This window comes from Cibotium barometz, chromosome 38 (genome assembly GCF_041138505.1).
Source record: "Cibotium barometz isolate CiBa-2024 chromosome 38, ASM4113850v1, whole genome shotgun sequence".
Taxonomy (NCBI): Eukaryota; Viridiplantae; Streptophyta; class Polypodiopsida; order Cyatheales; family Cibotiaceae; genus Cibotium; species Cibotium barometz.
In genome coordinates this window covers 27,452,884-27,597,062 of record NC_141083.1, presented here as the reverse complement: position 1 = coordinate 27,597,062, position 144,179 = coordinate 27,452,884, and the positions used below count along the sequence as shown (strand labels likewise).

Sequence of the window (144,179 nt, the reverse complement as noted above, 5' to 3'; positions counted from 1 at the left end):
AATGCTGTTTTAGCTTGGTCCTCGACTGCAATTGTGATCTGATTGTAGCCCGAGTACCCATCTAAAAAGCTATATGCCTCCTTGCCTGCCACTCTTTCAAGCACATGTTCAGAATATGGCAAGGGGCAATGATCCCTTCTGGTGGCTGCATTAACCTTTTTGAGATCAACGCACACTCTGAGTTTCCCATTCTTCTTTGGTACGATGACTATCGGAGAAACCCATTCTGAGTGTAATAGGGTATATGAATCCACATTTTACAAGCTTTTCAATTTCCTCTTGTACAATCTTTGTGTACTTAGGATTCATTGGGTAGGGACGTTGCTGGACTGGTTTAGCAGTGCTAATCATTGGAATTGTGTGTTGCACCACAGAGGGTGGAACACCCTTCATATCATGATATGTCCAAGCAAATATGTCCTTGAATTCTTTAAGCAGCTTCTTAAGTGCAGCTTCTTCCGTCTTGGCGAGGTCTTGAGCAATAAAAACTGGTTTAGACTCCTCACCCGGATCTGCTAAGTCTATCTCCTTAACTACGGTAGGGCCATCGTAGACACCGCTACTCCCATTGGTAGGCGTTCGTTGGGCTTTTGTGTAGACCACTTTACGTTCCCCTGTGGTGAATGATTTGAAATGCTCGGGTGTGTGCGGGGTGTAAGTCTACTAGTTCTCGTTGTGCCAGGATTTTTTCTTTCAATTCTGCCTCCTTTTGTTGCTAAGCTAACTCTTGGTTTTGCCGCCTTCTTGCAGTACGACTTAGTTTCGGCTTCTCTTCGATTTCTAATTGGGCGACGTCATGAGGTTGCAGAATACACCACATGACACTTTGGAGGTATTGTCCCCAATTATCTGCTAACTTCCGATGAGCGTCAATAGCTCCTACATAACTAAGCCATTCTGTACTCGATCTCTCCTTGTTTATTGCGGTTCGTACATTAGCTCGATAGCGTTATCGCTTATGTCTCGTTTTCTTCTTACCAATTTTTTGATTTTTGTTTTTGTCAGATTCGAACTCACTTGGTCGATCTTCACTTGTGTCCCCCTCACTTTCGGATGAACTGTAGGAGGTCACTATCCTAGGCCTTGAGCACCTTGCTTCCACATTTGGGTGAGTATTTGATTCATCCCCCCCATCAGGCTTGGAGTCAATTTCTTCTTGATATTCATACTCAGAGTTGCATTGGTCAGAGTCTTCGCCACTTTCAGTGTCAGTGGTGGAGGTTGCCGCTTTCTCGCCATAAGGAGTCAAGTGCATAATACCTATCATGTTTATTGGCACTAATGGTGGCATATCTTGCCCCTTAGGTGTTACCCAACTTGTGCCTCTATTTCTCCATGTGTCTATGGTTGCCACTAGGTGTACCCAATCCATGTTATCTGACTCAGTCATACCTGGTGGTAGGACATCCATATAAGGAGAATCTTTCCCATCATCAGTCTCTTTTTTGCATGTATAGCAATACCTTAATGGGGTGGAGTGAATAGTAGTATCCGATCGATTATCGATGATAACCTTGCTTCCTAAAGGATGCACGCGACCATTCTCAAGATCAACTCGAATGACAGAGTCCTGGAATTGTAGGTAGACATGGTTTTTCGACCAGTCATGCACCATTTGTGCTTCCCTCATGAAAGGACATCCTAAGATCATTTAATATGACATAGGATGCTTAGAGAAATCCATTACAATGAAGGTATGTCTTACCTTGTATCCCAGAACCTTGATCTTAAGGTCCCTTAACATTCTAATAGGTTTAGCTATGGTTCCGTTTGCCATCTTAACCACTATGTTTGTGACTTCGAGGTGAGGTCTTCCCATAGATTCCCAACAGTTTTTAGTCACAATGCTCACGCCAGCACCACCATCAAGGATTCCCTTTAGAGTTAATCCCTTGGTAGTAATGGGGAGGGTTGCATTAGATTCGTCACCTTCAAAGTACTGTCCCAACTTGTTAACAGGTATTCCAACGACCGAATCTTCATCTAGGTTGGGTTGTAGATCCCAATGTTCCCCTTTATCTTGAAGCGTGTCGGGTCTATCCATATTTGCAAATTGTGGTAGCCCCGCCTTTAGTTCTCCATTGAGAAATGCCCGAAGAGCTAAGAATAGCTCAAGATCTCCGTATAATTTGGATATGATCGTGGTTCTGATTTCAGAGGACATGAAATCCATTAGCTTAGACACATTCAACAGTACTTTTTGAGACATCGCCCCTTGACTAGGGAACTGGTGAAGATGGAATCACTTCCTCTTCGATGGGGTCAGGCGTTCCCTCACTAAACATTCTTTCAAGAAAAAAGGGTGTTTGTCCACTTCCTGATGTCCTATCCTCACTTTCTTCCCGAATGATACTAGGTATAGCTAACAATTTATGGTTCCTGTGAGGCTGAACTTGCGTAGGAAACACTGTGTCTAGAATTTTAATTTTTCTCGGGTTTGGCTCCAGTTCTCTTTGTGTTTCTTCCACCAAACCCCTTAAGTGTTGCACTTATTCAATCTCCTCAATTGGGTTTGGGTAAGTTCCAATCTTTTTCTTGAGGGTTTTTGGCCCACGTGGCTTGTCTTGGGGAGTCTCAGTCAGTTTGGGTAGCCGAGAGGGCATTAACTGACTTGGTTGTGGGGCCGAGGAAGTTTCCTTCTGTTTTCCTTTATTTATGTATTCACTTGATTCTCCTTCGTTGAGCTCCCGAGTGGGGTCCTCCCTTAAGGTCGTGGCTTTGGTCCCCATGGTTTCTATTGAATCAGAATCATCTTCCGGATCATTCATATACACGGGGTCGTCTCCTGTCCCTATGTTAGTCTTTGAACTAGGCTTGGAGCTCGTGGCATTAAGCGATCTCTTCCGCCATGTTTTCTTTTTCTTTGCTCGAGCAATTGATGCAATATCCCTCTCTTCGAGAATGTAGTTTTGATTTTGAAGCATTGACCATGTAACTACATTCGTGGGTACAACAAGTGTGGTTCCTCGTGCCTGGTTGGTGACCCAACCAAATTCAATGGCATAATCTTGGGTGTATTAGGATTATGTGGACATTGAGCAATCAAATGATCTATGCCACAACGATTACATGTATCGGCATTCCCGATGTGCTCCCTTGATTTGGTTGCATCTGAGTAGCGATCTTTTGTAGCCTATTAGGGCACTCCGCTACACGATGTGGTCCACCACAATCGTAGCATTGAAGAGGTGGTCTCCTCGCCAAGGTATTAAGGTTTTGCCCTCTTGTGGGGTGAGAGCAGCCGCTTGATATACAAGCTTGACTTGCCCGAAATGATCCTCCATGCAGTATTGGGAAATCAGTTCAAACATATCAATCCTATATGGAACAGTGGGGTCTATCTCCTCTTCATAATCCCCACACGCACTATGTGACTCACAACCCATCTGGTTTACAGGGATAATCCTTGGGGATGTGGAGGTTGTGGTCCTAGCACTAGCGGTGGTAACGGCACAGACTGGACTACATTCGGGTTCCTTGGAACTATGTGCTATGACGGTTGCTCGACCGGTTGAGCAAGCATCAGCGCAGGTACTTGAGGTGTGTTTGACCAAGCTAGTGGTGCCTGATTTGCCAACATACGCTTAAGTACTAGGCAATCTTTAGATTGATGGCCATACTTACCACATGCATTGTAATTCCCATTGAACTTGACTCTGAATGTGGGACATTCATGTTGAAAGAATGGTAGAGGGGGAGAAGACACACACAGGAGCAAACCCTAATGTATATTGCAAACCCTAACCATAGAGGGAAGCCATCTCCACTCTCACACAAAGCATAATGCACTAATCCATAATCCACACAACACACTATGAGTTGTGTCCACACTCATCTAACCCTAGCTAATGTCCACACACTATGACCAGCTGGACACGCGGTCATTTATGTCTCACACATGTTCCTACCTAATCTACCAGCACATAGCATAGCTGGCTCCACTGACATCATCGAGCTTGAATCTCAACAGCCCCTCTCAAGCTCATGATGTACTGCCGATGAAGATGTAGATGAGCTTGGGATATCAAGACTCTCAACACTCCCCCTCAAGCTCATCCCATGTACTCCCAACATAGTACAGAAGTACTCAAACTTTTCCCTGCTAAGTGGCTTTGTAAAGATGTCTGCCACCTGCTCATCAGTCTTCACATACTGAAGATCAACTGTACCATCCAGCACCTTCTCTCTGACAAAGTGATAATGGACCTCTATGTGTTTGGTCCTCGCATGAAACACTGGATTCTTTGCCAACTGTATACTGCTCATGTTGTCAATGAATGATAACTTTGCCATCAATAGGCTCACACAAATCTGTCAAGAGACTCTTTAACCATATAGCTTCACAAGTAGCAATGGTTGCACCCCTGTATTCAGCCTCTGTAGTACTAGATAAAGCAACTGTAGGTTGCTTCTTGCTACTCCAACTCACCACAGCACTTCCAAGTGTAAAAGCATAACCACTAGTAGACCTCCTGTCATATGAACTACCTGCCCAATCAGCATCTGTGTAGCCATGTATGTCCAAGCTTTTACCACTCTCATAGAGTAGACCATAATGTGCAGTGGTCTTCACATATCTCATGATGCGTCTCACTGCATCCAAATGTGGTTTTCTGGGGCTCTGCATAAACTGGCTGACTAGCCCCACAGCATATCTCAAATCCGAGCGTGTGATAGTCATGTATATGAGACTACCAACCATCTTCCTGTACATAGAAGGATCATCCAATTCCTCGCCATATCAGCCCGCAACTTCACATTTTGCTCCAAAGGTGTACTCATAGGCTTACACCCTATCATGCCATACTTTGCCAACATATCCAATGCATATTGGTGTTGTACTAACCATGTACCTGCATGATCTTTGACCACTTCAATTCCAAGAAAGTATCTCAACTCACCAAGATCTTTCATGTCAAATTGCCCACTCAAAGCTTTCTTGACATGCATCACATCTGCACCATGATCACCTGTGATAATCAAGTCATCCACATAGATGACTAGTAAAACAATCCCATGCTCTGTCTTCTTCACATAGAGTGAAGAATCTGCTGTAGAAATCTGAAAACCAAGTGAGATAAGATATCTGCTCATCTTATCACTCCAAGCACGAGGTGCTTGCTTCAGACCATACAATGCCTTTTTCAATCTGCATACGTGAGTGGGATATCTTGGGTGTACATACCCTTCTGGCTGTGCCATGTACACTTCCTCTTATAGATCTCCATTTAGAAATGCATTTTTGACATCCATCTGATGCATTTCCCAGCCATTAGCTGTAGCCATAGCAATGACTGCTCTCACTGTGCTGCCCATCTTAGCCACTGGACTAAACGTCTCATCATAGTCCAATCCATGGGTCTGTGCATAACCCTTTGCTACCAATCTTGCTTTATGTCTCTCAATAGAACCATCAGATTTGCACTTCACTTTGTAAACCCATTTACATCCAATAACATTCTTGTCCTTTGGTAATGCAACCAAGTCCCATGTATCATTATGGACCAATGCGTCCATCTCAACATCCATTGCTTGCTCCCATACATGCTCTCCAATAGCCTCTGTATAGCATATAGGTTCCACATGCTTCACCATAGATGTCATATATGCATAGTGCATAGCAAAATCGAGACTCTAACTGTCTATCAACTGGATATCTGACTCTCTGGAATCTCCGCAATGCATGCGGGTCACTCTGTACACCTGTAACTCTAGCATGTGGTGGCACATATCTATCCTGCCTAGCACCAGGTGTGCATAAAACAGGTATGCCAAGCTCCTCATCCAAACTCTCTGAACTAGATGACTCATAACCTGTGATTCCAATTCCTTCGATCTTCTTCTTTCCTTTGTCCATAGCACTACTCCCAGTGCTCACACTCTCATGCCTCAAACGTCCTGACCATGGACGTACACTGCTACTCTCAAGTTCTGCTGTTGCTGGCCTAAACATAGTAGTAGAACTAGAACTTGCTTGTGGCAAGTTCATAGGCACATCAGCTTCAAGTGACTCAATGACTCCCTCATCTTTTGCTTTGTACCAACTAGCAAGCTCATCAAACACCACATCTCGTGAGATGACCACTTGTCTAGTTTGTGGATTACATTGTATGCCTTTCGATCCTGTGCATATCCAACAAATACACATTTATCTGCCTTAGGATCCAACTTCCTTCTTCTTTCATCAGGCACATGTACATAAGCTATGCATCCAAAAACTTTGAGGTGTCCAATATCTGGCCTATAACCTGTAAGCCGCATCTCTGGCATGCTTCCATGAATGGCTGCTGTAGGTGTTTTGTTCAGTATATACACTGCAGTAGCACATGCTTTTGCCCAATAGTAATCTGGCATGCTCTTTTCATTGAGCATCGCCCTAGCCACTTCACATATGACTCTATTCTTTCTCTCAGCCACACCATTCTGCTGAGGTGTATACCTGCAAGTCAATTGTCTTCTTATTCCATGCTTCCTCAAGAAATGCTCAAAAGCTTTTGAGGTGTATTCACCACCTCCATCTGTTCTCAAACATTTAATCCAACAGCCATATTGCTTTTTTGCAAAAGCTTTGAAATCCATGAACTTTTCCACCAACACTTCACTCTTCTCTTTCAGAAAGTATATCCATGTCATCCTGCTGAAATCATCTACGAATGTAACATAGTATAAACTGCCTTTGATAGATGGGTTTTGTGCAGGACCCCATACATCACTGTGTACTATCTTAAGTGGCCTATTACTCATATTTCCTTCTCTAGGAAACCTCAACCTTGCCTGCTTTCCAAACTGACAGGCTTCACAAACATGCATATGTCCATCATATTGGAACCTAGGCAATCCATTGACAATGCCTCTTGTTTGCATGTTCTTTAATCTCTGTATATTGACATGTCCAATCCTCTTATGCCACATATCAATGTCTTGTAGTACCACATTTTTACTTTTGGAAAACATGGCTGATTTTAGCTCAGGAATTCCAGCATCCAGCTTAAACAATCTGCCTTCTTTCTTTCCTTTAACAATGACTCTACATCCATGTTTGAAATCTTCAACGAAGCATCCATGCTCGTTGAAACGAACCTGTAATCCCTGTTCCACCATTTGACCAACTGAGGCCAAGCTCTTTGTGATAGAAGGCACGTATAACACATCTGACATAGACTTTGTTTGACCATTGTGCATGACCAATGATACACTTCCAACATGTGTAATGACATGCTGGGTATCATCACCTGTTTCCACATAGCCTTTCACTTCCATAGGCTTCATATGCTCAAACCATTCACCATGACATGTCATATGGTTTGATGCTCCTGAGTCCATATACCATGTGTCATCATTCTCAGCATTTGTCGTCATAGAACCCACAACATGCTTCATGGGCAAACAAATGATTTGCAGTGCCATCATTACTGCTTGATGCATAGTTTCCACCATGTTGTGCATAATTTCCACCATAATGACCACCACGTTGTGCTCTACCCCCTCTCAAATCATTCTGTTTGCGGAAACAATCTCTCGCCATATGTCTAAATTTGCCACAATAATGGCATTCCACATCTTGCATAGAATTTTGTTGGCCTTGCCAACGTCCTCTACCACGGGGGTTACCTCTTCCTCTTTGAGGGGTATATCCACGACCACCTCGAGCACCATATGAATGCTGAAAATTCTGTTGTGGAGGCCTGTCCTGCCATCCATGACCATTACCACCACGTCCACGTGATGCGAATCTCCCCCTGCCTCTAAACCCTCTCTGCGAATCTCCCCCTGCCTCTAAAGCCTCTCTGCGAGTAGAAAGCCTGATTTCTACCATCATCATGGCTAGTAGATGCATCCAGAAATGAATCACTGAGTTTGATTTCCTCAACCAGCAAGAGTGAAACCAACTCATCGAAGTCGGGTAAACCTGTACTCCTCACTGAGATAGATGTATCAAATGATTTATATTCCTTGTTGCCAAGACCACGCAAGGTAATATCCACCAAATCATCATCAGGCATGGGGGCATTTATTGTGGCCAATGCATCTGCAAACTTCTTGATTTCCTGCACATAATCATGTATGCTCCTTTTATTCCTTTTCACATTATGTATCTGCTGTTGCAATTGAGACTTGCGAGCACTCGTATCTATATCAAACATCTTGACCAAAGTATCCCATGCATCTTTGGGATTCTCAGCATCATGTATGTGTTTGAGCATAGCATCAGATATACATATAGACAGATAATGCAGCACTTTGAATGCTCTCTCTGACCATTGCTTATGAGCAATAAGCTAATGCTGTGTATGTTGTCAAGGTAGCTCAGAGCACCTGTAATGAGATTCCAAAATCCTTTTCCTTTCAAGAAACTTTTTATCTTGTACTTCCATGCCTGGAAGTTCTTCCTATCCAGCTTTTCACCAACAATCTATACTGGATTATCCGACATGTTGCTCAATGCAAAACACCTTGCGTACACTTCCAAATCTGGAAATGAGCCTTCCTCAGCTCAACCACACTCAAATGAATGTTCCAGATACTCCAATGTAGCCAACAAACTCCAAATTTGATGTAGAAAATCAACCTGTATGCATCCAAGATGAACTGTCTCACGCAGTCCGAGATACCCTGCTTTGATGCGCCTTCCAAGGCTCCAAATCACAATGTAGTGGTGCAATCAAGTATGGAAAACTTGCATTGACACCTAAACAACCTCAATGTAGAGTATGAACACCATTTGACATGTGTACATATCAATTTTTGAAAAACCCCTTTCTCTGTTTTGGGAAAAACTAGAAAAACCAGTAGTAATTTGGCTCTAATTTCTTCAATATTTGTCCAAATTGAGCAACCAGGCATTCATTAGCTTAGCAATAGTGTCCATCAACTCCATGTAAGAGAAATTTGTCCAATTGTTTAAGACCAAAGATTAATTGCTCAATTAAAATTGCTCTGTTTCTCTGCAACCAGTGGACAGCCTGTTTAATCAGCTCATTCCCAGCTCAATTAGGAATAATTGACCAAACCAATCACATAGCCCTCTTCTCCAATGTGTGTAGCAACCAATTGCTAAAGCAATTGTGAAATGTATCAAGCAACCAATGAGAATTGGATCTCCTCGTACCAAAATGAACAAAATTCAGCTTTGTTTTCTCTGTGTAGCCTGCGCCGCCTACATTTGGGGGATTTGGGAGTTGTTTAAGTGTTAATTGAAGATAGGACTAAGTGCCCAACACACCTAGGCAAGTGTGTGACCCATCAATGGTTGGATTTTTACCAAAAATATGCTCCAAATGCATCAAATCTTCACCTCCTTTTCTCTGTTTTGTGAGAGCTCAAAAAACCAGTAATTTCACTCATTCAAATGCATGTAACTTGCTCCAAAATCACTATAGGGCTTGCATAGGAGTTGCCAAGACATCTCTCATTGTCAGATACATGTTTGCTTTGCCAGATTTACATGTATTTCCACCATACATCAGTGTTGCCAAGCTTTAATGGAAAGCTTCCAAAAACCAGAATTTTTCTTTGCTTTGATTTGCTCTAACTTGCTTTGTTTTTGCCTGTATCACCTGCAATCTGCTCAAGGATGTTTAGAAGACCTTAGCCGGTAGGCCAAGATCTCAGATCTGATAGTAGTTGGTGTGCTCCAAGCTTCATAGCTCCAATGGCAAGCTTCACAGCTTCTCTTCACAGCTTCTCGTCTCACAGCTTCTTCTCCCTCTTCACTCACTCACTCATAAACCCTAATAAACAGCACAAGGCTCTGATACCATGTTGAAAGAACGGTAGAGGGGGAGAAGACACACACAGGAGCAAACCCTAATGTATATTGCAAACCCTAATCATAGAGGGAAGCCATCTCCACTCTCACACAAAGCATAATGCACTAATCCATAATCCACACAACACACTATGAGTTGTGTCCACACTCATCTAACCCTAGCTAATGTCCACACACTATGACCAGCTGGACACGCGGTCATTTATGTCTCACACATGTTCCTACCTAATCTACCAGCACATAGCATAGCTGGCTCATACTGACATCGAGCTTGAATCTCAACAATTCACTCGTGCTATGTGGTCCTAAGCAAACCGAACACCATTGTTGCTCTCTTCTTGGGTACATATGGCTATTTTGAGGAGCTCGATTACCCCTAAAGTATTCTTGGAGAGCCTTAGTAAGGTCGGTCACAGACATTTCGGATATCTTGGGCTCCTTGGCAATAGGTTTTACCGGCATTGACTCGTGCCCAGATACTTGCGAACTAACGGATTTTATCTCCAAAGACACCTTTTTACCTGTAATCATCAAGTTGGATTGCATTGGCAGTGACTTCTTCCCACATTGTAAGACCTCTAATGACTAAGCCATTGTATATGTCCTCGTGGTGCAATCCTCAGATGAATCTATCGAGCAGTTGGTTATTATTGAAGCGCTCATCGGGAGTGCAGTGAGAATTTAGATGCTTTAATCGACTTATAAAGTCTCTCACTGACTCCCCTTCCTCGTGTTCAGCTTTTTGGAGTTGAGATACTGCTCCCCAAAGCACACCCTCACGTATGTATTCTTTCAAGAACAATCTCTTGAGAGTGGGGTAGTGAGTACGTTCTTCAACCCTTAAGGTTCGATACCAATCTCCGGCCTTTCCACTCAAGGTTAAGCCTAAAGCTTTACACTTATGTAGCTCATTGTGCTCTTCCCAAGGAATCACACACGTGTTCATCAAAAACTTCAATGTGCTTTCTAACATCTTCGTTACCACTGAAGTTTTGAGTAAGCTTAGCCACTTGTACCGCCTTGCTTCTGGGTTCTCTCTCAGGCATGCCCCGCATGTTTTTCGCAATAGATCGTCCGATCGTCTGAGTAAATGCTGCAAGATCACCTAGGTGAGCAGGCATAGCTAGTGGAGGCACTTCTGGGATAGCCTGGTTGATAGGAGTTGGCGTTGGTCTTGGTATGTAGGCAGCTGACGTAGGTTGTGATATGTGATTAGGCCTAGCTCCTCTTGGATAAGGGTTTTGATAAGGCGGTCATGGAGCATACACCATTGGCATACTAAGAGGCATAGGAGCTACATGAGCATGAGTAGTGATAGGTACATACGGTCGATAGGCACTGGCACGCACTGTTGTAGGTACTGTTCCACTAGGTAGCGGCGTCGTACTAACTACAGCGGTATAACAGGTGCACTTTCTGTCATGCTCATCATCGGAGTAGGCATTGTGGATTCCCTAATGGAAAGTTGAGCCAAGGTTGGAAAGCTAAAGTTACTGCTTGTGGGCTCAACCTGCATTGAGACTCCAGGCGAAACAACATACGAAAGGTCTATGGGACTCACCGAGGGAGTCTCCAATTGTGATAGGGTTGGTTGTTTGGCCTTGCCCGTATCCAAAAACCCTTGGAACCCCAACAATGACGAAATCAGCGAGGTCGTAAGACTCCAGAATAGATTCCATCATAACCTTCCATATGCCATAGTTGTTTCCGTCCAACTGCGGTCCACCGGGAACGTGGGGAGTGTCGGGATCTTCACGTGTCTCTCGGCCATCTCAAACAGAACTGCCATTGCGGGGATGTACACTGAAAAGGGTAGGTGGGTGGGAACAAAGAAGAACTAACACCTGCAAGTGGCTGTCCGGCAAATCAGCCCGCCGTCCTCTTGCTTCTCCTCTTCCTGAACAGTCCCGTACGGTCCACCAATCAGCAACACAACAGTCCTCCTCTTGCTCACACAAATCCCAAGAACTATCTAGAGCCTAGGCTCTGATACCATGTTAGAATACGCAGCGGAGATGATGACCAGATCTGGGAACACGAGAGCAAAACGCAATGCAGAAAATCACAGCACAAGAGAGAGAGAGATAGAGAGATAGAGGCGTGTAACTCTGCTCTATATACACAAAAGAATCCCGGAAAAGGTACAATATTGACAAGGGGGCTGGAGGCCATTTTATATGGCCCCCCAACAGCAGTCGGCCTGCTGTAGGGCAGCCGACAGGACACCCACGACTTGCAAACAGCAGTCGGCCAGCACAAGAGGTCCACGACGTGTCCAGTCCAGTCGGCCAGCTCCAAAATGAGAACATAAACATGCTGATGCAGTTGGCCAGCAATTGGGTCCTCCTGCCATCTCAGGGCTGCCTCCCAAGCCACAGAAAAATGGGAAAAAATAGGGGAAAAATACGGAGAGTGGGGAAAAATAAGAAAACACCTAATAAGGGCGGGCACACCCACAACAGAGGCCTTGGTGTATAAAAATAGACAGGAGATGACTTCTAACAGCACATGGCAAGAGACTGTAGAGGCACATGGAAAGAGACTGTAGAGGCACATGGCAATGTGGTTGAGGACAAAAAAAAGACCGTTGGGTCTAATGCTGCTCATGATGATGAGACTTGCTCTACATTTTCTTTTTAGGCCATAGATAGTGACAAGTTTATGGTTGCATCTACTGATTCGTCTTGGTACATTGATAGTGGTGCTACTAAGCACATGACACCATGGAGACACTTGTTCCGTACGATGGATGTGGTATGCATCTTATGTGACAGTCACAGTGCTATTACTATAGCACACAATCTAGTTATGCATGGCAGGACAAAGCACATAGATGTTCACTATCACTGTGTGCGGGAGATGATAGACACTGGACAGATTGATACGATGTATGTGCCCACATTAGAGAATGTGGCGGATCTCTTCATGAAGCCTCTCCCAAGGGACAAACTTGACACATTTAAGTTTGCCATTGGGATGAGAGACATGAAAGGTATCACGTAGCCCTACTATAGTATACAGCTACATGATTAGATTAGCTACTACTATTCTTTTCGCTCTAGTAGATTAGTAGTATTTGCTAGTGTTATGTGCACATCATATTATGTGCATATACGAGGAGGCTAACCCACCCTAGGCATGTGAGCATGGGAACATGCTCTAGTGGGATAAGGGTTAGACCTAACCTTGGGCTGGGATTAGAGTTAGGCAACCAAGGGTCACACATGAAAATGGAGAGTCAAGAGTCACTTGGCTCTCCTATATAATAGGGGCATGGGGCACTCTCAAGGGATGTTCTCTTGTGTAGAGCATAGTATCTACTCTCTTGTCATTTCATACTAGAGCTATGTGCTGCTAGATTGAAGGCATACTTGGTCGTATGGGACACCAAGGTTAGGTATGTGGTTCTTCATTACTTTGATGTGTGTACCCTTGGGCTTGGGGGTAGTGGGGTGGATGAGTATATGCCTGGATTTTCTGTGTTTATGCATAGTGATTAGCTAGAGAGATCTATGGGGTTTTAACAGTAGTATTAAAGTGGTCTCTAGTTAATTTTTAATGTTTTTTCTCCTAATTCTTTCATTATACCAAATTTTTAGCATTTTTTAAAAGTAAAATTTAACGTTTACTAAGCTAAAAATGCTATTTTTTGATATCTATGCGTTGGGAATGCCAATATGGCAGTCAGAACGTGATGCTTCTTGACTTGGATGGACGTGTTAACGATACGGAAAAATTTCATGTGAAAATGCTATTTTTTTTCTATTTTTATGGTTAAAATAAGCATTTTATAAAATTTTTTACCAAAATACCGCACATGCTATTGCGGGTATTTTTTGATAGAAAGGATTTCTTACGTCTCTACAATTTTAAGAAATTTTTCATAATTATTTAGGACTTTTTTAGAGCATTTTTATGGTAAAATAGGCATTTTAATGCATTTTTGCAGGTTTCCCGCAGGCATGTTAGAAAATTTCTATCGATTTTCTACTAAAAATCAGTGGTGGAAGGCAGCATGTTAATGCATCGTATTCTCTCCCATGTGCGCGTCATATTTTCTGTTTCTCTCATCAGAGTTTTCCTTCAAATATGTGTTGCGCGTGAAAACATCCCTTATGTGGGTGGAATTAATTAATCATTAATAACATGATTAATAGTTAATAACCCTGATTAACAATGGAAGAAAAGAAGGAGATAAGAGAAGTGGGTGGAGGAGGTTGTTGAGGTGGAGAAGGGGAAGAGAAGGAGAAGCATAAGCTTCTCCTCTGTCGCTCACTCAATCGCGCATAACCAGGGGGGGATTGGTCGGCGGCAACCTACGCCTCCCTCCCTCTATGTTTCTTTGATTTTTTTCTTAAGCTTTAAATGAAAGCTTTAAAAAATCTTCATTTTTTTGATTTTTTTTTAAAAAAATTCTTGAATCCTTTGGCTCTCAGTTACACGTCTTTTTCGTTTTCTACGACTGTTGGCTATTCGCATTCCAGGATGACTGTTCTGGCTCTGAAATTTGTGACCCGTTCGTATTCTCATGCTTTCAGGGTACAATTATAATTCTTGAAAATTCGTGGAAAATTAGACAATGGATTTTTTCAATTTTTGGAATATGCGGGTTTGTCATTTGGCCTGTGACATGTCCGTTCGAGCACTCATGACCGTTTGATTTCCTGTAAAGTCTATTTTTTACTTAGAAAATTAGAAATTTCATAAAATTAGAGAATTTAATTGGATTCAAGAATTTTTCGGTAAAATTAAAAAATTTCGTGATCAATGGAATTCTCGGGGTAATGGAGACATAATTACAAGACTTAGGAAAATTTCTAAAAATTATTTTAGAAATCCTAGAAATTGGTATTTTTTGTATGTCAATTGTATTTTGGTGAATTTTATCGCTATTTTTTTTTGAAAATTTTATATTTAGAGGGCCATAAGATAGGATTTGGTGGAGTTCAAAATTAGTAAATTTTTCAGGTTTTAGAAAAATTAAAAAAAATTTAAGAAAAAATCATGATAAATCTTTTTTCTTGAGAATTTAATATTTTCGAGAGTTATTTAGTGTTGAAGTACACTTTTACGTGTTGACATTAGATAGATAAGGGTTAATTGTAAATAATTAATGTGAGTGTGTCTCATATTAGTAGTTATTTTTGTTTGGATTAATTCTAAACGATATTTTCATGATTTTTTATCGTTGTTAAGTCACCAAATGCTAATTAAAGCATTTTTTCTTATCTGCAGTTAATTCTAGTGAATTAATTTACTAGATCATTTTGGTCAAGGGTGGTCAAGTGAAGTTGGCTCAAACGATTCGTAATTTTTGGAGAACCTTATTATCATGGCTCCCATTGATTTCTCAATCAATGATAATGTTGACAAGATGTGTGATCATCCCGACTCAAGAAGGGAAGATCTTAAATTTCAAGTTGTTGAAGAAGAGGAGGCTGTTGGAAAAAGTAAATTTATGGAAGTGATAGAGTGTTTGGAAGTAATTATTACCAAATGCCATAACGAGATGGAGTCACTGAAGGTGCAGATCTTGACTTTGCAAAAGACTCTTTTGCTGGCGCCTCTTGCTCCTACCATAGCAATTGTTCCGTCGTTTACAGCAAAGGTGTATGGCGGTGAGAAAAAGAAGACTCAAGAATGTGTAGATGCCTGGCTCAATAGATGGACTAGACACTTTGCCTTTCATCCATTTACCAATGGGCAAAAGCTGTAAATGGTGTAGGGGTTATTGAAAGGGAAGACATTGACTTGGCGGAAGCATCTCAAAGAAGATTCCATTTCTACCACTTGGTAAAATTTTGAAGAAGCTTTCAAAAAAGAGTTCGTCTAACCAGAGGATGAATTCGAGATAATTACCAAGCTTGTTAAAAATAGCATGAGATAAGGGCAGCCCGAGAGAAAGGAAAAGTGGCCTTCTATAGAGATGGTAGAGTGGTGATTATGGAGAGACGCTCTTCATGACGGTGCGAGATCTATGGGACTACACTCAAAGTTGCTACTTGGAATTGTAATGGATCTCTACGTCTTGATGTAGGGGCTTTTGAGGATAATTTCATTGGGAGAGGCATCAGCGCGAGACCTATGGGACTACACTCAAAGTTGCTACTTGGAATCGTAATGGATCTCTACGCCTTGATATAGGGGCTTTTGAGGATAGTTTCACTGGGAGAGACATCATCTTCTACTGTGAGACGCATCAGGCTCTTGGACAGTCCATGCCACATGTTAGTGGATACCGATGGGAGACAGCTTGTAGACAGGAGACTCGTTCAGAGCATAGAGGACGGGGCTTAGGAGGAGTGGCAGTATTGTTTAGAGAGGAGCTCAGCCACCACTGATATATATAGTCCGCAGAGATGAGCAGGCTAGGTACATGTGGGTTAGACTGAGGGCAGAGACGGGCAGATATCTCTACATTGCTATATGCTATTTTGCTCCTAGTACATCAACATGGGGAATCAGTCATTTAACAATTATGTACAAGAGTTTAGACAATTGGCTGTCAAAGCCAAATCAAATGATCATACCTTGTGTGGGATTTTCATCAATGGTCTAGCTCGTAACTATCCGTATGAGGTTAAAAAATGTAAAGTCAGAACGACTGAGAATGCTATTCAGGCAGCTCAGGTTTTTCATAAGACAATGGTCGGCACCAACACTTCAAAACCATCGTCTAATGAAAAGAATTCCACGTTCACTTTTTGAAGAATGGACAAAAAAGAAAGATGGTTTTTACACCAAAATCAAAAAATTCCAACAACACCAGCATAAAGTCGAAATTTATGAGTACGGATAATCGCACATGTTTCAAATGAAAGGAAAAGCGACACATGAAGAAATTATGTCCTTTGAATGGAGCTGCAACACCTTCAACGCCTGGGCAAAAGGCTGCACCGAAGAAGTTTATACCAAAGAAATTTGTGAGCATTATAAAACTTCAAGATAAATTTTTGGAAGTCAATATTACGCATCTTGAAAGAAGCCAATGTCCAGATTGTACTTTTAGTAAAGACGTTTTTGGTCCAAACAAATTATTTCATATTTATGGAACAATAAATGGACATCAAGTTCATATATTATTTGATCCCGAGAGTATTCACACATTTATTGACAACATTGTGGTATAGAGGATGAAGTTGGAAACCACTCTGAATGATCACATGTACAAGGTCAGGATGGCTGGAGGACAAGTCCAATTCTGGGACAAGAAGGTGTCAAAGCTGTGGCTAGGCATCCAGTTGTACTCAGAAAGACTTGATTTTTATGTCATGAGCTTTGGTGGTTTTCTTAGATGACATTTTGATATACAATAAAACTTTGGTTGAGCATGAGAATCATCTTAAAGAGGTTCTAGGAAAGCTCAGGAAGGAGAAACTATATTGTAAATTATCTAAGTGTGATTTCTTTAAGAAGGAATTGTTACACTTGGGTCATAAGCTCTCTCGAGATGGCTTAAGTATAGATTTGGATTGAATCTAGAAGGTTTTGGAATGGCGAGTTCTGCGTACGATCAAGCAGTTAAGATCTTTCTTTGGTTTCGTGGTGTTTCTTTGAAAATCTGTCAAGGATTATTTGAAGTTAATATTGCCTTTTACCAACCTTCTTAAGAGTAAAAATAAAAAGTCTAATTCTTTGATTGAGTGGAATGAGAAGCTACAGGGAACTTTCAATACTTTGAAACATAAAGCTCGAGATACTCCTGTGTTAGCCTTGCCGGATCCTAGTAGGCATTATATCGTTGAGAGTGATGCTAGTGATTTTGCGATAGGCATAGCTTTGTTCCAGGATGGAAAGCCTGTGACCTTTGAGAGTAAGAAACTCAATGATGCGTAGACTAGGTACCCAGTTCAGGAGAAATAGTTGCATGCGATCATTTACATTTTAAAGGTATGGAGACAGTATCTCTACGGGTCTCAGTTTATGGTCTTGACAGATCAACAGTCTTTGCAGTACATTTGTGATCAACCGGACTTGAAAGGTAGAAAGGCCAGATGGGCTGAGTTAATGCAGGACTTTGATTTCATGATTAAATACAAGAAAGGTAGCTTGAATCGCATTGCTGATGCATTGAGTCAAATTGGTGAAGTTAATGAACTTAGCTTTAAGAAAATTACTTCTAACTTGTACAATTCACTTAGAAAAAAATACAGTACATATATTTTCTTTGGAAAGTATTAGAATTTGGCAGAATGAGGGAAGACGAATCAGGGTCCAATTCTGAGGTAGATCAAAACCTGGTGAATCAAGGAAAATCCAATCAATTTTTTATTCGTAATGGTCTCTTATTCTGAAATGATAAGATTTGTGTGTTGGATGTGCCAGAAATTAGATTCAGGATCCTCTTTGAGTGCCATGATGCACCATACGACAGGACATCCTGGCATACAACAAACCTTGGCTTTGGTTAGAAGGAGATTTTTTTGGCCAAACATTAAAGATTTTATTCAGAGTTATGTGATCTGATGTCATCAATGTTAGATAAACAAGGTTGAACGTCTTAAATCTGATGGGTTATTGCATTCTTTCGATATTCCATCTTCTCGAAAGTGGGAAAGTATTTCCATGGATTTCATTACGGGACTTCTATGTACTAGTAGGGATCACGATGCCATTTGGGTAGTCGTGGATAAATTGACAAAGATGGCTAGGTTTTTATCCACAAAGATAATAGTCAAAGCGTCGGAATTGGCTTACCAATTTGTGGAGCAGCTGTTTAGACTGTATGGTCTACCTTCTGATATGGTGAGCGATCGGGACTCTAAGTTCTCGGCTCATTTTTGGCAGAAAGAATTCAAGAAATTGGAAAGTACTTTGAGTACGAGTTCCTCTGATCACCCACAATCTGATGGGCAAACAGAGTGTGAATCAGATTTAGAGGATATTCTTCGTGCGTGTATCTCTGGAAAACCATCGAGTTGGGAAAAGTATCTTTCAATGATGGAATTTGCCTATAACAGTTCTAAGGATACAGCTACTGGTTATAGTTCGTTCATGCTTATGTATGGGTATCAACCCAAGGCACTTGTATTTTATGTCAGTGTCTTAAGGTCTTTGATCTTGATGCATCGAGGGATTTCTTGCGTGATATGCAAGAAATGCGGACCCAAGCTCAGGATTCTATCAAGAGTGCTCAGGATAGAGCACTGTTTTATGCGGCTGATAGGAGATGCTCACCTTGATCTTTTGAGCCAGAAGCGTTAGTTTATTTGAAAGTTCTTAAAGATTCTCAAACTTGGTCAACAAGAAAGTGCTCAAAATTCTCTCCTAGATATTGTGGTTCATTTCGAGTTATATGTCGGATTGGCATAGTTACGTATGAGCTAAAACTACCTCCACATGTTAGAGTTCATCCAGTCTTTCATGTCAATAGACTGAAAGAGAAGCTGGGAGGTGAGGATAACAGAGTTACTCCTCACGAACTCTTCATTGAGGTCGAGGATTTATCATGTGTTCCACATGAACCTAAAAAGGTACTTGAATTCAGGGAAAGAAAACTTCGTAATCGCTAAGGTTAAAATTAAGTGGAAAGATAGGGAAATTGAGGATTCGACTTGGGAGTCAGTTGAGAACGTTCAGCGCAGGTTTCCTTCTTTTCATTGCAAGAGTTCAATGTTTTGAGTAAGGGAAATTATGTTATGTGCACATCATATTATGTGCATATAATTCTAATGCTATGCCTTGATGAAAAGGCCACCCTCTTTCTCTTTTTTACAATTCAGCCCTTCTTTATCTTAGAATGATTAATAAAAAGATTAATTAAACTGTTCTTATTGTTGACTCTCTTGGAAATTGAAAATTGTGTAGATTAGAGTCTTTTACATCTAATTGGGGTTAATTTAAGTTGAAAATAGAATGATAAAAATGAGAAATGGTCAGCCATACAAAGGAGGTTATAGCAAAAAAATTTAGAATTTTGTGGAAAAGAAAGTTTGTTGATTCTTTCCATATAACAATTTCTATCCGGGATTTACTTCATCTATCGAATGGTCATGATGTCATCATCTTTGACAATGTTTATGTGTTTCTTACCAAATCTCCCAAGTGCTCTAAGCACTCCGAATCTCATGCCAAATCTTAATGTGATTTCCTTATGGAGGAACATGTTACAAGTGTGGATTCAATCGTGCTTACAAGTGTGGATTTGATCATGCTTAGAAGTGTGATTTTGATCATGCTTACAAGGATTGTCCCAATAGAGTGATATTATCCCAATGGTATAAGAATTAACAACCACCACTTTGACTTATTGAATGTATAAGGAGGACTTATTCATAAAGTTCCGCTTAATGCCATCACAAGGCTCTAAGCCAAGATGAGAGAGAAGCTAAGAGAACATCACAAAGGCTAAGATGAGGGAAGTAGCCAAGGGAGCATCATCCAAGGCTCTTACCAATAAGCATAAATCTCAAGCTTTAACCTCGAAACTCCACCTTGAAACAAGGAGCTAGAGAGCCAAAAAGGTGCTTGTCCTAAAGGCTATAGTAGCCCCTAAAAAGGCTTATAAACTAGAACCAGAGGTCCAAAGAAAGAAGACCTTGAAGAACTTGCAAAGTCATAATGCAAGATCAATTGTTTTCAAGGGGACAATAACATTGTGACTCTCAAAAGTGGATTAAACAAGAGCTTCTAAGCTGCATCCCTTACAAAAATAGTGAGATTGATCTTCCACTCAAGCTAGATCTTCCCAAAGAGAAGAAGACCATCGACTATGAAAACCTTCCAAAGAAACTCATAAGAGTAATCTAACCCTATGTGGGAGAAAGAACAAAATAAACAAGTCCAAGAGCTTAGAAGGTGTAGGTTGAATTAGTGACTTTTCTTAAGTAAGTCATTAAGTACAAGCCTAAGCATAAACATATCCCAAACCCCATAGTAGAGTTAATATAGACTCAATAAGGGAACCTTAGAGCCTACTAAAGGCCTTAAACAATCCTATAGCTATTCTCAAGAGGTCATCAAAAAAGAGCCAGTTCGAAAGCCTCTGGAACCAATTCACGGAGACCTCTAATTACTAGATGCAGTGTAGAAGGACTCAATAAGATGCAAAAGTTAGCCTTCCATGCATCATCATAATATTTTTTCCAAGGTGATTGGTGATGGCTTCATATCATCCCCTTGAGAAGCTCCACCTCTCCTGAGGTAGATTTAGTGTACATCCCTTACACATTGGCAAGTCTAAGCCTACCTCCAAGCAAGCACAAACCACATGAGTGTGAGGCCTTCAAGCCTTCTTACCTCAAAGGTCCTCTTTGTTGAAATATACAAGTGAATAGGATGTGTGCGGGAACAAGCCCTTGGCAAGAGGCTGTAAAAGAGAATCTGTAAATGTGAGAGAACCTGTGAAAAGGTGAGAAGTATCTACTGGGAGAGAATAAAGGGTAGCATGAGGAGATTTAGGAGGTGTGGAGATATTCTAGGAGGTGGAGAGAATCAAGCAAAAGAGGTGGAGTGAATCAAGCAAAAGAGGTGGAGTGAATCAAGGAGAAATCAGTGGGATTGGATGCTTGGATGTAAACCCCATAAATTAAGGCATTGGTCTAATGAGAATTTGTTGGTTTTTGATTACCCATGCCTACATTAAGCTATCAGTTAATTTCTCACTAATCACATCTTAATGATCATCTATTCTCTGTTAATGATGTTGATTCTAGCATTTGATCCACCATAACTCATCACATTGCTCTCTAAATTTAACATGGTATTAGAGCCTAGCCTAGAATCCATCAATTTGTGAGTCCATTATCTTGCTAATCACATGGCTAATTAGAATTAGTAGATAATTAAGATTTTTTTATCTCTTTTCAACTAGCTCTCTACACCCCCAGCCAGTGGAGGGGCTTGATCTCCCTCTAGGAGAAACGTTAGGGCAAAATCTTTTAGCCAAGTATAGCTACACTCCCCACACATAAGCCAGTCAAGATGAATCGCGAAACCGCCAAGGGAAGTTGCAAAAATTCGTGATTTTTTTAGTGTCTCTTTTTCTCAAGAAATCGAAAATCTTGTCTTCCACAGATGCAATGGCTCTAATTCCTCTTGGTCCTAGGGATTTTCAAGGGTGCTCTACAAGCTGGTGAAGACAGATTTTGATTTGATCAAGTCTACAGTGAGATCCAAGCTCTTCATCAAATCTAGAGGTGACTTTGGTAAAACATAGATTAAGCATTCAATGTTTGGTCAAATCTTGTGTTTTTTGGCTTAATCCTCTACTAGACTAATTGCTATTGATGGCCTTGAAAGGATTTGAGCTCATTTGAACTCTAAGGCCTCAGATCTGGACTTCTCGCGCATACTCTATTTTTTGCACACAAAAAGAGGATTAATTTACTAATCAATGATTAATCAATACTAATCATTATATTTTGGTACAATTGAGGATTCAAATTAACTATTAGATATTTTGGTGCAATTAAGGGTTCAAATTAACTATTAGGTATCTAATACAGATCCCTATAACTTCAGATTGCAATTCAGGGATGGTTTGATACTCCAACCATTCCATACAGATTTACTACCTTTGGTTTACTAAAATTTTTGGTAAAATTATGCTGATAAATTTATTGTAATCATCACCTAAACACCAGATTGAGTTGTAAAAGGGTAGACACTGCTCTTGAATCTTGAAATTGGATCAAGAGGTAAGACCCCCTTCACATCATGAGTACGGCACAAGAGATAGCCAAATTTAATGGGGAGCAGTTCTACACATCGCAGACAAAAACCATGTATCTGCTCATGAGGAAAAATCTGTGGGGGCTAGTTAAGGGAAGAGATGAATGCCCAGAGGTGAGAGGGAAAAATGAGTGGAAGAGTAGGAATGAAAAAGCGTTGGAACTTATCGCACTCAGTTTAAATGATGAAATCATTCATCACATCACAGCGATATAGTGGGCAAAAGATGCATGGGATGAACTCAATAAATTATTTGGCACACAAGCCAAAAATTCAAAGATGAATCTATCAATGCAATTCTACAGATGAAGAAAGTGAACCTTTAATCACACACTTTAACAGATATAAAAGCATTAAGTAACAACTGGCAGCTATTGGCAAAAAGGTAGAAGATGATGAGGTACTAGCAGTGCTTCTGAAGAGTGTGGACAAAGGTGAATATGAAAACATTATAGCAACATTAAAGAATGTACCTGAATTGAAGCTACACGAGATAGAATGAGCTCTACTAGAGCAAGAGACCAGAGGCAAAGAGAAGAAATGGCTGGACTCAACAGCAGGAGAAGAAAAAGCATTCTTCACCCGAGGAGGATTCTCTCAAGGACGAGGATGAGGAAGCGGCAGAGTAGGAGGAAGGACCTTCACTTGCCACAACTGTGGAAAACCAGGACACATGGCAAGAGACTGCTACAACAAACCCAATGAAGAAGGAAAACAACATCGGGGCAAAACTTCATGGAGGCTCCTAAGGAAGTGGAGTCAGATCATCTTGAGAGAGAGAGAGAGAGAGAGAGAGAGAGAGAGAGAGAGAGAGAGAGAAATCCCACAACCCAATGTAACCTGCCCCAACAGAGTAAAACCACCTCTGAGCCACCGATGATGTAGGCCATGTGGTAGACATATGTGTGAGCACTTTAGTCAAGGTCACGGGCACTTGTAGTAGCCTTGGACACATAGAGAGAGAGAGAGTGTCAAGGACTATGAGTTTAGGGACTTGAGGCACTGGTTGCGGACTATCAAGTAAGAGGAAAACTTGGTATAGGGTCCAGGTGTGCTAGGAGTATTCACTTGAGGGGAGGTGTTGAAATGTACAAGTGAATAGGGTGTGTGCGGGAACAAGCCTTTGGCAAGAGGCTGTAAAAGAGAATCTGTAAATGTGAGAGAACATGTGAAAAGGTGAGAAGTATCTACTGGGAGAGAATAAAGGGTAGCATGAGGAGATTTAGGAGGTGTGAAGATATTCTGGGAGAGGTGGAGAGAATCAAGCAAAAGAGGTGGAGTGAATCAAGGAGAAATCAGTGGGATTGGATGCTTGGATATAAACCCTATAAATTGAGGCATTGGCCGAATGAGAATTTGCTGGTTTTTGATTACCCATGCTTACATTAAGCTATCAGTTAATTGCTTATTAATCACGTCTTAATTATCGTCTAATCTCTTTGTTAATGATATTGATTCTAGCATTTGATCCACCATCTCAACTTTAGAGAGACTTAGCAGACTAGATGAATGGGGAATCTAGGAGCCCATGCTACTAAAATTAAAGAGGAGGGGGATCAGTCATACCCACATTGAACACTCTCTCTCCATACCCATAACCACATAACAGCCTAAGGTTTCCATGAACAAACTCTAACATTACTTTAAAAGTGATGAACACTCTCTCTCCATACCCATAACCACATAACAGCCTAAGGTTTCCATGAACAAACTCTAACATTACTTTAAAAGTGATGAAATGAATGTCATGTTACCTGTTGTCCGTAATCTTGGATGGTGGTACTAGTGTTAACATAATCATTAAGGATTATTGGGAGGCCTAGAGAAGCCCATCATTTTTATAGGCACAAGCCTCGTGATCAAGCTTGGGGATAAGAACATAACTAAACGATCAGGCATTATGCAAGATGTAAAGATTAAGTCCTTTAGGCTAAGTTTTAACCACTTAATTTTGGAAGATGGGGATTTTTAGAGAAGAGGATTCTACACTATAATCCTCGTCCATTAGGCTAAGTTTTCACCACTTAATCATGGTGATGGATTTCCAAAGAAGAGGATCGTACACTATGATCCAATCCATCACCACTCAATCATGGTGATGGATTTTGAGAGACAAGAATTGTACACTATGATTCTTGGACTTTTATGAGAGATGTAATGCTAGTTTATGATTGGGAAACTAATCACATTTATGTATGTAAAGGTAACCATTCCTTGATAATAAATTTGAAAACAGGGAAGACTCATCCTATGGGTTGAGACATTCTTGCCAATGAGTCTAACATAAATCACTTCACTCAACATGTGTAAATGTTATAAAAAGTTATTGGATAGCGAATATGAGAACCAAGATTATGAGCCTTTTCTAGAGCCTTATGGCTTATTGGATTCATGTCTTACTAGCCATAAACACTCTTCCACAGAAGCTTGGAACAAGGTTGCAAGATTGGATAGAATGAAATAACCTCCTTATTCATGCTTAGTGTGTAGCATCCCTTTTGGAAGCAAACAATGCTTTGAACTAAGAGTAGCTAGTGATTCATCTAGCGATGACTCCTCCATGGAAGGAGCAACCTCTACATTACCCACAATCACATGTCCAAGAAGGAGAAAACCACATAGAAATCCTAAGAAGTATCTTCTCCCCATGAAGATAGATCTTCATTGGCTATTGTGCACCATTATCGCCAATATGGTAGAGGCATTGAGAAGTGATTAGGAGCACAAGTTGCACTTTTCTCTATAGGCTATTGCACTACCAAAAAACCACATAGAAAGGCTAAGAAGTATCTTTTCCCCATGAAGATAGATCTTCATTAGCTATTGTGCACCATTATCACCAAGATGGTAGAGGCATTGAGAAGTGATTAGGAGCACAAGTTTCCCTTTGCTCTATAGGCTACTACACTGCCTACAAGTTGCAGCACAAGGTGGTAGCACACCCTTTCTAGCTTAATGAAATTATGCCAATGAAACATTTTTTTCCAAGCCTTTGAATTGTAATGAGGTATAATTTGAAAAGAATCTCTCTAATAGAGAGGTTAGTTGCCTTAGAGTAGCTAAGCAAAGCAAAGACTGTGATCTACTTACATATTGATAGTTGAAAAATTACAACGTAAGTAATGGTTTGACAACCCACTAAACAAGCAATGATTTACTTATAGATTGATAGTTAAAAAACTAAGACATAAGCAATGGTTTGTCAGAATACCAAACAAAAACTCAAATAAAGAGAGCAAGGTCTCTACTATTGAGCCACAAAAAGTGCTTCTCAAGGGTGTAGTGAAAATAGAGACCCTGGATAGCATGGAGATAGAAGATTATTTTAATGGTAGTAAGCTAAATGCTACTATGGACCTCTCACCCAAGACATGCTCTACCAAATTCATAAGAAAAAGAATGAGAAATAAGAGGCAAATAATAATGGAGGGAACACCTTGAGGTAATTTCTCGATAAGGAAAAAAGAACAAAAGAGGTTGTAGGCCCCATGTGTATAGATCTTTGTACATGTAGTTGACCTTCATGATGCGGCTTTTAAAAAAAATCGTGGAACTTGCTTGCTTTGAGCTAGAGTTCCCTTAGAAAGACCACTTACCTATGTGGCTTGCCTGGTTAATAGGGGACTCGTCCTCCTAACATTTTGTCTTAGGAGATATGTAGGCCACTACCCCTCATAACATCTGTAGCTACCCTTACAGTGGTTAAACAATTCCAAAGCTACCATGATCATCAATTTTTTTGATGCAAAGTTTTTATTGGATCTAAACCTATCTATGTTATAGCTACAGCAGGTATAATGCACACCTCCCTCCCATGCACACATAAAATAATCGTATGTACACAAAACACCCATGCAGACTCTGTAAATACACTCACACTTGCATGCAATGCTCACACAACCACTCACACATGTATAATCACAAAACACACACACACACACCTGTAATTACACACCCCCCTCTATCACACACTCATTTAACACATGTAAATATAAAAAAAATCCCCCCTTACTATGTTTTTCCAACCTCCTCTTATTCCTCAATATTTAACCCCCCTCCCCCTACATCGCGCCATAATTTATCCCACTCCTCTTATGCCCCCCTTCCCTTAATCTCTCTCTCTCTCTCTCTCTCTCTCTCTCTCTCTCTCTCTCTCTCTCTCTCTCTCTCTGTCTCTCTCTCTCTCCTTTCTTTTTTTCCATTAAATTTATTAAAAATGCCCCTACTTTATTTTATAAAAATTAATTAATTAATTTTAAAAAATGTGGCCACATCTACATGGCCATTGGAATAGGTGGGCTAAGATGGGCCACCCCTTGGGCAAACCATGTAGGGCTTTACCCATGTATGCTCGGGTGCCCCCTCTCCAACTGCATGTGTAGGTTTCCCTCTTCTCCTACCCACTTCTCCACATAGTATGCCCGCTTCTCCACCAACATAGATCTGGCCTCTCCTCCACGTCTCTCCTCCATGCCATCAAAGTAGATCCGACCGTCATCAGCAAGAGTTGAAGGCAATTGCCAGATCAGTCCATCAGTGTCCATGAGAATCATGCTAGGAGGGAGGACAGAGAAACATATAGAGTAAATTTTCATTTTTATCTTTTCCTCCACCTGTAGCACGGGTAGCACTAGATTATTTCTTTTTTTTTCTTTGTTTCTTCCACGAGAGGGAGAGAGAGAGAGAGAGAGAGAGAGAGAGAGAGAGAGAGAGAGAGAGTTGGAAAAGAATTTCCTTAATGCTCTATCCTTATGTTGTTATAAGGATAGAGCATTTGCTTAATGCTCTATCCTTATGTTATAGAGCCTTTTCTTAATGCTCTATCCTTATGTTGTTAATATAAGTGATGAATGTGCTCTATTTTGTAAGGTTCCTAATATGAGGAATAGCCTTTGTGGTGAGCACTCAAGCACTTTGCAGTTCCGAGTTTAGAGTGGATGATGGAATGTAACCAAATGGTTAGGAGACAACTTATGTAGACATGACACTTTCCTAAGTAGGATGCATGCTTATGTGGGCTATGTGACTGCATTAGCAATTGTTATTGCCCGCTTCGACCTCTCCGAGAAACACATTCACAAGAGATTACCTTAGTAAGCTACAACTCTCGTTTGGGTAGCAGTTTTCATCACCTTCTCTAGTGAGCATTGCCACACTCTCCTATGTGTCCTCGTCTCTCCTCTCACCTCAAAAAACACTTATACAAGCTCATTAGTATGCATTAGAGAAGAAGATTAAAGAGAAGATTAGCATAAGAGTAAGACTCTATTATACAATGGGAGAGTATGTTACATTATGAGAGAAAGTGACTTATATACAAGGCCATTAGTGTTCACATGCACTTTAACTATGGTTGGCCATGGCACCTAAGGCTCATAAAATATTACCCATATAATGCCTAATCTCATAATACTTGCATGAATTACAATCACAAGGAATATCCTAAAATGGGTTAACATTCCCCCTACTTGATGTCAAAGATCACGTTCTCGTGATCGAGCAAAAGAGTTTGTTCTGAGAAGATTTGAGAAGTTGTTTTGTTGATGCTTTCGTTCTTGCATGAATGTCCAATGGTCATTGTTCCTCTGGAAAGAATGGGGAAGGCTAGTTAATAAATAATGAAGTTAGTAAACGAGGTGTGGATTTTTGCAAGTGATTGCTCTTTTTTTTCTCTTTTTTTGGCAGTCATAAGCAGGTTTACATTGTTTATTTCAAGCAGTGATTGTGTTAGCAATGGAGGAGAAGAGATAGGGGAGTCTAGAGGAACATTGACATAATCATCAGAATGAGAGAGTGAATCTCAATACCTCGTTTGATACATTGAAGCAATGCAAATGTAGCTTCTTAGATGTTTCTTTCCCTAATTTGCAAGACTTTGTCAAATTATCTTGAAGTGATCTTGAAATGGACCTATCCGTGTTTTCTTCATCCCATGTGCTTTGCAAACTCTTGATATAGCTGCTATTGAAGTCAAAATCATTGGAGAGGTATGAAAGGATTCCTTTCACTTGTTGCAAGGTTAATTGAAATATTTTGCACCTTCTTGAGAGAAGTGGGAGATTTCATGGTGAAGATATTATTAATAAATGGGTTCATTGCTAAATGACAAAGCTTTCATCCACCACCATGGGCCTCCTATCCAAAGATATACCTGGAAGAATGTTGATGATGAGACTATGGTGCATTCGAACTTACATTTTGCATCAGTGGGGGTGGAAATTTGTTTTTACTCAAAGTAGATAGCCAATTGAAAGAAGAAAAATAAGCCAATGAGCTTACCCATTCATGTGATTGGTTGACAATATATGCCCTTGTATCCAAGTATTATAGCTATGTAGCTTATGAAATTCTCTTCAATTGATCTAGAGGTATGAGTAAAACATGGCTAGTAGGGGGTCAATCTTTTTTTTTTCTCTTAAAAAAACATTTTTTTCTTGGTTTTTTTGTCATAGTGCATTCAAGTAATCTAGAAGCCTATGTAATAATCTAGAAGGGTTTCCTCTATGCGCGAAAAACCACAATGGTTTTTCATGGCCGTGAAAATTTATCATTATCTTGAGGCACAAATATGCTAGAATGGTTCACTTATGCAAAAGAAGATATGATCAATGTAAAACGTGTCATTTTGAACTTTTTTTATGTTAAAAACCATACTAATTTTTCACGGCATGAATATGTTGAGATATTCACATCAAAAAATCTTATTGTTTTATGATTTTTACCATATTTAGGATTTCTTCAAACCATGTGGAAGCTTGTGATCATGTCAATTAACAAATTTGAAGCATTTTTTGGGCGTAAAGGTTGGAGATATTCATAACTGTGAACATACTAATTTTTCACGTGGGAAAAAAACATTTGAATTTCATGTCTTTTAGCTAGTTTTTTGAAGTGCTTGATCATTGTGAAGACCTTTATATGACTTACACTACCTTTGAACCACCTTTTGGGATGTGAAAGCTCGAGATACTCATGGCTATGAACTTTGTTGTTACCATATTATAGTAGTGATGTGTGTGAACACACTTAGGACCGCCGGGGCACTTTTTCCCTCACTAGGAGGTTTTTTCCCCCGTGCATAGTATATACGCCCATTATCTTCTAGGGCTTGTTATCTTTCATTTTTGGCACTCATAATACACTACTGTGTTGTGCTCAAGCTTCCTCATCTTCTTGAAGTTGTGTGTGCATTCCTGCAACCCTAATTCCAACAATTGGTATCAGAGCAGGCTTCCTCCTCCCGGGCAGCATCACCGGCACTTGCCGCTTCATCTCCTCCGATTGCAACGAGGTTTCACGAGCGTCTGCAGGTTAGTATATGCCGTGGGAGAGCCCGTAGGGCTTGGTCGTTTCAGAATTTTGATCTGAAGTCATTTCGCCCTCCGTTTTTGCATTCCAAGTACTGCGCAGGCAAAATCGTCCTACTGTGCAGATTTTCTGTCAAGATTAAAATCTGCAGGACAGGTGCCCATTCGTCTGTTTTGGGCTGTGCTACATAGCACAAGTCGATTTTATACAGGTTTACCTCTTGCAGACAGCATTTACATCTAGTAGTACAGTCATTGGCCATGGCTGACAACAATGATGTATTCCGCATGTTGGCTGCTGAGGATAAGTTGGATGGCACCAACTATCCATTGTGGGCATATATGATGCGACATGTATTGGTAGCAAAGGGGTTATGGAATATTGTGCAGGGTATTGATGCACGTCCTATTGTGGCTGGGAATGCTGCAAACACATCAGAAACAGGTACTGTTGATGATGGTGCAGGCACAAGTGCTGTAGCAGCTGTTCGAGAACCACCACTTTCAGCAGAGCAGATTCGTTGGGATGGTAGAGATGCGCAGGCTCATGCCTTGATTGCGCTGTCTGTCAAACGTACCATTATCCCACATATTCGCTCCTGCAGGACTTCTAAGGATGCTTGGGATGTACTTGCCACATTGTATCAGGCAAGAAATGAGGCTCGTGTTGCTTATCTCCGAAAACAGTTGGAGAATGAGCAAATGAACGAAGGTGATTCTATGGATAGCTTTTTGACAAAGATCAAGGATTTCAAAGAGCAGCTCATTTCTGCAGATGAAATCCTGTCAGACAGTTCACTTGTGCAGACTGTTTTGAATGGTCTACCAGATTCTTATCAGGGTTTTGCTTCCACTCTTCGCTTGATGATGAAAGGCAATCCCAATGCCTTATCATTTGAGGAGTTAGTTTCTGTTTTGCTGCAAGAAGACCAGTCAAGGCAAAACAGGAATATTATGCGTGTCGCAGATCAAGCTTTCGGTGCTAGTCAGAGAAGCGGGAAAGGTAAAGCTGGCTTTTCTTCTAGTAAGCAGAAATCTGCAAATGCTGCGCAACCAAAGAAGGAAGACAAAGATGAGAAGAAGGGTGACAAACAGAAGACATTTTGCAAGTACTGTAAGGGAAATGATCATGTCATCAAAGCGTGTCCTAAGCTGGCTGCGAAAGAGGCTAAGAAGAAAGAGGCTGGTATGGCTGTTGCAGATGCCTCTCCTTCTAACAATGAATCTGCTAATGTTGTGCTAGATACAGAATGGGCATTCAATGCGCAGTGCAGTTATGACCCATCTTTGCATGACACATGTATGTCTGTAGTAGATTCAGATGTATGGTACTTTGACAGTGGTGCCACTAAGCATATCACCTCGCAGCGCAGTTTATTCACTTTCCTTGAGTCTGCTCCCACAGGGAATACTGTCACTTGTGCCAATAACTCCTCTTATCCCGTTAAAGGAGTTGGACAGATTGTGCTGAATGTTGCAAATGGCAACACCTTTACACTTTTTGATGCATTGTATGTGCCAGGGATCAAAAAGAATCTGCTGTCAGTCTCCGCATTTGCCAAAACAGGTTTGGTTGTAAAATTTGTGGATGACAGATGTACTGTTCATGATCTCTCTTGTGGTGACATCATTGTAGCATCTGGTTCACTATGTCGAGGGCTGTATAAGCTCAATATGGATGGCAAATGTGTAGAGGATTCAGCATGTGCTATTATGGATACGCAGGCTATTTCAAATGCAAAACTGTGGCATGCACGTTTTGGTCATCTGAATTTTGCAAGTTTGCTGCGCCTGCAGAAATCTGAAATGGTGTCTTCTTTGCCTAAGCTTGAGGCACCTGTCAAGCATGTTTGTGAGGGCTGCATATTGGGTAAAATGCAGCGTGCTTCCTTTCCCAAAGATGGATCAGTGAGAGCTGAACGCAGATTGCAGCTTGTTCACAGTGATGTTTGTGGTCCCATGCAAACTCCATCATTTGGAAACTACCTTTACTTCGTGACTTTCATTGATGATTTTACCAGGCATGCATGGGTATATCCTTTGAAGGCAAAGTCCGAAGTGTTTTTGTGCTTCAAACAGTTTTTGGTTATGGCTGAAAATGTGTCAGAAAGTAAGATGGGCACCCTCCGTTCAGATCGAGGGGGGGAGTATATGTCTTCAGAATTTAATGCATTTCTGGCTGAGCGTGGGATAAAACACCAATGTACAGTGCCGTATACACCACAGCAAAATGGTGTGGCTGAGAGAAAAAACAGGTCTCTCATGGAAATGGCAAGATGTATGGTTAAGAGTCAAAGTCTACCACATGGTTTTTGGCTTGAGGCTGTCATGTGTGCCACTTATGTACTAAACAGGTGTCCCACCAAAGCATTACAGGTTGTCACTCCATATGAGGCTTGGCATGGCCGCAAGCCATCTGTTGGCCATTTACGTGTTTTTGGTTGCCTGGCATATGCATTAGTGCCTGTGCAACATCGCAGAAAATTGGATGACAAAGCTGTCAAATGTATTTTTGTTGGATATAGTGCTGAGAGCAAAGGCTATCGTTTGTATCATCCACAGACAAAGCGCATTTTGGTTAGCCGTGATGTTGTATTTGTGGAAGATGCAGTTCAGCCCTTGGTTTCATGTACTAAGGAGACAGATATCAGCTCACGTGATGTCTATGATACATTGTTGCCTCTTTTCAGTGGTGCACAGTCAAGTGCAATACCTCATGAGGCAGTTTTTCAGCCTATGCAGGTTTTAAATGATGGCACAGATCAGCCTATATCTGATGCAGATGTGCATGATGCACTTGAGGATGAGAGACAAGAGATTGAGGGCTCTAGGAATATGCCTAGATGGCTGGTGCAGACTTTGCGTGACAGCAAGTTGGATGCCCCTTTGTCTAGTCGCACTCGTTCTGGCTCTCATGGTGCCTCTTATGCGTCAGATTGTTATGCATTGGCTGTTTCTAGTATGTGCGATGAAAGTGAGCCTGTTTCATTTGATGAGGCACAAAGTTCAGAAAATTGGATGGCTGCTATGCAAGCAGAATACGATGCTATTATGAAGAATGGTACATGGTCTTTATGTGACTTGCCCCTTGGCAAGAAGGCCATTGGCACTAAGTGGGTATACAAATTGAAGCGTAAGCCTGATGGCACAGTGGATCGCCATAAGGCTAGGCTTGTTGCAAAAGGTTATGCTCAAGAGAAGGGCATTGATTTTGATGAGACTTTTGCTCCCACATGTCGTATGACCACTGTTCGTAGCATCTGTGCATTAGCAGCTCATAATGGTTGGAATGTACATCAGCTGGACATAAAGACTGCGTTCTTAAATGGAGATTTGCATGAGGAGGTGTATGTATCGCAGCCTCGTGGTTTTGTTCAAAGAGGGCAGGAAAACAAAGTGTGCAGGTTAAAAAAGGCTTTATATGGTTTAAAGCAAGCTCCACGAGCTTGGTATGAAAAAATACATGCATATTTGACTGCACATGGGTTTCAGAATAGTCCAACAGAAAGCACTTTGTATGTTAAACGTGTGGATGGTGTACATCTAATCATTGCTCTCTATGTCGATGACATGCTGCTCACAGGACCAAATAAGAGTCATATTGCTGATTTTAAGGCTGATTTGAATGCCTCTTTTGAGATGTCAGATTTGGGGCATTTGCATCATTATTTGGGGATACAATTTAAGCAGTGTGATGGAGGTATTGCTTTGTGTCAGACAAAGTATATTGAAACATTGTTGCGGAGATTTGGCCTTGAAGACTGCAAGCCTATTGCTACTCCAATGGAGACAGGTTTGAAGTTGAGTCTTCATGATGCTGGAGATCACTTTGATGTCACACTCTATCAGACAGCTGTTGGTTGCCTCATTTATGTATGCATTACGAGGCCAGACATTCAGTTTGCAGTCTCACAGGTGAGCAGATTTATGCATAGCCCAGGCATTAAGCATTGGCAGGCAGTGAAGCGTATCTTTCGCTATTTGAGTGGTACTCGGCATCTTGGGTTGTTTTATCCCAAGGGGGGATCATTGCCGCCAGATTTACATGCTTTTTCAGATTCTGACTGGGCTGGTTGTTATGACACACGCGTGTCCACGAGTGGTTTTTGCTTCATGCTTGGAAGCTCATGCATATCATGGTTGAGCAAGAAGCAGCCTACTGTGGCCACTTCTAGTTGTGAAGCTGAGTACAGGGCAGCTTTCACAGCTACGGTTGAGTGTGTGTGGCTCAGACGCCTTATGGCTGATTTGGGTGTTGGGCAGCCATCTGCCACCACCATCTTCACTGACAGTCAGAGCGCATTGGCAGTTGCGCGGAACCCAGTGTTCCATGCTCGTACGAAGCACATTGAGGTGCACTACCATTATGTCAGGGAGAGACTCTCTGCAGGAGAGATCAGTTTGGCTTATGTGCCAACACAGGATAACCTTGCAGACCTTTTCACAAAGGCTCTGCCTCGTGAGAAGTTCGAAGCTTTTCGCAAAGCTTTGGGCTTACTCCCTTTTGTGGATTCGTCCACATAGCTAGACACTTCCCTATACATGAGTGCTAGCTCTTGTTCACCGCATCACTCCAGGGGGGATTTGTTACCATATTATAGTAGTGATGTGTGTGAACACACTTAGGACCGCCGGGGCACTTTTTCCCTCACTAGGAGGTTTTTTCCCCCGTGCATAGTATATACGCCCATTATCTTCTAGGGCTTGTTATCTTTCATTTTTGGCACTCATAATACACTACTGTGTTGTGCTCAAGCTTCCTCATCTTCTTGAAGTTGTGTGTGCATTCCTGCAACCCTAATTCCAACATTTGTGAACTCGTTTTTCACATCAGCTAAACTAATTTTCTTCTATTGAGGCTATCTTGTGATTCAAGTGATTTGTTAGAAAGACTCGATATGATTTTCATTACTTTTGGAACAACTTTTTTCGGCATGAAAAACTTGAGATACTAATGGTAGTGAAATTCCACACTAGTTTTTCATATCAGCTAAACTATTGCATTTCCTTCTTGTGAGGTAATTTTTTGATTCACCTAATTACTATAAAGATCTAGGAATAATCACTAATGTTCTTTGATCCAATTTTATGTGTATGAAAAACCTATGTTTTCCATGGTGCGAATATGTGAATATGTCTAGTGGTTTTTCACAGCAATTGATTTTCTAAATTTCATATTTTTGAGTGGCCTTTATTATTCCATGACTTTTCGGATATCTTGAGATATTCATATCTAAAAAATATCATCATCTTGAGGCTATATGCTAGAATGGTTCACTTATACAAAAGAAGATGTAATCAATGTGAATAGTGCCATTCTTGAACATTTTTTTGGAATTGAAAAATCAAACTAGTTTTTCATTCACCTCGAAAAAATCTTGTTGTTTTATGATTCGTATCATATGTAGGCTTTCTTCAAGCCCTATGTAAGAATTTTTTGGGCATGAAAAACTAGAGATATTCATAGCCGCCCAGAACAACTATTGATTTTTCACATCAAAAAAACATTTGAATTGCACGTCTATGAGCTAATTTTTTGAAGTACCTGATCATTGTGAAGATCTTTATATGACTTACGCTACCCTTTAACCACATTTTTGGACGTGAAAAACTCTAGATAATCATGGCTATGAACTTTGACTAGTTTTTCACGTCAATTGAACTTTTGAGTTTTCTTCTGTTGAGGTTATCTTGTGATTCGAGAGCGATTTATTGGAAATGCTAGATACGATTTTCATTACTTTTGGAACAAACTTTTTTGGCATGAAAAACTTGAGATACTCATGGTTGTGAGTTTTCACTGGTTTTTCTCGTCTCACTGAACTATTGCATGTCCAACTTGTTTCAAGTCTTGGTTTTTTTCGATTGTGTAGTCGTGTCTCAAGGTTTCCATAGAGAACCCTTGTTATAACACCATTAGAGCTTGTTAGAGAGGAGCACATGGCTTATCCTTTGACCATTCCATTGGAAGGACAAGGAGAAGTAGAATATCTCCTTTAAGGAACTAGAGAATTTGGAAAAACACAAAGGACAAGAAGATTCCGATAGCTCCAAAGAGGGAGAAGAAGAGGCAATGGTGGGAAAGATAAGCAAGGGGTCAAAGAGCCTACAAGAGGACAAAGACAAGGAGGGCCAAGGGTCATGTGGTCAAAGAGAGTTAGGGACAAGGGTCAAGTGGTCAAAGAGAGTTAGGGACAAGGGTCAAGTGGTCAAAGGAAGACTCCCAGAGCCAGCCAAATAAGGAGAATCGGCCCAAAATAGGCCAAGGCCACTAAACAGATAAATGAGTAACCAAGGAAAGGGGAATAACCCATATAGCCTTAACACTTTAACTTCACAAATCTACCTTCTTCACACAAAGGAAGGAACTCATTTTAGCTCCATCATATCTATAGTGTACGTCTAGGATATTTCACCTTGTAAATATCCTCTAACTCCTTGATAAGATGTTTTCCATACTCCACTATTTGATGCCACATAACCTCCATCTTCATCCATATACGCCACTTCTTTACCTCACCTAGAGAGAAAACAATGTTAGTTTAAAATAATATATTGGTTTCTAATATACATTATCACTGTTATAAGAAAACTTACCTTCAGGTAGTCTGAACCTATCCAATCTCTTCTTCTCTCCTGAAAGCATGAATTTGAGAATCTTCACTTTCTCATCTGATGGAAAAACAAAGTTTGCCAAAGCGAGACACTCCTCATTTAAGCATGTTGGCCTCTCATCCCAACTAGTTTGGGCTACTATACTAAAATGAGATTATGCCTTTACTTAATACTTTATTTTCTTAGAGAAAGAATGTTGCTCAATTTCAAACTTATAGCATATTAAACAAGTTTAGTTACCTAAACGATTCTTCTCCTAGAGTTGGATTAACAATATCAGCCAATTTTCTTGTGTGTTCCCTGTATAGCTTGTCATTTTTATAGTATGCACTCCTTATTTAAGCATGTTGGCCTCTCATTCCAACTAGTTTGGGCTACTATACTAAAATGAGATTATGCCTTTACTTAATACTTTATTTTCTTAGAGAAAGAATGTTGCTCAATTTCAAACTTATAGCATATTAGACAAGTTTAGTTACCTAAACGATTCTTCTCCTAGAGTTGGATTAACAATATCAGCCAATTTTCTTCTGTGTTCCCTGTATAGCTTGTCATTTTTATAGTATGCACTACTCCATTTTTTATTGAATTCCTCATGAGTCATTCTATCTTTCAATATTTCCACCTCCCTCTGAGAGGTACACATCCTATAGAACCATATTATGAATGTAAACTTTTTCGTGATATATACAGATTATTGTTGCTCTTTGTATATACATATTTTTGTAGTAAGTACCCGTAAAGCTTGTTACCTTAATGTTTATTTATAAAGGCTTATACATATGTGCATGCGTACATACAAGAGGTACTATGCATAGAGGTTATATATCTGAAGGTAACATACCTGGAAAACAATTTGGACAAGGATTTGAAGTAGGAATTGTACCATGAAGGATGCCCCTTCTCTTTTACTTCGATAAAAACTTCTCCACCCCCATTGATTATTAAGGTTTTGAGCATGTTGAAGAATAGTTTCTTTGTTACATGTTTCCCATGGCCCTAATTAGACATAACTTGTCTATGATGATGGTTGGTTCATAGCCCACCTCATTCATCCTGAGACAGAACTAAAACCCATCTTTAGAATATGTTGAAGAATAGTTTCTTTGTTACATGTTTCCCACGGCCCTAATTAGACATAACTTGTCTATGATGATGGTTGGTACATAGCCCACCTCATTCATCCTGAGACAAAACTAAAACCCATCTTTAGAATATGAAATATGTAATATCAATTCCAAAGTGCTTAGAAGAACTTGTACCTATTTAATATTGCTATAAGGGACAGGTCCTCCCCTTCCTTATTGTCATCAACCGCTATAATGATTGTATCGACCTCTGAATAAAATTATGGTCATCATTTAAATTCTACAAATTCATGTCAAATTATGAATATTAACACTTTCAATTCATCTTTTTGTTATTTTCAAAAGCACTTATACGTTATCACTTACCTTGATTTATCTCCTTCATCCAAGCTACTACTACATGATGATTACCATCCCACATGTACTTCTTATTGTCGAGGAAGGTCCATTCAGCATCCTGTATCTTTTCTTCAAACTTTACATTCTTCTCCTTCTAAATATCATCCCAATTTGCTCTATCTATCTCTAGAACTTTCCTTAGTGGACATCTTGAGGATTTTAATGAGCATATAAAGCTTGCTCATTCTCTAACATATCCATTGGTGAAGAATTCCACACACAATCTCTAATATCTAGAATGTACCCTTCTAATTGTAGGGTTAAACTAACTAGACGACATAGAGGAATAAGTGGCAATGGAGTGGATTTGTTTACTTGTAGGCTCGCCTTGTTGAGAGATAATCAATTATAACTAACATTATAAAAAATCTCTTTGAAATGTTAAGTTTCCCTTACACTATAAAATCAATGGTATGCTAAACAAGATCTAATCAGAGATGACAAATAATTGATTGAGAAGCTTTTGTCTGTCTCATCATCCTCATCATTGACATCCTCATTCTCATCCTCCTCCTCCATCACAGACTTCCCTTTCTTCAGCATCCTCTTCCACTAGCTTCTTTGCTCTCTTACTCCATGTGGGTTGTTGCGAGAGATCCCAATCCTCATCATCATCGTCCACCTTGTGCTTTCTTTAGATGCGCCTGTTACTTACTTCATCCCTTTTGGAGTTGTAGCACTCACGACTTGCATGGTGTCTCCCTCTCACATTGTTATACCAATTTAGTGTCATATAATGTATGACTTAAAAGAACCTTTTTTTGTTGTGAGAGATTGCAACTTGTAACATGTATAACTTCACACTCAATTATCAAAAACTGGTCACGTGTGTATTTAAAATTACCAGAACGGTGTGGTCTACAACCTAACGCGGCAGAATTGCCAAATTTGGCCGTATGTGAAGGGCAACTCCAAAAATAGGCCACGTTTTACTTTTCTATCAAATTTTGATTCGCATGTCCATACACACACTTAAATAATGCCTTTGAGCATATTAACTAATAGAAAACTCAAACTTGAATTTTCACCTAATTTTTAACAGTTAGAATTTATTTTGTTGAAAAACTATTGAAAACCTACTAGAATTCATTACTAAAATTGGAAGCATCCAAAACTTAAGATTGTCTTTAATCATAACTCTTGGTTAAACTCAGAGGTATGTTACATTCTCCACCTTTGAACTAAACCATGAGTGGGCTTCTTTCATAATATCTTTAGTAACACCCCATACTCTATCACAACTTGGTGATCATTTGGAGTGGGATGTATCTTCTTGGTAATTTATACCCACAAATCTAAGGTTGAGATTGCTTTCATATTTACTCATTTAAGGATGTCCTCCACCATGTTGATTGGCCAATTCTTGGCCATAATGTCTATCTAAGTAAATGCCTCCATGTATTGTATTACATTCTTGTAGCATTTTTTATGTTCTTGCGTGTGTTTCTTGCGTCATCATATAGTATAGAATGTCATATTTTATATTTTGTAATCAATAAAAGTTATGCAATAGAGAATAACTAACCTAATATCCTTGATAAAGGCATGTCCAATGTAAAGAAAACCTCAGACATGTATGTCAAAACATGAACAACAAAAATAAGGACTTTTACCATGAACAAATACATATAAAAAAGTAATCACAACAAAATTAATCAAAATGCACAACTTAAATAAGGAACCTGACTTGTCACTCTGAAGTCTTCAAGATCTCCTTATCAAAAATGTTGTTTGTCATAGGCATATAACTTTGAAGGTCATCAAATGAAGACTCTACATTAACATTATCCTCAAGTAACACCTTCGTAGCAAGAGGAGACCATATTCGTGATAACCCAACATACAATTTCTCATAAGTTAACACTAGAGTCACCAAATAACCCCAATACATTTAGGGTTTGGCCTTGTGATTTGTTGACATGCCAAATGCCAGCAACCGCACATAAAACTGCCTCTATCTCATGGTGAATGGTATTTGGGTTTCCGTACATATAAAGGTAATCCATGGAAGAAATAATATTTCATCAACTTGAGTACCAGTGATGATTTCTGTCTCTAAGACTTTAAAGTGAAAGGCCTTACATATCATCCATGTACCGTTAACAAAGCCCACGTCTTAGATCCAAGTTATGAAGCAAAATAACAGGAGCTTCTAAATTTAAAACCAAGTGGTGAGGTGGATATCCGTCCCCCGAAGGTCAGTTGCATTCTAAATTTAAAACCAAGTGGTGAGGTGGATATCCGTCCCCCAAAGGTCAGTTGCATTCTAAATTTTTGTGGAATACAGGAATCAATTTTTATCATTTTCAAGAATTGAATTTGCACTAAAATATTGCTTAGGCTCACCACGAATTACATCCAAAGTTGTCTTATTCACAATATCCACTTGATTGTTTATCGGAGCAAGAATAGCATACTCACTAAAGTATGAATCATACATCATAGTGATAGCCAATTCAGAGTATTAACTTTAGAACTTTGGTAAAGTTCCACAGAAAGGGATGACACAATGCTACATTAACAATATCCTCATGTCTCCCCTTCATAACAACATGCCAAATATGTCTAAAATCTCCCCCCAGTAATACAACCTTTCCACCAAATGGCTTATCTAAGAACAATACATCTTGTAAGCTCCTATTCAATGTTACGCATAATGATAAATCATTGGAGTATCTATCCAAATAATGAGCTTATAAACTCTCAAAACCTCTGCAAGTTATCCACGTATAGGAATTTTGCAAGTTGAAGAATTGTTTTCTTGAATCTAGAATGTGCAGTACATCCATTCCCTAAGAGGAGCAAAGCATTACTTGTGATGTAGTGGCCATAGCAATATGCCCTTGTATATGCAAGCAAGAAATTATACAAATATGTCTTGTTCGATCCCCGAACCATCTAGAAAAAAAATGTCACTTGCATCTGTGGCAATTGCATACATTATAACTTCGAAAGCAATACACTGGCTATCTATTAATGTTGAGTCTATAGCACTTGAGAGGTTAGATTGTTCAACAATATCAAAAGCTCTCTCTTCTAAAAGCAATCTATTTTCACCCAAGACTTCCAAATCAATTCTATTCAGTTCAAGAATTCCTTCAAAATCTGCCGATATCTGCCTTTGATCACGAATAATTTCTTCTAAATGCAGTACATGAGTTTCAGCTAATACCAACAAACTGACCCCTACTTCTCAATAATTGGTATGGAAAATCTTCTAGCATTGCTTCTCGAAATCTCTCCCACAATATTATTGGAGAGGAAGGCTCAAAAAACAACAATATAATCCTAAAAGGCATCTCAACTTCAAGGCATTTTGCATGGGTGATGCTTTCTCCATACATGTAACCCATTCAGAATCATCTTCCAATATCCCTCTGGCAATGCAAGCTACCTTAAAGGAAGGATAGATATAACCATTGAGCAAACACAAATCTTTAAGTGACCTAGATCCTTTGCATATTGTAAGGTAGTTCCTAGATCCTGTGCAAAAGCACGTGAGTAGTTCCTTGTGCATTTCCCTTCATCCATAAAAACTGCATTTGGATTGAATGGCCCACAGTGCATGGATAGTTCCTTGTGCATTTCCCTTCATTCATAAAAATTGCATTTGGATTGAATGGCCCACAAGGGCCCATGGATATTGCAATGCAATACGACATCATACTGAGCATGAAACATTTGCTTGTTAGGCCATTCGGCACATACTAATCTATCATAGTCTTGGATAGTCTTATCAATAACGTGTGTGAATAAGACAGTGCTCTTTTTTGGAACTCAATGACACTCACATATTCAATCACCTTACCAAAGATCTCCTGCTTTATGATAGTTTTCATCATATCTAAATGTTTTTAGCAAAATACTCTAGTAGTCAAATTAGGTCGATCACATGCACTTTGCCTCGGAAGTAAAGCATTTGATACCTCTGGTTATAGGTGAAAGTAATGAATAAATTAGGCTTGCCATTTATGAACAATTGCCATGGCATCCTGATAAAGCTAATACATTTGTCGTGGCCCACCAACAAAACTGGAAGGTAACACTATTCTCCTTCCCACTGTCCTTCCTGTAATACCATTTCGACTTCCTTCTACATAAAGCATGTCTACTTAACCACTATAAATCTCTAAACGTAAACTTTTATGATTATGGTGTAGCCATGATAACCTCTTCGACATTGTAATAGGCATCAACCATAAATTGTTACAATAAGCTTCCACCACGTAGTAAGCATGCATTTGTATCCGAACAAACTTGCAACAACCGATAAGCATAGTAGTGTCATTAAGTTACACACTGACCACTTCTCAATGCACTCACTGGTACATCAACATAAGGGATTTTTAAGTGGCATCCCCTCATGGAAATAACACAACATACAAAAGAGGCATGTAGCACCTATGCACATTAGAGGTGTGTTTGCATGTTCCTTCTCGAGTATGCAACAAAATATCACGATGACCAACATTATGATCATCACCTTGACCAATCATGATTCCAATAATCTCGTAAGCTATCAGCACCTAGATGTGGACGTCATCTCACATATAGTCGTTTTCAATTCCAAACCCGGATTATTACTCAACATTCTTCCCACATACTAAAAAGCTTGTGCAAATGGAATAGAAGTATGCAGCATCATGGATTGAAGTGCTTCCAGGGTCGTGGATTCCAATCCATTCATAACACCTAGTCAATTTTGCAATTCTTGCTTAGTATCAGAAACATACAACTGTGCAAACCGTGGCTTAGGATTGTACATATCATTGGGAACCAAGGACCTAATTTAATGATATATACTCCCATGCTCCTTGAAAGTATAGACACTACTATTACGAAAGAGAGAAGCATCTATTCATGCACCCAATTATGCAAAAGCTAACACACTATTGTAAGCCCGAATGTTTACTTGGAAATTTTTACTTGTAGTTTCGCTACTAATCAAAAGAGACCTTAATGGCTTAGATGATTCAACGAGTGAAGGAAGAATATTTACAACAATATTTTCCATAGAACTTGTCCACAACTCATCTTCTTTTCACTCACCCATAATTGTGCTCCACAAAACCCACACTCATGTGTCATCCCTCCTAAAATAAGTGGATTAAAGTGCATGAATATGCCAAGTATGTGCATGTATACCTTGTACAAGTAGGAGCTCATGGAGGATAGACAAAATCCCTCCCTTTCTTTTATCAATACATAAGAGGGAATTTGTCTAACACTCTCCCTTCTTATTGTATTAGCAAATGGCACTCTCTCTCTCTCTCTTCATGGGTAGAAAAGGAAGACATTTTAATTGCATTACCCTCATTTACTCTTCTAGTCAAATTATAAGAGGTCCTATTTCTAGCAATGAAGTGACGATGCCTTCTTGCAGGTCTCAAACTTTCAACCAATGACCACTAAATAAACTCCACTTGCCATTTCCTTGCTATTTCTTTGAAAAGAGTCCTATTCCTAGCAATCTCACGGTGGACACTTCTAGCACTCTTGTCAAATATCCTTTGATCTTCACCTAGGGCAATTCGAGAGCTAACATTGTCTCTTCTTATTGTATCAACAAATGATACTTCTCTCTCTTCACAGATAGAAAGGAAAGACATTGTAGTTGCATCACTCTCATTTACAAATTCTATTATCTTCTACTACTCTCTGACCATCTACTAATACACTTTTAGCCTTGATCATCTACTAATACACTCTCATCCTCTGCCACTACTCTCTGACCATCTACTAATACACTTTTAGCCTCTCTCTGACCATCTACTACTACTCTTAGACAATCTACCACATCTCTCATCAAATATATTGGCATCTTCATTTAGCTCCAATCTGTGGCACAAGTATTCTCTCACCATCGACCAAAGAAGAAGATAAAATCCTTGGATCACTTACTACAACCCTTATGACCACACCCTCATCACCTACATCAAGGCATGCCACTACTACCTCATTATCTGCCACCATAACACCCTGATTAGCCACCATTGCAGGACCCTTGTTAAAAGAAATCATGTTCATAGCCAATGCCGTGGACATTGCAAGACCCTCATTAGCTCCATCAAATGTTACTCCTTTGGTTGCATTATACGGGTCCTTATTTCTAGCAATGAAGAGTCGATACCTTCTCATAAGTCTTAAACTTTCAACCAATGACATCCCGAAATAAAGTCCATTTGTCGTTCCCTTTATTATTTCTTTCAAAAGAGTCCGATTTCTTGCAATCTCATAGCAAAAGCTTCTAGCATTCTTGTTAAATATCCTTTAATCTCCACCCAAGGTAGTTCAAGACCTATTAGTGCTAGATCAAGGCAACTGCATCAATTTCCTTTTGCTACTTGTTTCTATGCAAAAATGGTATCTTTTTATGGTATCTTTTTATGCAAGAATCCTATGAGGCTCTTGCATCAATACATCATCGATACTACACGTAACATTATGCCCCCTTGCATCATAACAGTGAGGTTCACTATCCCTTGACTTCTTTGTACTATCCCTTGACCCCCTTGCATCATAACAATGAGGTTCACTATCCCTTGACTCCTCTGCAGTTGCTATTTTTTTCATTTTCTTCTCCTTTTCCTTAGAGCATTCAAGGAAATGGTTTGAAGAGGACACCTTAAACTACCTATCTCTACCATTCTCGCCATGAACCTAATGCCATCAAGTACTCAATTAAGAGTGGCCCATTATGCATAAACCCATTTCCTTTATTATAAAATAGTAACCATTAAATAAAAATAACTATTATTTTTCTATGATATTTGTGTATACATATAACATATAACCTCACATGAGATTTTCTCCAATCTTCACATATATATTAAAGGATTATAAAGCTCTCTGTGTGTGTGTGTGCGCACTAAGTGTGTCGTAAACTTAAAGCATAGATTATTGGATTACTAAAAATAACATGTATAACATAACATGCATACACATACATACATACATAGTTCGCATCGTATATTTGTATAAAAATAACATGTGTATAACATAACATGCATACACATACATAAATACATAGTTCGTATATTGGCACCTTATTTTGTGAAGATTGTGCTTGTATGTAGGTAGGTATATGTCATAAACCTATTTGATCTTTGCCAAGTTTCTTTTCTCATGAGCTTTTCTCTAATCTTCACGTACATATTAAGAGATTATAAAGCTCTCTCTCTCTCTCTCTCTCTTCTCTCTCTCTCTCTCTCTCTCTCTCTCTCTCTCTCTCTCTTTGTGTGTGTGTGTGTGTGTGTCCCTCCCTCTCACTGAATGCTTCATAAACTTAAAGCATAAAGGTCTTATTCGAGCATAAAAATCCTTATGCTCTTATTCAATTGTAATGAACTATTCGTATTTAAAAATCATAAAGTCCGAAAGATAAAGCTCTTATCCTTGCATAAACATAGAATTCAAAAGAAAAACAACAATAAAGCAAAGTTTTTGTAACTTACCTTGAAGGACCAAGGCAGATGCAAACTATGTGACAAATCAACTATATGCCAGCCCTATGAAAAGCTAAAGTACCTACATTGATCCATAAAGTAGAGTAGGTGAGAGCTCTTTGCACACTCTCAACTTCATTTCACACCTTTCCATTTGTCAAGATCTATGGTTCCTAATCCTTAAACCTTACACATATAACAACAACACAAAAATCTATAATCCTTAACATTACATATGTACATACATAGCACGCACAAACTCTCTCTCTCTCTCTCTCTCTCTCTCTCTCTCTCTCTCTCTCTCTCCATACATATATCATCATCATCATCTCAGTAGAGCCAAAACTTATAAAAATATAAATAGCAATGTTACAAATATTACAAAAATATTATAAAATCAACATACAACATCCCTTCAATATATATATATATATATATATATATATATATATACGACCAAACCAAGCTTAGAAATCTCTCTCTCTCTCTCTCTCTCTCTCTCTCTCTCTCTCCATGTACATATGAGACAAAAAACCATAAAAATAGAAAATTTTGATTTAAAAAACCATTAAAAGAGAAATTATCTAGAATCTCCATTTAAATACTAAGAGATTATATCCACATATATAAATCTCTCTCTCTCTCTCTCTCTCTCTCTCTCTCTCTCACACACACACACACACACACACACACACAAGGACCACTATTATCATTCCAGTACTTAGAGCCCAAAGTTATAAAAAGATAATAGTGTCATAAGAATTACGAAAGGATCATAAGATCAACTCCCACAATTGGTAAACCAAACCAACAATTACATTTTAGGTGTTCGAAATCTATGACTTATTTTGGTAAGTAAACTTGTCTTGTTGCCTCCATGTTGCTCTTTTATAACATCAATTGTCTTTTGACTAAATAACATCACAAAGGTGTGCTTCTCCAAAATCACCACATGCATCCATTATGCAAAGGTAGGTAGTTTCGACAATATCCTTGATCTTGTGATTGCCATTTACAATGGAACAAACCGATTCTCAAGTTGAACTACTTCCCCCACTTTCATGATTGTTTGTGTGCTGACCAAGATCATCAATCAAGCTCTCCACATTTAACACATGAGAGTTTTTGTCATTGAGGCTAAATGGAGTATCTTCTTTGATGTTAAGTTTATTGTCTTCTTCCCATTTCAAGTCTTCTTACTTGAGTTCTTACCATCGATGTGTCACACCCACTTAGCAAAGGTTTTTTTCCTTTGGCATCGCTTAAAAGCATGCATTATTTATTGAGCCTTCTCATTATCTACTCTTGCCTTAGATTGTTAAGGTTCTGAATACTCAGCACAACGACTTCTATCCTCAACATCCATGGAACACCTCACAATGGCTTCCTCGCTATCTAAACTGTACATCATTAAGAAATATTAATGAAACATTTTGTTAAATTCTATTGAATCTATAAGAAATTATGGGTTGCAAAATAATCCAAACGATGAATCATAAACTAAATCACACATATGTAGAATAGATAAAGACCCAACTACGCTCGAATGAAATAATTATTTGTTTGATCCAACATTCTTTTATGTCCTAAGTGGTAACGTAAGCAGTAGGCTCAAAAGTTCTAGTAGGTCTATGTCAAAGGGTAAGTGACATGGCCATCGACAAAGTTAATCATCTTAAGTTCATAGACCCATTGGGTCTTTTTTAGATGCTAATAAAATCTCTCTCTCTCTCTCTCTCTCTCTCTCCACACAAAAAAAGTCTTGTTAAATAAACATATATTAATGCGTAATAATAACACGGCAAGACATTATATATTCTATTCTATATATTCATGACTCATGAAATCTCCATCTCCCCCGCTCTCTCTCTCTCTCTCTCTCTCTCTCTCTCTCTCTCTCTCTCTCTCTCTCTCTCTCTTTCTTTCTCAATTTAATATCTTTATATTTTTCTTTAAAAAAAATTTAAAACGAATGTAAAAAAGGTATTCACATGAATATATATATATATATATATATATATATATATATATATATATATATATTATTGATACATAAAAACTTAAATAAAACGTTTAAAAATCTGTGATATGATGTATTCTATTCTATATATAAGTTTTTTTCAAACATAACAACACATAGGCATATATACATATACATATATAAGAATACATACATAACATGCACATATCTTGAAAATTCAAATATGCAAAAGGAAGTTTTCATATGTCCCAAATATAATATATACACACTGCTATTAAATATGAATGGTGCCCAAAATAAATTAATGGCGCTTGTTGTCACAAAATCAAATATTATCTGTCGACTTTCATATCAGTTATCTCAAGATATTCCTACTCTCCTCCATTATTCGATCCAATGATCAACACTTGCATCAACTAAGCTAATTAATTAATTAAAAATAAACATCCATATGAAACTTCATATGAATAAGATGATGCAACCAATACTCCCATGCATGTATGGGTTCACTCACGTATATGTAAAGTAAGCTACGATTGTCGAGATTTAGAAAGGCGTCCTAATCTAAACTCATCTCTAGGCGAATTCATAACATAAACACTTGGGAATAAAATATTCCATGAATTCTTTTAAGAATCCATAAAGAACACAACATGGGAATACGTAAAATATTCCATGAATTCATCCTCATAACATGCACCGGGGGTGACAAAGCAACTATGCTCAGTTGTCACAAAACCATCAATAATAATCATGGGCTAATATCCGTGTAAGATGTAATTAAGGATGGATAGGCAATGAGCGCATGGCATGATCAGGTAACCATTGAGAATCTTTGATGGAGTGGCCTTTATACTTGACGAAATATCAACGATAAACGTTGCCTTTATACTTGAGAATCTTTGATGGAGTGGCCTTTATACTTGACTAAATATCAACGATAAACGTTGCCTTTTCTTGTGGTTGTTTGCTTGCAGTCTAAAATATGATTTTAGAATCTTCATCTAATATTAGAGGGTCATCATATACTAGATAGGCATGCAGAGGGCCTCTAAATGGTTTAGTAGACTAATATAAAAAGAGTTATGACTATGCCAATGTGATGGAATATTGAGACGATAGGCACTATCATTGATTTTTGTTAAAACCTTGAATGGGCCATAAAATTTAGGGGCTACTTTAATTGCGGGGTGTCTATCTACACTTTTGAGTCTTCTTTTTTCAACATGAAGCCACACATGATCACCTTGTTTGAAAGAAAATGGCTTACGTTTCTTATGTGCTTGAGTAGTATATTTTGTTTGATAGCTTCATGCACTTGTAGTATGCGGGTATGATCTCTGGTGAAATCAAGTAGGAACAATGTGTGAAAGTCGAGAAATAGGTGTTAGTAATTTCTTACCATATACAACTTCAAAAGAAGCTTTTCCTGTTGTTGAGTGTGGTGTATTGTTGTAAGCAAATTGTAGTAAATAAAGACGTTGGTCCTAATTAGTTGTTGTGGAGATTGTATAAGATTCATGATTAGATACAATAACGTTAGGTAGACCATGGTGTGTGAAAACATGTTTGATGAAAAGATGTGCAGCTTGCAAAGCAATCAGTGTTTTTTTTGCATACAATGAAATATGCTTGCTTACTAAATCTATCAACAATAGTCCAAAGCATATCATTTCATGCAGAAGTAGCAGGTAAACCAGTAATAAGGACATTCAGGAATAGGTAAGTGCATTAGTAAGCCATGTTGTTTTCCATGATGTTGCTTGATTCGTTGGCAAATAGGACATTCAAAAACAAAGTTGGAAACATCATTCTTCACATTCAGCCAATAAAAATCATCTAGCACAACATTGAGAGTAGTAATGATTCCTCTATGGCCAATGTATGGGGGATTATGCAATTCTTCTAGAAGCAGTTGTCTAAATGGAAGAGTTATGCATAAACGCTTTTCAAGGTCTTGTTCTTTTTCTAAACTAGAAGTATTGGGACAGTGAAAGGAGAAATGCTAGGTCGTATGAGTTCGTGATCTAAAAGTCTCTTTTTACTGAATTTGATTTTGTCTATAAGGAGCCTTATGAGGTGGTTGACTACTAGTACTAATCTCAATTGTGTGGTCTTCTAGACAAGATGTAGGTAGTCCTGGGGATAGATCATCGGCAAAGGAATCTTTGAATTGATCTAGAAAAAGTTGTTGACTAGGTGATAAACTTTGGTCAATTGCTTCAATTTTGTTTACATATATCATGTAAGCTTTGTCTCATTTGCATAAAGCATGTTTAGCTTGTGTGCGTGATAGTAGTGGAAAAAGTTCATTGGTAGCATCACTATGGAGAGTTAAAGTTTCGTTTACATATATCTCGTAAGCTTTGTCTCATTTGCGTAAAGCATGTTTAGCTTGTGTGTGTGATACTAGTGGAAGAAGTTCATTGGTGACATCACTATGGAGAGTTAAAGTTTCGTTTTGGTGTGTGATCCACATTGTGTGTGCATCATAATCAATTTAAGGATTAAATTGATGACAAAAGGGTATACTTAGAATGATATCAATGGTATGCAGTGGTGTAATTAAGAAATCTCTTTTCTCTTTATAAGGAACAATGACAATATCTAGTTGCCCACCCTCCTTAGTACCATTGTAACGTGTACCTTGGAATGTAGATTTAACCTTATAAAGTGATGGGTGTGTTTCTAATTGCAATGTCTTAATAAAACGTTTTGAAATAAAATCATGCGTACTACCATCATCGTGCAACACAGTAATATCATGACCATCGATTTTACCTGTCATCTTAAGCAAAGAATAAAACAAAATAGGGTTATTTGGCATATCACTTTGTTTGGGGTTACCATCATTATGTTAGAGTGTCTTCAGACCAATATGGAGCATAATCACCATCATTATTGGACACCTCTTCGATGTTGTGAGGTTGAGCAGTTGATAACATTTTTTCAATATCGAGTAGCAAAGTGGCCCGGTTGGTTGCACTTGTAGCATGTAGGGCGAGGTTTCTTTGTAGTATTAGTGTTGTGACTAATAGGCTTGGGTTGAGATACATTGCTTTGATCATTATTTAATAATCTTTACATTTTGAGTGGGATTTGTGCATGTATTGCCAGGTGCTACCTAAGGCTTTCTATTTGCATTAAAATTGTTAAAAAAAACGTAGCCCAGTAGGAGTAACGTAAGACAAGGCATTGGTTGTCGATTGTTATTGAAACCTGAGGTTTGTCGATTATTGGATGAAAAGGCATTGGATTGTCAAGGGGTTTTGTGCAAGCCTCTTTTGAATGCTGCATCATGGGCTAAAGAAATAGCTTCATCAAGTGTAGAGGGTTGAACATGTTTACCTCGGCTTGAATAGTCTCTTTGAGACTTCATTCGTAACGACGTTGTCCATAAATAACACAACATGGAAATATATAAAATATTTCATGAATTCATCCTCATAACAAGAGGAATGATCCTTCTTGCAGGGAAAGAATTCAGTTTGCTGATTAGGGTCTAAGCACTAGGAAAATTATAACATTTTTGACTTATATAGATATATATTTTGTTGACTTAGATAATTTTGTGTGATGAATTTTGAGAATTTGTGATATTGGTCCTTTTTTGCATCTTTGCATGCTACATATTACTATGATATTTATTCTCGCTATAAATCTATGTGAGACATGGATGCAATTTTGAGATATATATATGTGAGATCACTTGAAATTGTGTATTGTGTTTGTTTAAAACATGGCCTAAATCCTAGAGAAACTAGGCATATTTTTCCTCCAGTTCTTGTAGGTGGTTCTATGTTGAAGTTCTTCTTTTTTGGAACCCTGGCTGCTCGCCGGCCGCAACAACACGCGAGTCCAATCCTAGTAAGCTTTTAAATTATGGACTATATACACTCTTATATGCACTTTTAAAACATTTTTAAATAAAAATATATGGATTATATGTTTTTAAATTATGGGCTATATACACTCTTATATGCACTTTTAAATAAAAATATATGAACCATACGTTTTTAAATAAAAATTAACAACATGGACACACTCACACATGCACACACCCACACACACACACACACACACACACACACACACACACACACACACTATACACACTTCTTTTTTTCAATGAAATATTATGGGCACACGTTTCTAAATGAAAAATAACGTGTTAGACCTCTACTGTAGACTGTGCATATAGAAAGTAGAAAGAAGCTCAAAAAGAAATGTAGAGAGGTACCTGTGCTGTAGACGGCACATAAGTGCAGAACGTGCATCATACAATGGTGACCTGACTCCGACCGAGAGAAGCATGTAAACGTTGTAAAGGTTTGAAAATGTGTGTTTGAAGTCTGCAGTGTAAGGGCACCTATTGCGATGATGATGCACTCCCTCCTCCATCTCCATGCTGATCTCGCTCTCACGATGATGATGCGTAGAGACTCTGGGAGTGCTCACTGTAAAGAGCGTCACATCATTGCCTTTTTAGTGTAGAGAGCGCATGGCCAACTTTTCAGCGCATAGAGAACGCACAAAGCACCATGTCAATCCCAAGGCACTTGTGCTTTATCTTGTATAGATAAGAAAGAATCACATGTGAGCTACATAGAAACTTATTGTGTCATCATTGAATTGATAAATAGACCTTGTTGGATCTTATGGGTGGAAAATTAAATCATTGCATAGTATGCCCTAGAATTTTATGCCAACAACATCCATGTAACCAGTTCAACAAAAGAAATCCTTACCTTTTTATATATCCGAAAATAGTCTTTAACAAGCAACTAATCATTCAATTTTTTATATAAAAGTTTGTAAATTGTTTTTGACTGGTAGCACTTTAGAATTGACTGCATTACTTGTTTGTGCACGTGAAGAACAGGGAAAATTTGCAGATTTTTGAGCTAAAATGTCTGAAATGTGGATATTTTCTGAAATTAAGAAGATATATATTTAACAGATAGAGGTGGGGAAACCCGAGGTCTTCTCTGCTCGTCGTTCATTATCTCTGTGTCTGTTTCTTCTCTACATGAGTTCAAGGCTTCTCTGACGCGTGGTGTGTGTGTGTGTGTGTGTGGGGCTGGCTGTGGGGCGGGAGGGGGGAGCGAGAGGGAGAGAGAGAGTGGATATGGAACAAGAAGGAGCCACTACAAGTGATAGTGGTGGTGGTGACGGCGAAGGGCGGTCCTGCGTTCTGTATGTGACCCCTTTGAGGATCGTAGCACCGCCCGGAGTTCAACCCCCGCCCGCCTCCATCCACCACCACAACGACGACGACATCACCAATCCACTCAATCCTCTCAGTGGGCTCCCCCCTCACTTCCTCAAGTTCCGGCATCACACCATGGTAGGCGCCGATCAGAGCATGAAGCCCCGCAGACCCAAATCCTCTGCTGTCCGCGACTACCCTGAAGGCTGTGGGCGGCGCCCGAAGCCTGCCCAACCTGAACAAACCTCCAGCGAACCCGAGCAAACTCTCGACAAATTGCAAACATTGAAGAAATCCAGGCCCATCCCAAAGGAGGTTTCCGGCAAAAATGAGCAGAATACAGGTAAAAATGAGCAGACTTCAGCCAAATTTGAGCGAACTTCCAGGAAGTTTGAGCAAAGCTCCGTCAAACCTGAGACCCTGCATGCCGAAGCTGAGCTTCCCGCTGCCGTTTCTCCACCATCCAGGCGAAAGAAAAAGCGGGAAGCGCCCACATACTCAAATTTGAAAGCTTCCAAGCGCTCATTAATAACAAGAAAAACAACAACAGTAGGCCTAAGCCCAGGTGCTGCCAGAAAGATCATTACAGAAACATTGAGGCTCTTTGATGCAGTGCGGCGCAACCTGCTTCTGGAAGACGAACCAAAGGGCAGCAGGCCTGACCTGAATGCTGGTGGGCTTCTCACCAGCCATGGCCTCTCTCTTAACCGCAGTGCAAAAAGATTTGGACCCTTTCCAGGAGTCGAAGTGGGAGATATCTTCTACTTCAGAATGGAGCTCTCTTGCATTGGCATGCATGGCCCCATCCAAGCAGGCATTGATTACCTTAACTCCAAAGAGACCAAATGGAACACCCCTGTAGCCATCTCCATCATCTCTTCTGGAGGTTACGATGCTAAAGATGATGGTGATGAGCTCATTTACACAGGCCAAGGTGGGAAGAGTGCCCTGGACAAGCCCAATGAAGATCAGAAGCTAGAAAGAGGAAACCTGGCTATGGAAGGGAGCATGAAACACCAGGTGCCAGTCAGAGTTATCCGAGGTGTCAAAGATACAGTGAGCCCCTCGGGCAAAACCTATACCTACGATGGGCTCTACAAGGTGGACAAATTCTGGTCAGAGAAAGGCAAATCCGGGTTTGAAGAGTTCAAGTTCAAATTGCAAAGGTTGCCTGACCAGCCAGAGCTTGGATCAGCTGTGATCAAGCTGTCTAATCAGCTGAAATACGCGCCCAACACTCGCAAAGGAGTGTGCATTGCCGACTTTTCGGGTGGGGAAGAGGCAGTGGCCATCTGTGTCGTGAACACCGTTGATGACGAGATCAGCCCGGCTCCATTCAAATATTCAACCACTGTAGAGTACCCATCTGGGTTCTTGCAGCAATTCGGGCAACCATACAGGTGTGATTGCAAGAATGTCTGCAGCTCATCCAAGGCTTGCTCCTGCCTTCTAAGGAATGCAAATGCCTTTCCTTATTCAAATAATGGGATGCTAGTGAAAGAAAGAGGGGTTGTTTATGAGTGTGGGGATAACTGTAAGTGTTCTCCTAGCTGTGGTAATAGGGTCACTCAAAGATCACCAAAACACCGTCTTGAGATCTTTAAGACTCAGGACAGAGGATGGGGATTGAGGTGTCAAGATATCATCCCAGCTGGAAGCTTTGTCTGTGAGTATGCTGGGCGTCTTGTCCATGATCTGCACTCATTGCAAAACAAAGACTACCTTTTGAATCTCAGCATGGTTCCCAATAGCAACCCTAGATGGGGGGATGTCTCTAGCCTCCTTGATAAACAGGAGTCTGCACAAGCTGGCAATGACCTGCCCAAACCAGAATTCATGATTGATTCCTACAAAACTGGAAATGTGGCTCGGTTCATCAATCATAGTTGCTCTCCAAATCTGCTGGTGCAGTGTGTTTTACGAGATCGACAGGATACAACATGCCCCCATGCCATGCTTTTTGCTATGGATAATATTCCACCTTTTAGGGAGCTCACAATCGACTATGGCAGTGAACTATCCAGCTTAGAATCACAAGTGCAGGGTAAAGTTTGCGCATGCCAGTCTGCAGATTGCCGAGAGAGGTTTGGCTATTGAACTTTGGGACCGATGATATGCTTTGATGGCCTACTGTACATCATGCTGCTTCCCTTGAAGGTGAAGACTTCGCTTCCATGCTGTATGTTAGAAGGAGATACTGGATCTTTTTAGTAATGTCTGAAGTTAGACATTGATTTCACAAGAAAAGTTGTCTCTTGTTTGTGTGTATGAGAAGAGAGAAAGAAAGAAAGAAAGATGCTTTTAACGTCTACGAATGACCCAAAGGGTCTTTCAGACCAAACAGATGTTACATGCGATCCATGAGGAAACATGAAAACATGGATGTCAAGACAACATGAAAAGCTAGCTTCCGAAAGAAAAACATGGCCAACATACTATTAGACCTTTAATGTACAATAGAATAGGCAGCAAAAAAACCTCATGTGCTGGGACTCATAATGTGTCCTCCTAATGTGTAGGGATTCATAATGTGTCCTCGTCATGGACTGAGTGCCTAGCCTTGATATCCACTAGCTGTGGTGGTACCTCTCCGTGTCACTGAAGCAAGTCCTGGACCTAGAGCCAGAAGATGGAGGGTTTGGGTCTCTAGGAACGGGGACATTTGGCTCTCTAAAGGTATCGTGCTCTCTCGGAGGACTCTACGTGTGTGTGTGGTGCCAGCATGTCATGGGCCTAGGGGGTGCTTGCTCGTTGAGGTCGCCTGGCACTCTACTCTATCTGTATCGGTGGATCTCAAAATGGGCTAAGTGTCAGCCAAGGCTCTCTGATGAGTGCCAAAGAAATGGATGCTGGATGTGTGTGCTGTATCCTGCCTCTCTGGTTGCTGCCTTAGTTGCCGGTCTTTGTGGTGACTCAGTTCTAGTAAGCACAGTCCCAGGCATCTATGATCTATGCAATGCATTACTCTATGATCTATGCAATGCGTTACCTATGACAAAGGTCCGAATCCCTCCATGAAGATATGGGTAGCGTCGCTGTGTGTGTGTGTGAGAGAGAGAGAGAGAGAGAGAGAGAGAGAGAGAGAGAGAGAGTTATATTTGCATCTTCAAAAGATCCAAAGGGTCTATGAGACCAAAAAGTAATACAATAATCCCATGAAGTGATTGAGCCACTGAAACAAACTAGCTACCTATAAAGATGATCATGTGAATACTGATTTACAAGGTAGCCGTGTGGCTGAAGAAGGTAAGATGGTAATCCATCCTATGTATCTTAGTACAAGTGCCCATACAAATAAAGAGGAGTGGAGTCACTCGTCTGAGGCTGCATCTATGACCTCATACAGGCTCTACATCTACCACACAAGGGGGGGTATCCGTGTGTTGAGAGGATCCCTTGGGTATGGCACAGGACCATCAAAATGTGAAGGGCTCCGGATGTCTGGTGCGCTGTAGCTGGAGTGCTCTATCCAGTGTAACTATTGGAAGTTGCAGTGATGGGCTGCTTGTATGTCCTGCCTAGTCTCAGACTGGTAAGGTCTTGGAGTCCAGGCTCCACGCGATGGGTGCTTGATGTCTCCCTCTTGTGACACTAGTGATAGGGGGCTGTGAAGTATTTGGAACCCAAGCCCTGACCTCTTTAAAAAGTACCACTTTGTTGGCATTTCTCCATGGGGTAGAGACCTAGGCAGTATTGGTCCAGGAATTCAACGATCGTAGAGAGTGGGCCGAATTTGTGCGTGTGTGTGTGTGAGAGAGAGAGAGAGAGAGAGAGGGAGAGAGAGAGAGATTAACGTGTCCAAAAGGCCAAAGTGACCTATGAGACCAAAATAATTACATCAAGTCCATGTGATATAATGTCTAAGTTACATAAAAAATGGAAATGCTAGGAACTAAAAATGAAAAGCTAAAGCTGGTACTAGAACTGAGAGCGTATAGCTCTCTACCCTCATCCTAATCTCTCTCATTGGGAGCTGTTGCATGGTGCTTAGGGTGGTGGGACTCAGCTGGTGAGAAAAGGCCCTTGGTGGGAGATGATGGCGGTGATCTACCTGAAGTATCGGGGTCGTGGGCGAGGCCCCCATGGGTGAGGGCGTCGTGCTCTGCAAAGCTCAGTGTGGCTTTGTCTAATTCCAGGCCTCTCGATCGGGCTCGAACTGCTGCTGCCTGGGGTTCGGGTGATAGGGTGGGGACTGCTGTAGAGGTCTTTGCATGGGATCCAGATGGAGGGGGGACTGGTCACTGCTCTAAAAGTCTCTGCCCGGAAGAAGTCTGTAAGTGCTCTCTGCCTCTGTTCCCTCGTCGTTGCCGCTAGCCTGCGGTGTAGTAGGGACTCTCTGTGTTTGCAGTTTTCCAAGAGGAAGAGTCGTATGCATCTCTGATCGTGGTAGTGCATGACCCTAGAAAGTGGACCAAATCCATCACGGAAGAGAATGGAATCTCCCTCTAATCTTGAGTATACTGGGCACCTACATATGTAACGCTCCTCTGCATAAAGAAAGTGGGTGAAGAGTGTAAAAAGATATAGCTCTTTTGCTATAGAAGCAACACCAACAGCTTTTATGCCCTCCACTCATCAACGGTGCTTCCAGCAATTGCATCATGACAGTATAGCCTCCGTGAGTGGAGGAGTATCTCCTATGACTGCTACATCGAGAGCTCTCCAAGGCGGCACAAGCAAGCTCCTGCGCAGTAGCCCTCATCATCTTCTACATCGAGTGTCTTTGTGTGACATTGCCATTCTGATGCGCCTACTGTGCTAAGTGCAACCTTAACTGCCCATTGTTACCTTGCTTGGCCTCGTTTTATTGTAGCACTTACTCGGATGTAACCAACTGACACTCTCCCAGCGCTCCTCCACTGTTTGCTTCAGTTGCTCCATCTGAAGCGTAGGGCCACGCGTCGTGTTCGTCTCGGCTCTAGGGCGCCCACAACTACGATTGTCTTTCCATCCTGTAGTCGACTCGTCACCATGTGGGTTGCCTCTATGCATCTCCAGCCCAGGCCTCTCTTACCACAATGTCGTCTGTGTATGTCATGTTTGCTTCAGCTCCGCGTGCCACCTTGCCTTCTGTTCTGTCATGTGCACAGAGTGTATCTACCGTGTGCAGCACGGACACAAGACTAGCTTTGAGGCTTGGGGTAGCTTGGAGCTAGGTAGGTAGATTGGCGAGCTGGGCTAAGGATGGACTGACGGGCGGGCGCCCATGTGTGGATGCCCAGTGACCGGCCAAGAGCCTATAAAAGGGTGGCTAGGGTCAGTCAGTTAATCAGAGTCTCGCGAGGTCATGCGAGAGCTCTGTGGTCAAGAGCCTGGATTCTAGTGCAGACGTGCACCTGCTTCATGCAACCGAGGCTGAGTAGTCTCGAGGCCCGCGAGGGAAGCTTTGTGGCGGTATGGGACGATACCTATGACTGCGGGTCGGCAATTGTGGGATCGAAAGGTGGAGAAGCTACCAATCCGGATTCAGGACTACAGAGATATTCTGGAGTGCTATGTTATGCACCTAGAGCATGTAGACTTGCTATTAGGGATTGAGTGGTTTAAGACCCTTAAGGTCCAGATAGATTGGCTTAGTCATTCTTTTTCTTTTGAACATAGGAACACCCAGTTTTGCATTCAAGGTGATTGTATATATCCTTCTCATGGACGTCTTGTAAATATAGTTGATTTTGGAAATATAATGGATTCTTCTTTGTGTATTGCTTTCGATTGTGTTTTGATTCCATTTTCTTCATTTCTCGTCTCTGTGATGGAAGTTATGAATTAAGTCTGTTTGAAAACAAAGCATTAAAGAAGTTACTTGACTCGTTTTAAGATGTATTTCCTAAGGAGCTATCATCGGGTTTACCACCTGAAAGGGCAGTTGATCATTTAGTGATCTAGTCCCTGGTGCTCAACCAGTTAGCATTCTGCCCTACAAGATGAGCCAAGCTGAGGAAGATGAGTTGGCTAAACAACTCGCAGACTATTTGAGGATAGGCCAGATCCGTCCAAGTAAATCACCTTGGGGTGCGTCTGTGTTACTTAGGAGAAAGAAGGATAACACTTAGCGAATGTGTGTAGATTACAAGAGATTGAACAAAGTGACAATCAAGAACCGCTATCCTCTTCTTAGATCAGATGACCTGATTGACCGTTTAGGGGAGCGAAGTATTCCACGAAAATAGATTTACGTACTGGCTACCACCAGATACGTATTCATGAAAGGCATGTCGAAAGAACCGCCTTTTGGACTAGGTATGGCCATTATGAGTTTCTTGTATTACTTTTTGGGTTAACCAATGCTCCAGTCACTTTCCAGCAAATGATAAACGATCTTTTACGTGAACATTTGGGGAAGTTCGTGGTGGTGTTCTTGGACGATATTTTAGTATACAGTCGTACTCTTGAGGATCATGTTAGACACCTCACGATTGTCTTGATTATTTTAAGACAGAATCGACTGTATGCTAAATTTAGTAAATGTGAGTTTTTTTATGACAGAAATCATTTACTTGGGACAAAATCACACGAGACGGGTTGAGCATTGACTATGACCGAGTGCAGAAGGTTTTGGCTCGGTTGATACCGTAAACGGTGAGATAACTTCGTTCTTTTCTTGGTTTTGTTGTTTTTCTTCGGAAATTTATGCGGGAGTACTCTCAGCTCACACTACTGATGACCAACTTGTTGAAAGGTCGTGGACATAAGTCGAATCAACCTATCCCTTGGAATAACGATTTGGATACGGCCTTTAGACTTTTGAAAGGTAAAGTCAAGGAAGAACCTACCTTAGCACTGCTCGATCCTAGTCGATCTTATTTTCTTGAGACCGACGCGAGTGACTGCGATCGGGACTGCTCTATTCCAAGATGGTAGACCTGTTGCTTTTGAGAGTCGAAAGCTAGACGACACTCAATCTCGTTGGCCAATCCTTGAGAAGGAGCTTTACGCTGTCATTTATGCTCTCAAGGTTTGGAGATATTATTTATATGGCTCCAAGTTTGTGGTATTGATTGATCATTAGTTAATCAAGTATGTGTGTGATGCGGATAATTTGAGAGGACGAAAAGCTAGATGAGCAGAGTTAATGCAAGATTTTGATTTTGAAATACAATATCGCAAGGGGTCCATGAATAGTGTAGCAGATGCGCTTAGTTGGATAAGAGAGGTGAATACTTTGTCGTTCACTGAGATTTCCACCGACTTATTTCAGTCATTGAGAGGGCTTTGCAAGACTGATAGTTATTTTGGTCCATATTGGCAGAGGATCTGTCATGTGCAAAGAATTGCCATGGACATTCCCTGGAGCTAGTCCAGAAGGGGGGCAGCCAGAAAAAGACCAAAGTTTAGGAGCATGCTACAGTTTTGGGCCAGTGTTGGACTTGGAGTAGGGCATGGAAAAGATGGGAGGTGTTGTCGGTTGCACACAGCAGGGTTAGCTGCAAGCGCTTCAGGTTGGTGTTCCAAAGTGCCAAAGGGGATGGCAGTCCTGTGAGCCAGATAGGTTCTCAGGCAACGGCCCCAAGGGAGGTTTATCCTCCAAGGGTGATGTGAGAATGCCAGACTCATTTCTCAGGAATGAAGACCGAGACGGTGTTCAGAGTCAGGGCAGGAATGGATTGTGGACTTGATGGAACCAAATGCATAGATCTTAGTCGGTGACAGAGTAGTTTGGAGACCGGGCTGGGATTTCAGAGAAAAGGGTTGCCAGAGATGGATGGATGACAGAGGGACTTCCGGAACAGAATGGGATGATGACAGTCATCCAAGGAAAAGGTTGGAATCCCGTCATCAAGTTTAGCAGAGGGGGAATGTCATGTGCAAAGAATTGCCATGGACATTCCTTGGAGCTAGTCCAAAAGGGGGGGCAGCCAGAAAAAGACCAAAGTTTAGGAGCATGCTACAGTTTTGGGCCAGTGTTGGACTTGGAGCAGGGCATGGAAAAGATGGGAGGTGCTGTCGGCTGCACACAGTAGGGTCGGCTGCAAGCGCTTCATGATATATGGATGATGCCAAGTCGGCTGGCCGACCAGCAGTCGGCCAGCGTTTTATTTGTCCAAGGGCCTATAAAAGGGCAAGTGTGCTTATTGTTTGACTCATTCATTCCTTTATGGAGTGAATCATTAGGGTTCTAGTTTAGGACAGAATTTTGGGTGTTATCACTATTTCTTCAAGGGAGCCTAGGGCTGCAGAGAAGTACCTTTTTGTACCATATGAATATATTGAATTTCCAGCACATCTCTCTCTCTCTCTACTCTCTCTCTATATCTGCGTTTTGCATCAGATGGTTTCCAAGAGTGTTTAGGGCTGAAAGAAGACTCCCAGAGCTTCTGCGTGTTACAGGATCCAGGACGGGAGCTCATTGATTGACGAAGACTCGATGACTGAGCAGTCTACGATTCAGGCTGCGAGAGGCCAGTGGATGATTCAGAATGGCTTACTGTTCGGTAATGATAAAATTCGTGTACCGCAGGTCTCGGACATTAGGTCCAAGATTCTTAAGGAGTGTCACGACGCCCCTTCTGTTGGACACCCCAGGGTATAGGACTTTAGCTTTAGTGAGACACACTTTCTATTGGCCAAAGATGAAAGGGTATGTAGAAGATTATGTCTATCAAAAGTGTGCAACGGAAAGCGTGAGACATAGGCATAGAGAGAAAGAAAACGAATCTGCATAATGATGAAGAAGCAATGATACAAACTGTTGGAGATGGTGGCCTTCACCCCTCAAATATGCACGGAAGGTGGTCAAAATGGCCTAATGTGATAAGAGAGGGCTGCACGCTACGTTGGAGTTGTTGTTGTTGTTGTTGTTGTCCTCTCCAGCTGCCACATGGATGATTTATCCCATATGCCTAAGTTAAGGGTTCTTGACCATAGAATAAAGGGGCAATTAGCCCTTGGCTCCTTCCATCCCTCCACAAACCTTTGTGGTTCACATGGGATTGGAGTTGGGGAGGGGGCCGGCTGGCAGTGGCCATTCGTTCGCTCTACGCATGGGATCTTCTTTACGACATGGTATTAGAGCAGAAAAGGACTGTGGACTGTGTTCTGTTTCTTTCGGCGGCAGCAGCTCCTCTTGATTGTTCCGACGCGTGTGTTCCTCGGCGTTTGGTGGTTGGTTGGCCTTTGTTGTTTGGTCCGGTCTTGTGGTGGTTGGCTCGCCTTTGTTGTTTGGTCCAGTCTTGTGTTTGGCCGTGACCAGGTTTGGTTAGTCCTACGTGTTTGCCTCGGGGTTTGTCCACAGGAGAGTGTTGGAGATGGTGGCCTTTCACCCCTCAAATATGCGCGGAAGGTGGTCAAAATGGCCTAATGTGATAAGAGAGGGTTGCACGCTACGTTGGAGGTGTTGTTGTTGTTGTTGTTGTCCTCTCTAGTTGCCACATGGAATGATTTATCCCATATGCCTAAGTTAAGGGGTCTTGACCATAGAATAAAGGGGCAATTAGCCCTTGGCTCCTTCCATCCCTCCACAAACCTTTGTGGTTCATATGGGATTGAAGCTGGGAGAGGGGGCCGGCCGGCAATGGCCATCCGTTCGCTCTACGCATGGGATCTTCTTTACGACATGGTATCAGAGCAAAAAAGGACTGTGGACTATGTTCTGTTTCTTTCGGCGGCGGCAGCTCCTCTTGATTGTTTCGACGCGTGTGTTCCTCGGCGTTTGGTGGTTGGCTGGCCTTGGTTGTTTGATCCGGTCTGGTGTTTGGTCGTGACTAGGTTTGGTCAGTCCCACGTGTTTGCCTCGGGGTTTGTCCATAGGGGAGTGTTGGAGATGGTGGCCTTCACCCCTCAAATATGTGCGGAAGGTGGTCGAAATGGCCTAATGTGATAAGAGAGGGTTGCACGCTACGTTGGAGGTGTTGTTGTCCTCTCCAGTTGCCACATAGGATGATTTATCCCATATGCCTAAGTTAAGGGTTCTTGACCATAGAATAAAGGGACAATTAGCCCTTGGCCCCTTCCATCCCTCCACAAACCTTTGTGGTTCACATGGGATTGGAGCTGGGGGAGGGGGCCGGCCGGCAATGGCCATCCGTTCGCTCTACGCATGGGATCTTCTTTACGACACAAACAGCCCTGTGCAAGGGGTGGTCCCTGTAGGTGAGGGCATGATGAACAACTACTCCCGTAAGGGAGGACCGGAGCCTAGAAGCCCCTGTCAAGGTGTCTACAAATGAGTAAGAGCCTGGTCTTATATAGCCCCTACTGGAGCTGGCCGACTTGCTCTAAAAAAGACCCACAACTAGCTAATAATAAACATGTGAAAATGGGTGGTCAACCCTACAACCAAGGGCCCTGACCAGATGGAAAAATATGGTGCTGCTCGGGATAAATCTGGGCACCCCTGATACACAACTTGGGCACACTACCAGGAGATGAATAATGCTAACAGCCCTTGTCAAATCCTGGGAGAGAAACCGGTCCAAGGAGCTAGAAAAGGAAACCTCCAGAGCAAGTCGAAAAGTCGATCTGCTCCCGCCTTTGCCTTTTACTCCAAGGAACTGCTCCCGATCCAGAAGTCCAACAAAATCCAAGAATGAACCACTAGATGTCCATATCTCCAACCCAATCTGTATCACACCACTCCACACAATGTGCTCCCTCTTCAGTCCAAGAAGGATGTCGTCTGACTCTCTACCTCCAAGAAAAAATTTGCTCCTTAGAGAAACATTGCCAAACTGTCTCCCTGTTGTGGCACCCTCTCTAGACACCCTAGAATGTCTACATCAGCCATGGTACTCAAGCCTCCAACTCTAAGCTTGTTGAGAACCAATCTCCAGATACTAGGTTTCCGGATCTCCATGTATCCCTTGGTCCAAGAATGGCTTTCTATCCTGCTAACACTCCAACGGGAAGAAACATACCTCCAGCACTGTAGGTGACAATCCTGGTGGCACCTGACCTTTAAAACCTATATCCATAACTTGCCGTCGCGTGATGGGACTACTTCTCACACACCCCTATGAGTCACCTAGTCACATGGCAACACCCCGTGAGCTCTTTGGTGTTAACTATGGCACTGAGCTCAAGAAAGCTCTCCTGCCAAAACCTGACACCCCTAACTGGCAAGCTCCCAACCAATTAGTCACGTGTCCATGTGGAACCAAACATCCACAACTCATCATCCCAAAGCACAATCTGATGTCAATCATCTGCTCCAAACTGCTGCTCCACTAGTACCTACCTGTACCCAATGAACCTGTACACCTGTGTTCCCATCTTGCAAGTGAGCAAGTACCTGTGAACCTCGACAACAGCTCTCGTCACCAAATGACCGAGCCTGCCTCTGCATGAATGCCGATATCAACCTGTACACCAGCCTGGACATTTCCCAGTATGAAAGGAGTCTGGTGGACTCCAAGATGTCTAAATATTTGGGAAGTACAAGCTTTGGGAATGGGGGATTATCCTAGAATACAAAGGACCACACTCCTAAAATTTAGGAGAGTTGCTATTTTTGGCCCGACTCCGATGGAAATTTTGTTCGTGTCATTACATCTAGAATTGAGCAGATACCAAGAGTTGGCAAAGTGCCTATGACAGAATGTCTCCCAGTTGGGATATTTTTTAGAGAGAGAGTTTATGGAAGGACCCATCTCTTAGATTGGGACATGTGGCAAGAAAGTGGACCAAAGTGAGACAAGTGGCCTGACACTTGTTAGAAAGTGGATCAAAGTGAGACAAGTGGCCTCACACTTGTCACTTCAGCTATTGTGTGGCTCTCCACTTGTCATTGTAGCCTTCTCTTGCCATTTTAGCTCATGGGAGGCCCAAATCTATAAATTGAAGCCCTCTCTCTTCATTAATAAAGGCTCTCTTGCTGCACACTAGCCTCTACCACCGTTACAGGCTGCCCTAATGATGGCTACTCTCTTTCTCTCTCTCTTGAAGGCTGCCCATGAAGAATACCGGCTGTTTGGGACTGTTTTGGAGGCTTCCATCGCGAAGAAATGCTGAAGGCAAGGGTATTTAATCATTTATTATGACTTATAGCCATTGTACTTGTTGTACCAGCCATTGTACTGGCTGTACCAGTCCTTGTACTTGTTGTACTTGCTGTACCACCCATTGTACCGACTATACTAGCTTCTGTACTTGATGTACGAGCCACTGTACCTGTTGTACCGATTGTACCAGCCATTTTACCTGCTGTACGAGCCACTGTATCGGCTGTACCAGCCACTGTATCTACTATACCGGCTGAATGGAGAGTTGTACTTGCTGTACCAGCTCTATTGCATGAAGACCCGTGGTTTTTGGGGAAGAATTAGTATATGGATTATGTTGTTGGCTCGACATTTCTACAGCCTATGTTTCGGCTTGGTTGCCTCGTGTTGGGCTGTGTTATGGCATTTGTATATGGATAATCCGGCATCTCCCGTGGGGAGAGTAAGGCCCTCAAAGACGTGCAAGCTCCATTTTCAGCATTTGTGGATGTTTTGTCCAGCTTTTATGTTTTGTCGAGCTTTTATGTTTTATGCAAAGTGATGATGGATATGTGTTAAGGCTTTGGCCATGTTTAAGTGTTTTAATATGCATTGGTGCTATCAACAAGTGTGTCAAAGGCCCTAGTTCCCCGGGCACCACCGCGAGTTACATTGGTATCAGAGCATAGGCTTTCTTGGAAGCGGAGGCTTCCTGTTAGAAGTCATCTCCTGTCTATATTCATACACCAGGGCCTCTGTTGTGGGTGTGCCCGCCCTGTATAAGGTGTTTTATCATTTTTCCACACTCCCCGTATTTTTCCCTATTTTTTTCCATTTTTTCCTAGTGGTGGGAGGGTTGCCAAAGGATGCCAGGAGCACTCCAGTGCTGGCCGACTGGATGTTCATCAGTGGTGGGCTACTGGGCTGCTGGCCGACTAGACTTCTTCAGTCGTGGGCATCTGTCTGCTGGCCGACTGCATTTATGCAGTCGTGGGACTTTTTCATCGGTCGTAGGCACTCTTTCTGCTGGCCGACTGCCCTCTCAGGGATGTATATATAGCCCCTCTGCCCCCACCACTTCCTCATTCAGTTTTTCCGGGATCTTGTGTATAGAGAAGAGTTTACACACCTATCTCTCTGTGTTTCTTGTGCTGTTTATTTTCTGCAGTCTACTTGCTCTTGTCTACCCAAGTTTGGTTATCATTTTCGCTGCATATTCTGACATGGTATCAAAGCCATAGGCTCTATACAGATCTTGGGCGTTTTCTGAGCAAGAGGGGGAGCGTTAGGCTGCTGATTGGTGGACTGTTTCGGGCTGAACGGGAAGAGAAGGTGCAAGAGGAAGGCGGGCAAAGGTGCTGGACAGCCACTTGCAGATTTTCAAATTTTTTTTCCCCCACTCACCCACCCTTTCAGGTTACTCTCCGCGATTGCAGATTTACTAGAGATGGCTGAGAAGCACGTGAAGATTCCGACTCTCCCCACGTTCCCAGTGGATCGTCAGTTGGACGGGTCCAATTACGGCATCTGGAAGGTCATGATGGAGTCGGTTCTGGAGTCATGTGACCTTGCTGATTTTATTATCATAGGGGTGCCACGGCCGGAAGCTGAGGAAGGGGAGTTATTATCGACGAGGAAGGACCGAGAGGCACAGGCACACATGTGGGATCGTGTCAACGCCAGGGTCCGGTCGTTTATTTTCCTCAATTGCGCACCACAAGTGATCAACCATGTGAAGCACATGACGCTGGCGAGAGGCATATGGGAGCACTTGGCTTCTTTGTATAACAGGGTGTCACCCATGAAACGGATATTCTTGGAAGTGCAGATGTGGGTTATGAACCCTGCAAAGTCTTCGACGATGCGGGAACACATCAACAAGCTGCAGGCCCTTCAGCAGGAAGTCCTTCAAGCTGGGAAAGAGATATCATCCGAAGATATGGCCATCACTTTACTTTCCCACTTGACTGGTCAGTATTCTGCTTTCTATTCCTCGTTGATCACGAGTGGCAGACTCAGCACCATTACTTGGGAGGAGCTTGTGCCAATGGTCTTGGACCAGGAGGAACGTTTTACGAACCCTTCTCACGGCGGAGGTTCGGAGGTCTTAACTGACCAACGGTCGAAAGGCCGGAATACCAACAAGGGCAAAGGGAAGGCTTCACCAGAGAAGTCTTCTGAGAAGAAGCCTGATCCAGAACGAAAGAAGCTGAAGGCCGAAAGATCTTGTAATGATTGTGGCGAGAAAGGCCACTACTGGAGGAAGTGCCCTAAGCGGACAGGGAAGAGTGCTGATTCCTCAGCCTCAGCTGCAAAGACTCCGGCATTTGTGCACTTAGAGATGGTGGACTCCGATGCTTCATCATCTTCGAGCGAGGAGGCAGTTGGCTTCACCGCGAAGGATACCCGGGAATGGATTCTCGACAGTGGTGCTTCCAGGCACATGACTCCATCCTGTGACTTCTTTCTGGATCTGAAACGGCAGTCAGGTCGTATCTTTATTGGCGATAACTCCACTATTCCGATACATAGTGAGGGCCGGATGGAGATTATTCCCGACGGCAAGGGGGGCAAGCATGCTTCCCGTGTTCTTTATGTCCTTGCTCTGGGTTTTCATCTTCTATCAGTGCATGAGGTATGCAAGACTGGCTTTCGGGTGGAATTTGAGGAGCATGCAGTTGCTCTAAGGGACCGTGAGACAGGCAAAGTTGTTTGGGAAGGCGGTGTGGAGAATGGCATCTACAAGCTCTCTGCACTCTCCTCATTGACAGGCTCTCAGGTCGGAGATTTGTGGCACTTTCGTTTTGGCCACTTAAATGTGGATGCTTTGCGGCGCGCCTTCCGGGACCAGATGGTGGTTGGCTTGCCAGATGTTGGTAATAGGCAAGGACGCTGCAGTTCTTGCATACGTGGTAAGCAGCATAGGGAATCCTTTCCGAAGCAGGCTTCCAGGCGGGCTTCGAAACCATTGGAGTTGATTCACACCGACTTGTGTGGACCTCAGCAGATTCCATCCTTGGGAGGATCTCTCTACTTCATGCTGCTTGTTGATGATTGTACCAGATTCACGTGGGTCTACTTTCTTTCCCAGAAGGACCAGGCTTTTGCTCGGTTCAAGGATTGGCACGTGATGGTGGAGAAAGAGTCTGGATTTCAGGTCAAGACTCTCAGGGCTAACAAAGGAGGTGAATTCTCCTCGACTGTATTTTTCCGGTTTTGTGAAGATCATGGCATCAAAAGGGAATTGGCCAATACCGGATTGCCTTCGGAGAATGGAGTTGTTGAACGTAAGAACAGGAATGTGGTAGAGATGGCGAGGACCATGCTGGAGCATCGTGATCTTCCTCGTCCACTTTGGGGTGAGGCTGTGGCAACGGCTGTCCATACCATTAACCGCTCTCCGACGACTTCTGTACCCCATATGACTCCATTTGAGGCATATTTTGGCAGGAAACCCGATGTCTCGCACTTCCGTGTCTTTGGGAGTGACGCGTATGTACATGTTCCGAAGAAGCAGAGGGGGAAGCTCGACTCCAAGTCCCGCAAGCTGGTATTTGTGGGGTATAACTCTCTTTCCAAGGGATACAGGTTGTATGATCCAGAGAGGAACGAGATTGTTGTCAGCCGGGATGTGGTCTTTGACGAGCATGTTCCAGCATCCACTGTCGAGGAGCCGCCACTTCTTGGAGATCCAGAGGAGTCTGATGATGATTCCCAGTCTATCACTCCAGTTGATCCACCTCAGTCATCACAGGAGGTTGAGCCCGCAACTGGAGTTGAGCCCCCGCGATCATAGGAGGCTCCACGATCTGTTCGAGTACCTAGGTGGTTGTTAGACACCCTTCGGGAGTCAGGTGTCACGGAGCTACCCTCCGAGTGGACCACATAGGACGGCCCTCGAAGATCACATCGAGTCCGAGATAAAAGCAACACGGCGGAGCTTCTTCAGGTGAACTATGCTTTGATGTCTTGTATCATGCGGGACAAAGAGCCCACTTCCGTAAAGGAAGCCCTTTCACAGGATACTTGGAGGAAAGCCATGCAGGTGGAACTTGATGCCATCGAGAAGAACAACACTTGGGAGTTGGTACCGAGGCCGTCGAAGCGGTCAGTCATTGTTGTCAAATGGGTCTTTAAGACCAAATACGCGTTTGATGGGTCGGTGGACAAACACAAAGCCAGGCTTGTGGCTAAAGGTTATGCTCAGCGGCCAGGCATCGACTACGGGGATACCTTTGCACCGACAGCGCGGATGTCCACGATTCGGACCATTCTTGCCCTTGCTTCTTCTCAGAGGTGGCCCGTGTATCAGATGGATGTAAAATCTGCGTTCCTTAATGGTGACCTGCAGGAGGAGGTGTACGTTGAGCAGCCTCCAGGCTTTATTGTTCCAGGATCGGAAGGGATGGTTTACAGGTTACGTAAGGCCTTGTATGGTCTTAAGCAGGCTCCCAGGGCTTGGAATCAGAAGATTGATTCCTTCTTTATTCGGACTGGATTTCAGAGATCGGTTGCAGATCCGAACTTGTATCTCTTTCGGGAACGCGGCATGGTCACACTTATCATCCTTTATGTGGATGATCTCATTCTCACCGGCGGTCATGTGGAGCACATTGGAGTGACGAAGGCTGCCTTGTCAAAGGAGTTTGAGATGACCGACTTAGGCTTACTCCACTTCTTCTTGGGATTGGAGATCTGGCAGACCCAGAGGGGGTTTTTCGTCTCTCAGCAGCGGTATGTTCATGAGTTGCTTGAGGCCTTTGGGATGGAGAACTGCAAGCCTATTACTTCGCCGATGGACCCGAACACAAAGTTAACCGTTACAGATCCTTGTGAGCCGGTTGATGCCTCGCAATACCGGAAGTTGGTTGGTTCATTGATCTGGTTGCTGAACACCAGATTGGACTTGAGCTTCTCCGTGGGGCTGTTGAGCTCTTTTATGCAGACGCCATTGAAGTCTCATTGGGAAGCAGGATTGCGGATCTTGCGGTATCTGCAGAGTACGAAGGATCTGGGACTCTTTTACACAGGAGGGAATGGAGTCAAGCTCCAAGGTTGGAGTGACTCAGATTGGGGAGGAGATCGAGACACGAGGAGATCTACTTCAGGATACAGTTTTACCCTCGGCTCAGGAGCAGTTTCTTGGAGCAGCAAGAGGCAGCCTACCATTGCCCTTTCTTCGACAGAGGCAGAGTATCGGGCTGCTTGTGGTGCTGCTTGTGAGGTTGTATGGCTGCGGAGGCTGCTAGGCGAGATTTGGTTTCCACAGAGGGAGCCCACAGTCATCCAGTGCCCCCACCACTTCCTCATTAAGTTTTTCCGGGATCTTGTGTATAGAGAAGAGTTTACACACCTATCTCTGTGTGTTTCTTGTGCTGTTTATTTTCTGCAGTCTACTTGCTTTTGTCTATCCAAGTTTGGTTATCATTTCCGCTGCATATTCTGACACTTCCTTCTATCAATAAGGAAGAGAAAAGATCTCAAGTGGGGACCACACTTACCATCATTGCTGTTAAGCATGGCCAGCCGCTTCATAGCTTATGAAACAAGGGCATGAGCTGTAGACAACTTGTTGATCTAAGGATTTATGAATTCACAAAATTTTATCTTGGAAGTGTGGAGTTGGCTTTATGTGCACACGTTTAGCACTCTTTCCATATGGATATTGTGTATTATATTATCAAGCTTACAGGCAAGCTATGAGCAGTAGACAGCTGCTTGATCTAAGGATTTATGAATTCATAAAATTTTATCTTGGAAGTGTGGAGTTGGCTTTATGTGCACACATTTAACACTCTTTCCATATGGATATTGTGGATTATATTATCAAGCTTACAGGCAAGCTATATGGAGATATATCTCGGGATATCTTAAGGATATGGTGAGGAGATATTTCTTTTGGCTTCATGACCAACCTGGCAAAGAAAAGCTAAGTATACTTTGAGTTTGCAAAGTTGGTGCTTTGGCTATTGACTATGAAGTATTTTTGATGTTCACTAACCTTGTATAGCCATGCAAGGAGAAAGGTGGTGTTGTTTGCCTTGAGATGGTTTCAGGGAAACATTGTTTATGGCTCCCTTTATTGGGATGGATTATATCTATGGAGATTTCTTTCTTGGACGAGATTTATATAGATATTGGGCTTCACAAGCAATTTCTATGGACGAATCTGTTCGAGTTTATAGAGAAGAAATCTTTAGATATTTCATGGATATAATGCTTTTATGGATAAAGTCCACCTCTACTCCAAGGTGTGTGGTTAGCACGGAGTATGTGGTAAGAGTTATGGTATATAGGTCCATGGATTCGTGGACTTCTTTTCTAGGGATTTGGATCCATCCTCAGGTTTATGGATTATGTTTATGCCTCCCTTTTACTGGGATGGATTATTCTTTTTGGCTCCCTTTATTTGGGATGCATTGGACTTATGAAACTCATTGTTCACATACCGTGTGTAGTGTTCTCTTGTCCTATGTGCTCTCTTGAAGATTGTTTCTACCATATCTGGGTGGAACAATAGAGAGCAGATGGAAGGGAACATGGGCACTTGAGAGGGTAGTGTGAGTTGGTGGCCGAAATGCCTATAAACTATGTGTAGCAGAAATGCTTATGGAACACCAGGTTATCTATGCTTGCGCGAGTGATTGTTTTATCTTGTTACTTGAGCCCACCTCTCATCCAAGGTGTGTGGTCAGAGTACCAACACGGAGTGCAAGTGGTAAAGTGGACATGACGCCTGGTTGGCACGGGACCTATGTCTATGCCAAGGGTCATGTGGACCGATGCCTTGTTGGGAGGAGACTTATTCTGTCTCGCCCATTTACTTGGGACATGGATTATGATATCTGGACTTATGGGACTGATTTGTCTCACCCATTTACTTAGGACATGGTTATGGTATCTTGATTTATGGGACTGTTTTGTCTCGCCCATTTATTTGGGACATGGATTTATTAATCTTTATGCCATATTAGAATCACTATCTCCCCATACAGAGGCCAAGAGGTTCATTGTTCATCTCACCATGCATGTGGATTCATGTTGGGATTGTGAGAGGACAATTCAATGAACACTCCACCATACACATGGATTTGTGTTGCGATTGTGGAGTGAGTGTTTCATTGTTTCCACACCATGCTTGTTGATCAGAGTTGGGATTGCATGGGAGAACATGGGAACTGTTGGGATTGGGAGAAAGGATTGCCAAAACTATGGAGAACCAACTTTTTTGTCACCATGGTTTGTGCTCTTGAATGGCACCAGTTTGTGTGCATAGCACATGTTTCTGTGCGGGGCACTAGTTTCTTGTGCATGGCACTTATTTAAGTGTCTTAGCACCTGGTTGGTGATTTTCATTGGCATATGATTATCTCATCGATATTGGTGATTGAGACACAGTTGGCTCTTGTGCTTGTGTCTAGCATATCTTCCACGGAATTCTCACTCATTTATTTTGGGACATGATTTTAATATTGCTATTATGGAGACTTATTTAGTCTCGTCCATTTCTTTGGGACATGGATTCTTCAGTTATATTGGATTTTTGAGACTGTCTCGTCTCGCCCACTTGATGGGACATGATTATATCTTGAATATATGGCTTGAAGCTTAAAGTTGCGGACAACTTTTAAGAAGTTGGGAAGGATGTCACCAGCCTGGACATTTCCCAGTATGAAAGGTGTCTGGTGGACTCCAGGATGTCTAAATATTTGGGAAGTACAAGCTTTGGGAATGGGGGATTATCCTAGAATACAAAGGACCACACTTCTAAAATTTAGGAGAGTCGCTATTTTTGGCCGGACTCCGATGGAAATTCTGTTTGTGTCATTACATCTGGAATTGAGCAGATACCAAGAGTTGGCAAAGTGCCTATGACAGAATGTCTACCAGTTGGGATATTTTTAGAGATAAAGTTTATGGAAGGACCCATCTCTTAGATTGGGACATATGGCAAGAAAGTGGACCAAAGTGAGACAAGTGGCCTGACACTTGTTAGAAAGTAGATCAAAGTGAGACAAGTGGCCTCACACTTGTCACTTCAGCTATTGTGTGGCTCTCGACTTGTCATTGTAGTCTTCTCTTGCCATTTTAGCTCATGGGAGGTCCAAATCTATAAATTGGAGCCCTCTCTTCATTAATAAAGGCTCTCTTGTTGCACACTAGCCTCTATGTAACTTGGTTAAACACAATGCTAATCAATACACTCAAATGTACTAAAATTTGAAGGACACTTGCTCATATACAAGAAGTAAATTGCTGAATTGACAAGAGAGACACAATGAGCCGGAACGGCCGACCCCTCCCTTGAGTAAATTGTATTACTATTGGAGAAATTCAATACATAGCTTCACGGGCATCCATTGCCAAATCCTCCATGCCAATGCATATGAAATTCAGCATTTAGAAAACAATGGTATGTCGATGTAGATCACCAAGGAGCTGCCTTGATGCCCGGCCCGACTTCAGTGCCCATATTCTCTACCATTGGCTCTATGTTCTACCAAGCAAGGTAGCAACATCTTCAAGAGCACATAGGACAAGAGAAATACTACACAGGGCGGCTAAACAAGGAGTCCTGCCCTTCTACTGAATAAGTAATGACAACACATTGTCCAATTAGCTTACCAGTCTTCATAGAAGTTGTTGCAAGCGGAAGCCTTCGCGTTGGAAGCTTTAGAAGTGTTGATATCTTCGATTTGCCGCAATCCTTCGCGACAAAAGTCTTCAAGAGGATGAAGGGAACCCTGGGAAAGCTTCCCCTATGGTTCAACTTGAGAAAGGAAGGCTGAAATTAGGGTTTTTTAGCAAAAAGACTAGAAATTACAGTAAAAATGAGAGCTGTTTTGCTGAATTTCAGTCATTGGGAGTGAGTAGGAGAGTGATTAGCACTTGGAAACACTCTTAGAAGCTTGGAAAACACCCTAGCAAGTTGGGTATGGCTATGGAGAGCTTGGAAATGGAGAAAAATGGTGAAAAAACAGAGTTTTCAGCCTCCAAAAATCCTCATGAAGAGAAAACACGAATTTTCTCTTAATAAGTAAGTGAATGGGGGTCCAATAAGGTGAGAGGACATGGGGAGATGTCCATTTATGAGTAAAAAGGAAGATCAGGTCCTGGATTAGTCTTGTCCGCCTCGGGACTTCAGTGAGTGTGAACTTGGAAGCGGTCATAATTTATAAGTGACTTTTGGGTGCCCAAACTTTAATGAAATGGGAACGCACTCACTTATAAATATTGGCCAAGTCCTAAGGGCTATTTGAGCCTAGATTGGGTAACACTTACCACCTGTTCACATGCCACACAACCATGTCAGCAAACAGTTTCACACGCACAGTTCACGGGCGGGCGTCCCCTAGCCCGGAACTTCACATAGGTCATGCAGGCATGAAAACAGCATGCAATTTCATTTGCAGGCAAGCACATAAAGATGCCATGCAATGCAGCATTGGCATGAGCAATTTCCGTTCATGAAACCATATAAGACCAGGCGTTTCCAGGCAAGTATATGCGATACCAGACCCAGTGGAAAGCCAATCCTCCAGGCGTTTCCGGGCATGTACACAAAGGCACAAGTCCCAGCGGAAAGCCAAGTCCTCCAGGCGTTTCCGGGCATGTACACAAAGGATTAAGTCCCAGCGGAAAGCCAAGTCCTCTAGATATTCCGGGCATGATAACGTCAAGTCCCAGTGGAATATCATATCCAACTATACAGCATGACACGTGTCAATCACATGCATAGGCATATTCCATAAGCCATGGACACCAATCCAATATGTACATAGTGTGAAAGCAAGAGTGAACCATTCGGGTGGCCAAATGGTGACATTTCCCCCCGCTTCTAAACAGTTGTCCGCAACTGAAATGCATCCAAATATGTCTAAAGCACATGCGGGCAATCTTTGAAGAACTCTTCATCTATCCATTTAGCATCAATGGGAAGATAGTTCTTAAACTTCACAAGGTAACGCCTCACAGCTTTGCATGCAGCAAGCTTGCGTTCCTTGTGATACACAATTTGCTCTGGCTGCAAGATCTATTGCAGCCTCACTTTGCCCATCTGTTTGAGGGTGATAAGCTGATGAGAAGTCCAATTTGGTGTCCATATTATCAAATAAGGCCCGCCAAAAGAGACTTGTAGTCCTGGGATCTCTATCTCCCACAATGGACTTCGGCATTCCATGATGTTTGAACACTTGTGCAAGATATATTTTAACCATATGCTAAGCTTTGATGGTCTTTTTGACCGGCAAGAAATGAGCTTGCTTGCTAAACCTGTCCACAATTGTCCAAATTGCATCATTACCCTGTTGGGTACGTGGCAAGTCCATAATGAAATCCATTGTAATACTTTCCCATGGCTGCGTGGGAATAGGCAATGGCTGAAGCAAACCTGGTGCCTTTTGCCTATCAAATTTGACCTTTTGACAGGTGATACATGCACGTACATGTGCCTCTATGTCCTTCCGCATACCTGGCCAAAAGAAATACCGCTCAATCATGTGCGTAGTAGCATTATGCCTCTATGACCAGCATATGGAGGAGCATGGCACTCATCCAAAACCTTTTGCCTCATGTCAGACACCACACATAGGCAATTATCTTTCATGAGATAATCCTCTTTGATCACATATGAGGCATGTGCATGACCAGCCATCAAATCAGCCCAAAAAGTGGCAAAATCAGCATCCGTATGATACAAATCACGCATGGTAGACAAGTCCCCATGAGAGGCAACCGAGATAGCTGCTACATACGGCTTTCGTGACAATGCATCGGCCGCTACATTCTTCTTTTCCGGGGTGTGCAAGATCTGAAAATGAAACATAGAGAGGAAATTGGCCATCCTCATATGCTTCTCTGATAACTTAGTTTGAGTAAGAAAATACCTCAAACTCTGGTGATCTGTCTTCACAGTGAAATCAGCCCCAAGAAGGTAATGTTTCCATATAGTAAGTGCATGAATTACAGCCAAGAGCTCTTTCTCATAAATGCCAAGAGATAGCTCTGCATCATGCAATCTACGACTCTCATAAGCCACGGCATGTCCCTCTTGATTAAGGACAGCCCCTATGCAATTTCCAGATGCATCACATTCCACACAAAAAGGCTTTTGCAAATCCGGAACGATCAACACTGGACCATGAGTAGTTGCATCTTTCAATTTGAGGAATGCATCTCTCTCTACATTAGTCCATTTGAATACGGCCTTCTTCTTTGTCAAATCATGCAAAGGAGAAGCAATCCATGCAAAGTGCCGAATGAACCTGCGGTAGTAAGAGCATAATCCAAGAAAACTACGGATCTCATGCACTGAACTCAATTCGGGCCAATTCCGAATTGCATCAATCTTTGCAGGATCCATTCGCACTCCATCTTTGGACACAATATGCCCAAGATAATGTATCTCTGACAAGAAGAACTCACTCTTCTTTGCATTTATGAAGAGTTTATTCTTATGGAGCTCTTCAAAAACAATAGCCAAATGAGCTTTATGCTCTTCTTCGGTCTTCGAGAAGACTAGGATGTCATCAAAGAAGACACCTGTAAATTTCCTGTACCCACGGAATATGCGATCCATCATTCTATTGAATGTAGCCGGGGCATTTGTAAGACCAAAAGGCATAACAAGATACTCATAAAGCCCAAATGCTATCCTGAAAGCAGTTTTGTGTACATCCTCAGGCACTACACGCACTTGATGATATCCACTCTTGAGATCAATTCGGCTAAAGCATGCCGATCCATCCAACTTGTCAAGGATGTTGCCTATGCATGGAATCGGAAACCGATTCTTGATGGTAAGCTTATTCAAAGCTCTATAATCCACACACATACGAAAGGATCCATCCTTCTTTTGAACTAAGAGGACGGGTGAACAATATGGGGAAGAGCTTGGCTGAACCAAACCCTTCTCAAGAAGCTCATTTACTTGCTTCATGATCTCCTCCTTTTGGGATGCACTTACACGATAGGCTGGCCTATTAGGTGGTGAGCTACCCGGCACAAGATCAATGCGATGATCTTCCGGTCGTACAGGTGGTAACTCATTTGGTAACTCATCAGCAAAACAATCATTGTGCTCTTGCAAAAATTTTAGCCTATCATTACAAAGAGTGTTTACATGTACATCATTTTCCTCAATAGGATCTCGTACAAAAATCAAGTACGTAAAAATACTCTTTTTCATTACTTTCTTAATTTGTACATGAGATACAAGGGGAATGGTATCACCCTCTTCACCAGCATCAATTACATGTTCTCGGCCTTTATGCATGAAGGTGATCCTGTTAGTCTTGTAAGCCTTGCACGAATCAATACGTGTATGCCAAGGCTTTCCAAGCAATACATCACAGCCATTCAAAGGCGCCACAAGAAAATCCTCATGATCCACATAGCCTTGAATGTGTATGCGCAACTTGCCAAAAATAGGCATGACCTGCACTTCTCTACCAACAAAGGCAGCCCCTGCTTCAATTTGAGGACCCATGTCCTCCACTTCAATACCCAAAGCAGCTGCCATCTGAGTGGATATGAAATTTTCAGATGCACAATCATCAAACATGAACAAAGCGGGCTAATCTTTGAGCTGTCCCCAAGCTTTACATACAACCCTATCTTTGCTATCATGTGAAGTGTTGCCCTGCACATCCGGAACCATATGTACATTAGGCTTCGGTACATAAGCATTTTCAGCTTTGTTCTTCTTATTTGGGCATGCTCTTGCCATGTGCTCAGTGCTGTCACAAGTAAAGCATTTGCCTTCACGCATATATTGCTCCTCCTTCTCAGCACTAAGACCAAAGTTTGCCGGCTTATAAGGGCGCTTTTTAGCAAACTTATTTTCAGCTTTTGGACCTGATTTGGCTTGGTTTTGGTCCCTTTTAGGTGGCTGTCCATCATTTTGCAGGTTTTGGACAGCCCTCTCTTTGCCTTGAAATGAGGGTTTAGCCTTATTGGATCGACTCAATTTGAGTTCCAATTGCTCGGTGGCGGTGGCGGCTGTGATTAATTGGTGTAAGGTATGACCAGGATACATTTGTAATCCCGCTTTGTACACGGGTTACAATCCCGATTGAAACCTTCTCTTCCTTTCCGCCTCGGTGACATGCATAAATGGAGACACCTCCAAGAGCACTTTCCAATACTTTTGTACATATGCATTTACCGATTCCCCCTCATTTTGCTTTACCCAATCCCACTTCATTGTTATCTCATTCAATGCATTGGGAGGCAAGAATTGAGCATAGAACCTCTCCTTGAACTCTTCCCATGATCTAACAGGATTCGGTGAGAGCTTCTCTGTGAGCCACCAATGGGCAGCAGTGCCTTTCATGAACATGCTTACATGCCGGATCATGGATTTCTGAGTGAAATCCTCATCACTGAAAGCAATATCAAACTGGCCAATAAAAGCAAGTGTCTTTGATGCATCATATTCCCCATGATATATGTCAAACTTCACAGATTTGTCTTCGGCTTTGAAGTCACGAGACTTTGATGCATGTGTGTGCATCTCAACATGTTTTCCCCTATGTTTGTCCATTGGGACAGCCCTTGTAACTGGCATCATTTTTGGACCAAAAAGTGATGCATAAGGCATAGATACATGTGTCCTGTAAGCATGATGCATGGCTGGCCCCTCAACATGCATTGATACATTTTCAGCCATAACTTCTCCCACGAGTACACTCGAAGGCATGAGTGACATGAGAGATACGCGGAATACCTGCACCAACAGAAAATTGCAGCCCATGTTGCATGTGTTGTGCATGCACATTTTCAGCCGGCAATGGCATTTGACATACATTTTGACCACTGCCATAACATTGTATCCTTCACGGGCTACATGAGTTATTATTGCATGGCGTGAAGTCATTGATTGTTCCTCTCCCATAGCATGGAGATTTATCCTCTTAGACATAAGTTCTTGTTCGGGCACCAGTGGGGATTCCAAGGCATGTGGGATGGTTGCCTTTTCTGCATAGGCATCCTCGGTACGAGCCAAGTATGCACGTGCTGTATCCCTCGGTTGCATGTGCAACTCTTGAGCAATCATTGCCATTGCATGATCCATATAAGATTCAGCTTTTTTGGCCTTCAAACGATCATGTACCAATGGATCCTCGCGGCGATAGAGATTCAATTTTTCTTGTTGTGCATGGAGAAGAGCCTGTATATGAGTAAGTTCAACCCTCAAGACTATGGACTCTTCTTCTTGCATCTTCTCTTTGCCACGGGACGGCTGTCCCACATATTCATGTTCCCTATTGTGCACCACATGAGTTTGCTCATCCTGTAAAGCATTGGAGGCATGCATTTCATTGTCCCTGCCTCTTGTATTAGCATCTCCAACATTCATTGTATGGTTGTCCATAATGTCCTAAGTGTAGCTAGTGTTCACGGTGATCGTCTCTCACAATAGAAGTGAAAGAGAACCGTATGCTCTGATACCAATGTAACTTGGTTGAACACAATGCTAATCAATACACTTAAATACACTAAGATTTGAAGGACACTTGCTCATATACAAGAAGTAAATTGCTGAATTGACAAGAGAGACACAATGAGCCGGAACGGCCCACCCCTCCCTTGAGTAAATTGTATTACTATTGGAGAAATTCAATACATAGCTTCACGGGCATCCATTGCCAAATCCTCCATGCCAATGCATATGAAATTCAGCATTTAGAAAACAATGGTATGTCGATGTAGATCACCAAGGAGCTGCCTTGATGCCCGGCCCGACTTCAGTGCCCATATTCTCTACCATTGGCTCTATGTTCTACCAAGCAAGGTAGCAACATCTTCAAGAGCACATAGGACAAGAGAAATACTACACAGGGCGGCTAAACAAGGAGTCCTGCCCTTCTACTGAATAAGTAATGACAACACATTGTCCAATTAGCTTACCAGTCTTCATAGAAGTTGTTGCAAGCGGAAGCCTTCGCGTTGGAAGCTTTAGAAGTGTTGATATCTTCGATTTGCCGCAATCCTTCGCGACAAAAGTCTTCAAGAGGATGAAGGGAACCCTGGGAAAACTTCCCCTATGGTTCAACTTGAGAAAGGAAGGCTGAAATTAGGGTTTTTTAGCAAAAAGACTAGAAATTACAGCAAAAATGAGAGCTGTTTTGCTGAATTTCAGTCATTGGGAGTGAGTAGGAGAGTGATTAGCACTTGGAAACACTGTTAGAAGCTTGGAAAACACCCTAGCAAGTTGGGTATGGCTATGGAGAGCTTGGAAATGGAGAAAAATGGTGGAAAAACAGAGTTTTCAGCCTCTCAAAATCCTCATGAAGAGAAAACACGAATTTTCTCTTAATAAGTAAGTGAATTGGGGTCCAATAAGGTGAGAGGACATGGGGAGATGCCCATTTATGAGTAAAAAGGAAGATCAGCTCCTGGACATTGAGTCTTGTCCGCCTCGGGACTTCAGTGAGTGTGAACTTGGAAGCGGTCATAATTTATAAGTGACTTTTGGGCGCCCAAACTTTAATGAAATGGGAACGCACTCACTTATAAATATTGGCTAAGTCCTAAGGGCTATTTGAGCCTAGATTGGGTAATACTCACCACCTGTTCACATGCCACACAACCATGTCAGCAAACAGTTTCACACGCACGGTTCACGGGCGGGCGTCCCCTAGCCCGGAACTACACATAGGTCATGCAGGCATGAAAAGAGCATGCAATTTCATTTGCAGGCAAGCACATAAAGATGCTATGCAATGCAGCATTGGCATGAGCAATTTCCGTTCATGAAACCATATAAGACCAGGCGTTTCCAGGCAAGTATATGCGATACCAGACCCAGTGGAAAGCCAATCCTCCAGGCGTTTCCGGGCATGTACACAAAGGCACAAGTCCCAGCGGAAAGCCAAGTCCTCCAGGCGTTTCCGGGCATGTACACAAAGGCACAAGTCCCAGCGGAAAGCCAAGTCCTCCAGATATTCCGGGCATGATAACGTCAAGTCCCAGCGGAATATCATATCCAACAATACAGCATGACACGTGTCAATCACATGCATAGGCATATTCCATAAGCCATGGGCACCAATCCAATATGTACATATAGTGTGAAAGCAAGAGTGAACCATTCGGGTGGCCAAATGGTGACACTCTACCACCGTTACAGGCTGCCCTAATGATGGCTACTCTCTTTCTCTCTCTCTCTCTCTCTTGAAGGCTGTCCATGAAGAATACCGGCTGTTGGGGATTGTTTTGGAGGCTTCCATCGTGAAGAAATACTGAAGGCAAGTGTATTTAATCATTTATTATGATTTCTAGCCATTGTACTTGTTGTACCAGCCTTTGTACATGCTGTACTAGTCATTGTACTGGTTGTACTTGCTATACCATCCATTGTACCGGTTGTACCAGCTTCTGTACTTGCTGTACCAGCCATTGTACCTACTGTACTAGTCACTGTACATGCTGTACCAACATTTGCACTTGCTGTACCTGCTGTACCAACCTTCGTACCGGTTGTACCAGCCACTGTACCGGCTGTACCAACCATTGTACCTGTTGTACCGGCTGAATGGAGAGTTGTACTTGCTGTACTAGCTCTATTGCATGAAGACCTGTGGTTTTTGGGGAAGAATCAGTACCCACACGTAGGTATATGGATTATGTTGTTGGCTCGGCATTTCTACAGCCTATGTTCTGGCTTGGTTGCCTCGTGTTGGGCTGTGTTATGGCATTTGTATATGGATAATCCGGCATCTCCCGTGAGGAGAGTAAGGCCCTCAAAGCTTGTACATGAAATTATTCTCCTTGGGTAATAAAATACTCCAAGGGGGGGGATGTCACCAGCCTGGACATTTCCCAGTCTGAAAGGGGTCTGGTGGACTCCAGGATGTTTAAATATTTGGAAAGTACAAGCTTTGGGAATGGGGGATTATCCTAGAATACAAAGGACCACACTCCTAAAATTTAGGAGAGTTGCTATTTTTGGCCCGACTCCGATGGAAATTCTGTTCGCGTCATTACATGTGGAATTGAGCAGATACCAAGAGTTGGCAAAGTGCCTATGACAGAATGTCTACCAGTTGGGATATTTTTAGAGGTAAAGATTATGGAAGGACCCATCTCTTAGATTGGGACATGTGGCAAGAAAGTGGACCAAAGTGAGACAAGTGGCCTGACACTTGTTAGAAAATGGATCAAAATGAGACAAGTGGCCTCACACTTGTCACTTCAGCTATTGTGTGGCTCTCCACTTGTCATTGTAGCCTTCTCTTGCCATTTTAGCTCATGGGAGGCCCAAATCTATAAATTGGAGAGCTCTCTCTTCATTAATGGAGGCTCTCTTGCTGCACACTAGCCTCTACCACCGTTGAAGGCTTCTCTAATGATGGCTACTCTCTTTCTCTCTCTCTTGAAGGCTGCCCATGAAGAATACCGGCTGTTGGGGACTGTTTTGGAGGCTTCCATCGCGAAGAAATACTGAAGGCAAGGGTATTCAATCATTTATTATGATTTCTAGCCATTGTATGTGTTGTACCAGCATTTGTACTTGCTGTACCAGCCACTGTACCTGCTGCACCAGCCATTGTACTTGCTGTACCAGCTTCTGTACTTGCTGTACCTATTGTACCGCCCACCATACCGGCTGTACCAGCCACTGTACTTGCTGTACCAGCTTCTGTACTTGCTGTACCGGCTGTACCAGCCACCGTACCTGCTGTACCAGCCACCGTACCTGTTGTACCGGCTGAATGGAGAGTTGTACTTGCTGTACTAGCTCTATTGCATGAAGACCCGTGGTTTTTGGGGAAGAATCAGTACCCACACGGAGGTATATGGATTACATTGATGGCTCGGCATTTCTACAGCCTATGTTCCGGCTTGGTAGCCTTGTGTTGGGCTGTGCTATGGCATTTGTATAGGGATAATCCGGCATCTCCCGTGGGGAGAGTAAGGCCCTCAAAGCTTGTACATGATATTATTCTCCTTGGGTAATAAAATACTCCAAGGGGGGGGGGTCGGCCCATTCCGGCCTCTATGCGGTGTCACACGTGCAAGCTCCATTTTCAGCATTTGTGGATGTTTTGTCCTGCTTTATGTTTTATGCAAAGTGATGATGGATATGTGTTTAGGCTGTGGCCATGTTTAAATGTTTTAATATGCATTGATGGTATCAACAAGTGTGTCAAAGGCCCTAGTCCCCCGGGCACCGCTGCTACGAGTTACATTGGTATCAGAGCATAGGCTTTCTTGGAAGCGGAGGCTTCCTTCTATCAATAAGGAAGAGAAAAGATCTGGAGTGGGGACCACACTTACCATCATTGCTATTAAGCATGGCAAGCCACTTCAGAGCCTATGAAGCAAGAGCATGAACAATAGACAGCTTGATCTAAGGATTTATGAATTCACAAAATTTATCTTGGAAGTATGGAGTTGGCTTTATGTGCACACGTTTAGCACTCTTTCCATATGGATATTGTGGATTATATTATCAAGCTTACAGGCAAGCTATATGGAGATATATCTCAAGATATCTTAAGGATATGGTGACGAGATATTTCTGTTGGCTTCATGACCAACCTGGCAAAGAATAGCTAAGTATACTTTGAGTTTGCAAAGTTGGTGCTTTTGCTATTTACTATGAAGTGTTTTTGATGTTCACTAACCCTTGTATAGCTATGCAAGGAGAAAGGTGGTGTTGTTTGCCTTGAGATGGTTTCAGGGAAACATTGTTTATGGCTCCCTTTAATGGGATGAATTCTTTTCATGGCTCCCTTTATTGGGATGGAATATATCTATGGAGATTTCTTTCTTGTCGAGATTTATATAGATATTGGGCTTAACAGGCAATTTCTATGGACGAATCTGTTCGAGTTTATAGAGAAGAAATCTTTGGTTATCTCATGGATATGATGCTTTTATGGATTAAGTTCACCTCTACTCCAAGGTGTGTGGTTAGCACGGAGTATGTGGTAAGAGTTATGGTATACAAGGATTATGGTATATAGGTGTATGGATTCCTGGACTTCTTTTCTAGGAATTTGGATCCATCCTCAGGTTTATGGATTATGTTTATGGCTCCCTTTTACTGGGATGGATTATTCTTTTTGGCTCCCTTTATTTGGGATGCATTGGACTTATGGAACTCATGGTTCACTTACCTTGTGTAGTGTTCTCTTGTCCTAAGTGCTCTCTTGAAGATTGTTTTTACCATGTGAGGGTGGAACAATAGAGAGCAGATGGAAGGGAACCATGAGCACTTCAAAGGGTAGTGACAAGCACAACATACCCTGTGTAGTGTTCTCTTGTCCTACGTGCTCTCTTGAAGATTGTTTCTACCATGTGTGGGTGGAACAATAGAGAGCAGATGGAAGGGAACATGGGCACTTGAGAGGGTAGTGTGAGTTGGTGGCCGAAATGCCTATAAACTATGTGTAGCAGAAATGCGTATGGAACACCAGGTTATCTATGCCTGCGAGACGAGTGATTGGTTTCAGGACTCCTTGTTTAGCCGCCCTGTGTAGTATTTCTCTTGACCTAAGTGCTTTTCAAGATGTTGCTACCTTGCTTGGTAGAACATAGAGCCAATGGTAGAGAATATGGGCACTGAAGTCGGGCCGGGCGTCAAGGCAGTTCCTTGGTGATCTACATCGACATACCATTGTTTTCTAAATGTTGAATTTCATATGCATTGGCATGGATTATGCTATCTGGACTTATGGGACTGTTTTGTCTCACCCATTTATCTTGGGACATGATTTTGATATTGGTATTATGGAGACTTATTTAGTCTCGCCCATTTCTTTGGGACATGGATTCTTCAGTTATATTGGATTTTTTGAGACTGTCTCGTCTCGCCCAATCGATGGGACATGATTATATCTTGAATATATGGCTTGAAGCTTAAAGTTGCGGACAACTTTTAAGAAGTTGGGGAGAATGTCACCAGCCTGGACATTTCACAGTCTGAAAGGGGTCTGGTGGACTCCAGGATGTTTAAATATTTGGAAAGTACAAGCTTTGGGAATGGGGGATTATCCTAGAATACAAAGGACCACACTCCTAAAATTTAGGAGAGTTGCTATTTTTGGCCCGCTCTGATGGAAATTCTGTTCGCGTCATTACATGTGGAATTGAGCAGATACCAAGAGTTGGCAAAGTGCCTATGACAGAATGTCTACCAGTTGGGATATTTTTAGAGGTAAAGATTATGGAAGGACCCATCTCTTAGATTGGGACATGTGGCAAGAAAGTGGACCAAAGTGAGACAAGTGGCCTGACACTTGTTAGAAAATGGATCAAAATGAGACAAGTGGCCTCACACTTGTCACTTCAGCTATTGTGTGGCTCTCCACTTGTCATTGTAGCCTTCTCTTGCCATTTTAGCTCATGGGAGGCCCAAATCTATAAATTGGAGAGCTCTCTCTTCATTAATGGAGGCTCTCTTGCTGCACACTAGCCTCTACCACCGTTGAAGGCTTCTCTAATGATGGCTACTCTCTTTCTCTCTCTCTTGAAGGCTGCCCATGAAGAATACCGGCTGTTGGGGACTGTTTTGGAGGCTTCCATCGCGAAGAAGTACTGAAGGCAAGGGTATTCAATCATTTATTATGATTTCTAGCCATTGTATGTGTTGTACCAGCATTTGTACTTGCTGTACCTGCTGTACCAGCCACTGTACCTGCTGTACCAGCTTTTGTACTTGCTGTACCTGTTGTACCGCCCACCATACCGGCTGTACCAACCACTGTACCTGCTGTACCAGCCATTGTACTTGCTGTACCAGCCACTGTACTTGCTGCACCAGCTTCTGTACTTGTTGTACCGACTGTACCAGCCACCGTACCGGCTGTACCAGCCATTGTACCTGCTGTACCGGCTGAATGGAGAGTTGTACTTGCTGTACTAGCTCTATTGCATGAAGACCCGTGGTTTTTGGGGAAGAATCAGTACCCACACGGAGGTATATGGATTACATTGATGGCTCGGCATTTCTACAGCCTATGTTCCGGCTTGGTAGCCTTGTGTTGGGCTGTGCTATGGCATTTGTATAGGGATAATCCGGCATCTCCCGTGGGGAGAGTAAGGCCCTCAAAGCTTGTACATGATATTATTCTCCTTGGGTAATAAAATACTCCAAGGGGGGGGGTCGGCCCATTCCGGCCTCTATGCGGTGTCACACGTGCAAGCTCCATTTTCAGCATTTGTGGATGTTTTGTCCTGCTTTATGTTTTATGCAAAGTGATGATGGATATGTGTTTAGGCTGTGGCCATGTTTAAATGTTTTAATATGCATTGATGGTATCAACAAGTGTGTCAAAGGCCCTAGTCCCCCGGGCACCGCTGCTACGAGTTACAGGGGAGTCGACCCATTCCGGCCTCTATGCGGTGTCACACGTGCAAGCTCCATTTTCAGCATTTGTGGATGTTTTGTCTAGCTTTTATGTTTTATGCAAAGTGATGATGGATATGTGTTAAGGCTGTGGCCATTTTTAAGTATTTTAATATGCATTGATGGTATCAACAAGTGTGTCGAAGGTCCTAGTCCCCCGGGCACCACCGCGAGTTACATGTACCCTGTAATCCAAAAGGCCATCTGCTTGGGGAATAGGTGTGGCTCACCTTGCCAAGTAACCACATCCCCCTCTCAAGGTGAACACCCTGAGAACCTAAAGGAAATACCTGTACACCAGCAAAACTATGCTGAACTCATAAACCCCCTCTGCTGTTGAGAAACGACTAACTGTCTTCCACACACACCTCGAGGATGTGAATCCAAGTGTGCACCCATGAGTCTGAAAACTTTGACAAAGCAAAGATTGGCTGAGCAAGGGCTCAAGGCCATGTGGGAAGGCACCATTCCTGGAAAAGAACACCTACCTCCACTACCTCCAAAAATGCAGATGAGATAATGCAAAAAAAAGGCTACTATAACCAGCCGGCAGCACGTGTACCAAGAAGAAGAGATGGAAGAGGAAAATAGAGCACCTTCAGCACCTCCTCTGGAGAACAAACGCAGCCCGGCTGCCCAGCACCTCTGGAGAAAAACGCTGCTGTGCTGCCCAGCACCTCCTCTGGAAAAAAACCGCAGCCATGCTTCCCAGCACCTCCTCTGGAGAAAAACGGAGCCAGGCTGCCCACCTTCAGAGAAAAAACGCAGCCATGCTGGCTGCTCTTCACCTGCGCACAAGGGCAGAATACGCAGCCAATAGGGTACCTACTTTGGCCGCCCCAGACGTGTAGAAAACGCAGCCAGTAGGGGCTGCCTTGTACCTCCTCCAGCCGCCCCAGACAAGACCAAAATGCTCCCTCCTCCTCTGCAACCAGTAGTATCAAAAAACGCAGAATTCCTTCTCTCTCAGAAAAAACGCCAAAACACTTTCTGTAGAAGAGCCTCAACCCGGTGCTTTGATACCATGTCAAAAGTGCGCAGCGGAAAGCGTGAGACATAGGCACAGAGAGAAAGAAAACAAATCTGCATAATGATGAAGAAGCAATGATACAAACAGCCCTGTGCAAGGGGTGGTCCCCACAGGTGAGGGCATGATGAACTACTACTCCTGTAAGGGAGGACCCGGGCTTGGAAGCCCCTGTCAAGGTGTCTACAAATGAGTAAGAGCCTGGCCTTATATAGCCCCTACTGGAGCTGGTTGACTTGCTCTAAAAAAGACCCACGACTAGCTAATAATAAACATGTGAAAATGGGTGGCCAACCCTACAACCAAGGGCCCTGACCAGAGGGAAAAATATGGTGCTGCTCGGGATAAATCTGGGCACCTTTGATACACAACTTGGGCACACTACCAGGAGATGAATAATGCTAACAATGTCCTCAAGTGTCAGATTTGTCAAGCGAATAAAGCTTAACGCTTTAGACAGGTTGGGATGTTGCATTCTTTGCAAATCCTAGGTAATAAGTGAGAAAGTATTTCCATGGATTTTATTACCGGATTACCAAGAACACGTCAAGGCCACAATTCTATTTGGGTTGTGGTAGACTGTAACTCGCGGCGGGGGTGCCCGGGGGACTAGGGCCTTTGACACACTTGTTGATACCATCAATGCATATTAAAACATTTAAACATGGCCACAGCCTTAACACATATCCATCATCACTTTGCATAAAACATAAAGCTGGACAAAACATCCACAAATGCTGAAAATGGAGCTTGCACGTGTGACACCGCATAGAGGCCGGAATGGGCCGACCCCTCCCCTTGGAGTATTTTATTATCCAAGGAGAATAATATCATGTACAAGCTTTGAGGGCCTTACTCTCTCCACGGGAGATGCCGGATTATCCAAATACAAATGCCATAACACAGCCCAACACGAGGCAACCAAGCCGGAACATAGGCTGTAGAAATGCTGAGTCAACAATATAATCCATATACCTCCGTGTGGGTACTGATTCTTCCCCAAAAACCACGGGTCTTCATGCAATAGAAAGGGTACAACAAGTACAACTTCTCCATTCAGCCGGTACAGCAAGTACAATGGCTGGTACAGCCGGTACGATGGCTGGTACAGCCGGTACAGCAAGTACAGAAGCTGGTACAGCAAGTACAGTGGCTGGTACAGCAGGTACAATGGCTGGTACAGCCGGTATGGTGGGCGGTACAACAGGTACAGCAAGTACAAAAGCTGGTACAGCAAGTACAATGGCTGGTACAACAGGTACAGTGGCTGGTACAGTAGGTATAGCAAGTAGAAATGCTGGTACAACACATACAATGGCTAGAAATCATAATAAATGATTGAATACCCTTGCCTTCAGTACTTCTTCGCGATGGAAGCCTCCAAAACAGTCCCCAACAGCCGGTATTCTTCATGGGCAGCCTTCAAGAGAGAGAGAAAGAGAGTAGCCATCATTAGAGAAGCCTTCAACGGTGGTAGAGGCTAGTGTGCAGCAAGAGAGCCTCCATTAATGAAGAGAGAGCTCTCCAATTTATAGATTTGGGCCTCCCATGAGCTAAAATGGCAAGAGAAGGCTACAATGACAAGTGGAGAGCCACACAATAGCTGAAGTGACAAGTGTGAGGCCACTTGTCTCACTTTGATCCACTTTATAACAAGTGTCAGGCCACTTGTCTCACTTTGGTCCACTTTCTTGCCACATGTCCCAATCTAAGAGATGGGTCCTTCCATAATCTTTACCTCTAAAAATATCCCAACTGGTAGACATTCTGTCATAGGCACTTTGCTAACTCTTGGTATCTGCTCAATTCCAGATGTAATGACGCGAACAGAATTTCCATCGGAGTCGGGCCAAAAATAGCAACTCTCCTAAATTTTAGGAGTCTGGTCCTTTGTATTCTAGGATAATCCCCCATTCCCAAAGCTTGTACTTTCCAAATATTTAAACATCCTAGAGTCCACCAGACCCCTTTCAGACTAGGAAATGTCCAGGCTGGTGACATCCTCCCCAACTTCTTAAAAGTTGTCCGCAACTTTAAGCTTCAAGGCATATATTCAAGATATAATCATGTCCCATCGATTGGGCGAGACGAGACAGTCTCAAAAATCCAATATAACTGAGGAATCCATGTCCCAAAGAAATGGGCGAGACTAAATAAGTCTCCATAATACCAATATCAAAATCATGTCCCAAGATAAATGGGCGAGACAAAAAACAGTCCCATAAGTCCAGATATCATAATCATGTCCCAAGTAAATGGGCAAGACAAATCAGTCCCATAAGTCCAGATATCATAATCCATGTCCCAAGTAAATGGGCGAGACAAAACAGTCCCATAAGTCCAGATATCATAATCCATGTCCCAAGTAAATGGGCGAGACAAAATAAGTCTCCTGCCAACAAGACATCGGTCCACATGACCGTTGGCATAGACATAAGTCCCGTCATGTCCACTTTACCACTTGCACTCCGTGTTGGTACTCTGACCACACACCTTGGATGAGAGGTGGGCTTACAAGAGACACAATGAGCCGGAACGGCCGACCCCTCCCTTGAGTAAATTGTATTACTATTGGAGAAATTCAATACATAGCTTCACGGGCATCCATTGCCAAATCCTCCATGCCAATGCATATGAAATTCAGCATTTAGAAAACAATGGTATGTCGATGTAGATCACCAAGGAGTTGCCTTGACGCTCGGCCCGACTTCAGTGCCCATATTCTCTACCATTGGCTCTATGTTCTACCAAGCAAGGTAGCAACATCTTGAAAAGCACTTAGGTCAAGAGAAATACTACACAGGGCGGCTAAACAAGGAGTCCTGAAAACAATCACTCGCAGGCATAGATAACCTGGTGTTCCATACGCATTTCTGCTACACATAGTTTATAGGCATTTCGGCCACCAACTCACACTACCCTCTCAAGTGCCCATGTTCCCTTCCATCTGCTCTCTATTGTTCCACCTACACATGGTAGAAACAATCTTCAAGAGAGCACGTAGGACAAGAGAACACTACACAGGGTATGCTGTGCTTGTCACTACCCTTTGAAGTGCCCATGTTCCCTTCCATCTGCCCTCTATTGTTCCACCCTCATATGGTAGAAACAATCTTCAAGAGAGCACGTAGGACAAGAGAACACTACACAGGGTATGTGAATCATGAGTTCCATAAGTCCAGTGCATCCCAAATAAAGGGAGCCAAAAGGAATAATCCATAAACCTGAGGATGGATCCAAATCCCTAGAAAAGAAGTCCAGGAATCCATAGACCTGTATACCATAACTCTCACCACATACTCTGTGCTAACCACACACCTTGGAGTAGAGGTGGACTTTATCCATAAAAGCATCATATCCGTGAGATATCCAAAGATCTCTATAAACTGGGACAGATTCGTCCATAGAAATTGCTTGTGAAGCCCAATATGTATATAAATCTCGTCCAAGAAAGAAATCGCCATAGATATAATCCATCCCAATAAAGGGAGCCATGAAAAGAATTCATCCCATTAAAGGGAGCCATAAACAATGTTTCCCTGAAACCATCTCAAGGCAAACAACAACACCTTTCTCCTTGCATAGCGATACAAGGGTTAGTGAACACACATCAAAAATACTTCATAGCAAAAGCACTAACTTTGCAAACTCAAAGTATACTTAGCTTTTCTTTGCCAGGTTGGTCATGAAGCCAAAAGAAATATCTGGTCACCATATCCTTAAGATATCCTGAGTATCTCCATATAGCTTGCCTGTAAGCTTGATAATATAATCCACAATATCCTGGAAAGAGTGCTAAATGTGTGCACATAAAGCTAACTCCATACTTCCAAGATAAATTTTGTGCATTCATAAATCCTTAGACCAAGTTGTCTATTGCTCATGCTCTTGCTTCATAGGCTCTGAAGTGGCTGGCCATGCTTAATAGCAATGATGGTAAGTGTGGTCCCCACTTGAGATCTTTTCTCTTCCTTATTGATAGAAAGAAGCCTCTGCTTCCAAGAAAGCCTATGCTCTGATACCAATGTAACTCGCGGCGGGGGTGCCCGGGGGACTAGGGCCTTTGACACACTTGTTGATACCATCAATGCATATTAAAACATTTAAACATGGCCACAGCCTTAACACATATCCATCATCACTTTGCATAAAACATAAAGCTGGACAAAACATCCATAAATGCTGAAAATGGAGCTTGCACGTGTGACACTGCATAGAGGCCGGAATGGGCCGACCCCCCCCCTTGGAGTATTTTATTATCCAAGGAGAATAATATCATGTACAAGCTTTGAGGGCCTTACTCTCCCCACGGGAGATGCCGGATTATCCAAATACAAATGCCATAACACAGCCCAACACGAGGCAACCAAGCCGGAACATACGCTGTAGAAATGCCGAGTCAACAATATAATCCATATACCTCCGTGTGGGTACTGATTCTTCCCCAAAAACCACGGGTCTTCATGCAATAGAAAGGGTACAGCAAGTACAACTTCTCCATTCAGCCGGTACAGCAGGTACAATGGCTGGTACAGCAAGTACAATGGCTGGTACAGCAGGTACAGTGGCTGGTACAGCCGGTACAGTGGCTGGTACAGCCGGTACAGCAAGTACAGTGGCTGGTACAGCCGGTATGGTGGGCGGTACAACAGGTACAGCAAGTACAGAAGCTGGTACAGCAAGTACAATGGCTGGTACAGCAGGTACAGTGGCTGGTACAGCGGGTACAGCAAGTACAAATGCTGGTACAACACATACAATGGCTAGAAATCATAATAAATGATTGAATACCCTTGCCTTCAGTACTTCTTCGCGATGGAAGCCTCCAAAACAGTCCCCAACAGCCGGTATTCTTCATGGGCAGCCTTCAAGAGAGAGAGAAAGAGAGTAGCCATCATTAGAGAAGCCTTCAACGGTGGTAGAGGCTAGTGTGCAGCAAGAGAGCCTCCATTAATGAAGAGAGAGCTCTCCAATTTATAGATTTGGGCCTCCCATGAGCTAAAATGGCAAGAGAAGGCTACAATGACAAGTGGAGAGCCACACAATAGCTGAAGTGACAAGTGTGAGGCCACTTGTCTCACTTTGATCCACTTTATAACAAGTGTCAGGCCACTTGTCTCACTTTGGTCCACTTTCTTGCCACATGTCCCAATCTAAGAGATGGGTCCTTCCATAATCTTTACCTCTAAAAATATCCCAACTGGTAGACATTCTGTCATAGGTACTTTGCCAACTCTTGGTATCTGCTCAATTCCAGATGTAATGACGCGAACAGAATTTCCATCGGAGTCGGGCCAAAAATAGCAACTCTCCTAAATTTTAGGAGTCTGGTCCTTTGTATTCTAGGATAATCCCCCATTCCCAAAGCTTGTACTTTCCAAATATTTAAACATCCTAGAGTCCACCAGACCCCTTTCAGACTAGGAAATGTCCAGGCTGGTGACATAGACCGCTTGACAAAGATGGCTAGATTTTTACCTACACGGAAGACTGTTACAGCTACGCAATTAGCAAGGCAGTTTATCGAGCAATTGTTTAGACTGTACGGTTTACCACAGGACATAGTATAGTCAGTGATAGGGACTCTTTACAAGTGACTTTTGGAGGCTTGTTTTTCAGAAGTTGGAAACAACTTTGAATCTGAGTTCTTGGATCATCCTCAATCTAATGGCCAGACTGAAAGGGTGAATCAGACTTTGGAGGACATGCTTTGTGCATATGTCTCCAAAAGATAGGGTTCATGGGAGGATTATCTTCCTATGTTAGAATTTGCATACAACAGTACTAAGCATACGAGTATCGGTTTTAGTCCTTCTATGCTTATGTACGGATTGTAACCTAGATCACCTGTTACCGCAAGATTTTCAGGACTTCAACATGATGCAGCGCGTACTTTTTGGCAAGACATGCAAGAAATGTTACAAGTTGCGAAGGAATCTATTAGAAGCGCTCAAGATAGAGACATATTTTATTCTAATAGACATCGTTCGCTGAGAGAGTTCTCTGAAGGAACGATGAGTGTATTTGCGAGTTCCGAAAGATTCTGAGACTTTACGGACCGGCCGATCTCTGAAATTATCCCCTAGATAGTGCGGACCATTTCGGGTTAACTGTTGGATTGGTTCAGTTGCACATGAATTGGACTTGCCTTCTCATGTGAACGTTCATCCCGTATTTCATGTCAGTAGACTTAAAGAAGTACTGGGTCGAGTAGACCAGTTAGTTACTCCTCAAGAAATCATAGATGTCGAGGATATGACACGTGTCACATGAACCGGAAAAGATTCTTGGATTTTGTGAAAGACGTTTGGGGCATATGCTACTCACGGAATACAAGATCAAGTGCTTAGGATTGTGTTGAGGAGGACGCTACATGGGAGACATTGACTACCCTTCAGAGGGATTACCCTGAGTTTTTAGTGAGCTTAGGAGTGAGCTCTTAGAGGAAGGGGAGTATGTCGTGTGCACAGAGTGTATCTACCGTGTGTAACACACACACAAGACTAGCTTCGAGGCTTGGGGTAGCTTGGAGCTCGGCAGGTAAATTGGCGAGTTGGGCTAGGGATGGACTGATGGGCAGGCGCCCATGTTGGGTGTTGGACTCACACACTCACACACACAAACCTGCACATTAGGGTTAGGTGCAGGGTAGAGAAGCTCACACACCGAAATGAGAGAGAGAGAGAGAGAGAGAGAGAGAGAGAGAGCCAAAAGTGTGGTATCCACAAAATGCAAGTCAACCCTTGCATGTGTGCCACATTCATATAATATAGAAGTACAAAATATATATTGTGTCCTTTCACACTTGATGTCCAAGGGGAAAAACCACATGGGAAAAAGTGCCCTTGGTTAAGCCCTGTTCACACATAGCACTACCATAAGTGAGCATATGCCTACAAATCCCCCTTGTAGTGGAAGTGTGAACCTGTACAAGGTAGCAGATCACTCTCTGTATGAGAGTAAGCCCAAAGCTTTGCGGAAAGCTTCAAACTTTTCTCGAGGTAAAGCCTTTGTGAATAGATCTGCAACATTATCCTGTGTAGGGCAATAAGATAAACTGATCTCCCCTGCATGTAGCCTCTCTCTGACATAGTGATAATGAATCTCTATGTGCTTGGTACGTGCATGAAATACTGGATTTCGTGCCACGGTCATAGCACTTTGGCTATCAGTGAGAATGGTGGTGGGTGTCTGCTGACACTCACGAAGATCAGCCAATAGTCTCCTCAACCATACACAATCTATTGTAGCTGTAAAGACTGCCATGTCCTCAGCCTCACAAGTAGATGTAGCAACAGTGGGTTGCTTTTTGCTCAACCAAGATATGCATGAACTGCCAAGAAAAAAACAATTCCCATTGGTGGATTGCCTGGTATCATAATCACCAGCCCAATCTGAATCACTGTATGCATAAAGCTGCAAGCTGCCCCCCCCCGGGATAGAACAAACCAAGATCCAGGGTACCCTTAAGATAACGAAAAATGCGTTTGACTGCTTGCCAATGCTTTGTGCGTGGGCTGTGCATGAATTTGCTCAACAAAGACACTCCAAAAGATATGTCTGGCCTCGTGTTACACAAGTAAATGAGGCATCCTACTGCCTGGCTGTAAATGCCGGCCTCAAAAGGCTCTCCAATATCATGCATAGTAAGCCGTACACTTGGTTCTACCGGAGTAGAAATGGGCTTACATTCATCCATGTGAAACCTTTTTAGCAAACTTTTTATGTACTTAGTTTGCTGCATAACAATGCCATCATCTGTATGCATAAACTGTATGCCGAGATAGTAGTGTAAAGGCCCCAAATCTGACATATCAAATTCAGCTTTCAAATCGGCTTTGAAATCTGAAATTTGTGCTTTGCTTGTACCTGTAATGAGCATGTCATCTACATACAAGATGACTATGAGAATATCGGCATCGGTTTTCTTCACATACAATGTGCTTTCAGCTGGACTATTCTCATAACCTTGGCTGGTTAGATGAGCATGTATCTTATCATACCAAGCTCTTGGAGCTTGCTTTAACCCATACAATGCTTTGTGCAATCTGCATACTTTATGTTCCTCACCAGGAACTACAAAACCAATGGGCTGATTTACATATACTTCCTCCTGTAAATCCCCATTTAAGAATGCAGTTTTGATATCCAATTGATGCACTTTCCATCCTTTATGTGCAGTTAATGCAATCACTGATCTTATTGTGGTCATTCAGGAAGTAGGAGCAAAAGTTTCTTCATAATCTATTCCCTTTTTCTGGGAGTATCCTTTAGCCACAAGTCTTGCTTTGTACCTGTCAATAGTACCATCAGACTTTCTTTTGACTTTGTACACCCACTTTGTTCCAATTACATGCTTGCCTTTAGGCAATTCCACAAGATCCCATGTATTGTTCTTCATGATAGAAGAAATTTCAGCTTGCATAGCTTGCAACCAATGCTCATTCTCATGTGCTTCTTCATAAGAAGAAGGCTCTTCTGAATCAAAGAGACCACCCATTGCGAATGCAGACTCCCCACTATGTACATTCAAAGCATGGCTGGAACTAGCCCTTGTTCTACCTGTGAGTGGAGCTGCAAGTTTGCTTTCTTGCAAAGTTTTCAGCAACCATCTTGGCACTGACTTGGCTGTGTCTATGGCTGTTTGGTCTTCCCTGACAAGATCTTCCACTTCTTCCATAGAAGGGGGCTGAATGGCTGGCTGGTCCACATGTTCTACATGTGGATTTTCTTGTGTAGGGGCTGGCTGATCTGAATCCCCCCTAATTGCAATGGGTAAAAGTCCATCAAACATGTCCTGTAAGCCTGTATCATTGCTTTTATACAAGCTGTACATGGGCTGTTCTGAATTTTCAGCAAATACCATATCTCTACTGACAAAAATCCTTCGTGTAGTTGGATTATAAAGACGGTATCCTTTGCTTTCATTGCCGTAGCCCACAAAAATACATTTAATTGCTTTGTCATCAAGCTTTGTTCGGAGTTGTTCTGGCACACGTGCATATGCCAAACACCCAAATGTACGCATATAATCCACTTTTGGCTTTTGGCTATAGCAAGCCAGTTGGACACCTGTTCAACACACGAGTTGCACACATTATAGCTTCCATCCAAAATTTGTGAGGCAACTTTTGTGCTTTCACCATGCATCTTGCCATCTCCATGAGAGATCTATTTTTCCTTTCAGCTACATCATTCTGCTGCGGTGTATAAGGCACAGTACATTGGTGTTTGATGCCCTTTTGAAGCATATAATCTTTGAATGCATTTGACATGTATTCTCCACCTCTATCTGAGCGGAGTGTTTGGACTTTATATGCACACATATTTTCAGCCATTGCTACAAAGTGTCGAAAGCATGTAAACACATCTGCTTTCGCTTTCAAAGGGTAAGCCCAAGCAAACCTGGAGTAGTCATCAATGAATGTGACAAAGTAAAGATGCCCCCCTATGGATGGTGTCCGCATTGGACCACATACATCACTATGTATGAGCTGTAATTTACTTTTAGCTCTAACAGCTCCATCTTTGGGGAATGGTTTTCGTTGCATCTTTCCCAAAATACACCCCTCACATACATGTCTTGGTGGAGACTCAAGAGGCGGCATATTATCAACCATATGATGCTTCTGCAAAAGCATCAAACTCTGAAAATTTACATGCCCAAAACGAGCATGCCATAGCTTTGCATCATGCATAGCAGGAGTGTGGGCAGCCACTGTATTTGCATCATAAGTGCGCTTGTCATAGCTGTCCAGCTTATACAAGCCTTTGTATCGTGTTCCAGAAGTGATTATTTCATATCCCTTTGATGGGTCTTTTACCAAACACTTCCCATCTTCAAATTCAACCTTTAAACCTTGGTCGTTTATGGTTGAGACGGAGAGCAGATTTTTCTTTATCCCTGGAACATACAATACATTTTTCATACATATATTGGCACCATTGGCTGCAATAAGTATGACATTACCAATTCCCTTTACTGGATATGTGGTATGATCTGCACATGATACAGTGCGGCCATTTGAAGCATAAACCAAGTGCTGAAATACATCTTTGCATGAAGTTTTAGATTCGCATGGCTCATGAGAGAAGGGTCCAACCTATCAGGATAATAAAGGAGAACAACTGGAAGCACTTGGTGTGTCACTAGTGGATGTGACTAAAAAAGTGTACTCTTCCTGGATTACATTAGCTGATTGTTGTGCTTTGTCATCAGAAGAGTCTGCTACTGCATTGCCTGCTTCTTTCCTTTTCTCTTTTGCAATCCGCTTCCTACATTCACTGATGTAGTGTCGAGGCTTATGGCAGTAGTGACATTTGCTCTTCTTTTTGGGCTTGTTTGCATCCCCTTTGTCAGACTTTTCACCACCAGAAGAGGGCTGTTCATGACCAGCTTTGCTAGACTGTTGTCCCCCATGCTTAAAGCTCTTTGCTTTACCCTTATCCTTGGCTGTAAATGCCTTGTCTCCACCACGGTTGCTCGATAAGTTTACTCTTGTTTGCTCTTCCTGCAAGAGTAAACCCACGAGCTCTTCAAAAGTGACGGGATCACCACCTCCTCTCATTGAGAGGTTGAGAGAGGTGTGAAAGCCCAAGTAGGAAGGTGGTAAAGAACGAAGAGTGTTGGTGACCATCTGTCTGTTTGGGATAACCTCATCAATGTTGAGCAATTGTTCCTGCAAATCTTTCACTTTGGTGAGATGATCTGCTATGGAGTCACCCTCATCCATAGAAAGAAGATCCAATTGCCTCTTCAAGTAGGCAACTCTTGCCTCGTTGCATACCTGATACATTGCTTCCAATGTGTCCCATGCAAGCTTCGATGTCTTGCATGAACGAATGTGCGGAATAATAGTCCTTTTCACTGAAAGGGCTATATATGACATGGCCTGTGCATCTCTAGAGTCCCATCTCTTCTGCTCTTGTGTGGGAGCAGGATCTACATCAGGAGCTCTTTGAGCACCTCCCCTTTGAGGCGTGGCTGGCTGTATGGTAAGTGGGCGTGTGTCATCACCACACACGATGCCCCAAAGCCCTTTGGCTGCCAGCAAATTACGGATCATGAAACTCCAGAGGGAGTAGTTAGATCCATCCAGCTTGTCCTCCTGGGTGAGCACACCAAATACATCTGTAGCATTCTGTGCCATGTCAACAAAATATATCTGCAAGCAAACCAAGCACCAATGTGCACTGCCAGGCAACCAAATGTCCTGTGCAAATGTATGCCTGCAAACCAAAGCAAGTGTAAACCTGCACCAAATTGTCCAATTACACACAATGTGTATACATACGCGACAAATCGCAGCTGTAATGCCCAATTACATGCTCCAATTAGAAAATCCCCAATTTTTATGCACTCCAATCGCTTCAATGTACATCTAATTGGCCAATTTCCACAAAAGCCCCAAATTTCTGCAAGTGAAAGAGGCTCAATTTGCTGATTTTGACCTCAATTTTGAAAACCCCCAAATTGTAGGCAAAGCAAAATGCCCAATTTTTTTAATTTTTCCAGAAATTGAGAAATCCCCCAAATTGTACTTGCAATTTTCATGTGAATTTGACTTGCACAGAAGTGTCTGGTAAATCTGCATATGACCTGCACTGGAATGGCTGCAAAATCTTGTATTTGTATTTGACCCAAAATGTGTACAGAGAAATACCTTCCTCTCAGGGCAGCAGGCTTGGAGCAGACAGTCGAATAGAGGGAGCCAGCACGCTGGCCAAGTCGTTGCAGCTGGAGAATCAACGTTGAGGAACACAAGGAGCTGCAGGCTGGCAGCCAGGTGGAACCGGTGCGTGTAGCTGGCAGCCAGGTGGAACTGTGCAGAGCTGCAGGTGTCGAGGAGGCCTGCAGAGCGTGGGCGTTGAGCAGTTGAGCAGGCGGGAGTTGTGCAGGTGTCTGGCCCCAGCCAGAGGCGGGAGAACAGCAGACGGGCGCTGGAGTCGGCTAGGCGAGCATGCGTGCTGGAGTCACTAGCGACGAGGCAGGCGGAGGCGGCAGCCGTGGGCCAGCACGAAGGGCCTGGAACGGGCGACGACGGTCGGTAGTCGTGAGCAGACGGCGACTGGAATGGGACGGAGGGGCGACGCCGGACATGGTCGGCCGGAACGGAACGGCGAGGGTGTCGAGACGGAGCAGACGGATGCCACGTAGACGGAACACAACGTTGGAGTAGCGCCGGCGGAACGGGATAGTAGTGCCGGAACGGAACGGTGTTGACTGTCGACGGCTTTGGGCAGCCGGCTGGGGGCGCTGACGGAAGAACGGCGGCTGTAGATGGCGGTGCCGCCTGTGAGCTGGGCGGTGGTGGTGGGCTCCCACTAGTGCTGCTCGATTCTGGTGGCCGGACGGAGGAGCGCCGACGGAAGTAGGCAATCCGGCGACGGAAAAACACAACGTCGACGGAAAAACGTAGGTGACGGGCGGAACGTCGGTTTTCGACGGAATTTCGAAGGATTTCTTCCAGCTGCAGATTTCCAGGGCCAGCTCCCAGCTCCCAGCTCCCAGCTCTGATACCAAATGTTGGGTGTTGGACTCACACACACAAACCTGCACATTAGGGTTAGGTGCAGGGTAGAGAAGCTCACACACAGAAATGAGAGAGAGAGAGAGAGAGAGAGAGCCAAAAGTGTGGTATCCACAAAATGCAAGTCAACCCTTGCATGTGTGCCACATCCATATACTATAGAAGTACAAAATATTATGTGTCCTTTCACACTTGATGTCCAAGGGGAAAAACCACATGGAAAAAAGCGCCCTTGGTTAAGCCCTGTTCACACATAGCACTACCATAAGTGAGCATATGCCTACAGCCCATGTGTGGACGCCCGGTGACTAGCCAAGCGCCTATAAAAGGGTGGCACGGGTCAATCAGTTAGTCAGAGTCTCGCGAGGTCATGCGAGAGATCTGCGGTCAGGAGATTGGATCTATTGTAGATGTGCACTTGCTTCGTCCAGCCGAGGCTGGTAGCAGTCTCGAGGCCCGGGAGGGTAGCTCCGTGGCGGTATGGGACATCATGGAGTAGAGACTGGTCGGTATGTCTAGCTAGTTAGCTCAGCTCGTGGCTCGGTGGGGACAGCCAAGCCTTGTAAGCTTTGCCCACGGCTATACTTCTTTGCAAACCAAGGGGTATGATGGTATATAATATGCTTCAAGAGAATAAAAGAATACATTAATTAGTATATTTTTTAATATACAGTATAAAAACTAGTTCAATGCATAATCAATCTAATGCCATATAGTGGGTGATGTGTTAATCTAATACCATATAAAAACTAGTTCAATGCATAATCAATCTAATACCATATAGTGGGTGATGTGTTGATCCATCCATGCATCAATCATTGATCTCTTGAACTCATCTAGCACTATTTGAAATATCTCATGGTCCTCCTTCGTCCACACTTTCTTGTCACATAACTTAAACATAGTGTCTAGAGATTTCCACACCTTGGCTTTCCGTGTTCTTGCTTGACCATTGTCTGTATAGTCTTCTACTGCATTGTGAACGCACTTCCATCTGTTGTATTTTACGTTCTGCACTGATCATCTTTGTAAGATTCCTCCCCAGCCCCTCAAGATGTCCAATATCTTTCCTTGTAATCAATCCCCTTTTCAGAATAATAAAAGATCTTGTTTCTACCTGTTTTGGCCTAGAGAGAGAAAATATTCTAGAGAGAGGTAACTCAGTATAATATGTGGGTAATCTTGCATACCATGCTTTCCTTGTGCATAGAGATATGCTCGAGGCACAAGATCTCTGATGCCGAGCACACCACGGGGATGACCCACAAGTATCGTTCATTGGGCTAGTACCATATCCAATATCCAAATCCAAATTCAATGAATCCAAGTCCAAGTCCCAATCCAATGTCCAAGTCCAAGTCCATATCCAAGTCCAAGTTCAAGTCCAAATCCATATCCAAGTCCAAGTCCAAGTCCAAGTCCAAGTCCAAAGCCAAGTCCAAGTTCTAGATCCAAGTCCAAGTCCAAGTTCTAGATCCAAGTCCAGGAAACACTCGCTCATCCCATGAGTAATCTCCACAAGTCCTATAGCCTTGTCAATAAAGAAAACCATGGAAAAGCTCTTTCTGGCAAGAAAATTGATATACAATCTGTTCTAATGGTTTTCGGGTGATAAAAACCTTCAAAAAGCAAATTTTAGGGTTTTTGGAGTAGTTTTAGGATTTTAAAAAGTTTCAGGGTTTCTGAAATTGTATGTCCGTACAATTCCGTATAGTTGTACAGATCCATACAGTCGTACGGATATGTGATGATGCGGCACTACAACCGATGGAGGCGCTCTGAAATCAGCGGGCAGCAATGAAAAACTCCATGGTTTGGTTCATGATCAAGTAGATGATGATGGAGAAGATGATCTCCATGCTTGAACAAAGGGCAACGCGATGAAGAGATTCTTCTTCAACTTGATGCTCAAGAGAGGCTTATGCTTCTTTTATACCTGGGGAAACCTTGCTTTTTGCCAAAAAGTGACGCTTTTGCTTTGCTTTTGTCTTTTACTTTGCTTTTGGTCTTTTTAATAGTAAAATATTACTAACTTTACTCAAAAAGTTCTTGTTTTGCTTTTCTTGCTTCAAGGCCTTGCTTTTTGAAAAAGTGGCTTTTAGCTTTTTGGTCCGGCTCAGTCTCCTTTTTCCAATGGTGCCTTTGGCTCACAGTCAACCTTGTTTGACTTTTTGCTTTTTCTTGCATTTTTCTTAATCAAACCTTATGGACCTTGTTCCCATGTCTTCTTCCACCTGTCTGGTGTCCGCGCATGGGTTTTATCATGTAAAATAGAGCTAGGAGGGCCAAATAATTACACTGCACATGCATCACTTCTTGCTGCTGGTGGCTGCCTGAGAAACGCCTTTTGCTGCCCATCGCCGCCTCTGCAGTGCCTCTTGCCGCCAGTCACAGCGTGTGCAACGCGATTTGCCGCAAGTCTCAGCCTGTGAAGTGCCTCTTCAGCTGGTCACCGGCTATGCAGTGCCTCTTGCAGCTGGTCACCGGCTATGCAGTGCCCCAAGCTTCCACCTGCTCGTCCTGTCAGCACATGCCACTGTGATGCAACTGAAGACAGGCGGCCACCTATACAGCTGGTTAGCAATTTGCACCGCTTTGATTCGACTAGTGTTCAGTCGCCTCTTTCTGACGTTTCTGCATGCTATAGTGACCTGCTCTAGCCGACATACTGTATACGGCGCCGTCATTAACACCCAAGCCAGCCGCCTGTTACTGCTGCTTCTGATGCCCGCATCATGCCTGTTGCTTGGTACAGCACCGCCTCAGCGCTTCCTTGTACAGAGAGATGCTGGCTTCCTTGCTTGCGTGGTCAAGACACTCAACATCACTACAATCGCAGAGAGCGTCGACTAGCTCAGATACCGAATGGTAGAATGAGAGGCTTGAACTGCAGTGAAAAGAGCAACACATAGTAGGCGCACACAGTTTGGCGGTGGAAGAAGCTTACAAAAGGAGGTGAGAAAGAAAACTCATTAACAAAAGTAAAGGGCCCCTAATACAAAGGACTAAAGGGGTCCAACTAACATGTGCCATGTGCCCCTATAATAAAGGAAGGTGCTACTAAGGTGTGTGCTAATAAAAGCCTAATGTCCTAGCACAATAACCCCTAATACCTACATACAATTCCACTACTAATATGAATCTCTCCTACACACTCTTATAGAAATTGAGTCTCTATTTGGCTGATTGCTTATATCTCAGTCTACTAAAGCTTGTGAAGAATTTCTGCACTACTCCTCACGTGCTGCAGGCCTGAGTCTGTGAAGAAAGAGCCTCTTCTCTGCTGGTAAGTTCATCTACAGAAATTCGGTAAGCTTTTTGCTGAAATTTATCAATTTTCAGGTTGCCTTTCCATGTTGAAGGTTGGATTATTTGATCTACAAGATTTTGTGTGCTCATTTGAATCCTTGTCCCTCAAGACTTGGGTGGTGAGTTTTGGATTTGTTGAGCCCTTGGTTTGACTAATTCACGCGTGAACATCTTGGGATGGGATCCCATGGTATTCTCTCGATCATGAAGGTCATAGTGTGCAGGTCATGAACTTTGTATTCATTTTGCACATTGAAGAAGTGGTAGTTGACCAGTGGCAAGGCCCTGGGCTACCCACTGTTGTACTTCCCCTTGTGGTGATATCGTAAATAGCTTATAATGGGGTGGGGGGGGCCAGCCCATCTTCTGGTCCCCAATGTGGTGTCAAGTGTGTACATAATGCCAGATGCCTAAGATAAATTATGCTGTGCCTATGTTTTGATTATTCTTATGCATATAATTATGGTTTAATTAAGTGGTGATTAAGTGGAAATCTGTGTATTACACTTCCGCCTGTGACACCTTGTTTACACTTTGGCCACCCGCGAGTAAGTGCCCCGGGGTGTCCATTCTACTACCAAGATATATACATCTTTTATTGCCAAACTTCCAAGACATAGTATAGTAAGCACAACTATCCATCATACATTTTCCATGCAACATGTAGTGCAAAAACAAAGACAAGGGATTTTAAGTGCTTTACAAAAATATTAGGATATGTTACCCGAAATGTTTAACATTCCCCACTTCTTGATCCAAATAGCATCCTTGGGATTGTTGTTGCTGTACAATCCAAGTAGAAGGAAGACATAAGGTGGTGTTGTGTTAATAACAGTGTAGGGGTCTTTCTTTTAAAGTACTTCAAAAGTCCTCATTTCTTAAAATACAAAAAAATATGATATCACTTTGCTTAAGTTTAGATCCTTATTACGATGTCGTTTGGCTCATGGTCCATATCAATCAACTTCTCTACTAATCAAAATCTCTTCTCCAACTGTGCACCAATTTATAGATCCTAAGAGAAAAGGAAGAAGGATTGTTAGATTAATATTGTTGATGGTTATGCTAGTTGCAAATTTGTACTCTTCAATGTGTTGCATCCATATTATTGGCTTCTAAGTAGCATTTTGATTGTGGCTTGGCAATCGGCTCCCTTTTAATCCTTGATTTTTATTGTAATTATTTGTTCTGGACAAGAGGTTGCAAATTGCAATGACCCTTCAATCCACTTAATTATCTTTTATATGTAATTTTGAAACTCTTGGATGTTTCTTCATTATGTGGGTTTTTTCTTTGATTAGGAAAATGGAAAAGAAAACCAAGAAAAATAGTCAAAGCTTGCAAACAAGATACATATTCAAGAAAGAGGCATTAAGGGGTCATACAAAGGAGGCCAAAAAATCTCTTGGAATACTTTTGACTTAAGCATTACCTTCTAAGGAGAGGAGACATCTCATGGACGAAAAAAAAACAGGGACAAAGGATACATCCGAGAAAAATTCAAGTAGAGATACAATACAAGAAACTACAACTGATGTGCGAAGGTCTTTCCTCCATCTCAGTGACAAAAAAAATTTACTTACTTTAATCTTTATAGGCGCATTACTAATCACAACTTTGGGTTTAACAAGTCTTTGATATGCCATTATCACCCTAATTTCTCTCATTATCCTTGTAGCTTCAGCATTTTTGTGGTTGCATGATTGATATTAACTTGCTATATGACTCCCAATTATGAACCCATTGTCATGTATTTGTAAATATGAAGTTTTCTCATTAGTTAGTGGATTTGTCGGCTTCTGCAAGAAATGCTTGTGGTTCTTTGTCTTCTTCTTGGCCCATTGTAGGTTTGCTACACTTTTTGTAGGAATTGTGGGGTTATTTCATTAATTGCCTGAGTGTAATATGAGGAGATGAGTTTTTCAATGTTTCCAGGCTATCATGAGCACCTCCACTTCTTTTGTAGTTGTTCTTGATTTTGGGTTCTCCCTTAAAACTATTAATTTTTGACTCATTATCCTTAAGCTTTTCCCTTAGTTTGTAATTGATTAACTGTAGACTGTCAATTCTTGGAAATCCTTTTCTTTGCTCCTCAAGTTGCTTTTTGTGCTTCTTGTTTTTCTTGAAATCTTTTGTATTTCTCTTCTTTTGTTGTGCTAATTTTCTCTTTATTTCTTATGACAATTTATGAGAGCTTCCAAGGTTCTTGCACTTTTGGCCATTCCTCTACTATTCATTTTCCTTCTTTGGTTTCTCTCCTAGTGAGGGCTATTGTTCTAAGCTACATTGATAGTGGTTCTTGTCATCTGTGATTGTGGACTTGTAGGGCTTGGAGTCCTTATATATGCTTTTTACTACCCATGTGGACTTTCAAGGCTATTTGGTTTCAGCTTCCTTCTTGTTGGTGCTAGGACTCTCGTCGTCTTAACTTGTAACCTCTTTATTAGTGATCAAACTTTCCTCATATGTGTATTTCCTTGGGCCATCCTTGTGACTGTAGTTTTTCCTCCTTTTAGACGTGTTCCTCGGCTCCCTTTTCTTCTTGGTTCCTTTGTATGTTGTAATTTTCTTGATTCCTTTACCTTCAACTCAGCCATTGCTCTCACAGGTTATGGTGGTTTTGCTAGTAGTGACAAGAATTTCTTGGTTGTCTCCATAATATATTTCTTCTCTAGCTTTCAATTTCATAATCTCCATGTCTCCTTGGGTCCCTTAGACCTCGTTACCACCTTCGCATGAGTTTTTTTATTTTGGTATTACCTACTTTCTATCGATTGTTGTTGTTGGCATCATTTGATCCCTCTGGATTGTTACATATGTTTTCTGTCCTTTATGTGTTGATACTCATATTTTTATACCCTAACTGGCTCATTTTCTATCAATTATTATTAGCTCTTCTTGTTTCTTTTGTAGTTGTTGCTATGGCATCCTTGATTATTCTACTTCTTCTTGCCCTTTGTCAAGCATCTTTTCTTGTGTAGTTTCTCTTGTTAAAACTCCTTGGCCTCTTTGCAAGATCAAGCAATTTGCCTTGACATGCCTCTCGTTGTCACAGGTAAAGCATGTTTTGAGCCCATTCTTACTCCACATTTCATTTGGAGAAGTCCTACCCATCCGTTCCTCTTCTTGTTGGTCTTGACTAAGAGTGGGCATTCTCCTAACACCTTACCACTACTCCTGGTAGTTCTTTTCTTGGTGCATATGTAACACCATTTCTTGTCCTTTAATGCTCTCTTTGATCTCTTGGATTAATTCCTTCAATGTGTCCAACTCCTTATGAAGCCATCTTCCTTCTTTTGCTTTGGCCTTGCTAGGTAATATTTCTCTTGTGTCGAGCTCCTATTTTGCAAGTTTTCTAGTTGAAGTGCGCTCTTCTTAACTCATCAAAAGTTTTGGTGTGCTTAATGCACTCACATTCTCAAATCCTTGCCCAGGACCTCTTGTCTATTGATGAACGAAGTAGTGTCATCTTGGTGCATATAAAGTTTTGATCTTGCCCACAAACACTCTCATATTTACGTACGCTTTTTTTGAGTTGTCCTAGTTTATTCAGAATTTCTTCGTCTGTATCCTTGAGATGAAATTTATGCTAGAAACTGTCATGTACTTGCTAGCATTGGTCTGGAAGTAGGGTACTTGATACCTATGCAAGAAAGTGTCCTTTTTGTGCTATAGCATCGTGATGCTTTGGAAGGAGGGTACTTGAAATACCATTTTTGAGCTCTTCCTTACAGAAATAATGATAAGAATCCTCGTCCCAAACGTATAGAGTTGAGCCCATGATTCAAATGCATTAGTATGGACCTTCGGATTATTTTTCTTGATCTACAAGTCAATAATTTTACTTTTGCTTGGGTGCCATTCGTTGTGGTGGGTTTTTTGTTTGCTAGACTTCTCTTTTCTTCCAAATATTTTCTCATGGAAATCTTGTTTGGTCCTGGCTTCTTGTCCCATCCTATTGTTGGTTTGCTTTAAGTCCCTAATTGTTGTTGTTGTTGTTGTTTTTTTTTTTTTTTTTTTGCCCATACATCTACCTCATTTGACCCTACAAAACTCTATCTATTATGTGAACCAAGGTTATTAAATATCAAGTATGAAATCAACATATACTTTGGCAAATCATCACATGCGTGAGGTCGGAGAAGGTCGATTATAAGCATTAGAAAGTTGAATGCGTTAATCTTTGAGGAGTTAGGTGGATTAGTACCATCTAGTTAAGTATTCACTAGCCTTGCAAAAATAAGGTGGTTGACTAGGAATTACATTTCAACAATTAAAAGTGTTAAATATGACTTGGGATTAGCTGTTCTTTGATGCCAACAAAATTGCTAGAAGCCCAAGGCTTCTATGATGGTGGGAACCCCTACATTTGGGTTCCACGAACAAAGAAAACGTGCCGAGCCTTTGCAAACACACCCTCAAATGTCAAATCCAAGTGGTGTAGAGACCCAAGGCCATGTCTCCGGCACCACCCCTAAAATTTACGATGGAATGGAGAGCAATGGCAACACCCCCAACTCGTATGTCAAACCTACCAGTGAAGCAGTTGGAAGAAACCATGGATGTTTCACCAAGTCCAAACATGGTGATTGCACCCTCGTCAAATCAAATCTCAAAAGATCCACCTGAGTGCCAAGTAATCCAGTGAGCCACATACATGTTCCCTTGGCATCCCCAACTGTTTCCTAGAACTAAAAGGATCACCATGATCCACAACATCCCTGTGACAACATCAACTTGCGAGTTGGAAAGGCCAAAGTTCAAAGTTCAGACAAGTGCACCATTAAAGCTGATGGTGGTGGTTCTAAAGCTTTTATCTTTTGCCTTTGCTCATTGAGCCCACACCGTTAGCCATAAATCTTGAACCCATGTCATACGTATGTAACGTAATACCCCCACTCAAATGTATAATCACACTTACCGGTAATGTTAAAAACCTAAAACAAAACTAGAAATTGAGTCTCTATTTGGCTGATTGCTTATATCTCAGTCTACTAAAGCTTGTGAAGAATTTCTGCACTACTCCTCACGTGCTGCAGGCCTGAGTCTGTGAAGAAAGAGCCTCTACTCTGCTGGTAAGTTCATCTACAGAAATTCGGTAAGCTTTTTGCTGAAATTTATCAATTTTCAGGTTGCCTTTCCATAGGTTGGATTATTTGATCTACAAGATTTTGTGTGCTCATTTGAATCCTTGTCCCTCAAGACTTGGGTGGTGAGTTTTGGATTTGTTGAGCCCTTGGTTTGACTAATTCACGCGTGAACATCTTGGGATGGGATCCCATGGTATTCTCTCGATCATGAAGGTCATAGTGTGCAGGTCATGAACTTTGTATTCATTTTGCACATTGAAGAAGTGGTAGTTGACCAGTGGCAAGGCCCTGGGCTACCCACTGTTGTACTTCCCCTTGTGGTGATATCGTAAATAGCTTATAATGGGGTGGGGAGGACCAGCCCATCTTCTAGTCCCCAATGTGGTGTCAAGTGTGTACATAATGCCAGATGCCTATGATAAATTATGCTGTGCCTATGTTTTGATTATTCTTATGCATATAATTATGGTTTAATTAAGTGGTGATTAAGTGGAAATCTGTGTATTACACTTCCACCTGTGACACCTTGTTTACACTTTGGCCACCCGCGAGTAAGTGCCCCGGGGTGTCCATTCTACTACCAAGATACATCTTTTATTGCCAAACTTCCAAGACATAGTATAGTAAGCACAACTATCCATCATACATTTTCCATGCAACATGTAGTGCAAAAACAAAGACAAGGGATTTTAAGTGCTTTACAAAAATATTAGGATATGTTACCCGAAATGTTTAACATTCCCAACTTCTTGATCCAAATAGCATCCTTGGGATTGTTGTTGCTGTACAATCCAAGTAGAAGGAAGACATAAGGTGGTGTTGTGTTAATAACAGTGTAGGGGTCTTTCTTTTAAAGTACTTCAAAAGTCCTCGTTTCTTAAAATACAAAAAAATATGATATCACTTTGCTTAAGTTTAGATCCTTATTACGATGTCGTTTGGCTCATGGTCCATATCCATCAACTTCTCTACTAATCAAAATCTCTTCTCCAACTGTGCACCAATTTATAGATCCTAAGAGAAAAGGAAGAAGGATTGTTAGATTAATATTGTTGATGGTTATGCTAGTTGCAAATTTGTACTCTTCAATGTGTTGCATCCATATTATTGGCTTCTAAGTAGCATTTTGATTGTGGCTTGGCAATCGGCTCCCTTTTAATCCTTGATTTTTATTGTAATTATTTGTTCTGGACAAGAGGTTGCAAATTGCAATGACCCTTCAATCCACTTAATTATCTTTTATATGTAATTTTGAAACTCTTGGATGTTTCTTCATTATGTGGGTTTTTTCTTTGATTAGGAAAATGGAAAAAAAAAACCAAGAAAAATAGTCAAAGCTTGCAAACAAGATACATATTCAAGAAAGAGGCATTAAGGGGTCATACAAAGGAGGCCAAAAAATCTCTTGGAATACTTTTGACTTAAGCATTACCTTCTAAGGAGAGGAGACATCTCATGGACGAAAAAAAAACAGGGACAAAGGATACATCCGAGAAAAATTCAAGTAGAGATACAATACAAGAAACTACAACTGATGTGCGAAGGTCTTTCCTCCATCTCAGTGATGACAAAAAAAATTTACTTACTTTAATCTTTATAGGCGCATTACTAATCACAACTTTGGGTTTAACAAGTCTTTGATATGCCATTATCACCCTAATTTCTCTCATTATCCTTGTAGCTTCAGCATTTTTGTGGTTGCATGATTGATATTAACTTGCTATATGACTCCCAATTATGAACCCATTGTCATGTATTTGTAAATATGAAGTTTTCTCATTAGTTAGTGGATTTGTCGGCTTCTGCAAGAAATGCTTGTGGTTCTTTGTCTTCTTCTTGGCCCATTGTAGGTTTGCTACACTTTTTGTAGGAATTGTGGGGTTATTTTCATTAATTGCCTGAGTGTAATATGAGGAGATGAGTTTTTCAATGTTTCCAGGCTATCATGAGCACCTCCACTTCTTTTGTAGTTGTTCTTGATTTTGGGTTCTCCCTTAAAACTATTAATTTTTGACTCATTATCCTTAAGCTTTTCCCTTAGTTTGTAATTGATTAACTGTAGACTGTCAATTCTTGGAAATCCTTTTCTTTGCTCCTCAAGTTGCTTTTTGTGCTTCTTGTTTTTCTTGAAATCTTTTGTATTTCTCTTCTTTTGTTGTGCTAATTTTCTCTTTATTTCTTATGACAATTTATGAGAGCTTCCAAGGTTCTTGCACTTTTGGCCATTCCTCTACTATTCATTTTCCTTCTTTGGTTTCTCTCCTAGTGAGGGCTATTGTTCTAAGCTACATTGATAGTGGTTCTTGTCATCTGCGATTGTGGACTTGTAGGGCTTGGAGTCCTTATATATGCTTTTTACTACCCATGTGGACTTTCAAGGCTATTTGGTTTCAGCTTCCTTCTTGTTGGTGCTAGGACTCTCGTCGTCTTAACTTGTAACCTCTTTATTAGTGATCAAACTTTCCTCATATGTGTATTTCCTTGGGCCATCCTTGTGACTGTAGTTTTTCCTCCTTTTGGACGTGTTCCTCAGCTCCCTTTTCTTCTTGGTTCCTTTGTATGTTGTAATTTTCTTGATTCCTTTACCTTCAACTCAGCCATTGCTCTCACAGGTTATGGTGGTTTTGCTAGTAGTGACAAGAATTTCTTGGTTGTCTCCATAATATATTTCTTCTCTAGCTTCCAATTTCATAATCTCCATGTCTCCTTGGGTCCCTTAGGCCTCGTTACCACCTTCGCATGAGTTTTTTTATTTTGGTATTACCTACTTTCTATCGATTGTTGTTGTTGGCATCATTTGATCCCTCTGGATTGTTACATATGTTTTCTGTCCTTTATGTGTTGATACTCATATTTTTATACCATAACTGGCTTATTTTCTATCAATTATTATTAGCTCTTCTTGTTTCTTTTGTAGTTGTTGCTATGGCATCCTTGATTATTCTACTTCTTCTTGCCCTTTGTCAAGCATCTTTTCTTGTGTAGTTTCTCTTGTTAAAACTCCTTGGCCTCTTTGCAAGATCAAGCAATTTGCCTTGACACGCCTCTCGTTGTCACAGGTAAAGCATGTTTTGAGCCCATTCTTACTCCACATTTCATTTGGAGAAGTCCTACCCATCCGTTCCTCTTCTTGTTGGTCTTGACTAAGAGTGGGCATTCTCCTAACACCTTACCACTACTCCTGGTAGTTCTTTTCTTGGTGCATATGTAACACCATTTCTTGTCCTTTAATGCTCTCTTTGATCTCTTGGATTAATTCCTTTTGGTGTGCTTAATGCAATCACATTCTCAAATCCTTGCCCAGGACCTTGTCTATTGATGAACGAAGTAGTGTCATCTTGGTGCATATAAAGTTTTGATCTTGCCCACAAACACTCTCATATTTACTTACGCTTTTTTTGAGTTGTCCTAGTTTATTCAGAATTTCTTCATCTGTATCCTTGAGATGAAATTTATGCTGGAAACTGTCCTTTACTTGCTAGCATTGGTCTGGAAGGAGGGTACTTGATACCTATGCAAGAAAGTGTCCTTTATGTGCTATAGCATCGTGATGCTTTGGAAGGAGGGTACTTGAAATACCATTTTTGAGCTCTTCCTTACAGAAATAATGACAAGAATCCTCGTCCCAAACATATAGAGTTGAGCGCATGATTCAAATGCATTAGTATGGACTTTTGGATTATTTTTCTTGATCTACAAGTCAATAATTTTACTTTTGCTTGGGTGCCATTCGTTGTGGTGGGTGTTTGGTTTGCTAGACTTCTCTTTTCTTCCAAATATTTTCTCATGGAAATCTTGTTTGGTCCTGGCTTCTTGTCCCATCCTATTGTTGGTTTGCTTTAAGTCCCTTGTTTTTTTTTTTTTGCCCATACATCTACCTCTGACCCTACCAAACTCTATCTATTATGTGAACCAAGGTTATTAAATATCAAGTATGAAATCAACATATACTTTGGCAAATCATCACATGCGTGAGGTCGGAGAAGGTCGATTATAAGCATTAGAAAGTTGAATGCGTTAATCTTTGAGGAGTTAGGTGGATTAGCACCATCTAGTTAAGTATTCACTAGCCTTGCAAAAATAAGGTGGTTGACTAGGAATTACATTTCAACAATTAAAAGTGTTAAATATGACTTGGGATTAGCTGTTCTTTGATGCCAACAAAATTGCTAGAAGCCCAAGGCTTCTATGACGATGGGAACCCCTACATTTGGGTTCCACGAACAAAGAAAACGTGATGAGCCTTTGCAAACACACCCTCAAATGTCAAATCCAAGTGGTGTAGAGACCCAAGGCCATGTCTCTGGCACCACCCCTAAAATTTACGATGGAATGGAGAGCAATGGCAACACCCCCAACTCGCATGTCAAACCTACCAGTGAAGCAGTTGGAAGAAACCATGGATGTTTCACCAAGTCCAAACATGGTGATTGCACCCTCGGCAAATCAAATCTCAAAAGATCCACCTGAGTGCCAAGTAATCCAGTGAGCCACATACATGTTCCCTTGGCATCCCCAACTGTTTCCTAGAACTAAAAGGATCACCACGATCCACAACATCCCTGTGACAACATCAACTTGCGAGTTGGAAAGGCCAAAGTTCAAAGTTCAGACAAGTGCACCAGTAAAGCTGATGGTGGTGGTTCTAAAGCTTTTATCTTTTGCCTTTGCTCATTGAGCCCACACCGTTAGCCATAAATCTTGAACCCATGTCATACGTATGTAACGTAATACCCCCACTCAAATGTATAATCACACTTACCAGTAATGTTAAAAACCTAAAACAAAACTAGAAATGATGAAACACTAAAAACACACATGCAAATCCCCTACCCTAAAGTGCTTGCATGTTTAGACATCATAATACATACAACCATGCTTGCATGTGCACACTCACTACACACACGTGTATCCACAATCACCAACATTTGTGTCCCAGCGTCAACGTATTTCTCCACATGCCACACATCAACACGTGCACACACATGTACAAAATTATCACATAACCTACACACCATGTTTCAGGAGGGATTTATGGTTGGAAAGAGGCGTCGTAATCGCTATTGAATCTGCATCGTCGAATTCTAAAGTGAACTAGAATTAAGTGAACTAAGGATGAACTAAGATGAAAATTATTTGATAAAAAAATGAACTAGGAGTGAACTCATAGTGAACTAGAGGAATAAACTTGAGGTGAACTAAGGGGGTAAACTAGGAGTGAACTAGGGGTAAACTATGGGATCGAAAGATTAGTTTCTTAAGAGAATAAAGTTTTTTTAGCGATCCTAAGTTCTTGCTAGAAAGTATAGCATAGTGGTTAGACATTTCACTTCCAAAATGCAGGTTGGGGATCAAATCCTCTTTTGAACTTTCTCAAAATTTGTCCAAGTCCTAAACCCATCCCCCTTTCCCCTAGTTCTCACTCCTAGTTCACCCCTACTTCACCCTCAAAATGAAGAGCTTAAGCGCAAGGCCTTTAATGAAGAGCAAGAGAGCCTCGAGCTTGAGTCTAACATTTTTAACGCTTTTACAAACAAAGATTATCGTATAATAATCTACAAATGTTCTGGTGAAAAAGCGTAACCAAAATCGTTTCTCCTAATATAGTTTGAGTTTATTCCTAAGCAAATCAACGGTCCTATCGCAATCGTCGTGATGCCTCTTTCCAACAATAAATCCCTCCTGAAAGGTGTGTCACATAGTCACGAGGCCAAGTCCCGAAACATGGTGTGTCACATAGTCACGAGGCCAAGTCCCCCCTTGTTGGCCCGCCTCTAAAAGAGCAAACACCACTCCCCACCTCTCGCATCCTTCCTCCACCTAGCTAGCCTTTGATTGTATGCCGGTTGCACTGAGCAGAGCAGGAGAGGGAGAAGGGATGCCCATGCGGCCACTGAGCAAAGGAGGAGAGGGAGAAAGGAGGCCATTGAGCAGAGGAGAAGAGGAAGAAGGGATGTCCATGTGGCCGCTGTGCAGAGGAGGAGAGGGAGAAGGGATGTCCATGTGGCCACTGAGCAGAGGAGGAGGCATGCCCATGTGGCCGTTGAGCAGAGGAGGAGAAGGAGAAGGGTCAGTAGAAATGGAGGAGAAGGGGAAGGGCCGTGCGACGACAGAGGAGGAAAGTGCGAGAGCTTTCATCCCACTGCACAAGAGAGAGAGAGAGAGAGAGAGAGAGAGAGAGAGAGAGAGAGAGAGAGAGAGAGAGAGAGAGCAGGAGAGGCACCCATCCATAGCGAGACGACAGAAGAGGTCTCACATTATAGAGAGAACTTAGAGTTAAGAAACTCTTAGAAGTCGAGCACCAATTAATAGAAGGCAACGACATGAGCTCAAGTGTCTCTATAAGTCTATCCATGAAGAGCTACGGAAGCTTACCTACACCTAGCAATGAAAAGAATGCCAAACTAGAAGCCATGCTTAAGAAGGAAAAATATGAAATCCATCAGTTTGAGAATGAGCTCTGGCTTTTGAAGCAACCAAGAAGACTTAGCCCACAATCACAAGCAGGACATGGATGCCCTCTAGCCCTATTGGCTACAATACTAAGCACTAGAAAGATCACGGTAGCCTAGCCTAAAGAGACCAACTCCCTAGACTAGCTCAAGAAAGCTAAAAGCCAAAGAAGCTAAAAGCTGAAGAAGCCCAAGCTGTTCCTGCAGCTAACCAATTTGCAAAGGAGTGTGTGATGTTGCCATCACAATAGCAATCAAAGAGCCATCAAAATCCCTCACCGATTTCCATGAGTACAACCAAGCCATGACCAAAGGGGGCCGCTTGGGAAGCAGCCTACCAAGAACTCCTCCACCACAAAGAAGCCCTCATCACCTATGTACACACCGAAATCCATAAGTTGGAAACCTTTGCCTCGGATGATACCCTGTTGGAAGGGTGCAACCAAAAGAATCTAAACATGCTTCTTTCATGGGCCACCGACCTCAACACTCAACCTTGACATCTTAGCCTACATTAACACTGCTCGACAACCCACCCTTGCCTAGGAGTGTTAATCGTGATACTTACAATCTTATAAGAACAAACCTACAGGATTTCATAAACATCTAAGGATAGCTACAAGCATTTCTAACAATACTTCCATGAATAATAAAACACCTCCTATACTCATGAAAGAGTCATGAACACTTTAGAACCCACCATCCCTCAATGGGGGAAAGACCTTGGGCTATCATTTGTCAGGCCCAAGCACCTATGCAAGCTTTAAACAACACTTAATTCAGCACTCCTATTTAAGTAAAACAAGCATTACTTTACTTGGAAAATGGAATCAATCCCCTTATTTGAATGACTTTTAGCCATCTTATGAGTTAGTATTGAGTTTATTTAAAGAGCATTATATGTTATGGGTAACATGATCCATATTTTCATTTAAACATTGTATGAACATTTACTTTAACATGCCAATCCTATCGATGATCTCTTGAGCAACTAACATTCCACAAAACAAAGCCTACTTTGTTGAAGTTTATATTTCATAAAGGAGTGAGACCTAACCACTTTAAAAACACAAGATATCTCACCAATCACTACATACAAGCTTAATCATTGACCTAAAGAAGAGCTATGATCAACTTATCACTCAAGGGAAAGAGTGGGCAACCTTTCGACAAGAATGTGACAAGCTTTTTGTTAAGCTTCTAGCTCACACATGATGGATCCAAATCCGTATTAACCAAGCTTAATCACAAGCCTAAACCAAAGCTAACACCTCACAAGCATTCTCATCAACCATTGGTACCCAAAACAAGTAGTATAGATGCTTACAAGGAGGATAGAATTTTGTGTAGATTTCCAATAGTGCTTTTGGGGAGAAATAAAATATCAAGCAAGCATAGTATGAGGTCTACCACAAGTATAGAGTGCTTAGCAATCATTAGGGGAAGCCATTGGATTTAGTGGATAATTGAGTTTGCACTATACTTGCCAAGGCAATCGACCAAAATATTTAGTACATATTATAGGGAATATTTAGTGCACATCTCTTACATGTTGATAGGTCCAAGGCCACCTTTGAATGAGCACGAAAACATAAGGTCATGCCACCAAGGATGGTGAGAATAAAGAACTATTAGAGGTAGGATGATCTAGCATCTATAACTTAGTCTTAGTGGAACTTTTTTGAGGGTTAATATTAATTTGTGAGGATACAAATATTACCTTAAGGTCTAAGGGATAAAGAGAATCCACCCATACATCATAAATGATGTATGCCTCTTTCCTAGTATGTCTAGGGAGGTTGAGATAATGTAGGGGATGTGGAGAGATTTTGGGGAAGAAGGCACCTAGCTCCAATGGGCCTATAAATACTCATGGAATTGCTTAGTGATTTATTAATCATACTTAGTGTTTGTGATTGTGTTCTTCATTCTTAGTGATTCAATTCATCTTGTGATTAAGCCTTATGTACACCATTTTATGTGAGTGATTAATTCTACATTATTCACCATTTGGTATTAGAGCTTACTTTCTTTGGGTTGTGGGTAGGATATTTTGTATCTTTGTGAGATCTTGCTTGAGGAGGAAGAGAACTCTTTTGCAGATAGAGAGTTCTCCAAATATGTGTGAAAGTTATTGTGGCCAAGTTGTTGAGGCTAGACATATAAGGTTGTATATGCATCTTCTATTCTTTGTGGCAAACCATCACAAATTTTTAAATATTTCAATATTTCTATGTGAAAAACCAATAGTAACATGGAAGGTTTTGTGTGCTTAGCACCAGAGCAACATGGTATTTGAGCCATCTTTCCAAAAACCTCTCCAATCTTGCCACTGCATTATCATTAGCTTAGTTATTCTATATTAACAGTAATCTCATCTCATTAGTGAAGCTTATCTTCATCTCCCTCTTGTGGTCTGCAGTACCCGTATCTGCCATTGCGTCACCGATTGCGATTAAAATGGTGAGCTTCCAGTACGGTGGATGAGGGGCCAAGGAAGCGGCCTATGAGTGAAGCGCTAGGTCACCTGTGAAGGATCCTAGAGGGTACTGACCATACGGTGCTCGGGCTCTGGGTCGCCCAGGATACCCACGTGTGCGTCGAGGAAGATATTGGAACAAGGAGTAAGAGTTGTTTTCTGAAACCGGGCATGGATCTGGTTGACTGACCTTGCTGGTCCTCAACGGCGGATGAGTCCATGGCTCTTTATATGGATCTGTTGGTTGATCTTGCTGATCTTCAACGAGAGTCCATCTTGATAAGTGATTATATTGCCGAGTATTATGGGCTAGGAACTATTGAAACGGCCCCTGAGTGGACAGGTGGTGAGCGTTCTAGTTGCCAATGATGCCATAGATACTCTGATGAAGGAATGATGGGAAATTGAATCAACCGGATAATTTGGAAGATGGTGATCAGTGATACTATGGTTTTATTAAAGGATTGTTTTAAAACTAGTTGAATTTGTGAAAAGGCAATTTCATATTGGGTGTGTAGGTGGTGTGACTAGTTTTATTTTGCATGAACTTCCGGCTAGGGGGCCTTGGAACTCTTTTCCTTGGTACCCGGGACAAAACCTAACCAAATTCTTAATTGGATCCTATCACTACAGTGGTTGGGCGGTTGGCTAACCCATGGGACTGGATGGGGTTAGGCTGGACTAATGGATCTGTAAATCGAGACTCAACTTTTGTTATTACAATAGATAAAGTAAATCCCGGATAGTAACTGTTCTATGGATAGGAATCAACGGCTGTGCCTCTTGAATGGGGAAAAAAGCATTCTGCCCTTCCACCCCCTGCTCCGCCTCCTGCCGCCCTGTGTGCAGAGATTCCAACCGCCTGCACCGCCTACTACCTGGCTACGTGTTCTCTGCCTGCTGCTACAGTGTGCCGCCCTGCGCCTCCAGCTGCTACCTGTGCGTCGCCTCAGCGTCTGAGTGCCGCTCTGCAACACCAACGTCGCCAGCCCGTCTGAGCGCCGCCCTGCACCACCAATGCCGCTTGTTGCCTCCAGTCACCACTAGCGTCAGCACCGGCAGCTAGCACTAGTGCTAGACTCTTGCTCAGCTAGGGATACGATTGCACCTCCAGAAATACCGTGGTGGGCCGTCGATTCAACATCGCCGCTACCATAGATCAGGATGCCAAGTTGGCACGGCAGGAGCTTAACAAGATTTTTGGTACCAAGTCAAAGAGCTCAAAGATCAACCTTCTCATGCATTTTTACAAAATTGACAAGGACACTAAGACCATAGCATAACACATCAGCAAATTCAAAGGTATCAAGAAACAGCTTAGTTCATTAAAGAGAATTACTGAAGAAGATAAATCTATTGATGTGCTATTAAAGAGTGTTGACAAAGGACCATATGAATCACTTGTTGCTACACTTAAAAATGTTTCCAACTCTAAAATACAAGACATAGAATCATCTTTGCTTGAGCATGAATCAAAATTCAAGGATAAAGAACCATTCAAATCACATTCAAGTGTGAGTAAGCCCTGTATGCAAAGGGTGGGAGATTTCAAAGGACAAATCAATTAACATCTCAACTTCCAAGATGCTATCATTGTGGAAAATGTGGTCATACCAACAATGAATGTCACAATAAAGATAAACCAAAGCTTGTTGGTGACTACTGTGGAAAAATGGGTCACCTAGAAGAAGATTGCTATCACAAAAAGAAGCACGCAAACTACATCGAGGTCAAAGATGCCCCAATAGAAGACATGCTATTCTAGAGAAATAACTATTATATTTTTTAAAGAAAGAACCATTGTATTTTTCACCCCTCTTGTGTCTACACAAAGTGTGATGTAATTCAGCCTTTGAGGCCATATGATGCACTTAAGCTGAAATTCATAGCCAAAGTAGCCTAGCACAAGGGGAGAGAGAGGAAGAGTGAAAGCCTAAAACCCAATCTAGCATGAAGGGGGGGTGTTGAAATGAGTGATGCTAGAGTTCCAAGTCACCTAGTCAAGTTATCTCACATGAGCTTTCAAAGCTTTGTTGTACCTCCCTCATATAAAAGGGGTCATTTTCAATCAATGGAACAACCAAGCTCTCAAGCCTCTTTATGAGTACAAGTCTCAATCTTGTCACCTAATTGTGTTTAAGTCTAAAGCTTAATTAGTTTAGTTCATTTATCATGGTTGTTCTTAGGTATCACCCACCCTAGCTTAGCTTAGCACCAATCATATGTAGTTAGTATAGGATTAGTACACTTTCACCATCACCATCTCCATGGGAGCTTGGATCCTCAAGTTCAAACACTCTTATGCATTAAGCTCATTCATATGTAATTAGTATAGGATTAGTACACTTTCACCATCACCATCTCCATGGGAGCTTGGATCCTCAAGTTCAAACACTCTTATGCATTGAGCTCATTCATTCGTGAGAGCTCCATGCATTGAGCTCCATGCATTGAGCTCTTACATGTGAGAGATCTTATACATTGAGCTCTTACATGTGAGAGATCTTATACATTGAGCTCATGCTATATGTGACATCTCTATGTGTATAGAGATCTTACATGTGAGAGATCAATGCATGGAGAGCTCATTTATATGTGAGAGCTCCATGCATTGAGCTCTTACATGTGAAAGATCTTATACATTGAGTTCATTCTACATGTGACATCTCTATGCATATAGAGATCTTACATGTGTGAGAGATCTTATACATTAAGCTCATGTTGCATGTGACATCTCTATGCATATTGAGATCTTACATGTGAGAGACCTGCATGTGACATCTCTATGCATATAGAGAGCTCTCACACGCATAATAGATCAATGCATGTGAACTCTTATGCAACAACCCTTATGAATTGTGAGAGCCCTATGCAATGCAAGATTCATGCATAAGATCATAATGCATTATGAGAGCTCTTACATATAGAGATTTTACACAATGTAAATAACATCTCTCAAGCATAAGAGCATGCATAAGAGTTATCATGCATAAATAGATGCTCTTGTATTGTGAAAACAGAAATGAAAGAAGTTCGATGGCACTCGAAAGTGTGGCAATTAAAAAACAACGTGTTGGGTTTAGAGTGTGCCACAAGAGAATGGAGAGTCGATGGGGAGCAATGAGGAGTCCTAAACACACCCCAACTAAGATGGGTGTGTCAAAGGTGGTGGTTGGCGGAGCTAATGGAGTAGGCCAAAGAGGTGGTAAAAATGGCTATGAAGGTATAAATGGTGTTCAATTCAAGAGCTTACCTTAGCCTTTCCAAAGCATGCGTCATTAGGTCTTACCATCAAGCCACAAATGCAACTTCCCATTGTGGGTACACTAGCTTGTCCATTGCATCCTTACTCTACTGTCACATCAGAATTCTCTTTGCCAAAAGGGTGAAGGGAGAGATCTTAATACGTAGATGGAGGCAAGAAGATATGGTCCTTTGAGATTGTTCTCTCTCATAAAAGGCGAGAAAAGAAGAAGCTAATGAAAGAGGGTGTTATTGTCTACTTTGGCCTCTCCTAGGTAGACATTCACAAGAGGTTACCTTAGCAAGCTAAAATCTTTGTGTGGGGATCTTTGCAATGGCTAAGCTCGAGCACATCACCTCAAGATCTTCACACTCTCTCCTAAAAGACCTCAAAAATAATAAAAATATGGAAATGTGGCTCAGAACTGTCAGTAAGGACTACCGAACTGTCAGTTCAGAAAGGAATAAGATAATCTTTTGTCTAACTAACACGATTTTGCATTAAATATCTCCTTAGTTTTTTTTTGTTTCCGAAGATTCCGCATCTCTTTTGACGACGTGTGCAGGCCTCTCATAAAGAATCCATCACTGAACTTAATGATTGCATGGATACTGCCACACTTCCACGATTCATGTTACAAAAAGACTATGAGATTGACAAGCAAACTTTGCAACCTCAGAAGCACAAAAAATGGCCGATACTAGTGAGTCACAATCTCAGAAGAAGCGATTACACCATCTTCACATCGAATTAGAAGAACAATATGCTCCATCACAAAAAAGACGAAAGGATACGGTACTGAATGCTCAACAACGGGAAAATATGAGAAGAGAAGGGCTCCACCATATTGACTTATGGTGCGATGGAAGCATATATCCAAAATGTCTAGTAAAAAACTCTACATCTCCATTTGTCAATCTAACCACACTACTGAGGTTTGCAAGAGCGATGGACAAAATGGACTTCTTGGTTATATTTCAGCAGAGTCTGCATTTGCAGAAACATATAAAACGATGTACCTACAAGAAAAGGGGGCCAGGATTCAAGAGATAGCCATTCGTGCAAAATTGGAGCAGCAGTTACAGAATGAAATTGAGGAGCATTCAAAGAGTAAAAAAGAGTTGACAAGAGCAAGAAGGAAGAGAACCGTGCTTGGAGACAGACAACGAAGCAGGAAGATTAAAAACATTGCAAATTTGAAGGCTGGGACTGGTAGATGCAAGCGAAGAATTCAGGAAGCAAGGCTAGTTTGTAATTTTTCATTTTTTATACTAAAAAATGCTCTCAAATGACCATATCTATTTTGTCCATTAACGCAAAACAAGATTGGAAGTGTTGAATAATATAGGCATATTGTGTTGTTACTATAGGAAACTATTGGAGCTTGCAAAAGAAAATATGATTCCCAACCTTCTTCCAGTTAAACAAATGAAAGGATTGCTTTCTTGTGGTGTAGCAAAAGGTTTGATTGAAGAAAAAAAATACAAAACAATCAAACGCAATGTTGTAGAGGACTTTATATCCAATAATCAAGTTGATGGTACTACAATCCAAGAGGCTCTTGATGTTAGTGGAGTTAGCAGGAAGGGATATAGTTCGATTTTCCATGCGATATCCTCAACTTTGAGAGATCAAAGGATTAAACGAGTTTTACTACCAAATCTAGCAACTGTGTGGAGGATAAGAGGTCATTTGAATGAAAGTATAGATGAGTTTATTGGACAATATATCCATATTGAAGAAATATTTCATGGTGGTAAAGGAACCACTGTGTATGACCCTTGGAACAATATATTTGTAGATCCACAACAACTTCAAAGAAGAATGGTCGAGTTTTATGGAATAACATTTGAAGAGTGCAAAGGCATTTTGAAATTTGTTATCAAACTGGATGAGCATGAGGTTGTAAAGGAAAAGAAAATGGAAAGGATTACTATTACATTGATGAATGGAGCACTTGATACATCATTGAACTGAAGCGAGTTCGAAGTATTTTAGTGTGCAGTCGGAGAAACACATATGGTGGTTAGGCTCGTTCCAGGTATGATCATTTTTTGTTTCGTACTTGATTTTAGTCAATGTTTTCAAATCTTTTATAGTAAGACTTTTGTTTTCTATAATCACAGGTGAAGACAGAAGACCATGAAACACTAGATTGGGTGTTTCACCACACAGAAATAGCAAGAATAATTAAAAGACAAGTGCAAGGAGAGAATCTCCATGTTGCAGGAAAAGGTGATTTTCAAGTAGAGTGGCACATGGCGGGGGATCTTAAAACACTTAAGTGCATGTATAACGTTAGTAAAGGAGGTAACTCAAAGTCTCCTTGTCTTTACTGCTGCAAAGAATCAGCTCAAGTAATGGATTCCAAATGGTGGAAGAGAGCACCTAATAGAGATAAAGTTGAGCCTCTGACTTCAAGGCCATTCTTGACATTCCACTATGTAATGTTCACATATGCACATTGCATGCTCTATGTCGAATTATTGAGAAATTGGTATTTTTGTATATTGGATTTGCTTGGAAACTCCATCTCGAAAGAAATAGAAAGGATGCTCTTCATGCATTGGAAAAAGTGTTATCCGATATGGAGGTGATGTTCATATCACAAAGGATTTTAAAAAGTCTACCAATGGCAAGGAGGTACCAATCAAGCCCTCTATTGGTGGTGTTAAGGCAAGAAGATTCTTGTCTCGACCCAAACACAGTAGTAAGCAAGTAAGGCAAGGTAGAACAGTTTCAAGGTAGAACAGTTTCAAGGATTAATTATGGATTGTGGAAGCAAGTCCATAATGCCGTGAAAGATCATGAGGCAGATGGGGAAGCATGAAATGTGAAGGCAGAGGTGTGGAGGTCTCTTGATCAACTCTTCATGTTCTGTGACAATGTAACATGGACAAAGAGTGATTACAAGAACTTTGAGGAAGAGGCAATTAAACATTTTGGGAAGTCAATGAAAGACGCGTGGGACAGCCTGCAATATAACTCACTACATGGTAAAGTGATGTCTTCTTCTTTTACTTAAGTGTGATCCTCTTTTTTTTTTAATAATTTACTATGCATTCTTATCTCTGTGAAAACAGCATATCATCTACAACCACCTTCCCTATTTTGTCAAAAAGTATGGATGCCCAGCAATTTGGGTAGACCAAATTGCTGGGCATCCATATCAACCACCTTCCCTATTTTGTCAAAAAGTATGCCCAGCAATTTGGTCTACCCAAGGCATGGAGAAGTCTCACTACATGGCACATAATGCATTTTTCAGACACACACAACACTATGGAGGGAGTCAAAAGGTAAATAGTCTAAAGGAAGTCTTCCAATGGTTTTACCGAGGCATTCTACAGAGGCTGCATGCTAAAAGAAAAGTTGCTAGTTCCAAAGTCAAGATTGCTTTTATTCTAGCCCAAAAGCAAAGATGAAGACAAACTTTGGACAATTCAATGGCAGCAGAGAGACATAGACAATGGAGGGATTCGAAGATATTTAGAAACCATAAATGGACAAGTAAACATGAATAGCAGTTTGTAACTTATTGGTGTTATGTCCACATGTTTTCAAACTCAATCAATAGACTTTTATTCTGTGGAACAAGTGACTCTTGGTGTTATTCCTATATGTTTTGAGACTCCATCAAAAGTATTTCTTTTGTGAAACATGTGATCTATATTAACAAGCATCAATACATCCATGAGCTACACACAAAAAATTCAATCAATACTACTTAATTATGCTCGACACACTATTGATCCTTACCAATAAGGTACTGAGTGTCAAATGCTTTTAGAAGCTACTGATGAGTGTGGGAAGAGTACTGAAGTGTCGTACGGTGATGGGACAAATGCAAAAGGGTACTGATCGTCCGTACGGACAAGGAACTGATGAGGATCAAAGACTTTGTACAAATCAGTTCAACTTCAACATAATGTTTGTGCTGTATTTGATGACTAAATCCTATTACTCCCAGGGCCTGCCAGTCGGAACTCTCTTTTTGAACTTGATTGGACTCTTTTTCTTCCTTGTTGGCTTGATGTCGACTGTCTGTTTATCAATGCTTGCCTCTGTTGCTTGTCTGGGAGGGGTATCCTTGTCTTCAGCTATCTCCACGTGTTCTTTTTCTTGGATTGTGTGGCCTGATGCAATCATGGGTGGCTCTCGAAACCTTATGATCTTGTGTTTTCCATAGCCCTCCAGACATTTGGGCTCCTTAACACCACATGCTAATGCATAAGAAGTGTAAGACAAAAAGTAAGAGGCCCTAGAGGCCTGCTTATTCACATAATCCCCAAATATATCTATGGCAGACAACCTCTCTATTAAAATGATCTTTTCCTTTTGCCATGGAAGATCATGTCCACCTAAAACCCTAGACAAACATTTAGAGAAGTAAACAATGGCTTCTCCATTGTTGCTCAACTGCCTATGGTAAATCAAGATCTTAGCACTGCTTAGATCATGAATATAATGAGCTAGGCTTGACATTTTGCCAAACCCAGCCGGCCTGCTTCCACTTGTTCTCCGGAGGAATGTGTCATCCTCAATTTGTAGCTGCCACATATCAAAAGATTGGAGTGAGACAATAATACACAACTACAAAACATTTAAACACAAGATAAAGTATTTGATTTGAAGTAACAAGATCATACCTTCTCATTTTCATCAGCCAAACAAGAAGTTCATCTTTCCAAAGATTTATTCCTCTCCCCTCCAGTCCAGCCTCTTCTTTAAGCTTTCCCTTGTGAAGTGCTGAGAGATTCATAGCTTCCTGTGTGAGCTGGAAGGCGGCTTCATCTGGCTCTTGGAAATTTTCAGCCTCTTTGAAACAAATAGTAAGGGCCTCTGCAGGATCAAAAGTTGTTTCCAAAGCCAGTAGTGAATGGTCATCCTCTATGCCAACCTCCTTGTCAAGCCTTGAAGCCTAGGCAATAAGGGAAATGGCATAGTCCTCCCTCAAATTGAACATACACTCTATATCATGGAGGAAAACATAATCTTTACCACCAATCAAGACACCTGGAAGCATGGGCACTGCATAGTTGCTGCTCTGAACATCAAAATCTTCAACTGGCTGTGCTACCCTAAGAGTTTTAGTCCTCAGTTGAACAAGGTCAAGAGCAGCCACTTGCAGCCCCTCATCCTCGAGGTTGATATCTTCTTTCTGCTCTGCCATATCTGTTGCCATAGGAATATCCTCTTTTTCCTCTGCTACAGATGTATCTTCTTCTTCAGCCTCCTTCCCTTGCTCTTCTAGAGAGTGCTGATGGAAGACAATGTACATAAGGAATGCCATGGTTTCCTCAAGCACTCTACACTTTCTGGTGTGCAAGTTACAGCTGAATTTATATTCCTCAGGCAGGCTGTCAAATCTTCTATTCACATGGTACCTCAGCCTGTCAATGGAGACAATATGATTTATATGCACAAAAACCTTTTCACCTTCCACAATTCTTCCTGCCTCTGTCAATTGTTTGAAGGTATCCCAATGGTCTGAAAGAAAATCTCTGTGATGCTCCAGTACAGAGCTCATAGTGAACTCCCTGTTGAAAATACTGTGGTATATGTGGAAGTTCCTCTGAGCCTTGCACTTGTGAAGAAAGTCAAATAGGAGCAAATCTGGAGATTTGTCCTCTTCTGGTTCCCTTTGTTTTGAAAGGAAAGACTCACCTTTCTGCTCCAGTCTCTTGCTTTTGCCTGAACAAAAATTTATATATCATGAATTCTATATGCTGACATATGCAATCAGGGAATGTATAGGAAATCACCAAACAACTCTCTTCATGAGCACACATGAATCACCTGGTGATTGCTATGGTCTAAGTATAGCAGCAGAAAAGTCCAGCTTTCTCTTGAAAAGGAGGGGCCTGAGAATCAACTGTTCCAACGCAAAAACTTTTCTCATCATCAAGGAAGAAATCCCCAGGGCCATAGAAAGCAAAACAATGAGGAAGAAGTGAAAACCAAAAGGGACACAGGAATTTGCAAGAAAACGCGATGCAAGGCCATTTGGAAAATGTCAAGTACTTTCCTCGCATTTTGTTGCAAATTCTCCATTTCTATTGACATCCATCTCCAATCAAATGCTAGGAACATCTTACAGTGTCCTGGACAGTAAATGATACTAGGAGGAATTCCCTAGGGCCAAAGAGAGCAAAACAAAGAGGAAGAAATGAAAACTAAAACTAATATAAGAATTTGTAGGAAAACGCGATTTAGGCCATTTGGAAAATGTAAAGCACTCTCCTGGCATTTTGTTGCAAACTTCTAGGTCCTATTCATATCCATCTCCAATCAAATCCTAGGGTGATGTACCAGATTCCTGGGTAGTAAGATTCAAGAATTCTATAGATGGAAGAAATATATATCAAAAAACATTGAAAAGAATATAGATCTCTGACCTTTCTTTTCCTCTTCCATACTGTTGGAGTTGCCTTGGTGATTCTCCTGCTCTCTTCCAAACTTGAGCTGCAGCCTAGGTAACCTAGAGATCTGGCAGTGGTAGTAGTCTTCAGGCAGGTTGCAGAGTGGATGGAGTGTGTTGGGTAGGAAGTGATCAGAGGGGGAAGGAAAAGGATGATGGGAGGGTGCTGGCAGGGATGAAAGACGGGGAGGGAAGAGTGTTAATGGATCTGATTATGAAATCATGATTGGCACAATTTCCAAGGCAAAAAGTGCCATTCACACGTGTCAAATTCCAAACTCCAAAAGATCTGGGTCCCATCCACACGTGTGAAAAAATGACTACATTCCACACGTGTGGTATTTATTAGCTACTTTATTTGTATTTTGCACTAATCTATTCACTCCTGTTTAATCTCTCCTAACTCAGCTCTCTTGCCTCTCTACCTCCCTACTCTACACCATCAGCATCTTGACCAGTAGCATAGGTTCATCCCCAGCACAGGGTACTCATCACCAGCACAGCACACCTACAGATAGCTTCCAGGTCAGTAAGACACTCTATATCCTTTTCTTCTTGTTTAATAGTATATTAGGATAAGGTACTGAGTGATGTGATGTAGCTTAGATATTATGATAAATATTATATGCATTCCTTAGCTTTTTCCACTGCAAAAACAAGCAGGAAGACTTTTGAATTGAGCTTGATCACTTCTTGCCTTCTATAGACTCAATCCATCTTGCACCAAGTTGGAAACATAGTGAAATGACTGAAGGCATGCTCCAGTATGCTGCCTCAAGAATTTGCAGGAAAACGCAAGGAGGAGGCTTTAGGAATCTCAAACAGCCCAAATCGTATTTTGTTGCAAATATAAAATTGTTGCTTCATCCACCCCTATCATTGTGATTTTGTGTCTTTCTAGGCTATTCAAGGCTGTATACTCCTTGCATAAACTCAATCCATATTATTTGTAGTTGTAAAGACAGAGAATTCACTATAGGAATGTAATAGCATGCTGTTTCAAGTATTTGCAAGAAAACACGAGGGTGAGCTGTTAGGAATTTCAAATTGTCAAAATCGCGTTTTGTTACAAATTTATAAATGTTGCTTTATCCACCTTGTCATTGCCTTCTTGTATCATTCCATGTTCTCCATGGCTGTAATCTTTTTCCATTGCTTTGTATGCAGCTTTTCAGAGTGATGGCAAGAACCAAGTCAACTGCAAGGAGGGCTGGGGCTTGCAGCAGTAGCAGCAACTGGGGTAGGTATCAAGGAATCTCTAGTGTGCCTCCAAAGGGAAGAGTTGCACGTGGCAGGAAGGGGAAGCTAATGAGCCTTCTCCAGCAAAAGTCCAAGAGATTGAAACATTCTGCAGGTGTGCTAAAGGAGATCAGGAAGCAACAGAAAGCTATAGGCTTTGCAATCCCCAAGGCACCTTTTCAGAGACTAGTGAGAGAAATATGTGATAGTTGGCACCTTGGTTTCAGGTGGAACAGGACTGCCATTCTTTCCTTACAGGAAATGGTAGAGGATTACTTGGAGAAATACTTTGAAGATGCAATGCTGGTAGCAGCCCATGCTCACAGGGTAACTCTGATGGCCAAAGACTTCAACACTTTGTCCAGAGTGAGATGGAGGTATGACAAGCTGGTCCATCCTGTGGAATGGCAGGACATAAAAATGAGAGACATATTATTAATTCCACCTACAAGAAAATTGAAGGTAGATAAGGTGAAGGTTGTTGAAGTAACCCACTCAGCACCAGAGGGAAAGCTGCTTATGAGGAGTCACTGAAGCAGCAAATAAAAGAATCCAAATATGCTACTATAGATGTGGAGACTGTATAGATGGAGCTGCAGATACAGAGAAGGTTGCAGGAGCTGGGCCCTAACATAGTTGTCCATATTGAAGATGAAACTTCAGAGAATAATTTTGACTTGACAAAACCATGCTTGGCAAAATTGGCTCATAAGAATGAGTATTGCTCAGATACTATCATTCTTGCAATGCTCTAGTAAGTGTCTTTTATTTTACATTTATTTGCAAAACAATCCTTATTGTACCTCCTCCTTTACACCCTACCCTAATTATTGTTTGGTCCAATGTAGCATGATGAGAAGTTGGCTGAACCATGCCGCACAGCATACAGTTCATATTATTGATCCTGCCATTTCCTTCAAGTTAAGAGATCCAAAGGAAACTCCCATGGATATTTCCAATTGGTTCAGACACTGCGATTTTGATGTCGATATTTTGCTACTTCCATACCATAACAAGTATGTGGGTGACTGCTTCTTTTGGGATTTTTCTTCAAGATTGAGAACTCTTGTAGCCTTTGATTTCTTAATGCTTTTTTCCTTATGCAGTGACCACTGGAGCTTTGCTTCTATTGACATCCAGCAGAAGCAATGCTTTTTATTCAACTCTCTTAGAAACACACACAGAGAGCTGAAATTGTAAGTGGTTTGTGTGCTATTTTTAACTTTAAACTTCATTATTCTGATTTAATGCACACTAACTGAATTATATGTATTGCAGTTGTATTAGAAGGCTTCTAGATGCATTGGATCACTGTCCTCCTAATGTCAATCTTTTGGATTCAATAGAGCCAATAGATTTAGAGGTAGAAAGTCGTTCCCTCTACTGATGTCTATTTCATGCTATGCCTTTGAACTTATTGAATAATTTTATTTTGTTCAGATATTAACAGTTTCTAACATATCTTTCCAACTATCCAGACACCACAACAAGATGATTCAAGTAGCTGCTGGAGAGTGCTGATTAGTGCCAAATATATACTTTCAAGCTATTTTGAGATAGGACAGCCAGAGCTTGTAAGAAAAAATAATTTTCATTTAGCTTCAAAAAATTTGATATTGGTACAAAGTGTTCTAAATCATCATATCTCATTGCAGATGAGAGAAGATAGCTTCAGCTCAAACTACGTATATAGTTTTAGAGCTGATACAATTTGAAAGTTTTTGAAGTATGCCTCCCCCAAACCTATTGTACCAGCTACTGTTGAGTTGGGTGAGAGATCTAAAGTCCGAGAAGGTGTCATACACCTTGATGACACAGATGATGCTGATGTGGTGCCACAGGAACAAGGACCTAGTGCTGATGAGGAGAAGCCACAAGAACAAGGACCTACTGCTGATGTTATTGAGGAGATGATGGAGCAGCAGCAAACACATGCTCCAGGGGTAGTAGAGGAGACAATGGAGCAGCACCAAGAGACTGTATACGACAGGATGGAGCAGCAGAAAATAGATTCTCGAAATAAAGATGATACGGTGAGCTTGGACCATGTAGAGCAGCCTCTAGATCAGCCTGTAGATAAATAGAAAATGGTTGTCAAGAATATGTTCTACATATATAATTAAACACTTCTGTACAGAATTTTACTTTATTGAATAAAATACCTTTGTTTATGGAGTCTGTGTTATCTCAATTTTCAAATTTTTAATGTCTTTGCATTTTATTGAACTCTCTCTTTTTTTGAGCACCTGCAAAAAAGCAATATGAAACAATAGGGTAAAGTAAACTAATAGCAGTGCTTAATGAGACTAGGATAAGTTAGATGGTATACCTTCTTATTGTTGTAGATAAATAAAAAGTCCTTTGAAATAGAACCTTCTATCTCAAACACAATGTTATTGCGCAATTGAGCTAGGGAGAAACATTGTCTTAATGAGATATTGACTAGCACATCACCATTCTCAACAACATCAATATCAAGAAGTTTATTTTATGCACCAAAAGAATCTTCATCTTGATCCATTGGGACTAGTTTTGTACCTAGCATTCGACTGCGCTTATAATAAAAAGAAAAAATAAAATTTTGTGATGCAACCATGTACTTTAGTTGCATAGAAGGTTGGACAACCTCACAAAACACTGAACTACATGTCTTCTTATCCCAACCTTTATCCAAAAATTGTGGCTTGCATGCCAGACTTGTTGCTTTAACTGTGAACATTGTTTTTGAAACCTTCACTGGAAAGGTATTAAACAAGTCTACAAAAACTGTGAGAGGCATGCATAAAGAAATTTTTATAATCCTTGTGGCAATATTGGGCCTCAGAGCTTTCTGTACTTCTTTGAAAAGCTTGGCCCTATATGCCTCTGTAACACTAAAATGTGGGAGAGGCCAATCCACTAAATTCCATGTCGGAAGGTCTTGTTTTCTTAACACACCATGTGTGTTTGCATTGTCCAGCAAAACTGATAAAAATGATCAGTAAAAAATATACCAGATTGAGCTAGCTCTATTGCACATCGACCTTGGTATTGTTGTTCTCCTATCGATCCATGCAAAACATCTATAAATCCCAGAATATAATCGATGTTTTGCCATGTCTCATACGATGAAGGGTATAAATCTGAAATAAAATAATACAAGAATGTCAATAAGCAAAGAAAGAAAGCTTTATCTTAAAAATCCATACACCTCATAAAGAACAAAACCACAATAGAAAAATATACAATTAGGCCTGTGTTGTGGAAGATCATTTGGATAGTCTCACAAGATCATTTGGATAGTCTCACAAGACAAGTTCTTTATGCATGTACACATGCTGAATCATGCTAAATCAAAACTTCTTTCACCGATATCTTCCCTCTGGTGATTTTAAAATCTTGTACTCTTCCCTTCCATGATGCCAAGAAAATGTTTTTTGTCTGGGGTCTCTTTCTTTTGCTAGGTTGCATGAGCACCCATGCTCCTTTTAAAACACTAAACCTTTCCCAAGTTCCTTCCGTTTTGACTGTACTTGAATTCTCTACCGAAGAAATAGAAGAAGCAGGTCGACGGGGTAAGGATGTGTGGTATAAAATCCCAATATCTTCAATAGGGCCTACACCCCATGGTTTAAAATAATAGTACGCTCATACAATTAGAGCAGGAGCATTAATAGTAGCCCTGCTCGCCCATACAATCCACACAAAGCTGCCACAACAGTAGCCGAGAGTAGTAGTACCTCCTCCAACAACCCACACACACGCACGAATGCCCACCGGCACATATACACACCTCTGTGAGTGTGCGCCCACACACATAGGGAAGAGGGCAAGCCCTTGATGTCTCCAAAACATAGCCTAAGGAGACCTATAGAGCTCTCTGCCTTTGAGGAATCTTGCTCAGCCATACGATATCTGCAAGTAGCACCTGGATACGAGTGTCCTATTGCCAGCCATACACTACATGTGTGTAGCACCTAGATGTGAATCCTGCAGCCAGCCGCCCTCATACTCTTGCAACCAGCCCACGTACTCCTGCAATCCTGTGATCCCAAGGTGATGTGCCACATCTTGTTGCCAGCCACTTGCTACCACCTAAGGCCATCGCCTTGCCTGGCTGCTTCCACACATGCAGCCGCCTACTGCATGTGGCCTGCTCCGCATTGCCAGAAAGTCTTCCACTTGGCTGCCTCCATGATCACCATCATCCAGCTGATTTGATGCCGAGTGTCAACATCTCGTGTTCCAAGGTGATGTGCCATGTGCCTTACACCACATGACTATGACCCACACCCCGCCACGAATCTCCGCTACCTTTGCTTTTATAAGTAGGATGCGATTCAAATCGCTTTTCTCCAAAAAGCCAAGAGCTAAAAGCAAAACGCATGCTTCCAAATAAAATATTATTTTTATTTTGTCATCCAAGGTTTAAAAAACTTATAAACTTTAAAAATCCTTTTGTCCCTTTCTTTAAAATCCTTTTGTCCCTTTCTTTAAAACCTTTTGTCCCCTTCACACTTGGGCTAGCCACATACATGGGTTTCCTTTTCATATCCAAATTTTCATATCCAAACTGATGCCTTTTATACTATCCATCCCGTGCCCGTGCCCGCCTTGCTTGTTGTCTAGAGAAAAACACAGGGTCGTAACAATCTCCAACCTGCCCTCACTGCTGTGAACTGGGATAGTGGATGTATCCCCAGTAACAATGTGACCAGAATACCTGCAGAGATCCTGTAAATCCAAACGCGAAGGATTCATGTGCCTGGAAGCACCACTGTCTAGAATCCACTCCCGAGTATCCATAGCGGGGAGAGTCCTCCAACCACCTCCTTGCATGAGGAAAATGAAACAATGGTGTCCATAACCTCCATGTGCACAAAAGATGGAGTCTTCACATGGTTACTGTTGTTGAGGATTCCGCACCCTTCTCGGTGCTCCGCCTTGGGACACTGCCTCCAATAGTGGCCTTCCTCGCCACAATCATTATAGGTCCTCTCTGCCTTTAGTTTCTTGCGGTCTGAGTCGGACATCTTCTCAGAAGACTTCTCCGATGAAGTCTTCCCTTTGCCCTTGTTGTTACGACCTTTCGACCATTGGCCAATGAAGGCCTCCGAACCTCTGTCCTATGGAGGGTTTGTGAATCTTTCCTCCTGGTCCAAGACCATGGACACAAGCTCCTCCCATGTGATGGTGTTGAGCCTGCCACTAGTAATCAAAGAAGAGTAGAAAGCTGAGTACTGAGAGGGCAAATGCGACAGCAACATGATGGCCATATTCTCTGATGATATCTCCTTCCCAACCTGAAGAACTTCCTGCTTTGCTACTGCTGAAGAGCTTGCACTTGTTAATGTGCTCCCGCATCGTCGATGACTTCACAGGATTCATAACCCGCATCTGTACTTCCAAGGAAATCCTCTTCATGGGTGATACTATGTTATAGAGAGAAGCCAAATGCTGCCATATATCTCTGGCCAATGTCATATGCTCCACAACTATGCATGTGCCTGGTGTTTCTTTCGAATCAAGGGTAACTCCCCTTCCTCTACCTCCGACCGTGGAACCCCAACAACAATGAAATAAGCAAGGTCATAAGACTCCAGAACAGATTCCATCATTACCTTCCAAATGCCATAGTTATTCCCATCCAACTAATGGTCCACTCTGGGAACATGGGGAGTGTCGGGATCTTCACATGCTTCTCAGCCATCTCAAGTAAATTAGCCCCACTGCGGGGATGTAACTAAAAAGGGTAGGTGGGTGGGAAAAAAGAATAACTTAAACCTGCAAGTGGCTGTCTAGCAAATCAGCCTGCCTTCCTCTTGCTTCTCCTCTTCCTGAATAGTCCAAAACAATCCACCAATTGGCAACAAAATAGCCCCCCTCTTGGTCACACAGTTCCCAAGATTTATCAAGAGCCTAGAGCTCTGAGAAGAACACAAGAGCAAGTGCATTGTAGAAAAATACAGCAATGGAGAAGGAGAGAGAGAGGCGTGTAACTCTGCTCTATGTACACAAGAAAATCTCGAATAACTGATACAATAAGTGGGGGGGCCATGGGGCCATTTTAGATGGCCCCACATGTGCAGTCGGCTAGCATAGTAGGATAACTGACAGCAAGCTGAAGGCCCACGACCAGCACCAGCTCTAGTTGGCTAGCCCCAGAGAGTCATCCCTCACATGTGTGGAGTCGGCCAACATCTACACCAAGTCGACCAGCTATATAGTAGACTATCTGGGGGCACCAAACTCAGTCGGCCACCATAAGGATCAGCCAGGAGCCAAAAAACAACCTCCCACATTTGGTAAAAAATAGGGAAAAATATGGAGAGTGGGGAAAAATGAGAAAACACCTAATCCGAGCGGGCACACCCACAACAGAGAACTTGGTGTAAATATACAGACAGGTTATGCCTGCTAACACTACCCCCCCTTCAGTACAGTTTGGAGTCCCCTTTTCTTTGCCTCTCTCACAAGGATACCAACTGGGTTATCTAATTAGATCTGCAAAAGATGCAAGGGAGAAGAGAGCTTGAGCTCTTGCAAGCACACACACTCACACAAACCCTAGAAGAGAGCACACAAGGTGAGAGGTTGAAAATTTTTCTTCTTCTTCACACAACAAAAGAGGTCTACAAAGAAGATAAAGTGACTAACACACATAATAGAGTATACACAAGCAGTCCATAATGTGAACACGCTAAGAGGAGTGGGTAGATGTGGACTACTCGGTAGTACAGTTTGGAGTCCTCTTTTCTCCGACTCTCTCATGAGGATACCAACCGGGTTATCCAGTTAGATCTGAAACGATCCACGGGAGAAGAGATCTTAAGCTCTTGCAAGCACACACACTCACACAAACCCTAGAAGAGAGCACACAAGGTAAGAGGTTGAAAATTCTTCTTCTTCTTCACACAACAAAAGAGGTCTACAAAGAAGATAAAGTGACTAACACACATAATAGAGTATATACAAGTGGTCCATAATGTGAACATGCTATAAGAGGAGTGGTGTAGTCTAGCTGTAGAATCTCTGGTGAAGATATGTCAGTGCTGCGAGCTACCAAACCCACCAGTGATATAAATGTCAACAAACGATCATACAGGTGTCTTGTGAGTGTCATCTCATGTTGAGCTTGACATCTCAACACTCCCCCTCAAGCTCAACTCCAGCTGATGAACTCCAAGCATATCTCAAAATTTGCGAAGCTTCTCAACTCCCAAGGCCTTCGTGTGAAGATGTCAGCAACCTGATCCTGTGTGCTAACGTAGGCCAAGTCGATGTCGCCTGCCAAGACTCTCTCTCTGTCTCTCATGAAGTGGTAATGCACCTCAATGTGTTTTGTCCGCGCATGAAAAACTGGGTTCCTGGCCAACGGTATACTGCTAAGATTGTCACAATATATGACAATCTTTGTCTCCACATGCAACCCCAAATCAGCAACATGCTACCACCGTAGCTCCTCTTTACTCAACAAGGCAACTATGGGTTGATTCTTTTAGCTCCATGTCACAGTAGCACTCCCCAATGAAAACATAAATCCATTGGTAGATCTCCCATCTGAGATGCTACCTGCCCAATCTACATCTGTGTACATATATAGCTCCATTGGTACACCTACTGCATAAAACAATGCATAATCAACAGTGGCCCTCAAATACCAAAGTGTGCATCGCACATTGTCAAGATGTGGTTTGCATGGAACCTACGTAAATTGGCTCTCTAAGCCAACAGTGTAGCTCATATCTGGCCTACTGATCGTGACATAGATCAAACTCCCCACAATCTTCCTGTACATAGTGGGATCCTCCAACACATAACTTGCATCTGCACTAAGCTTGCCATTTTGATCTAATGGATTATGGCACCGAGATTGGCTTACAAACAACCATCCCATACTTGGACAACTCTCTATGATAGTCAAATATCCTCAAGTGTGCGAATGACCTCAATTCCCAAAAACTAGTGCAGATCTCCCAAATCCTTCATCTCAAACTTCCTTTTGAGAAGACTTTTCACATGCTCAATCTCTTCCAAGTTGTCACCCCCAACAATAAGATCATTTACATAAATGGTGATGCTCACAATACCCTTATCATTGTTGCGCCAATATAAAGAGTGATCTGCATATCTGCTATATGAAAACCAATAGTGAGAAGATTCTCAACAATCTTGTCATGCCATGCTTGTGGAGCTTGCTTCAGCCCCATACAAGGCCGTACAAAGCTTACACACATACTCTAGGTGACCTGTATCCTCAAAACCTAGTTATTGATCCATATACACCTCTTCTTGCAAGTCACCATGCAAGAATGCATTTTTGACATCCATCTGATGTAGAAACTAGCCTTTAGCTGTAGCCACCACAATCACAACTCTCACAATTGCCATCTTTGCAATTGGGGCAAATGTCTCCTCATAATCAATCCCATGTGTTTGTGCATATCCTTTGGCTACCAATGGACTCTCCTGGTCCACTCAATGACTATGATTGCTAACTTGCATTCTGTGCAACCACATTTCCACTTACATCAGCCCCAATAGCATCCTTTTCAACAGCATACCAGCTACTCATCTCATCAAATATAACATCCTTGCTTACCCTCAATTCATGTGATTATAACATCTATATCCCTTTTGCTCAAGGGAATACCCAATAAACACACATTTTTCTGCTTTTGGATCCAGCTTGGTACGTAACTCATTTGGCACATGCACATATGCAATACATTCAAAAACTGTCAAGTGAGACAAATCAAGTTTCTTACCAATAAACTTCTCCTTTGGCATTACATCACGTATGACCGCAATAGGAGTCATGTTCATGATATAAACTATTGTAGACACAACCTCAACCCAATAGCTATGTGGCATATTCTTCTCAGCCACCATCAATGTTCGTGCTATCTCTGCAATGTGCCTATTTTTCCACTTAGTAACTCCATTTTACAAGTGCGGAGTGTATCTACATGTAAATTGTCTCTGAATGCCATTCTTTTGCAAGAATTCAGAGAACTCATTGGAGAAGTATTCTCCCCCTCCATCTGACCTTAGGCACTTCACATGCTTTCCTGTTTGTTTTTCAGCCATAACTCTAAAATTTTGAAAATGAGTGAACACTTCACTCTTCTCCTTCATGAAGTACACCCACACTTTCCTCGTGTGGTGAATGTTACGTAGTACCTGTAGACATAGTCTTCGCAAGACTTCATACATCTGAATGCACAACATCTAGTGCATTCCTGCTCATATTTCTGTCATGTGAAATTACATGTTTTGTTTCCTTTCCAAATTGACATGCTTCACAAACTTTCTGCATACCTTCACCTCTAAACTTAGGTAGACCTATCACAATTTTTTTAGTCTGCATAAACTTCATTCTTTGCACATTGACATGCCCAATTCTCTTATGCCAAATGTCTATATCTGCAACAACTCCTGAACAATTTGTAAACATTGCAGCACTCACTTCAAGCATATTCACATTCAATGTAAACATCCTGCCCACTTTGTTGCCTTTTGCAACCAACTTGCACTTATCTTTGAAGTCTTCTATATAACAGCCATCAGGGTTAAACCAAACCTGTAAACCCTGCTCAATCATCTGGCCAATAGAAACCAGATTCTTTGTAATGTTTAGAACATGAAGTACAAGGTTTCATATAGCTTCACCAAGGTGTCCCATGCCTCCTTAGGTGACTTGGCATCCTGTATATGCCCAATCATAGTGTCTTGTATGCTGATAGAAAGCCAACACATGACTTTTCTTGCTCCTTGATTCTAATCCTTGAACTCTTTTATATCTACAGCGGTTGGATTAATCTCCGATATCTTCGGTGCCTCCTCATGTTCACCTTTAATGTAGTCCCAGTAACCTTTTCCCATTAGGAAATTTGTCAATCTAAACCTCCAAGTATGGAAGTTGTTCTTGTCAAGCTTCTCTTCAACAATCTGGTTTATTCCATCATTTGATATCTTTTTCTACAACACAAATTTACCAGCAATAGCACTCTTGCTTGACCTACACAAATTGTTGTATTCTCTGTAGAGAGTGGTACTTTACTGCACCCAAATTATCACAACCAGTGACCTTACTTTGTATACATACACCCAATGGCAACTTTGAGATCTCTTTGTAGCACACACAGTGTCAACGCAATCAATCGCCCTTCCTACAATTCCAAAAATAGAGTTCTGGTGGGGCAGAGAATCGAAACTTATGCGTAGTGCTAGTGAATGCCTGTGAACTGAAAAACGGAGGTCCAGACGTGCCCAGACAGTATAGTTTCCCTGTACCTTTGCTCCCGCGAAGAACGCTCCTCAATCGAAGTTCGTTGGTCATCGGTGCCTCCCAAAGAGCTAGGTTTCATCCCATCGCCGTAGAGTGGAGACAAATAGATCTGAGTGCATCTTCAGACCCAGGAAGCTCATATGGAGACCCAAAGAGGAGAGGATCTGCTGATTATGCCACACAGAGGTTGAGACAGAGGAGCATTACATATGCCGCTGCCCAGTATACTATGAGATCCACGGGAGGTTTCACTATCTATTTTGGTCTACTCTCCAAGATCATTGACTTCCAGGCCTCTTCCTGCTTGAGCTCCGCAGACACAGGGACACCTTCTTGAGAGAGCCCCAACCACCTGCCCCCCTCCCTCACCAACCAACCATCACTAGTTTCTTCTAGACCCAGGAGGTGGAGGAAATCGATATAGTGGATCTCGTGGACCCTCCTCGAGCTTCTCTGGACCTACCTCACTCCTCGAGAGGAGTTACCTCGGACCGAGCCTTTGCACTCCAGCGTGCCCGACGCCCCCAGCCCCCTCCATCATGGACCATGATCACCTCATCAACTCTCTAGATCCAGGACATGCTCCACCACCATCGAGCTACCTTTCCACATGACATAGCTAAGGGAGACCTCTCGGCCATACTCATTAGCCCCATGCTTGATATTTTGGAGAGTGGTATACCATCTACTCGGAGCTGATGCTGCTCTCATGTTTCTATGTTCTTAGTATTTCCATGATGAATTTCCATGGATAGTTTTGTATCACCGAAGTGAGATAGCTATGTTTATGTTTAATTTCTGTTTTTATTTTCCATTCCATGATGAGATATGCCATGGACATTATTGTATCACTTTGCTCTCATAGGCCCATTGGGTCTTTAGTAGACGTTTAATATATCTTTCTCTCTCTCTCTCTCTCTCTCTCTCTCTCTCTCTCTCTCTCTCTCTCTCATCTCCGCTACATTGTGTAATCGTCAAGAACCAAGGTACTGAATATTCCTTATCAAAATATAATCCTGTATGTAAGCTTCCACATGTTACATCTATGGTTGTAATGAAGAGATGCTTGCTATTTTTCCTGCAACCCACAAACCCTAGCCCTAGACTTCTACATGCTTCCTAGACTCTCTAGAACCATGCTTGGTTAAAATCTAGACTTTCTAGCATCATACTATGCTAAAAATTAGCAAAAAATTGATGCAAAAATGTTTGTTTAACGCAAAGACACAAAACCTAACTTGCTAATTTGCATCATGCAAACCTAGCATTGATGCAAATCTCTATGATGCAAACTGAAAATTGAGCTAAAAACGTTGATGTAGGGACTAATTTGAGAGAAAACAAGGAAGCCCTAATTTTGGTTGAAACCCTAAAAATGAAAACCCTAATTTTGGAAACCCTAAATCAACATGCAGAAACTCTTCCTAGGATAAAACTAAATGTTTTATTGATAAGAGAACAACACTTAAGAGCTTAATCACTTGCTGAAACTGAATGTACACAGAGAAGGGTAGAGAAGACATGCAAAGGACATAGTATTACGCCCAACTAACCCTCTCAAGGCCCAACTAACCCTGTCAAGGCCCCCCCACCATTGTGAGTGTATTTTCTTGTTGTATTGCAAGAATGATGAAGTACAAGGAGACTTACTTGCTATGCCAAAAGTTGATCTATATTGGGAGTATTTGGACCAAAGAATGGGCTGAATAGGGCTCCCTTTAGCTGCCCTGAAACCGTCCCTTGCTGCTTGCAAAGGTACGATACCGTAAGGTGTCATATGGACTCGTATAGATTTTTTAAAAAAATAAAAAATTCCTTGAATTTTTTTTTTTTTGGGGGGGGGGGGTAATGGTCTTCTTTTTGCTTGTCTATAGTACTATGATGCTTTCCTCCTTTTTAAAATAATCCATATCTCGAAATTGAAAATACCTAAGTTTATAAGTATCTGCCATGTGGCAAGTTTTTTAGGCAGTTGGGCCACCCCTCTACGAGCCGCCTGTGCCATGTAGAAGAGCCCCAAGACCCATCTTCAAGCCGACTGCATAGTGCAGAAGAGGCCCCGCCTCAACCTAAAGGAATTTGCAAGACTTGAAGGACTTGATTGCGCCAGCAACCGCTGCCTTTGTTTAGTTTTATGCAAGTGGCCAACATAGAGATTTGAATCCCGCTCCTCGACCTTTAGCTCCTCTCCTTCATGAATTGGTTGCCTATATGATACCTGGTTTGTTCCTCTCTCTCTCTCTCTTAGCCCGTGCTGGCTCTGCCATGGTGAGACTCTATTGTGCTTTTTCTATAGGCTCTGATAGGTCTCGCTCTCTCTGCACACTGGTAAGTTTTCTCTTGCTCTCTTTTTGCAGGGCGGCAACCTGCATGGTTAGACCAAGAAGGCAGACGTTAGCCTACATGTAAAATTTCCTCTCTCTCTCTCTCTCTCTCTCTCTCATTCATGAATGAAGGCGGGGTCTACATGGTCTTTTGGATGCATGCACGTCTCTATGTGCATGTTTGATTCAAAAAATGGTGCATGTATGTCTATGTGTGTGTGTAGGATTCTAAAAAAAGTTTGCATGCATATATGTTTGTGTGTGATTTAGAAATGTGCATGTATATGTGTGTGTAGGATTCAAAAAATGGTCTGCATACACATAGGAGTGTTGTGTGTGTGTGTGTGTGTGTGGGTGGAGAGAGGCTCAACAATGTCTAATTTCATGCATGCATGCCAATGTAGAAGACCTCAATATTTTAAAATGTGCTCCTTGGCCTCTAGCGCCTCAACTGGTAAGTTCTCTCTCTCTCTCTCTCTCTCTCTCTCTCTCTCTCTCTCTCTCTCTCTCTCTCTCTCTCTCTCTCTGGGTGGACAGAGCCATTGCCATCTATAGAGCGAGACACCCACGACCACGAGGATCGTGTCCACGACTCCCTCACCATATCGGCAGATTCAAGCCATCATTGCCCGCCACCGGAGGAGTTTACAATTTAGTAGTTCACCTTTCAGCTCTTAGCTCTCTTAGGATGTTACTATTTTCATTCTTTCTTTTAGATTTGTTATGATGAGACATCATCATCATTAGTTGTACCTTGTTTTGGTCTCATGGGCCATTTCGGCCTTTAGGAGACGTTAATATATCTTTCTTTCTTTCTCTCAGCCCATGCTGTCTAATTCTTTTTTTTCTACAGGATATACGATGGTCAATCTCCTCGCACTTTGCTTCAAGGTTCGTGCTGGTCAGCCTCCTCCTGCACTTCTTCAAGTTTTTATTATTGGTGGTCACCTGACGTGCTACTGTGCTGGTGGTGGTAAGTTTCATCTTGCTCTCTCTTACTATCTCATTCCCGAGAGAAGGTGCTAGCATGCATGTAGACAGAGAAGGCGATGGTTGTGCATGGTTAGACAGAGAAGGCGGCAACCAAAAAAAGTTGATTTGAATAACTATGATCTTAGGCTCGCGAGCTCTATTCATTAAGCTTTATGCTTTATAACTAAATCTTTTCCCATATCTTTATGCATACATGAGTGAATAAAGCTTTATGAATCATTCATTTCATAAAGAATCTCACAAGATTTATGTAGCGTGTAATGCATTCTCTATTTGATATTAATGCTTATGGATATGCTTATGCATAAGACATATACATATGTATTATGTTCTATGCTTTACCATAATGCATGATTCTAATACCGAAACCAAATATGGAATGCATAAGTTGTTTGGATATGAACATGTCTTTTACATTAGAGTAATGCAATGAACATGTCTTTTACATGAGAGTACTACAATGGATAAGGTATACATGTGGATTATGTTTTTTGCACAAACATGTGCATTACATTAGCTTAATATATAATGCTTACGCATAGCCTTATGCCTAAGGCATAGACATGGATTATGTTTTCTATGCAAACATGTGCATTATCTTGATGCATAATGCTTACACATAGTTTAATGCATTATGTGATAATCTTATCCATAAAGCTTAAAAAGTAAGCTTAAGCACAAGTCTTAATGTTTATACTTAAGTTGGTGATCAAATGACATAGGAGATACGTAACGGGATTTGGGATTACAAGAAAGTCATGATATCATGATGAGCTTGCTTCAGTTGTTGGTCAAATGTCACAAGAGGTGACAATAATCTTTCTTTGTTGTAGTTATGCCTTTTTGAAAGAGATCGAAAGTGGAGGCAAAATACTCCTAATAAAACTTTATGCATAATCTTTTACATAATTTTTTTTTGTACCCAAACATAATTTAGTTATTCGAATAGAAAGTGTGTGTGTGGGGAGAGAGAGAGAGAGAGAGAGTGAAAAAAATTGATTTGGATAATAAGTGTTTATGTGTGTGTGTGTGTGAGAGAGAGAGAGATAGAGAGAGTTATAGCATTAACTTCACCATGTGTGTATGTGTGTTTTTGTGTTTTTTTATAAGGTAAAAGAATTTCAAAATATATTGAAAATATGGAAGTTTATTAAAATGTTTTTTATAAAATTCCATATTATGGAAGTTTATAAAAAAAAATTATTTGAATAGCAAGTGTGTGTGTTTGTGTGTTTGTGTGTGTGTGTGTGTGTGAGAGAGAGAGAGAGAGAGAGAGAGAGAGAGAGAGAGAGAGAGAGAGAGAGAGAGAGTTATTGCATTAGTTTTGCCATGTGTGTGATTATGATTTTGCCAATACATTAAATATAGAGACATATATGTGTATCTATGATAGTTTTCTAGGAAGAATCTACATGTATATAGGTAGGTTTCTAGGGTTAGTTATATGTTGGCAAAGATATAAAGAGATATTTGTAGAGCCTTAAGATATTAATTTTGGATTTCAGCAAATGGAGATTCAGAATGATATCAACCACTCAAGAGCTGTATTGGTTGGCGAAGGATTCTTCCAACAATGAAGAAGTAGCTTTGTTTACTCTACCTGAGTTTATGCATGTTCGAGTTGCAAAACACCTTTCTAGGTCATGGTCTCCATCCGGACAGCCAAACTCTAAACGTCTACAAAATATTACAGACATATGCGAATGCACTAAGAAAAATCAGGTTGCTTGCAAGGACTACTTAGATGCTCTTTAGGATGAGATCTGTGGGAGACGAGCTATCTCATCATCTCCGTTGCATCCTTGACAGTAATGGTCGCATGGAGGCTAACCAACTAGACATGATTTCTTTCATGGAGAATATGCATGTTGAAATTGGGGAACATCTAAGCGGATGTAATGGGAAATGTAAAGAGCAAGTGGATTCTCTAAAACATACTCTAGGCTTGGAGATATTGAGTCTTAAGATATTTGTTGATTGACTCAATGCTATTATGAAAAAGATGAGCCGTACGTTAGAAGCCCGAGTAGTTGCCTAGATATTTTGTGAGAGTAATGATGTTTTTACTCAAGGAACAAATTGTATTGCAACTTTTATATCTGGCTCTCCCTATTGGTGATATTTATGAATTTTCTATTTTCCAAATTCCCAACCTTCTCTCTTCTATTTTGTTCTCTTGCACTTTTTTTATTGTGTCTCAACTTTTATTTCCTCTCTCTCTTTCTCTCACTATCTATCTATCTCTGTCATTGTATATGTTATTACCCTTTATCTCTGTCATTCTATCTCTGTCATTGTATATGTTATTACCCTTTATCTCTGTCATTGTATATGTTATTATCCTTTATCTCTGTCATTGTATATGTTATTACCCTTTATCTCTGTAAGAGATGCATTGTATATGTTATTACCCTTTATCTCTGTCATTGTATATGTTATTACCCTTTATCTCTGTAAGAGATGGATTGTATATGTTATGCTCACTTATCTATGTAGGAGATGGTTTGTATATGACTCATGTATGTATTAAAAACTTCTTGAAGAATTACATTGTTATTGAGATGAGTTTATCTGGAGCAGGGTCTCATGTGTGATAATGGCTGTTGAAGTAGAATATTATGTTACTGTGTAAAGTTAAAAATGTTAAAAAAGGAAGTTAGTATTCATTATTTTGTGTTTTGAAGGAGATTGAAGATGGTTAGGAGCTTTATATACTTGAGATTGAAGATGGTTAGGAGCTTTATATACTTGAGTTTGAACCAAGTACGTCGGCTTTGAGTTTTGATGCAACACATGTGTCTCGCGTAATCGCTCAAGGACAAGGGCTTACATTCAAAAATAGAATGTTGCTAATGTAATGGATTACTTTACTGTAAATGAAATTGGGACATTTGGAAGGGTTGAAAATGAGGAGGAACATAGAGGAATCCATGGTGAAATCCACTTAGTTACAAGAAATAGAGCAATTACTAATGCTATGGTACTTCAAGAACCATCAGGCACAAAGAGATATGGAATGAGGCTCTTTTTCATTTGATTTAAA

The 144,179-nt window shown here is 41.7% G+C and overlaps 1 protein-coding gene across 2 annotated transcripts; it reads left to right on the top strand.

Moving 5' to 3' along the window:
- The first annotated feature begins 52,157 nt into the window (after positions 1 to 52,157).
- On the top strand, positions 52,158 to 109,457 carry LOC147616543 (histone-lysine N-methyltransferase family member SUVH9-like). 2 transcript variants are annotated; one of them, XM_086777608.1, is made up of 2 exons: positions 52,158 to 54,642; positions 109,015 to 109,457. In XM_086777608.1, exon 1 carries the CDS (start codon positions 52,405 to 52,407, stop codon positions 54,580 to 54,582), a length of 2,178 nt encoding a protein of 725 aa, XP_086633734.1. In that variant the 5' UTR covers positions 52,158 to 52,404; the 3' UTR covers positions 54,583 to 54,642; positions 109,015 to 109,457. The 2 variants fall into 2 exon arrangements, with proteins under 2 accessions (XP_086633734.1, XP_086633735.1); XM_086777609.1 differs by lacking the exon at positions 109,015 to 109,457 and adding an exon at positions 103,926 to 104,364.
- Positions 109,458 to 144,179: the final 34,722 nt, after the last annotated feature.

Excerpts from the sequence above, each read along its gene's own strand:
- LOC147616543 (XM_086777608.1), top strand. The coding sequence starts at position 52,405 with ATGGAACAAGAAGGAGCCACTACAAGTGATAGTGGTGGTGGTGACGGC.